We start from the raw sequence: 144,179 nt of genomic DNA, 5'->3' as shown, positions 1-144,179 counted from the left end.
GGAAGATTTCAGAGAACCGAAATAGAAGTGTTCTAAATGGTCTAGCAATTGATTATGCTAGTTACAACATTTTGTTTACATCCGATTAAAATTCCAAAATGAGAAAGAGTGGCATGTCACAATGATCACACGAACAGAGAAAAGAACGATGACTTAAATATTAAAACCTTAGAAAATATGAAGCCAACCTGAAACCTACCCATCAATCCTGAAACTTTTCAAAGGGTTATAACTTTGAAAATATTAACAACGTATTTAATTCTTTTGATATCTAATGAACAATTGTTTTATGATTTGTCCCAATTCTGAACCTTAGAGTAAGGGGAAACAATTTTCAAAATTCTTTCATCAAACATTTTCAAAAGTTATTCATTAATCTTTTTTAACTTTTGAAAATAAAAAAGGAGGAAGAAAAACATTTTCAAACATGACAATATCTTTATAGTAGATCTTGAAGATTAAAAAATGTCTCTCAGACATAGAGCTTAAAATCATAAATTGAGGCAAAGAAAAGTGAACCTTCTTGAGCATCCTTTTGTGGCCACTAATCAAGAAAACATGTATAAACACCATTGATATGCATTTTACATGAACATGCATCTGTGCATCATTCGTCATTTCATCAAAGCAAGAAAAAGATCTTTATTTCTCATCTTATGAGGATGTCTTTAAAATCTATCTTGATAAATTATTTTGTCTTTCTTAAGATTGTTTCCATAGAATCCTCAATATTGACCTTCTTAGGGCTTGTATCCCAGAAAATTGAATTTAATCTTCCTAAAGGTTGATCCATAAGGAATCTTAATTTTTATTTTTTTTAGGACATATCTCCTAGAAAACTAACTCTAGTCCTTTTTAGGATCGTTTATGTAGAAATTCGCTTTAGTATTTCTCAAGATCATTTCCCTAGAAACCTCAATTTTTTCTTTCTTAAGATTATTACCAAAAGAACCTCATTCTTGATTTTCTTAGGACGTGTCTCCTACAAAACTTAATATTATTTTGCTAAAGATTGTTTCCTTGGAAACCTGAACTTGACTGTCTCGTGCAGAGGAGTCAATCTTTCAATAATTTTATCCCCAATCCTGACTCTCCTAGGACTTGTATCCTAAAAAGTTTAACTTAGCCGGCATAAATATTGTTGCTCAAGGAACCTCATTTTTCTTAGGATGTGTCTCCTAGAAAATTTATTCTAATCCTTTTCAGGCTCATTTCTCTAGAAACCTCAATTTAATATTTCTTAAGGTCATTTCCTTATAAACCTCGCCCTTGTCTTTCATAAGATTGTTTCTCTAAAAACCAAATTTGTCTATATAGGGTCGTTTCTTTGAAAATCCTAATTTTATTTTCTTAAATACCTTTATCCTCTCACAAAGGTATTTCCAGAATTATTTTCATCTTCTTATGAGGACCTTCCCCTAAGGAATAAAGTTATTCATGAATCATATTATCATATTCATGAAACCATTATTTGCATATATAGACAATTACACTTTCAAAATAAATATTTTACAAGTTTTTCAATAAAACTAAATATTTATGACAAGAGGACCTTAGGAAGAGAAATCCAAATCTAAAGATGAAGGATATCAAGTTCAAAGTGTCAGAACCTCAAGAATTAAGGAGCCCAATAACAAAGAATCATTACTTTGAAATGAGGCATGTTGTCCTACATATGATGTTTTTATATGAAATTTTTTAAAAGTAAGAAAGCAATTTTCAAAGTTTCTTACCTAGTAGAATATTTACATTATGATTAAGTCCTTTGGGGCATCAATAAGTCTTCCGAGGATGATGATTAAATTCTCCGGGTCATCTGTGAGTCTTCCGAGCAAGATGATAAGTCCTCTAGGCCATTTATAAGACACCTGGGTATGATTTGTTGTATGATATTTATGAAAATGACGATTTTCAAAGTTTCTTATTTGATTCAAAGTTTCTTACTTGACTTTCCAAAAATTAAATATTTGAAAAGTAATAAAGTGGTTTTCAATGTTTCTTACGTAGTATAATATTTCCAAAATGAGTAAGTCCTCTGTGCCATCAGTATGTATTCTGAGCATGATGGTTAAATCCTCCAGGTCATCTATGAGTCTTCAGAGCATGATGATAAGTCCCCGAGGCCATCTATAAGGCCTTCGGGCATGGTGTTTTTGTATGATATTTGTGAAAATAAGAAAATGATTTTCAAAGTTTCTCATTTGATTCAAAGTTTCTCTTTTGATTCAAAGTTTCTTGCTTGATTTTCACAAAATGAAATTTTTGAAAAGTAAGAAAGTGATTTTCAAAGTTTCTTTCCTAGTAGAATATTTCCAAAATGAGTAAGTCCTTCAGGCCATCAGTAAGTCTTTCGAGAATGATGATTAAATCCTCCAGGTTATATGTTAGTATTCCGAGCAAGATGAAAAATCCTCTCGGCCATATATAAGATAGGCATAAATTGTTATAGAAATTGAAATAATAGTACTTTTGAGTATTATTAAAGTATAAATTTTATGGAATATACTAACATTTGGTATGGTATATGTCTTTAATGGATGCTTGTGTAGATAATAACCAAGCTCCTGAATCTAGCAAGAACAAGGCCAAAGATAAAGTTCCTCAGTATCTAGACATCATTACATTTTTATTAGCGAGGATTATCAGATGAGTATATTTATTGTATTTATTTGAGAGGAAGAAGTTTTGCAATGAGTTCAATTATAAGGTTTCAATTTAATGTATGTTTTATGGTATTTAATATATTTTTGATGCATATTAAAAGGCATGAAAGGATGCCATAAATGAAATGCATAACAGTGCATTAAAGGCATGAAAGGATGCCATAAATGAAATGCATAACGGTGCATGAAAGGCATGAAAGAATGTCATAAATGAAAATAATGAATAATTAATAAAGAATAATGGAAAAATGTACAGAAAGAAAGGTATGATGGACATACTAAGAATGTTTATGATGATAGTATGACTGAAATATGATTTATATAATAGGGACTTATCTAATCCTTATGGATGATACGAATTATTTCGAAACCAAATAATCATGATATACTTATGTATACATTAATGTTTCTTTACAATATTATATCTCACTAAGTAAATAATTAACGTGTGTTGATTTCATGTGTAGGTGAAGACAGATATTAGTAGAGTAAGGAGTGTAGCAGTAGAAGCATCTATCATGAATTAAGGTTGACTAGTCAATAACAATAGGACAATATGGTTTATTTTGAAAAACTTATTTGGCATGTAATTAAAGTATGAAAAATGGTCTAAATTGTATTTAAGTAGAACCTCGTAATAGATTCCAATTAATGTTTTGTTGTACATAAAACAAATGTCATGTCTTAAGAAATCTGAAAACAAAATTTTACGGGTTTTCAAATGAGGAAATATTTTAAAAATGATGTGACATCTGTATCTTGTGTACAGAAAGGTATACGGGAGATGGGTGTTACATTAAGATTGTCAATGTTACTGATATGGTGTCATTAGATTATGATTGATGACACTCCTTACTAATTTTAGTGTTATTATTATGTATGTCTTAATAGATGACATAATCTTCAAAATCGCGAAGAGCGGGGGAACAAGAGACGAGAGAAGAAACTGATAGCAAAAGTTACAAGGCTAATAATGAACAACTGATCCCATCTAAAAATGCTAGTGCACCTGCACATCATGGGATTTTGGTGCCTGAGTTTGGAACTTTTATGCAAGTTCTTGACGCCATACTGACTCGATTTCAACCTCGCCCTACTCCTCCAGCACCGAGGATGTTGATTCCAAAAGAGCTGAAGAGCCTAGGAGCTCCAGAGTTCCGGGGAGAAGAGGGTGAGGGTCCTATTGAGGCTGAATTATGGCTAAATGATGTTATAATAATGCTCAAAAGTCTTCAATGCTCAGATCCAAAAGAGTTGGGAGGAGTTGTACCTTTACTTAGAGGATCAACTCAAGTATGGTGGTCAAATACTACGATGTATACACCACCAGAGCAAGTGACCTGGCAATTCTTCCAGGAAGAATTCAAGAACAAGTATGTGGGCGAGCAGTTCAGACGAGAACTGTTGTTAAATTTCCTTAATTTGAAACAAGGTGATCGAGCCGTATATGAGTTCGAGGCTGAGTACAGTAAGTTGAGACATTTTTCTACTAAAGTGGTTCCAAATGATAAAGCACGACGTGATTGGTTTATAGAGCGTTTGAGGCCAAAGTTGAAAGAGATGATGTTGGCTTTGAACTTGCCAAGTTTGCAAGAAGTCATAAACTGATCCAAGACTATTGAAAGCACTCAAGAAGAGACCTTATCTGTGGAACAAAGTTTTCAGACGGGGAAAATAGTGAGAATGGCTTCAACTCCCCATCATGTTAAAGGAGGCAAGGGCTCGAGTTCCAGATATACTGATAGAGATAGTTCTGCGGCAGCTTCACAGAAAAATAAAAAATCTCAGTCTTTTGGTGTTAGCTCAGGTAGAGCATCACAGGAAAGGACTCCATGTGTGGTAAATTGCACTATGGAGTATGCAAACTTCTCAATAGAGCTTGTTTACAATGTGGCGAGACGGGTCACTTTGCCCTAAACTATCCTAAGAAATCTAGGAACAATTTGGCGTAATCTGAAAGATTGGTGGCATCCTCTAACAAAAGCATAGGAAAAGGTAGATCCAGAGGATAATCTGATTCAATGCAGAGATAAGAGACTTAGGGAGTCGCTAGAATTTAGAACATTAAGATCAATGAGGATCGGGATGACCCCAAAATTATAACAGGTACTTTCCATATTTTTTATGAGCCTGTATTTGTTTTGGTTGACCCTGGTTCTACACACTCATACATTAGTACAAAGTTGGTTAGAGCTAGAGGAATTCCTTTAGAACCAATTGTTAGTGAGATGATAGCGGTAAACCCTATAGGTCACAGTGCGAGAGTAACTCGGGTATGTAGAAAATGCCCTATAAAAATTCAAGGGATTGTGTTCCCACCAAACTTGATGGAGTTTCCCTTCGATGAATTTAAATTTATTTTGGGAATGGATTGGTTGTCTCCATATTATGGATGGGTCGATTTTTGCAAGAAGCAATTATTTCTAAAAGATGCTGAAGGCTCAGAAATCGTAGTGATTGGCAAAAAGCATAATCACCTTTAAATGATATCAGCCATGATTGCAAGGAAAATGATGTCAAAGGGATGTATAGCTTTTCTAGCCAATATAATAGACACTCGAATATCAAAAGTTAGAGTAAATGATAGGGAAGCGGTGGCAGATTGATGAACGTTGCTCTTGTTGAAGAATCAAACCTAGAAAGCTCTAGACTCGATGAAGAACAAAGGTGATGAATATGGGAAGGTGGCGACAGTCGCTAGAATTGTTTAGGGTTTCTTTTATGTGCTGGAATCAAGACAACACGATTAGAATAAAATAAACAAAAGATAAATAAATGAAAGATGAAATAAGATAATAAAGAAATCCAAAGATCTCCCTTATGAAGGTGAACGGTAAAGATGATTGATGGTGCAGATGGATTTGTGGAAAAATAGATGGATAAGTGTCCTATCGAGCCCTCCTAGTCGCAATGAAAAGGCAAACACGATAAATGGCTCTAACCAACCCTCCTAGTTGCGATGAAAAGGCAAATTGGAGTGTGAAGATTAATCTCCCTCTCAAGAACTTGAAAGAACTCCAGGAGAAGAAGCTTCGAAGGCACAAGGCAATCAGTACTTGCAAAAACGAACTCTCGTTGTATTATTAATCAAAGAAATCTGATTTACAAAGTAGAATGAAACCTCCTTATATAGGGGCTGAGTTCTAAAGGTCCTAAATAACTAATGAATAAAATAATAATAAACTAAACATGTCTTAACTCTAATTCCTAATAAAATAATAATAACTAAAGATAATATTTTAACCCAACCTTAATTCCTAATAAAATAATAAATCTAATCCTAAAAGATAATGCATCATCATATATTAAGTTATATTACAAATAATCAATAAAAATATTGAAAATTCGTAATATTTACAAAATCCCGTATTAATCCCGTATAGGATTTTCTGCATGCACCGTCTTCAGTAAAATAGTCATATCTTGAGTTCCCAATATCAGATTGATACGATTCAAGAACTGTTGGAAATATAAGAAACAAACGGTTGTATCTCCAGAAGATATGTTGACTAAATAAGATCAGGATCCCATTCAAAAAGTCGTCTCAAGTCTGCTACTGTTCTGATCTTCTTTTCCAAAGCTTGGACGAGTGGATCATTTGGAAGAGTTATTACTTCTTCATTTGATGTGAGCCTTGTGATGCATGTATCATCCTCCCTTTCTTCAAAAAGATTCGACCTCGAATCTGAAACATTAAAGGGAGCAAAATTAGAATAGTTTAATAATTCATTCACATTATGCTTATCGAATAGATATGCTTTAAATCTTCGAGACTTTGTTCTTCTAATAGGTTCGAGTAGAAACATTAGTCCAACGAAGCATGTATTATGGACTCTGGTGCATGTATCATTCCCCCATTCCTCAAAAGGATTCGTCCTCGAATCTGAAAATCCAAAAGAAAGAGATTTAGATGTGTTGAAAGAAAAACTTGTGAAACATTTACCAGGATCAATGTGATGTGTCTTTATGCGTTTTAGTCGAGGTTTATTCTTTGTAGGAACTGATTTCTTATAGTCTTGAAATCCTCTTTTCCATACAAGTCTTGCAATATGATGTTTTGGTTGAAATTCAACATGGCGCCGGCCACTGTTGGCTTTCTGTATGATTATTTTAGATAATTTATCCATGGTTTTATTCGTGTGTGGTGAGAATGAGTGTTTAAAAACCATGTCAACTGTTTGTTAAAGTAATCCCTTAAGTCTTCTAAGTGTGGTTCATGAATTAATGATTCCCAGGAGGATTTGTGGACTGTAGAACCTGTTTAGTTGGCAAGGAAACTCATATACAAGATAAAGCTCATTAAAAGCACTTTTAAAAGTATGGGTAGAAATATCAGAAATATCCGAGTTATCGTGATATACATCTTTTATATGTTCAATTCTCGGAATAGTAATATGAGTTTGATAGGTAAGAGTATACCTTCGTGGTAGTGTATCGTCTACTGTGTTTTGCTTACCTCGGTATGTTACACACTTAAAGGAGTTGTGTTTAGTATGGATGACAACTTCACGAGCCTTACCTTGTAAGAAGGAGAAAAAGTACGTTACAATGTCATTAAAATGAGTAATAAAATACTTACCTTTGGACTCTCGTAAATCGTGACTCTTCATTAATATGACATAGTGATTAGGGCTTTCAGTTGGTAACCCGTCAGGAGGGTCACCTAGCACTATTCGACAACTCTTGGCGATGGAAGATGGTGTGGGCCAGTCTCGTGTTGCTTTTACTTTCTCATCATTTACATGGATTCCCTGTGCACGAACTATAAAGCATGTGGAGTTGTTCAAGTCATGTTTCGTCATTAAGATGACGTTACGACTAAGGCTTTCATGGATGTATCCTTTTTGTAACAATCTAACTCTTTGGTTTCTTCGAGATTGTATGTTTGACGAGGTATGATGGAACCTTGAATTAGATTGGTTTGGTGTTGTTTTCCTTTTTCCAGTGGTAATCCGTCAGGTGGATCACCTAACACTTCTCGAAAATCCTGTAACAAAGATGAAAACACACTAGGCAAATCCTTGTTAATGTTAGAAATCGAAACAATTGATTCTCTAAAGCGAACAAGGATGAAAGGCTGTTTTTAAAGAAGGTTCTCTCTCAATTCTTTTGTGCTCACACGTAGATTTTGAGTCACTCTTTTCTTCTCACAATTAGGTTTACTCACCTCCCATGGGTCATTATGCTTTTGGCTTTTGTAACTAGTGGCCTCTTTTTCTTTTGCCTCTTTCTCAACTTTTTCTTTTTTTGATTTCCCTACCTCCTCACAAATTTGATCTTTAGGGGATGGAAGTGTGTCATTCTTTGCTGGTCGTTCTTTCTCATTGTCAGGTTTGTCATCTCTTGGCTTTTTCAGAGAAGATAGAGCAGAAGATGAGGAAGGATTTGAATGATTACCTTGGTAAGAGGATGAAGTACCTTGGTAATGTTCTCGAAATCTCCTCTGGATTTGTGCTTCGATTGTCATTGCTTTCTTTAGTGTATCTTCAAGGTTTTCGTACCCATGGAGGTCAAGAAGATCAGTGATTTTGATTCAAGCCGACGACGAATCTTGACACGGTGACCTCTTCTTTTTCGGTTATGTTAGCCCTATTGAGTAAGGATTGCATCTCCTTGTAGTAGTCTTCAACTGAACTTCTACCTTGTCGAAGTCGGTGTAGTCGTAGTTTAACTTCTCGTGTATAATGTGTCGGTAGAAATCGCTTCCTCATGGTTTGTTTGAGGTCGGTCCAAGAAGTTATTGTTGGAATTTGGAAGTTCTGGATCTTTTTCCTTGTTTGCATCCACCAAGTTCGAGCATATCCTTCGAATTGCATGGTGATGAGGGGAACTTGTTTAGCTTGGGGGTAGTCATGGTATGCGAAGATGAGATCAACTTTTTCTTCCCAATCGATGTACCTTTCTGGATCATTGTCTCCTTTAAAAGAAGGGATCATGAACTTTGGTTTTGCAAAGAGTTCGGGTGCTTGGAAACGTGGTTGTTCTCGCCTGGGTACCAAAAGTTCAATATTATTTGGTCTTGGATTCTGGTTTGGTAAAAGTTCAATATTGTTTGGTCTTGGATTCTGGTTTGGTAGATCCAGTTGTGGTTCTTGTCATTCTCTCACGGTATTGGTAAGTTCATCAAATCTTTCAACTTGAGTCGTGAGTCGTGCAAGTGCGGCTAAGATAGCCGTAAGTGTATTGTTGTTATTGTCGCCCATTCTGAAATCATAACACTCGGAAAAAAAATTTAAAAGTAAAATAAAAATAAAATAAAGAAAATTCAACAAAGCAAGAAACCTCACAAGTCACTCCAAGAAAGTAACACAACGAGAGGCAAGTAAGCCAATCTTGTACTCTTTAAAACTCACTTTACCAAGTAGTCTTTCACAGTTCGTATCGGAGTTTGATTACTAGCAAAGGCGATAAGAAAAACCTAAAAGCTCTAAGAGGCCAAACAAAGGTTAGACTCCAAGAGAACGAGAATGCAAAGAAGGAAGAAGTATGCAAACTCTTTAGTCCTACTAACACAAGGAAGATAATGTGTTAGATAATGCAAAAGAACAATAACAAGAGAAAACAAAAGAACCTAAAGCACTAAGAGTCAAAGAAAAAGGGACTAAACTAGAAAACCTAGAAAACGCTGGATCAACTTGAGCAACGTTTTTGAGGAGTTTACCGGTGTCCAAAAATTCTTGAAAAATTCTTGAATGACTTTCGATACGTCAAGAAACCACCTGTAAAATTTCAGAACCAAATACCTTCAGTAGTATCCAGTAGACTCTGTTGAACGGTGAGTCCTCAAACAATCTGTTTTTCTTGATCGCTTTTCTTGAAGTTTTTCTTGATCTCCAAAATTTCTGATTTTTTGTGTTCATGATCTCCAATATATGAAGTTTCAATCTGAAAATTTTCAGCACAAAATTCCTCCTGTATAATTTTCAAGAAATTCGACAATATTCTAGATTGAATCTGCCGATAAAACTTGAATGATGTATTTGAAGGCTCTAATGAACTCTTATTGAATTGAATTTTGTACTGGAGATTAAACTTAAGATGAGTATGATATCTGCAGAAAATAAGACCTAAATACTTTCTTTTGCAATTTTTTTGAAATTTTGGCTTTTTTGTTTTTTTTGGTTTTTTTGCCTCTTTTTTTTTTTGTTTTTTTGGTTTTTTTTTGAAAAAATAACAAACTAACAAGAAGGATTTGAATCTAAATTAAAATTAAATAGAAAAAACCTGAAACGATGAATCTTCTCTGAACTAGCTCTGTTGGGGTACCTTGACGGTTTTGTGTGCAAGAACAAGCAAGATTGCTTGCTTCTTTCCAGAAGTCGGCCCAAATCTGATACCAATTGATAGGGAAGCGGTGGCGGATTGATGAACGTTGCTCTTGTTGAAGAATCAAACCTAGAAAGCTCTAGACTCGATGAAGAACAAAGGTGATGAATATGGGAAGGTGGCGGCAGTTGCTAGAATTGTTTAGGGTTTCTTTTATGTGCTGGAATCAAGACAACATGATTAGAATAAAATAAACAAAAGATAAATAAATGAAAGATGAAATAAGATAATAAAGAAATCAAAAGCCCTCCTAGTCGCAATGAAAAGGCAAACACGATAAATGGCTCTAACCAACCCTCCTAGTCGCGATGAAAAGGCAAATTGGAGTGTGAAGATTAATCTCCCTCACAAGAACTTGAAAGAACTCCAGGAGAAGAAGCTTCGAAGGCACAAGGCAATCAGCACTTGCAAAAACGAACTCTCGTTGTATTATTAATCAAAGAAATCTGATTTACAAAGTAGAATGAAACCTCCTTTATATAGGGGCTGAGTTCTAAAGGTCCTAAATAACTAATGAATAAAATAATAATAAACTAAACATGTCTTAACTCTAATTCCTAATAAAATAATAATAACTAAAGATAATATTTTAACCCAACCTTAATTCCTAATAAAATAATAAATCTAATCCTAAAAGATAATGCATCATCATATATTAAGTTATATTACAAATAATCAATAAAAATATTGAAAATTCGTAATATTTACAAAATCCCGTATTAATCCCGTATAAGATTTTCTGCATGCACGGGTCTTCAGTAAAATAGTCATATCTTGAGTTCCCGATATCGGATTGATACGATTCAAGAACTGTTGGAAAATATAAGAGACAAACGGTTGTATCTCTAGAAGATATGTTGACCAAATAAGATCAGGATCCCATTCAAAAAGTCGTCTCAAGTCTGCTACTGTTCTGATCTTCTTTTCCAAAGCTTGGACGAGTGGATCATTTGGAAGAGTTATTACTTCTTCCTTTGATGTGAGCCTTGTGATGCATGTATCAGTAAATGATATCCCCACAGTTAGGGAATTTCCGGTTATTTTTCCTAATGAATTATCGGGACAACCTCCAGATCGTGAAGTAGAATTCAGGATTGAGGTTTACCCAGGCACCGAACCTATTTCTATGGCTCCATATCGGATGACTCTGACTGAATTGAACGAATTAAAAGCCCAACTACAAAAGTTACTCGATAAGGGATTTGTGAGACCTAGTGTTTCTCCTTGGGGGAGCACTTGTGCTGTTTGTGAAAAAGAATGATAGGTCTATACGATTAGGCATCGATTACTGCCAGTAAATAAAGTAACAATAAAGAACAAGTATACTCTTCCGAGGATTGATAATCTGTTCGATCAACTAAAAGTAGCTGTCGTAACCGGTTTTCGTCCGGGCACGAAATATTAAATTTTGGTGGGGAAATTGATGTGAATAAATAATTTTGAAAATAATTTGAGAGTCGCCATCGGCCTTTTGGGTCAGGTAGGTCGAATACCTAAAAATTATCTTTTATAAAAAAAGTTTTTAAGAAAACATTATTTAAAAGATCACTGATCTGCGTTTTATAACCAAAAATTCGTTCTTTTTAATAATAAAAAGGGATTCGTGGTCGGTTACGTTTAGGGAAGGATTAGCACCCCTACAACGCCCAAAATTGGTACTTTTTAATTATAAATTGTCTCTATTATTAAAATTTAAAAATTCAAAAATATATTTAATTTATAATCCTATTATTTCAAAATTATATAAAAAATATTTATTTATTTAAAAATATCCGAAAAGAACTTCTAGGTGCCTCAAGACAGCTCTTTTCTTTGACATTGATAAATATTGATTTAAATAATATTGTTTACTTTTTAATTATAAAATATCAGAATAGGACATCCAGTTGTATTAAGACTGTCCTTTTCTTCGATATTAAAAACAAATATTAAAAAAAATATTTATTATATGTATATTTATGAATATATATAAAAATATTTAACAGTATAATAAAATAAAAATATCACTAAAACAATATATTTTAAGCAATAAAATGAAAACATATAAAATAAATAACTAAATTATGAATAAAATAAAACTAAATCTAATTCCTAATTAATTGAAATTATAGGGATTAAATATTTTATTTTCTAATTTTAATAATTTAATGACCAAAATGAATTTATTTAAAATTTAAATTTTATAACAAAATTAATTAAAAATATGAACTAGGGATGAAAACTTTATTTATTAAAATTAAGGGATTAAATCTGTTATTTATCCTAAACATATTATTTTAATAAAAAGGACTAAAATGAATAAAATTAAAATTCAAAGACTGAATTAAAATTATTATAAATTCAGTTTAGTGACCAAAATGTAAAATTTACAAATACGAAGGACTGCGGACGGGGTTTAACTATTTCATAATTACACGCATAGTCCTTCCCGAAACGACGTCGTTCGGGAAGGACTATATATGTCCAAAAACCGGCTGGCCCGAAGGGCCAGCTTCATTTCATCATTTCTGTTCTCTCTCTAACTGAGAGAGAACAAATTTCTCTCTGCCCTCTCTCTAGCTTCCCTCATCGGAGGGAAGCCGGTCACCGGACGGCAACCGTCTGCCGCCGTGAATATCACCGCCGGCCACCGCATCCGGTGGCCGGAAAAAAATATTTTTATACGAATAGATAGATCGGACCGTCCTAAGGACGGTCCCGGTGTTTTCTTCCTTTAAAAGGCTCCTAATCGGAGCAAATCTTACAAAAATACCTTCGATGTTTCGAAGGTTCTGACGAGATCCGATGGTCGACGCTTCCTCGGTAAGTCTCTTCTTCCTTTTTCTCTCTTTTTTTCTTCTGGTTCTTTGCTGCTGAGATCGTTGGTATTAGTTTTTTTTTTTTCTTTTCTCTGTCTTTTTCTTCTCCGTTCTCTGTTTCTAGTTTCTGTCCTCCTCTTTTTTTTTCTTCGCAGGTGGGGTGGTGGCTTTTATAGCCACCACCGTTGTAGCCGTCGGACCGGTCCGAAGAAGGGCTCTCGGTGAGTCACCGGACTACCAGTGGTGACTCACCGAGTAGCCATGGCGTGGACGGCTGCCATTTTATCTTCTGGAGTCTTCGGTTGGGACGTGGCAGCGGCGTGGCGGCGAGAAGACTGTCGGCAGCCGCGTGGAAGCTGGGGCGGCGCCGCGTGGCCCTAGGGTATCAAACCCTAGGGTTCCTCTCTGGAGCCATCTGGACCGTTGGATCTTGCCAGATCCAACGGCTATGAGCTGAGGCGGCTGGTTAGATTAGGGTTAGGAAACCCTAACTGGAAACCCAAATATTTAGGGTTTCTGGTTGGATCTGGACCGGTTCTGGTTGGTTTGTAACTGGGCCGGTCCAAATGTAATGGGTCTGTAATTATTATTATGTATTTAATATATTTAATATAAATTAATAATAATAATAATAATAATAATAATAATAATGATAATAATAATATTAATAATAATAAGGATAATAATAATATTAATAATAATAATATGGATAAAAAAAATTTAGTATCTTCAGCTGCCCCTCTTTGCTCATTCTTGTGTTAACAAGAATAGGGCAAAGATGAAAAGATAATAAATTTTTTTATCCATTTGACTTTATTTTGATCATTATGGAGATATTGAATAAATTATTCTTTTTCTCCAAATAAGTTCTTCTTATTATGAACTTTCTGCTGGGGATGATGATGACCTCCTTTTTGTGATAGAGTCATTCAAAAGGTTGAATAAGCTCTTGATGAGTTCTTCTCATTATGAACTTTCTCTTCCTTCTTCAGATGAGTTCTTCTCATTATGAACTTTACCTGGCAATGTTGATCCATCAAATGATGAATTCAAGCAAAAGGTTGAACAAATTCTTCTCATTATGAACTTCTTCTTCCTTCTTCAGATGAGTTCTTCTCATTATGAACTTTCTCTGGAAAAGATGATTCACCAAATGATGGATTCAGGTAAAAGGTTGAACAAATTCTTCTCATTATGAATTTCTTCTTCCTTCTTCAGATGAGTTCTTCTCATTATGAACCTTCTCTGGCAATGTTGATCCATCAAATGATGAATTTAAACAAAAAGTTGAACAAGTTCTTCTCATTATGAACTTCTTCTTCCTTCTTCAGATGAGTTCTTCTCATTATGAACTTTCTCTGGAAAAGCTGATCCATCAAATGACGGATTCAAGTAAAAGGTTGAACAAATTCTTCTCATTATGAACTTCTTCTTCCTTCTTCAGATGAGTTCTTCTCATTATGAACTTTCTCTGGAAAAGATGATTCACCAAATGATGGATTCAGGTAAAAGGTTGAACAAATTCTTCTCATTATGAATTTCTTCTTCCTTCTTCAGATGAGTTCTTCTCATTATGAACTTATCTGGTAATGAATGATCCATCAAGTGGATTTGAAATCTTTGCTAAAATCTTTGAAATTCCTGTTAAAAATTCAACATAGATGAAAATGAATGAAAATGCATATATTTTTGCAAATGCCTAAATATGATGCATGAATGTTGAGTTATTTGATTTCAGACTGGTGAATTGAGTATTTCTTCAATTGTAAAAACCTAATATATCTGTCTTCTTCACATCAAAGAATCTATCATCTTTGACAAATGTAGATGTAGATATAATGTCACAAAACCTCTTGAGAATAAAACTCAATAGTATAAACTTTTGAAAAGCTTGCATTCAGGCAACATGTTGATTCTGATAACAACTCATCTGATTATGAAGTAACCTTTCAGGATGATTTCACAGATATCGATAGTTCTTCTAATACCGAGAAATCTTGAATTCTGATTCTGATGAGGAAAATAAACTGTTATACTTGACAAAAATGGGATTCTCAAAGGCTGAAGCTTCAATAGATCAAATAACTCAAAGAACACTTCCAGAAGATGCTATTGAGTATCCTTATTTTTACTATGAGCAAATTCATCTTCCAAATTCAATGATTGTTCTATCCAACCAGATCAGATAACTCAAAGAACACTTCCAGAAGATGCTATTGGCAAATTCATCTTCCAAATTCAATGCTTGGTTCTATATAATCAGATCAAATAACTCAAAGAACACTTCCAGAATATGCTATTGGCAAATTCATCTTCCAAATTCAATGCTTGGTTCTGCTAAACCAGGTCAGATAACTCAAAGAACACTTCCAGAAGATGCTATTGGCAAATTCATCTTCCAAATTCAATGAATGTTCTGCTAAACCAGGTCAGATAACTCAAAGAACACTTCCAGAAGATGCTATTGGTAAATTCATCTTCCATTTTCAATGATTGTTCTGCTAAACCAGGTCAGATAACTCAAAGAACACTTCCAGAAGATGCTATTGGTAAATTCATCTTCCAAATTCAATGAATGTTCTGCTAAACCAGGTCAGATAACTCAAAGAACACTTCCAGAAGATGCTATTGGTAAATTCATCTTCCATTTAATGTTTGGTCTGGGATATCACAGTACTTATTTGATATAAAGCCAGAATTTGTAGATTCGAAGCATTTCCATGCTGCTACACTAAAAAAGGCTATATTCATAATCTGCCAACAGAGTTTCTCTTATTCTGCTTCTTTCATGTGCTGATGCTTTTCCATTGACAAAGAAATGATGGCCTTCTTAGAATCCAAGAATAAAGTTAAACTGTTTATAAACATGTACAGGAAGTGCCAAATTGACAGAAATGATCTGTAAGGTTCTTGAAGCTTATGACAATGAGCCACCTTAGAGTGTCCAGAAGTATGTTCTTAATGAATGCTGAAAATGGAATCTAGTATGGGTTGGAAGGAATAAAGTTGCTCCACTTGAACCTGATGAGGTGGAAATGCTTCTAGCTTTCTTTAAAAACCATACACAAGGATCTATATAGAGACATATTTCCCAGTGATATCAATGTCTTGTTTCTTTTTGCTGGAATCAGTACTGCAAAGATCATCTTCTACTGTTTTAATATATCTTTGAAAACAGATGTGCAAGAACTGAATGGTGATCGGTTGGAGCAATTGATGAGTAGATTTGGCGGATTCGACCTTGTTGTCGGTAGCACCACTTGTAACAATCTTGATGTTTATGGCTTTAAGCTAGTGATGATTTGCCTACTTTGTATTCCATGTATTTAAAGTATTAACATAAAGTGATATTCAGAAATCTTTAAATTATTTCAAAATTATGTTAATTCAATGGAAAAGAATAAATTGAATTTCCAAAAATAAATTGAATCTCAAATAAATTGAACTTGAAATAGATATAATTGTATTCAAAGTTATGACAAGCATAAGAATAAAATTCAAATGTCTCAACAAATTATAAGCATAAGTATTTCTAAATTAATCAAGTTGACACAATTTAGAGATGATGTAAGCTTTTGTCTGGAAGATCTCAAACGTTGTTGAAATGCTTGTAGATGTGAAGTTTCTCCCAAACTGTCAAAATCTTAAGAGGGTTCAATTGCCAGATGCCTAATATCAACCTGCATTTGAGCCGCCTTTTCAGGTTTTCAACTCAAATCCTTCATTTGGTTACAAGATGCCCTTTGCGGGTTTTCACCTTGACCCCCTTTCTTTTCTTCTCTTTTTTCTATTTTCTATTTTTTTTTTCCTTTTCTTTTTTCTTTTCTTTCTTTTCTTTTTCTTTTCTTTTTTCTTCAAGCATAATATTTCTTGACAGAATCCGAGTTTATTGGATTTCTCAGAATTTTTCCATCCATTTCTGCCAAGATCAACGCTCCTCCGGAAAAGGCCTTTTTCACAACGTATGGTCCTTCCCAATTAGGCATCCATTTCCCACGGAAATCTTTATGTATAGGCAAGATCTTTTTTAATACTAGATCACCCTCTTGGAATTCTCTTGGATGTACTTTTTTGTCATGAGACTTCATCATCCGTTTCTGATACATCTGTCCATGGCAAATAGCTTTCAATCTTTTCTCCTCAATAAGGTTCAATTGATCAACTCTAGCTTGGATCCATTCAGATTCATCCAATTTTGTTTCTCTCAATATTCGGAGCGATGGAATCTCAACTTCAATTGGTAAGACTGCTTCCATCCCGTAGACTAAAGAAAAAGGCGTTGCCCCAGTAGATGTTCGAACAGTAGTTCGGTATGCATATAGAGCAAAAGGTAACTTCTCGTGCCAATCTTTGTAAGTTTCAGTAGTCTTTGTAATGATTCTCTTGATGTTCTTATTTGCTGCTTCAACTGCCCCATTCATCTTTGGACGATATGCCACTGAGTTTGCATGTTTGATCTTGAACTGTGCACAAAGTTCGGTCATCATTTTGTTGTTCAGGTTCAGAGCATTATCTGTAATGATCCTTTCTGGTAGGCCATATCGGCAAACTATCTCTTTCTTTATGAATTTGCAGACTGTGGACCTCTTAATATTGGTGTATGAAGCAGCTTCAACCCATTTGGTAAAATAATCAATTGCCACAAGGATGAAGCAATGTCCATTTGATGCTTTTGGTGTGATTGCCCCAATGACATCTATTCCCCACATAGAAAATGGCCAGGGTGCTGTCATTACATGTAAAGGAGATGGGGGTACATGAATCTTGTCTGCATATATCTGGCATTTATGACATTTCCTTGCGTAATCAATGCAATCTGTGTACATGGTAGCCCAATAATATCCATATCTCATTATTTTTCTGGCCATGGAAAGACCATTTGCATGTGTTCCACATATTCCACTGTGTACTTCTTCAATGACGTTTCGAGCTTTGCTGGTATTTAAGCATCTCAATAGCATTTGATCATTGCTTCTTCTATACATAATCTCTCCATCAAGAAAATATCCAGCAGCCATTCTTCTCAAGGTTCTTTTATCAATTTCCGATGCATTTGGTGGATAACTTTGATTTTTGATATATTGCAGGATATCATGATACCATGGTTTACCATCTACCTCTTCTTCCATACTATAACAATGTGCAGGAATTTCATATACTTGCATTTTGATTGGCATCATATCAACTTTCTTATTTGCCTGAAACATAGCAGCTAATGTAGCCAAAGCATCTGCCATTTGATTTTCTTCTCGAGGGAGATAATTGAAGGTAACTCTCTCAAATTCTTTCACTAATTCGAGTGTAAAATTTCGGTATTCCAATAATTTGGGATCTTTTGTTTCCCATTCTCCTCGCAATTGATACACCACTAACGATGAATCTCCATATATCTTGAGAAATTTGATTTTTCTTTCTATAGCTGCTTTTAACCCCATGACACAAGCTTCATATTACGCCATATTATTGGTACAAAAGAACTCCAGTCTGCTTGTAAAGGGATAATAAACATTTTCAGGAGAAATTAACACTGCTCCGATTCCTCGTCCCAAAGCATTAGATGCTCCGTCAAAGTAAAGCTTCCAAGTTGCAAATTCATCATTTGTTCTGACTTCTTCATTCATGGATATGTATAACAAATCTTCATCAGGAAAATTGAAGTTCAAAGGCTGATAATCATTTGATACACGACTGGCCAGAAAATCAGCTATTACACTTCCTTTTATTGCTTTTTGGTTGACATATAATATCAAACTCAGATAATAACATCTGCCATCTAGCCATTCTGCCTGTCAAGCTGGTGATTCCATTAAGAATTTCAAAGGATCAAGTTTTGATATCAACCAAGTAGTATGGTATAACATATATTGTCTGAGTCTTCGAGTAGTCCACACTAGAGCACAACATAATTTTTGTATTGGTGGATATCGAACTTCACAATCAGTAAATTTCTTGCTCAGATAATAAATAGCTTTTTCTTTCCTTCCTGATTCATCATGCTGTCCTAGTACACATCCCATTGAATTTTCGAAAACCGTCAAGTAGAGAATTAATGGTCTATCAGGCATTGGTGATACTAAAATTGGGGCATTGGATAAGTATTTCTTAATAATATCCAAAGTTTCTTGACATTCTTTATTCCAGACTTCAGGATTGTTCTTTCGAAGTAATTTGAACACTGGATCACATTTGTCAGTCAGTTGAGAAATGAACCGAGATATATAATTTAATCTCCCCAAAAAGCCTCGAACTTCTTTTTTTGTGTTGGGTGGTGGAAGATCTTGAATTGCTTTTACTTTATCTGGATCAATCTCAATTCCTTTTTTGCTGACTACAAATCCCAAAAGTTTCCCAGAAGTTACCCCAAAAGTGCATTTAGCAGGGTTAAGCTTTAATTGATACTTCCTCAATCTCTGGAAAAGCTTTCTCAGATTTTGAATATGTTCTTCTTCCGTTCTGGATTTGGCAATCATGTCATCTACATATACTTCAATCTCTTTGTGCATCATGTCATGAAACAAAGTTACCATGGCTCTTTGATATGTTGCCCCTGCATTTTTCAATCCAAATGGCATCACTTTATAACAGAATGTGCCCCACATAGTTATAAATGTCGTCTTTTCCATGTCTTCAGGATTCATTTTTATCTGATTATATCCTGAAAGCCATCCATAAATGAAAACCATGCGTGCCCTGCAGTATTGTCCACCAATGTGTCTATGTGGGGTAATGGAAAGCTATCTTTCGGACTAGCTTTGTTGAGATCTCTGTAATCCACACACATTCGAACTTTCCCATTCTTCTTTGGTACGGGAACAATGTTGGCTACCCATTCTGGGTATTTAGATGCCTGTAGGAAACCTGCATTGATTTGTTTCATCACTTCTTCTTTGATTTGCAACAACATTTCTGGCCTCATTCTTCTGAGCTTTTGTTGGACTGGTTTATATTCTGGATTGATTGGAAGCTTATGTATCACTATATCTGTGCTCAAACCAGGCATATCTTGATAGGACCAGGCAAATATATCTTTGAACTCTTGAAGGAGATTTATCAATTCTTGTTTTATCGGGATTGTCAGAGTAGTACCAATTTTCACCTCTTTTCTGTCTTCATTTGTTCCCAAATTCACAGTCTCAACCCTTTCCTTGTGGGGTAGAATTTGTTTGTCTTCTTTTTCTACCAATCTTAATAGTTCAGTAGGAATATCACATTCCAGTTCATCTTCACAACCATTGATTTCTTCCAGACATATAGGCTGCTCTAAATTTATCACTGGATTAAATTTAGGAATACACATGCTATTAACACGGTGACACCTGCAAATTTAAGTCGTACATATTTCCGAAAGAATATAGTAAATTTATGAAATGTAAAAATGTAATAAAATGTAAAGAATGATTGCCATCTGAAAATTTTAAAGAAAGTTCCTTATATTTAACATAATCTCTTTTACAAGATAACAAAAAGTTTTCATATTTTTGAGCTAAACATAAAGATTAGTTCTGAATATTACTCTGCATTAATATTAAAAACTATAGGAAGATCTTCAGTGGTCCAATTGGTGAGTGTTTCTCCAGGAAAACATGGGCGAATCCTATCCAAGTACTTGCCAGTCTTGTTGTCATTCGTGATCATGTTGACAAATAATCCATTCATAGCTTCTTCGACTATGTCTTGATCTTTCGTCAACTTTTCTTCTTTAAAGGCTTCAACAAGCTGTTGTTCCACATTAATTGTTCCCCCTGATCTGAATATGGTCTTCAACCGTGGGAAAGACATGTGTTTCCAAAGGATTTCTTCCCCTTTCAATTTTGCCTTTCTGTCTTCACATCTTCTTTTCAGCTCTTTGTTCTTTTGCTGAAGATTGGGCTTAAATCCCAGCCCAAAACGGTCTTTTTTCATCTTTATACTGATATGAACTGAAATTCCTTGAAGATTCTTTCCTAGACCTCTCCCAGCTTTAGCTCCGATGCCTAAAGTTTGTTGTACCGTTATCTTGGTGCAATCAGACAATTTGGGATATGGAATTTTGCTTCCTTCCGCAATAAAGGTTGCATTTACAAATTCAAGAGCTCGAAAAGAGCATTCAAGAGCCTCATCATTGGTGTCGATATATGGAACATCGCTTGTTACAGACGCAATGATTTCTTCTTCAGCACTGACGCATATTAGTTGTCCATCAACAACAAATTTCAATTTCTGATGTAATGAAGAAGGAACGGCTCCTGCTGAATGAATCCATGGCCTCCCTAATAGACAATTATATGTGGGGTGGATGTCCATAACCACAAAGTCAATATTGTACATGACTGGGCCAATTAACAATGGTATTTCCATTTTCCCAAGCACTTCTTTTTGAGTACCATCAAATGCTCGTACCACATTCTGATAACTCTTCATGTGTGATTGATCCAGAGGCATTCTTTGAAGTGTAACTAGGGGCATCAAGTTGAGAGCGGATCCATTGTCAATCAATACTCCTGGCAACACATGACCATGACAATGTGTCGTGATGTTCAAAGCTTTTACTGTCCCCATTCCGCCCTCTGGTATTTCATCATCTGTGAACGTTATGTAATTGTCAGCGGCTATATGTCCCACAATTCTGTCAAGTTTATTGAGGGATATATCTTCGGGGATAAATGTTTGATTGAGGATTTTTATCAAAGCATTCCTATGCGCTTCTGAATTTATCAAGAGATCAAGAATAGAAATTCTCGCTTGTTGTTTGTGTAGTTGTTCAACCACACTATACTCACTATGTTTCAAAAATTTCAAAAATTCTTGGGCTTGTTTTTCTGTCACAGGCTCATTAAATGCTGGAAGGGATTCATCCTCAAATACCTTATGAGGTATTGCCACAGCTTTTCCTTTTGCTTTCACTTGTTCTGAAGCATTGGATGTTTCGGGAGAGTAACATCTCCCACTTCTTGTAAAGAAACCGACCTCGCTCACTGCTTCAGACGTCGATGTTGTACTCAGGCTTTGTATTTTCTCTTCTGTTTTTCTAAAGAATAGGTCCTCCTACCATTGAAACATTGGTAGTATAATTCCAAGGTACCCTGCGGGTATCTTTGTATGGAAATGGTAGAGGAGTGGTGATAACTACTTTTGGCTTTATTTGTGCAGGAATCACCGTGGATGATTTCACATTAATGATCACAGGATCATTTATTCTTTGATTTGATTTAGAATCCTCTGATGAGCAAACATCATCTTCTTTTTTCCCGGGTTCTTCTTCAAAGAATTCTATTTCTCTGTTGTTCATCAATTTTTGCACCAAGTTTCTAAACTCAGGACATAGTTGAATTTTATGCCCTTTCTCCTGATGATATTCACAATAATTCTTGCCTTCCTTATGCTTTGGCCTGAATTGTTGTGGAATTATACCGGCTAAAGAAATCTGTTGGAATATCTAAACAAACGGAGATTTAATTTCAGAAATGTCAGTCTTTGCTTTCTTTCTGTTCTCTTCCTGAATTGCATTCACGTTTTTATCTCCATGATTTGGCAATGGATGACTTGATGCGGATGGTGTATTGAATTCCAACTTCCCAGTGTTGATTAAATTTTGAACCACCCTTTTGAATGCTAGACAGTTTTCAATAGAATGTCCTGTAATTCCTTCATGGTAAACACAGTGTGCCTTTGTATCATACCAAGGAGGGAATGGTGGTTGCATGGGAACCAAGGGATAAGGCCGTATAATATCTGCTTTTAACAGCGAATCATAGATCTCTGCATACGGTACTGGTAAAGGTGTAAAAGACAACCTTTCATTTTCTTTTCGAGATCCTCTAGACTCTGCTCGATTAGTGTTTGTTTCCTCTTTCTTAACCCTTGGCTGGGTTATTGTAACACTTTTCGATGAATCTTTGCTGTAAGAGTTGGCATTGTTGACCTCATTCTCCTTTTTTCGGTATGCAGGTCTTTTGGAACTAGACCCATCATTTGATTCAATCTTGCCACTTTTCAAGACATTTTCAATTAATTCTCCAGAAATGACCAAATCTGCAAAATTTCTGGTTGCATTCCCCATTAGATGGTTTAAATAAGGAGCCTTCAATGTATGGACAAACATCACTGTGGCCTCTTTTTCTGACAAAGGTGGTTGAACTTGGGCCGCAGTGTCACGCCATCTCTGGGCATACTGTCTGAATGTTTCATTATTCTTTTTCTCCAGGTTTTGGAGAGTCCATCTATCAGGGACCATGTCTGTCACATGGCGGTACTGCTCTAAAAATGCTTTAGCTAAATCTTTCCAGGATCTAATGTTGGCTTTGGTCAATTGAGTATACCATTTTAAAGCCGGTCCTGTCAAACTATCCTGGAAGCAGTGAATTAACAATTTTTCATCCTTCACATATCCTGCCATTCTTCGACAAAACATAGTAATGTGGGATGAAGGGCATGTAGTACCGTTATATTTATCAAATTCGGGAGCTTTGAACTTGATAGGGAGGATTAGGTCTGGAACCAAACTCAACTCACTAGCATCAAATCCATAGAATGATTCAGTTATTTCCACGGATTTCATTCGCTCTTCTAAGCTCTTGATCTGTCTGGTCAGTTCTTCATTTACTTTTTGTTTCTCATTCAGCTCATTTAAATCTGGGATCAAATGCTCAGTATTAAGATCCCCTACTTTCACATCTGATATAAGCGGATTTTTGTTTGAAGATGTGGGATCCACTTGTTGATCTTCATGTGGTTTAGCTTCTTGTAATGCAGATGTACGAGCATTGATTTGTATAGGGGTAGTACCAGAGTGATAAATTGGTTCTGGTGAAAAACCTAGAGGATATATGGGTTCTTGATCGAAAGATACAGGATTTTCATGCATTTTTCCACTGATAGCCTGCCTTTTAAACATGTCCTCTATCTTCTTCATCATACTGTCTTGTGAATTTGCAATACTGGCTTCAATTTTTTCCAACTTCATTCTCATTTCTTCTTGTTCTTTATGACGCTGTTCCTCAATACGCTGTATTTTATCCTCCATAATTCTCTTAGTAGCTTGTCTAGTACTGTAGTGATGTAGTATTTCTCTTTTGGCCAGAGTAACTGCGATTGAAAAATCTTTTAATATTATTTTTTCAAATTTTAATTGATGAATTTTAACTTAATAAAATAATTCATAGTGAAAATTATGAAATGAATGATGAATGTATGCAAAATGCATGTATGTAAAAACATTGATCCCAAAAGGTTAACTGTCATAGAACAACTTTCATCGGCATACAAAAGTTTCTTTATAATAGTTCATAACTACAGATAAGGCATAGCTTTCCTATTAAGCTCTATAATTTCTTTCATTAACCATGACACCTTCTTTCCATACTTAGAAACTGGATCAACTTGATGCTCAATATTTCGGCTTCAACAGCTAGTTCCCCAACATATCTGGCAACCTCACTCATTTGTACCATGGCCTCGAACACCATATTGCTTCTTTCTTCACTTCTTTCGACATAGAACTCAGTTGACTTTTGCCATCGTTCAGTTGTTCCTTCAAGAGTTTGCTCTAACTCAGTGACTCTGACTTGACAATTGTGCAGAAATTTTTCAAGATCTCTAATGCGTCTTCGCAGTGAAACATTTTCCTCATTACTTTCTTTGAGATCATTAGGTCCTAGACGAACCTTTTCTTGAAACAATGATTCTTCAAGTTGCAAAATGTAAGAATTAAACTCTGAGTTTTTGTTTCTAGACTGATCCAGATCCTCTTCAAGTTTTGTTCGTGCTTCTTGCGTTCTTTGATTAAACTTCTGGATTTGAACATCTTTGTTTCTGCATCTTTGCATCCAGTTGCTAGCCACTTCCTGCTCTACCTCAAGTCTGGTGTTGAAATTTTTTCTTTCTAGCTCCCATTTTTCTTTTTCAACATTGGATTCTTCCATCTTTTGGCCTCTGACTTCAAGCTCAGCAATCAACTGGTTCATTTCAGATTCAAATCCCTTGAACATGATACTTTTCTCGCTTTCAAATTTAACAAAGATGTCATTCTTCATCTCTTCTAAATCTTTGGCTCGATCTCTTTCTCTTTGCATTTCATTCATGATCTCACGGTGTTCAGCCTTGTGTTTTATAATTCGCTCTCTTCTGTCGACCTCGAAATATTCCATTTTTTGCTTTCCTTTTTCCAGGCTTTTGAGTAGACGATTATTCTTTCCTCTCAGATCTTCAACTCGTCTTTTCTCAATGTTCAATTCTCTGGTCATCTGTACCGTCGATTGGCTGGGTCCTGATGATTTTCGGGATTTATATAACTCCTGGTAATTTTTCTGTAAGGCTCTGTATTCATCCTCACCTTTTTCTTTATCTTTTCTCAACATTGCACATTGTGATGAATGAAAGTCAATGTCAACCCCCAACATAACTTTATCTTGTCTCATTTTCTCTAACTCTTTCGACCAGCCATCTCTTTCTGCTTTAAACTCAGCTCTCAAGATTTCAATCTCTGATGGGACCACCTTAATGCGATCTTCCATAGAAATATCCTCATTTTGATCTGGTAGAGGAATATTTTCGTTTTTTTCTGACAGATCTCCAATCTTCATATCAGGAGTTAGCATTTCTTTTGCTGCTTTAGCTCGAATACAAAAAGTTGTTTTCCAAGCTGTAACGGCTTCCATGATATTTCTTTTATAATTTTTGCTGTGGAATGCGAACTCAGATGACTGTAGTCCAGCAGTGACAGGTACAAATTGACGACCTTCATACTGTCTTATAACCAGAAGTGGTGCATATCCAATTCCTCCCCATAATCCGAGCAGCATTATCCAATTGTAATCACCACACCTGTAAAAAAATTCCCTTTGTATTTGCCACGGGGCTCGCCAAACAACGTCATTGCTTTGCAGATTTCGAAAGGCATTAATCCACATATCTTTCTTAATTTCTTTAGGCCATTCCTGCTCCAGAAATTCCTTTAATGGTGAATAATCCGTATTGAAGCGTCGGTATGAAACTTTTCCGTCCTCCAGAAATGACTACGGATCCAAACATATAACAACTGGGTACACCCTGAGAATCGTCCACCTCCTAATCTTCTGCAAGCATTTAACGATCTGAAGGTCTCTGCTAGGATTGCAGAAACGGGATTAATCTTCTTCGGTAGCTGTTCACAAGTCTACCACTGCAGCTTCAATATCCCAATACTCTTGGGAAAATGACCATACCATATATACCCAGAGCAATAGATCAAATCCTACTTTAGCGTCTGGATGACTCTGAATAAGCTCTCTGATGTTGGTCCAAGCAATGCCTTCACTTTCGCCTTTTTGTTTTGTACGGGCTGCTACCCATTCTTCTCGTACCCCGGCAATCTTTGCTAACTTAACTCGAAAAGGTTGAGTTTTAATTGACTTTGAATATATTCGATTCTCCAAAGCACCTTCAAGATGTAACAAGTTGTATATTCTTCAATAGTAGGGACCAAGTCCTCCTTATTGAAAGTGAAGCAATTGTACCCTGGATTCCAGAATTGAACTAGGGCTCTGAGTAATTCATCATCAACTTCAACATAGAGCAAATATGGGATGTCTCCGTAAGTCTGATAAAACTGCAATTTTTTGTTTGAATCCCAACTTTCCCAAATGCTTCGCAAATCTTGCATATCATTTCTTTTTAGTGAAACTGAAGCATAATTGGCCAAGTCAGATACATAATCATCCTGCAAACTGTCTCCTTCTTGTCTTTGTAAATCCTCAGCCCACTGTCTTACTTCTGAGTTTAGAATTACTTGACTTGAACACTTTTTATCCATAGATGAAGGCTTTCCAATGAGACAATTAACACAAGGATCAATGTCTTTTATCCTGTATGATGCAATGCAAACAGAAAAATAAATAACACACAAAAAGAAAATAAATTAGTTTACATAATAAAGAATTTAATAATAACATAATATTCTTTATTTAAACATGCTCTTCTGAATTTAAATAATTTAAATAAACATGTAATTTAAACAATAAATAAATTAACAGGAAAGACAGAATTCATTTCTCCTGTGTGTACACCTATTTTGGACAAAATTTCGGCATGACTTCTGATCAGAAGAGTTTCTAAGGTTTTTTATATGCAAGGTTTCAGATCTAGGAATAAAGGTACCCGAATTGTCCTTGTTAGTGCCCCCTTGGGCTGCTAACCCTCATCCTAGTTCATTACAGACTAAAGTGGATCGAGTTCAATTCGAGGGATACATTTCTCTATGCCTGACACGGAGAATAAATTCTCACGAAGACAGAGAGCATATGAACCCCGGAAGTTACTTGCTAGGTCTGACACGGAGAATAATTCTCACGAAGACGTCGCTTTCACTCCACTTAAAAGGGACACTCAATTATAGAGCTTTATGTTATGCAATGCAAGTGTTGTGTGTGAGGAGAAATGTTCATACCTCTGACAAAATAACTAATAAAATAAATACTTGCAAATAAAAATAAATATTATAAAAATAATAATAATAAAAATTTGAAAAGAAAGAATTAAAATTAAATATATGAATTTTTAATTTTTAGTTAATAGAGACAATTTATAATTAAATTTTAAAAGTTTGACCAGTCCCCAGCAGAGTCGCCAAGCTGTCGTAACCGGTTTTCGTCCGGGCACGAAATATTAAATTTTGGCGGGGAAATTGATGTGAATAAATAATTTTGAAAATAATTTGAGAGTCACCATCGGCCTTTGGGTCAGGTAGGTCGAATACCTAAAAATTATCTTTTAAAAAAAGTTTTTAAGAAAACATTATTTAAAAGATGCACTGATCTGCGTTTTATAACCAAAAATTCGTTCTTTTTAATAATAAAAAGGGATTCGTGGTCGGTTACGTTTAGGGAAGGATTAGCACCCCTACAACGCCCAAAATTGGTACTTTTTAATTATAATTGTCTCTATTATTAAAATTTAAAAATTCAAAATATATTTAATTATAATCCTATTATTTCAAAATTATATAAAAATTTTATTTATTTAAAAATATCCGAAAAGAACTTCTAGGTGCCTCAAGACAGCTCTTTTCTTTGACATTGATAAATATTGATTTAAATAATATGTTACTTTTTAATTATAAAATATCAGAATAGGACATCCAGTTGTATTAAGACTGTCCTTTTCTTCGATATTAAAAACAAATATTAAAAAAAATATTTATATATGTATATTTATGAATATATATAAAAATATTTAACAGTATAATAAAATAAAAATATCACTAAAACATATATTTTAAGCAATAAAATGAAACATATAAAATAAATAACTAAATTATGAATAAAATAAAACTAAATCTAATTCCTAATTAATTGAAATTATAGGGATTAAATATTTATTTTCTAATTTTAATAATTTAATGACCAAAAAATTATTAAAATTTAAATTTATAATTAATTAAAATATGAACTAGGGATGAAAACTTTATTTATTAAAATTAAGGGATTAAATCTGTTATTTATCCTAAACATATTATTTAATAAAAAGGACTAAAATGAATAAAATTAAAATTCAAAGACTGAATTAAAATTATTATAAATTCAGTTTAGTGACCAAATGTAAAATTTACAAATACGAAGGACTGCGGACGGGGTTTAACTATTTCATAATTACACGCATAGTCCTTCCCGAAACGACGTCGTTCGGGAAGGACTATCTATGTCCAAAAAGGCTGGCCCGAAGGGCCAGCTTCATTCATCATTTCTGTTCTCTCTCTAACTGAGAGAGAACAAATTTCTCTTGCCCTCTCTCTAGCTTCCCTCATCGAGGGAAGCCGGTCACCGGACGGCAACCGTCTGCCACCGTGAATATCACCGCCGCCACCGCATCCGGTGGCCGAAACAAAATATTTTATACGAATAGATAGATCGGACCGTCCTAAGGACGGTCCCGGTGTTTTCTTCCTTTAAAGGTCTAATCGGAGCAAATCTTACAAAATACCTTCGATGTTTCGAAGGTTCTGAGAGATCTGGTGGTCGACGCTTCCTCGGTAAGTCTTCTTCCTTTTTCTCTCTTTTTTTCTTCTGGTTCTTTGCTGCTGAGATCGTTGGTATTATTTGTTTTTTTTTCCTTTTCTGTCTTACCAGTGGTGACTCACCGAGTAGCCATGGTGGTGGACGGCTGCCATTTTATCTTCTGGAGTCTTCGGAAAGCCCAACGCAAGAGTTACTCGATAAGGGATTTGTAAGACCTAGTTTTCTCCTTGGGGAGCAGTTGTGTGTTGTGAAAAAGAATGACAGGTCTATGCGATTAGCATCGATTACTGCCAGTAATAAAGTAACAATAAAGAACAAGTATACTCTTTCGAGGATTGATAATCTGTTCGATCAACTGAAAGTAGCAGCGGTTTTTCTAAGATAGAGCTAAGGTTGGGGTACCATCAATTAAGATCAAAGAGAATGATATTTCAAAGACAACTTTTCGGAATCGGTATGGGCACTACGAATTTGTAGTGATTCCATTTGGATTGACTAATGCTCCTGCAACATTTATGGACTTAATGAACCGAGTATTCCAACCTTACTTGGATCAATTCTTGGTGGTATTTATAGACGATATTTTGATGTATTCCAAATCAAGAGAATATCATAATGCTCATATTCGAGGGTTCTTCAGACACTTTGTGAGAAGAAGTAGTATGCTAAATTGTCCAAGTGTGAATTTTGGTTGGCTGAGATTTCTTTCCTTATCATATAGTCTCCACAGAAGGCATAAGAGTAGATCCTAATAAGATCCACCCCAAAGAATGTTTCTGAGGTTCAGAGTTCTTGGGGCTTGCTGGTTATTATAGACGGTTCATGAAGAACTTTTCAATGTTAGCGTTGTTGCTAACTAAGTTGTTACTAAAGGATGTGCCTTTTGTTTGGATAGAGAAATGCCAAATTTTTTTGAAAGGATCAAGAGATAATAATAGAGACCCCTATGCTTATACAACCGGAGGCAGGTAAAGATTATGTAGTTTTCAGTGATGCATCCCATAATGGATTAGGGTGTGTGCTGATGCAAGATGGAAAAGTTATGGCTTATGCCTCAAGAAAGTTGAAGAATCACGATAAAAATTACCCGACACACGATTTGGAATTGGCAGCAATTGTGTTTGCCTTGAAAAATCTGGCGTCATTATCTGTATGGTGAGCGGTGCCATATTTATACGATCACAAGAGTCTAAAGTATATGTTGACTCAGAAGAACTTAACTTGAGGCAAAGAGATGGATTGATATTTAAAATATTATGATTTAATTATTGATTATCATCCCGGAAAGGCAAATGTGGTAGGATGCACTTAGCCGAAAGATTTTTTCCGCTCTACGAGATTTGGATGTGCATATGTCTTTAAAGGAAGACGGTGCCTTGTTTGCTAAACTTAAGTTAAAGCCGATGCTTTTGGATCGGGTAAAAGAGCTGCAAGGTCAAGATGAGAACTGCTTGCAGATAATGGCACAAATAGAAAAAAAAAGAAATGATATACTTTGAAATGAGGGCTGATAGATGTTTATATTATCGGGGACACTTTACATTCCCGATAATGAGGAATTGAAGAAAATATTCTTATCGAGGCACATTGTAGTCCTTTAACGATGCACCCAGGTGGGAATAAGATGTATTAGGATTTAAAAAGTTGTTATTGGTGGCCTGGTATGAAAAGAGTTGTATCGAAGTTTGTGGCAAATGTTTGACATATCAGCAAGTGAAAGCTGAACATAAAGTGCCATCTGGATTGTTATAACTGATATCCATTCCTTAATGGAAATGGAAACGAGTATAATGGATTTGTTTTGGGGATACCTTTGTCACCAGGTAAAAAGGACTTCATATGGGTAATTGTAGATCGATTGACCAAGACAGATCATTTTATTCCAGTTCGAGTAGATTATCGATGGATAAGTATGTATTTGTATATAAAAGAGATAGTCAGAATGCATGGAGTGCCTATATCAATAGTGTTTGATAGAGACCCAAGGTTTACTTCAAGATTTTGGAAGTCGTTACATGAGGCATTGGGTACTCGATTGAACTTCAGCACGATTTCATCCGCAGACAAATGGGCAGTCGGAACGAGCTATCTAGATACTAGAGGATATGCTAAGGGCATGTGTGATTGAGTTTAAAGGATAATAGGAAAAGTATTTGCCTTTACCGAATTTTGCGTATAACAACAGTTACCAATCGAGTATTAAGATGGCCCCGTGTAAAGCTTTGTATAGGAGAAAGTGATAAACACCATTAAATTGGTTTGAACTAAAAGACAGAGACCTAGTTGGCCCAGAGCTGCTTAAAGAAATGGAGGAGAAAATGAAAATTATCCAGGGCAATCTAAAGATAGCCTCCGACCACCATAAGTCTTATGCAGATTTAAAAAGAAAAGAAATTGAATTTCAAGTGGGAGACAAGGTATTTCTAAAATTGTCGCCTTGGAAATTGTTTTTGAGATTTGGGCACAAAGGAAAGCTGAGTCTAAGATTCATTGGACCTTATGAGATCTTAAAAAGGGTCAGACCAGTAGCATATAAATTAGCTTTTCCTTCGGAGATGGACAAGATCCACAATCTTTTTCATGTATCGATGCTTAGAAGATACCGATTAGATTCGTTCCACATTATCACACCAGAGGAAATAGAGATCCGATCAGATTTAACTAATGAAGAAGAACCATTATAGATCCTGGCTAGAGAATTCAAGGAATTACATAACAAGAAGATTTCTTTAGTTAAAGGCTCTGGAAGAATCAGGTTGAAGAAACTACTTGGGAAAGAGATGAGGATATGAGAATACAATTTCCATACCTCGTCGATTCAAGTATTTCTTTAAATTCGAGGATGAATTTTCTTAAGGGAGAATGTAATACCCCAAATATCATACCAGGGACTTTATTGAAAAGATTTAAAAATTTAGGATTTATTTTAATAAATGATAAAAGATGAGAAAATTATTAGAAATAAGTTTTAGACTAATTTGTAACAATAAATGAATTAAGAGGGCATTTGGTACTTTAAGAGAGAAATGAAATTAAAATGCATTTTCCTTATTAGGGATATTTAATGAAGGAAAAGATGAAAGTTAAGTTATCAAAGCCATCTCTTTTTCTTCTTCCCCGTGTAAAGGTTCTCCTCCATAGCCAAAGGTAAGGTCTCATTTGGATAGCTTTTCTTTTGCTTTGGTTGGTTTTTGAATCATTGAGTATTATAGAGGCTTAAGGAAGGGTTAAGTAAGATTAAAACTAAGAGATGGGTGAAATATTGAGATTTAAGAAATGGCTTTTAGTATGATATGTTAAGATATAAGTTTTATTGATGTTTACTAGTATTTTACTTGTCAAAGAACTGATTAAGAGATTAGAAGCATTAGATATGATTAAAAACATGTTAGAAAAAGTGGTATGATTCTTAGTTTGATATGTTCTTTGGAGATTTTAGATGTTACAAGAAGCTAAATGAAGGAAAGTTAGTTGAGATAAGTAAGGAAGAGATTAATAGAATTATTGGAGGTTAAAGTAAGGGAATTTGACCAAATTTGGGTAAAAATTGAGCTGAATTTGGAAAATATGGGTAAGGGTATCGATACAAATAGAACAATATGATACTATAGGTTTAAATAGGTAGAAATGCGATAAATAGTATCGGTACTGATACAAATATATCGACACTGATGGAGTATCGATACTAAAAGGAAAGTATTAATACCATGGATTCCAGAATGTCAAAATGGTATCGATACTGAAAGGGAGTATCGGTACCTTAGTATAACGGTATCGATATTGAGAGAAAGGTATCGATAACATGAATTAAATAATGTAGAAATAGTATTGATACTGAAATGGGTATCGGTACCATAATATAAAAGTATCGATACCATGGTAGGGGTACAGATACTATTGAATCTGGAATTATAAGATAGGTTGAAATTGTTATAGAAATTGAAATAATAGTACTTTTGAGTATTATTAAAGTATAAATGTTAGGGAATATACTAATATTTGGTATGGTATTTTTCTTTAATGGATGCTTGTGTAGATCATAACCAAGCTTCATTATACTTTTTTTAGCGAGGATTATCAGGTGAGTACATTATTGTATTTATTTGAGAAGAAGAAGTTTTGCAATGAGTTAAATTATAAGGTTTCAATTTAATGTATGTTTCATGGTATTTAATATATTTTCGATGCATATGAAAAGGCATGAAAGGATACCATAAATGAAATGCATAACAGTGCATTAAAGGCATTAAAGGATTCCATAAATGAAATGCATAACGGTGCATTAAAGGCATGATAGGATGCCATAAATGAAATTCATAATGGTGCATTAAAGGCATAAAAGGATACCATAAATGAAAATAATGAATAATTACTAAAGATAATGGAAAAATGTACAGAAAGAAAGGTATGCTGGACATACTAAGAATGTTTATGATGATAGTATAAAAGAAATATCGTTTAGATGATAGGGACTTATCTAATCCTTATAGATGATACGAATTATTTCAAAACCAAATAATCATGATATACTTATGTATACATTAATGTTTTTTTACAATTTTATGTTTCACTAAGTAAATAATTAACTTGTGTTGATTTCACGCGTAGTTAAGGTGTGCAGCAGTAGCAGTAACTACATCAATTAAGGTTGACTCGTAGTAACAATAGGACAATCAAGTTTATTTTGAAAATTATTTGGCATGTAATTAAAGTACAAAAAATGCTCTGAATTGTATTTAAGTAAAACCTCATAATAGATTCCAATTAATGTTTTGTTGTACATAAAACAAATCCCATGTCTTAAGAAATCTGAAAAAAAAATTTTACGGGTTTTCAAATGAGGAAATATTTTAAAAATGATATGACATCTATATCTCATGTACAGAAAGGTATACGGGAGATGAGTGTTACATTGTATGCTTTATGGAACTTGTTGATAATTGGTAACTGCATCAATGAAATGCTTTGTCCTTCGAGTAAAATTAATTATTTTTGGACTCGAACAAAATTTTAGTAAAAAGACAGTAAACTGTATAAGACTCGGATGGCTCGCATAAGAAACTGGAATATCGATCGAAATAATTATAAGTTCAGTGATTCATTAATAAATGAATTGACTTCAAAATCTGTAAATTTTGATTAATTTCTTTAAAGGTTAAATATCGGAAATATTTGGATAATAAATTACCAAAAATAACCCTATAGGTAAAATTACAAAAATACCATTGTATTGTAAAAGACCAAGACTTCCCTTGATGGTGAAAAATAACCTAGAAAGGATATACTTGACCAATTACCAAAAAACGTGCATATGTTTGGATTGAAAGGAATTACCGAAATGTCATCGAACTACGAAATAACTAAAATACCCTCCAATGATCAAATGAACAAAACACCCTAAACTTTAAAAGAACAAGAATACTTTGAAGCCTAATTTATCGGAAGTAATAATACTGTCAGAATTGATTGGAATGATGATAATATGCTTAAAATGTAAAAAGGACTATGGATGGCTATGATAATGGAAATGACCTGAGAACTCAAATTTTGATTCGCTTGAACCTTGGAATCACCGATTAAATTCTTGATCTATTTGAAAAACCACAAAAATAAACTTCTACATTTGAAAATACTTAATAGAAAATCCTTTGTTTTTGAATGATCATTTGAAGATTAGATTACTGGAAGTGGGACACGTCATTGAAGTATTGAAATGATGGATTATTATCAAGTTTTGAAATAATTAATGTGCATGGACCCCAAAATAACTAAAATAACCCCGAATATCGAGATGACCTAAATACCTTTATAACTTGGATCAATTGAATGTCTTTAGATAGACTATGGGATCACCGATGAAACTAATGATGTACTTCCTCTAAAGGTTATGGAGCACGACCCAAGTCGTCGGACATTTTGGGATACTATTGCAACGTGAAAATTAAATAAATACCAATGAAATGCCTATTTGTCTCCTCAAGAACTGATCAAGGATGATTTGATATTGATCAGATCAGCTGGAGTAGTTAGTAATAAGAAGTGAATCATAGTGAAGTATCACGGTCCGAATGATTGACAAGTATCGTACTGTTGGGATCGTTGGTTCAATTAGACTCGAAATCCTGATAATTCAAATATATTCTTAAATACCACAAATCATCACTCTACTCTTATTAGATTAAATTACTAAGAATTTACGAAGAATCAAATGTCTAAAATGCCCCTTATTTGCCTAAATAATGGGAACATTCATGTTATGTCAAATTCTTCAATAATTCTGATGTAAAAGATTCTGAATGCCTTCCTGATACTCAATTGCCTACAAAAAATATCAAAATAATGTATGATCTTGATTCTGAAATCCTATTAAATTACAAAAGTTTCAAGGTTCCCTGCCTGATAAATACCAAGTATCTCCGAATAATATCTAGATCCTCTAGTGTGTTCCTTATGTGACATGTAAATGTTTTATCTATTTTAAAATGTATTTTTTTAAATCACTGATTTCCTAATTTACTAGCTTATGAACTATGTTACCTTTACCTGTTTTCCTAATATCTAGATTCTCTGGTTACCTGTTTTCACTAGAAAATATAATAGTTCCTGATTTATGGATCATGGAATCTACTGGTTTATGAACTATGGTTACTGAAATGTGTTATCTGGCTTCCTGTTTTCACTTGAAAATATAATAGTTCCTGATTGATGGGTCATGGAATCTACTGGTTTATGAACTATGTTACCTGAAATGTGTTATCTGATTTCATGTTTTCACTGGAAAAATAGGATTATTCCTGATTTATGGATCATGGAATCTACTGGTTATTACTTGAACTGTTTTATTGGGACATTATCTGGTAGGATGGAGTATGGAGGTTCAGCTCGGATCAAGCTGGTAAATCCTTACAAACATAAGGTGACCTTTGGGTAGCCTCCGAGGCCCCGAGAAATTTTCTGGTAGGCTCTCAGGCCCAAAGGCACTCCTTGGGTTAATCATGGGACTACATACGGTGTACGGGTGAAGGGCAGTTATATGATTATTTCATTCTTACACTTACAAGATTTTACTATATCACGATCCTGATATTACAATTTACTGTTAAATCTGATTTATATTGGATACTGCATGGGTATGATTATGGAGTTGGAGGTTCAGCTCTGATCAAGCTGGTAAATCCTTATAGACCTAAGAAGACCCTTGGGTAGGCCCCTAGGTCCCAAGGTACTCCCTTAGGGTGGCTCTTCTACTGTGTACTTAAGGTAAGTCATTATGGATGCAATTATGGGGAATTGCATAAGTGTTCAGTTGGAGGGTATTACTATGGTTTTTAAAATATGTTTTAAATTGTTTCTGATTTTTTTTTAAAAAGAGATTTGTACCTTTACATGGTTTTGGTTAGAACACGCTAGACTTTATTTGATCTCCTAAAAACTTGGTACTCTGAATGTTTCCTATGAACTGAAATCTTCATGGCTTTTACTCGATGAAATATCAGTGGAACCTCAGCTCATTATCAAAACCTGTAGAAGGCTTTGCATGTTCTTTAGTATCACTTGGTAGTTCTGTATTAGTGAGCTTCCCAAAGCTCACTCTTTTACTCACCATTTCAGGTTAAAAGAATCGTACCAGTGCAGTTATCGACATCAGTAAAGGAGTTCCACCGACATTGCTTGCGAAGTACGGTGCATGTGATTAGGGGGCATGTAGGTTGTATTTTGTTTTTATATCGGAGTCTGAAATTTGTATGATTTTAATACTGTTATAATATATGAATGGTTTTTTGAATTTGTATTATTTATAAATTGTTTTATGATTTTTCGCATTTTAACAAAAAAATTTATATTTCCCCAGATTTTTATTGTAGGTCGCTCTGGTGGCCCTAATATGACATCCTAGATCGAATCGGGTCACCCTCATCTGTCTATGGGTGTTACAATTATAACAATATAAATTAAAACCAAGCAAATTTGTAGTTGTTTCATGCATGCATTTAAGTAGGGATCTCTCCTTTTGAATTTTTGATGTCCAAATACAGATAAATGTATTTGTCCGCCCCCATGCACACATTTTATATTTGATATACACAGTCATCTCTCCAAAAGTCAAACTAATTTAATCGATAATCTAATTTATATTAATTAATCATGTTCTCCCTCTAAGGCTCTGCTTATATATTAAGTAGAAAATTAAGAAGGAAAATAATGTCAACTTTGAGTATTTGACCCATTAATCCATTTTTTTAAATGAGCTTGCTAGGGTTCTTTAAAAGTAGACACGCATTTTGGTTGCACTAAGGCAAATGAACCCTAATAATGTATCTTTCCAAATTTGGCTTGACTTAAAATTAATCATTCTTTTTCGTAATTCATTTATAAGTAATTAATTACATATGTAATCATACAATTCAAAGATTAAAGTTAGACAATTGACAATCAATTTACAAATTAGAATAGATAAATATGTGATTTTCCCTGACCTCTTTTTGTTTTATGGTATAAAATAAAGTTGTACGGAGTATAAATATATGCTCCAATTTAACTATATGGACATGAAAGAATACGAACTTATATAATTCTAAGGAGATGCGTACTTATAAAAGTTTAGGGGAGAAAAATAAATTTTTAACAGAAAATACAAAATATCTAAAATATATAGAAATTTAAAAATTTTAGGGAGTGACCACCCCTAACCGCCCTTTTAGTCCATCACTGTATGTGGAGTGTATATTAAGTTCATATAAAATTAATTAGACCACCATCGGGGTTAGTTCAAGTGGTAAACAGTTTGATATTGCTCAAATAATGTCTCGAGTTTAAGTTCTTGTGTATGTAGAAAATTCCTACTAAGGGACTCACCTACCAAAGTTGGGTATGCGACATGGGTCGATCCAAATAATTAGTTAAGACGAAGTCTTGGAATGGGAAAAAAGTGATTAGACCATAAAAAAAATTCATCATTGCGCATGCATGTGAAAGTTGCAAACAACAATTCAAAAATTGAGGAATCTAATGCGCAACAAGTTTCTACCTCACAATGTGAAAATCCGAATCTAGCATCTCATGGATTAAATTAACAAGTGTTTCACGAAAATTTTCTTTACTAATATTATATTTCCTTGATGTACTATGTTTCTAATTGCCATATATGCTGCATAATTTTATGATAAAAGCACCACTACTGCATCTAAACATGGGAATGATTTTCTAGTATGAATGGGTTGATTAGGCTGAGATGTGGTAATATTTGGGCTTTAGGAGCAAAATGAATTGAATGGATCTTAGTTTGAGAAAAATCAAAAGAGTGGGTCATCAATGTATATTGGATGTTGGGTTTGAGCCCATAGCAAAATGACTAGTAAGAACTTCAATGCATGTGTTTCATCTAGTCAAACACCTGTTGACACCATTCATAAAGCCATAAATTCCTATCTTATTGATCATTTTATCTCCATTGCCACCGATCTTATTGCTTAATCTTTTAACCTTCCACTTATCGGTGATGACAATAAAATGTGACATATTCCATTTGAAATGTGCTTAACCAATAATTGAGCTACCTTTTTCTCCCTTCATGAATGCCTCCTCCATCTTATTATCACTCATGTCCTTCGAGCTCGCGACTTGAAGTACTTTACGGTTGAGAGAATGAATATTGATGGATACATTGTATTCAAGTAGGTCACCAATTATATCTTGACAATATGATCTTCGATGACATAGTGAGTGTCATCAAGTCTAAGCTCAATCGACTTTAGTATACGGTGTGTACCTTAGTCACATCTTCAAGCTCCTTGATATAGAGACTTCGTATGAGCCCGACCACTTTTAGAATTAATATTTTGATATAACAAATAATTGTAAAATTGATTTTAGACTTAATAGAATTTATCGAAAATTCTCTAAAATAATTCAAACTCTAAATTAATTTGAACAACATATTCTAAATGTTTTCTAACTTAACTGATCCTTTTCAAAAGTTTACCCGATTATTTTTCACTTTAAAGTCAAGTTTCCAAGATTTTTTTACTTAAAGGATCGATCCCCTCCAATAAGGATCAATCCTTTGGATTCCAAACCTACTAGAGCAAAAAAGGATAAATCCCTTTACCAAAATGATCGATCTCATTCCAATCGATCACTTTCTAGCAATAATCAATTTTTTTTGGAAAAGGATCAATCCATTTCTCCAAAGCATCTACCCCTTGTACATTAAATATGATTTTTGGTCGTAGATAACAGCTATAATGATATCCAACAGCTTCAAACGGGTAAAATTCATAAAGAATGTATAAAATTAAGATCAAAGTATATCAAGGAACGCAAGAATCATATTGAATCCATATATCAACGTGAAAGAGATTGAAATGTTCTTAATTCTTCATTCATTTCATTGTAACACATTTGTGAGCTACATTGTTTATTTTGCTCAAGAATGATTTGGGTGAGTGTTTAAATTGCGCAAACATATTTGTCTAGTGAGGCTTATCTTTTATTTGCTAAATTTATAATTACTCATTGAAAGGGTATGTATTCAAGGCTTTTCTTTTAGTTTGAAAAGAAAGGATTTATGCACTTCAAACCGTAAAAGAAATGATAATAAGATAAACCAAGCATCAATCAATAAATGAAATATATACATTTGGAATAATTAAATGAAACCAACGAGTAAAGGAAGGTAAGGTGGTGTGATAGAGTCATTGGTGACGTACGAGAGACCCGAAATTCATGGCCTAGGGAACATGACGTACCTGCTTTATTTTGTTTTTAAAAGATACGGAGCCTTGAAGGGCAATCAAATTCCATGTTAAAACCGACAAAATCATGTTATTGGGTTAACGCTGTAGACAAAAATGACCTTTTCAGTGACCTAAAGCCATCTTTTATTGCCTCAAATTTAACCTTTTTTATTCATTGGACTATGCCTGGTCTCAAGTACGGGCTCTTGGGCTTCCTGATTTGCGTACTAATTGGAACTAATCACTTTCATTTAAACATATAATATTAGTATGATATCTTTTTATCAAATATTATGATATCATTGATATATATATAGTATGTACATATGGTTGTTAGATTATGATATCTTTGATACTTTGGGATATGAGAATCTTAATAATAATGGAAACACAATATAATATGGTAATTACAAGCCATACATACACCATCAATATATTCTCTACACATTCTATTTGAGAAAATTTCTTGTTTACTTATTGACGCTGGTATTATAAATAGAAAAAAATATTATAGAGATTTGATCATTTATTTATTTATTTATAATCATTTTCAATAATTGACAATACATACATTTTTGCAGATGTAGTTATTCTGCTTCAAGATTTCTAGAAAAACAATGCTTTCTTTTATTATTAATGTTATTCGATGAGTTCGCTCTTATGTTTATATTTTTGCTCCATTTAAAAGCCGAATTGTGTAAATCATGGTATGCTAATAATGTATTATATGCTAACAGGTCTTTATATTGTTTTGTGTTTCTATTATTCATGTCATAGTTTAATGTTATCTAATGTTTATAAATTGCATTAAAAATTGAGTATTTAGTGCAAGGACTAGATTAAGACGTCCGTCATTCCATCAATTGGCGTCATCAAACTTGAACGATCACAATACATATAGAGAGAAGGGTGTTAATCGGTCGATTCAATTAACCGATCGAAACAAATTATTCGAAATTTATTAATTATATTTTTTTCTTTTAACAATTAATTGAATTGGAATCTTTCTTAAAATTTGTAACCGAACTGAATAATTAATTGATCGGTTTTGAATTAACCAAATTTATATATAATATATATTATAAATTAATTTGATCGGTTAATTTATATAATATATATATATATATTAAAATTTAATATTTCCGATTACTTCAGTTGGTTAGTTTGATTAAAACTAAAGTTTGAACACCCTTAAGGCTAAGTAGTATATAAATAATATATATAATATATTTGATATTTAATTTTTTAGTTAATTAGTTAATTCGATTAATTAACCGATTTGAAACAAAATTAACATATAACCGAAGTTTAAGAAAATCATTAATCGTTAATTGAATGAACCTAAAATTAACCGATTGATAAACCAAAAAGAGCTTTGATTCAATCGATTAATTCTATTAAAACCAAATAGAATAATTTAGGCCATGGAAATTTAGAAAATCAAATATTTTCATATCTTTCAATTTTTAAATATAATGAAAACCAACATATTTAAAATCCGAAATCAATTTTTCAGGTGTCCTTAACTGATTGTGTAACCCCTTAGACCCAATCTATGCATCACGACTAGGTTTAGCGAGTTATATTAAAATTTTCCAAAACAATTTTCAATACTTTAACATAATAGCATCTCTTAAAAAGATACTAATAATAAAACCCAAATTGAGTATATAAAACATGAAATATCGAAATTTAAACAAAATACTAGTAATCAATATCGAAATAATCCATACATCAGAGGTAATATAAAAATACTTCGTAAAGTAGTATCTCAAAATATAGGCACACATCACCAATCAGAAAGACATATCAGAAGATAGAAACATTACAACAAAATATATTGTACGAATGTGTCGATCCTTCAAGTGCTGGTCTAGGTGCCTATCCAAAAGTATCTAAAAGGGGAAAACATTTAGGGAAGTGAGTTAGAGGTCAGTGTGTTCCAACAAGTGCAAAAATAAAACATGCTGATACATCTCAAATTTGATTTAAAAAAATATAGAGTATAAACGATAGTATAGTTCTTGTTTAAAACACAGAGTTACCCTCCAACTACACCTTATGTAGTTCTCTAGTATTGCATCAATAAGGACTTACCCTAGGCCTATTAGACCAAGAGCTAACCTAAGGGGATGCCTTGGGGCCTTAGAGCCTACCCAAGAAATACCTTGGGGCTTTAGAGACTACCCAAGGAATACCTTGGGGTCTGAGAGCCTACCCAAGGGACACCTTAGGTCATGGAATTAACAACTTGATAAGAGCTGAACTACCATACTATAAACTCCTACCCAAATAGCGTCTGATAAAATAGTTCATACAATAACTAGTGATTCTATGATCCATCAAACAAGCATATTACATTTTCAAGTAAACCAGGTAACCAAATAGCATAGATCAAACAACCATAGTTTATAAACGATATCCAATAAATCAATATAACGACCAATAAAAAAATTCTTATATCAAATATATATCAAATTACATTTTTAGTACGAATAAAACATTCATATAGCATATAAGCAAAACACTTCACAAAACGAGCCAGTCCGGAAGATATACTAAGCACCGATCTCATTACGGTATACAACAATACACTATCTTAAATCAGATAGAATAGAGATACTTTCAAAGATATATACTAAACATTGCATTTAACAGACATACTGAGTCATATGAGTAATCACGACTCGCAGGGTCGGACGAAACGAAAGGAGCTAGGCCGGGCTAACGTGTAGTCGAGAGAGTCTAAAGTACATTCAATAATTAACAATTTAAATCAATCCTTGACTTTAAATTAAATGCACTTAAAAATAATTAAATACATATGCATGTTTAGGGTTTCATGCTTAATTTAAGGGCTTTTAAGGTTAGAATTTGGCCAAACAAACTGTAAATTTGGATTCAAGATGTCGAAAAACATAAAATATGATTTTTCAAAAAAAATAACTTTTTGATCAAAGTCAACCATGGTTAAAGTCAACGATCTGACTAGTTCAGGTTGACTCAGACCGATTTGAGTTGACTCAGTTCGGTCCAAGTTAAATCGATTTGGATCTGGAGTATTTGAACAGGGAGTGAGACCTACACACCACGATGGCATGTAGTGGCGTGTACGGCGGTCAAACCAAGTGGGGTAACTGATTGATTACTCCCGATGCCCCAACTCAACGATTCAATGAAATTTTAAACTAAAACACAACTTAAAAAGTTAAGTGTGAGCACCATTATTTTTATTTTTATTATTTTACAGCCAGACCCAGATACAACAAACCCGAAGCCCAACTACCCAAAACCTAACCCAAAACCTGACCTGGAAGCCCAAACCCGACCCAGATCTGAACAACCCTAGCAGTCGCCTGATTCCCCCAACCCGTGGCCACCATTTCCCTACCCAATACTAGCAAGTCGCCCCTACACCCCACTCAGCAGGTACCCTTGTTTCCCCCAATCGAAGAAGATCCATCCATGCACACAGCTCTAGCACACTTCTGCAGCAAATAACAAGAAGCAACAAAAAGAATGATTTTATTTTTCAGCTATAAAACGAGTATAAAACCCATGCAAATAATCTATAAAACTCTCTCTAAAATTAAAAAAAAAATTGGAACTTTGTAATCCATTTTCATAGCAATAACAACAGAGGCATTTCAAGGATTTTATTTTTTCAGTTCGATTACATTTTCTTTTTTATATATCCTTTAATTTTGAAAACAATAGAAAGAAAAGAGAACATTTACATTTGGTCAGAGCCTCATCGGCATTCGGATGGTCGTTTCGCATATACGAACGGTGAGGAGGGGAGTAAGATATCTTGATTTGGGTCGATCTAACTGCAGACAATGAAGATCTGGGCGGTGGAAGTCAAGAAGCTCTCGACTTGTTTTGCGGCGTTGGGGGCTATTTTTCACAAAATCAAGCCTGGATCCATGACCACCGTGTTGGGAGGAGCATGCTCATGAAATTTGGTGGCCAACGGCGACCGACGACAGCAGCTGCACGGTGGTCGGCCGACGACCAGAGGAGGAGCGGCCACCAGCGACGACCGAAATTCTAGAAAGAGGGGAGAGCTTCTCTCTAAGTTCTTTTAAATGAAAAAATGAAATTATAAAAAAATAAAGAAAAATGTTTGTATTTATAGAAAAACTTCGGGGAAATTGATGTCTAGTCCCCCAACTTTCACCGTGTTTTTGAAAAGTGGTCACTAGCAGGAATTGTTTTTATAATTTTCCTTTATTTGTTTGTGCTTTGTATTTTTTGGTTTAATTTATGTTTAGTCCTGATAACCGTCGTTTTGTTATCAAAATAATTTCAGCTTCTTAATTAAATAGAAAGGAAAATGTAGTATAGAGAAGTAGGGTCGATCCACAGGGACTATGATTTTTGTGATTTAGTAAAATTGTTTCTTGATTTTAAGAAAAGATAGAATTTCAGGTAAAGTTGAAAATGTACAAAAAATAAATAATTATAAATTAAAAAAGGAAAAATAATAAAATAATAAATAATGAATTAGAAATAGTAATAAAGATATAAGGGGGTTTTAAATTATTTAAAGAAGTATAATGAGATAAAAAATAAATAAACAAATAAAAAATAACTGAATTGGGATAAAGAAAACTTATTGTGAAAGCAGCCTCAGACTTCAGCTTCGCCTCAAATTCCTCCGATCATCGAAACAGATTTTTACTTCAAGATTCACGTCGGCTTACAAGGACAATTCTTCGCTGCCAACTCGGATTGTGTCATTTCAACAACAACTGATTCCGATCTTAGTTTCCTCTTAGCAAACAATTTTGCCAAGTGTGTTCTCGGGAAGTTGAATATGCTTCAATAAGCAAATCCTTCTTCAAACGTTAACCATAACAATATACAGACCAATGTCAAAATCCTTTTGATTTGAAAAGTAAGCTCAGAAAAATAGAGAGAGAAAATCCAAAGCGATTTAAGTACCTTACAATTCTCACGTTTGGAATTGATCCTCTGCTTTAGTCTTTGGCTTGAAAGAAAATTAGCTAAGCATGACCAGAGTTATGCTTAGCAATTATTGAAAACGAAATTACAAAAGAAAGTAAAGAAGTAGGCGCAAAATAGAGAGAAAGCTAGAGAGAAAAAAAGATTTAATTCTCAAAAGTGAGAGATATGTTTCTAGGCTTACCCTGAGAGGGTATTTATAGCCTTCAAATTCCTAAAAACAAGCTAAAACATCTTAAATCCTAATTAAAACACTTAAAACTATTTAAATTAAAAAACCTAAAAAAATAATAATATTTAAAATAATATTCTAAATCCTAATTAAAATACTAAAACCTATTTAAACTAAAATACCTAAAACAAAGATAAAATATAAAAAATAATATCCTAAAACTTACTTAAAATACTAAAACTTATTTAAAATAAAATAACTGAAACAAAGATAAAATATAATGTTTAAAATATTATCCTAAAACTTGAGTTTAATCTAAATCCAAATTCCAGAAACATGTGGCCAATCCATTTGTGCTTCTAGAAACGCTTACTGTATCTTCTAGAAGGTGCTGACGTCATCATCTCGTCGGATGTTTCATTTCAGAATTCATATCCACTAATCTAGTTTTGATTCTGAAAATAAAAAAACTACAGAATTCTGTCCTTTTTGTGCAATTTCCAGAATCTGACGTCCTGCACAGGAAATAAATCAAAACGAAAAATTAAGCCACAAAAACCAATGATTAAGGAGTAATTTAAAAGAAAATTATTAACTAAATTAAGCACTTATCAAATTCCCCCTTACTTATTCAATTCTTGTCCTCAAGCATTTATCAATTAACATATCGAAATCATAAGTTACCATCTCCAATTTCAATTTATTCCTCAGACTTCCAATCAAATTAAGTCCATGATATTTGTTGAATTCAAGTTACAATCAAGTAAAGATACAACCAAGAAAATTTAAAGTAAGCAAGATATCAAAAGTAATTGCCAACTTCAATGAAACATGACTCAATACCTCACAAAGAATCACACATATTCGCTCAAAGTGTTTGGGGTAAATGAAATCGCTCAAATCGAAACTAACCAAAATATTACCATAGGCTTGGAATCCAATCAAGTCTCCACTATGAAAAATGAACATAATACAATAATCAAGGGGTATTTAAACAAGGTGTAACGGGGCTTAGGTTAGGGTAGGGAAAAAGTCGAAAAGAAAGGTTTAAAATACCGAAACAAGAGATCAAAATAATTAAGAACAATCCACGAATAACATGAAGTGCAATGAAGATCAAAAGAAGGAAAAAAAAGAATAGATGAAAGACAATTGAAACAATCGATTTTTCCTTCTCCTTTTTATCCGAACAAGGGTCTATTTATTTTCTATTGCTCTAAACAGTAAACAACTTGCTGTTTTTTTTTTTTTTCGAAACAGTGAATTGTTTTCATTTTTTTCTTTATTCGTGGAACAAGAGTGATACAAGATCTCAAGTCTTGGTAAGGGAGTGAAAAGAGAGGAAAAATAAAAAGAAAGACTTCGGGTTTAATTATGAGGTGTAAAACAAAGAAAGGGAAATAGGCTCAAATTTGGTTCACTAGTGGATATATAAGCGGGTAGGCTTTTTGGAAAAGTGGGTTTATCCTAGGTGCCCTTATCACATTAAAACATTACGTTCAACATGCAAGCTCGATATGCATTTTGATTACAAGTTCTAGAATATCCTAATTAGTTCGGCACACAAGTCAAACAATGAGCAAGAAAGAAAATGTATGCTCGTTAAGCCCAAATCTAATGAGAAAAGTTTATGTGCATTGATTCAAGTTCATCTCTATCGACAAAAGCATGAAATATCAATACTCAACAAAAATTCACTAGCTATATCAATTACCAATCATGAAAATTAAATTCGATAAAAAAACATGGTCATAATCCAAAAGGAAGCAAGAGTATAAAGCAAAATTCAAGACTAGCAACCAATGATCCCAACATATCAACATCATAATAACTCAATTTCAAACAATTAAACAAATCAACGAAAAATAGGATGACATGTTTTTCCTTCCCCCTTACTTATTTCGTTTTGTCCTAAAACATATATCAAATTTAAAAACAAAGATAGGGAAAAAGAATATCCCCAATCTAGTAGCGACCGCCATCTGGTTGAGTTAGAACATCAGGCTTATTTCCCGGTTTAACAATTTTTTCAAGAGTTGTTTTAATTTCCCGATTTGATACTTCTGTCTGTCCATTTGTTTGTGGATGGTAAGCGGCAACAATTCTTTGAGTTACTCAAAATTTCTTCATCAATGATTCGATCACTCGGTTTATAAAATGTGTTCATCTATCGCTTAATATAGCCCTTCGCGTGCAAAACCTGGAAAAAATAATATTTTTCAAAAAATTAACTATAGTTTTAGCATCATTATTCTGAGTGGCCTTAGCTCCCACTAATTTAGAAACATAATCTACAACTAAAATAATATAAGTATTTCCAAATCACGAAGTAAAAGGACCCATATAATCGATTCCCCAAAAATAAAAATTTCACAAACTAGTATAGAATTAAGTGGTATTTCATTCCTATGGCTTAAATTACCTATACGTTGACATCTTTCACAAGTTTTACAAAACATATAAGAGTCTCGAAAGATGTTAGGCCAAACGAAACCACATTCAAGAATTTTATTGGCTGTATATTTTGGCCCAAATGACCACCGCAAGAGTAAGAATGACAACATTGTAAAATTGAATTTACCTCACTTTTGGTAATATATCGTCAAATTACCTGATCCGAGCAGTGCTTCCATAAATAATGATTGTCCCAAATATAGTATCGATATTCCCGCTTAATTCGATTGATTTCAGCTCTCGACAAATCTAATGGTAACTTACATGTGGCCAAATAATTAACCATGTCCGCAAACCATGGGGTTATGCTTTGCGCCATCATCAGTTTTTCTTCAGGAAATTCTTCTCTAAATGGTGGTTCAGATGTGGAAAGGGGAATTCGACTCAAGTGATCTGCTACCAGATTTTCACATCCCTTTTTGTCTTAATTTCAAGTTAAATTCCTGTAAAAGCATGATCCATTGGATAAGCCTAGGTTTTCCTTCCTTTTCGCTAATCAAATACCTTATAGATGAACGATCAGAAAAAAAACAATAATTTTAGTGCCAAGCAAATATGATATAAATTTGTATAAAGTAAAAATTATAGCAAAAAGTTCTTTTTCCGTAGTCGAATAATTTTTCTATGCCGAGTCCAAAGTTCGAGATGCATAGGCTATGATATGTGGCACTTTCCCTATTTTCTGGCCGAGAACGGCTCCAACGCTAGTATCCGATTTATCACACATAAGTTCAAAGGGGTAATTCCAATCTGGCGGCTGAACAATTGGAGCTGAAATAAGCTTTTCATTTAATGAATCGAAAGACTCCTTGCATTTTAAATTAAAGTCAAAGTCTTGATCCTTTTTAAGTAGATTACATAAAGGTTGTGCTATCTTGGAAAAGTCCTTATAAACCTACGGTAAAATCCTGCATAGCTAAGAAAAGAACGAATTTCCCTCACAGTTATGGGGTAAGGAAGTAAGTGTATGACATCTGCTTTAGCTTTATCAATCGTAATCCCTTTTGAGGAAACAATATAACCTAAAATTAACCCTTTATCAACCATAAAATGACATTTTTCATAGTTTAAAACAATGTTATATTCTAAGCATCTTTTAAGCACATTAGTTAAATTATCAAGACATTCATTAAAAGAATTACCAAAACCATGAAGTCATCCATAAAGACTTCGATGCCCTTCTCCACATAGTAGGAAAATATACTTAACATGTATCTTTGGAAGGTGGTCGGTGCGTTAAAAAGACCAAAGGAAATTTTTCTATATGTAAATGTACCGAAGGGACAAGTAAAAGTCATTTTTTCTTGATCTTCTCGCGCCACTGTGATTTAGAAAAAATCCTGAAAAACCATCAGGGATACAATAATGAGTTTTCCCAGCTAATCTTTCAATTATTTGATATATAAAAGGAAGAGGAAATGATCTTTTCGAGTAAGAGAGTTCAACTTCCTGTAATCAATACAAACTCGCCATCCATTTTGAACTCTTGTTGGCACTAACTCCCCTTCTTGATTTTCGAATACTGTGACTCCCGTTTTCTTGGGAATCCCATGAATCAGACTTACCCAATTACTATCCGATATCGGATAGATTACGTCAGCATCAAGGATTTTTTGAATTTTTTCTTTACAACTTCTATCATCGGTGGATTTAATTGATGTTGTCCTTCTCATGATGGCTTTGCTTCTTCTTTGACTTTGATCTTGTGGATGCAAGTCGAGGGACTTAATCCTTTAATGCTGGCAATGGTCCATCCTATGGCTTCTTTATGGAGCGCAACACTGCTTCCAAAGTTTCCTCTTCTTCTTCGGATAATTTACTTGAGATTATCACTGACAAAGTTTCATTTTCTCTAAAAAAGGCATATTTCAAATGCTCCAGTAATTGCTTCAATTCTACCTCAGGTTCCTGTAAAACAGAAGGTAAAATTTTAGTTTTAGAGGAAGATAAAGATAAATCAGAATTGATTGAATTAATATTTTCAAATTCCCTTTCTTCCTCTTCGTGGCAAAGTTCAGGATCCTTAAAAATATCATAAGAAAAATTAGATTCAATATATTCATCAATTAAAGGATCTATAATATCAACATAATTAATTCTTTCAACATGATCAAGTCATTTACATCATTCTTTGTATGTGCGGTGCTTAGGAAGGGTCGGCCTAAGTACCTCGAAATAAGCATGTCAATGACATAGAAATATGCAGGAAATAAATAATACATCGACCTTTACTAGGACATTTTCCATTACTCCCACTGGATAGATCACAGATCGATCAGCTAACTGTATGATTATTCCTGTTTCCTTCAAAGGCTCGTTAGTATTCATTTTATATATATAAAATGGCATAACATTAATTGAAGCTCCTAAGTCACACATTGCACGTTTAATTTGAAAATCACCTATTTTGCAAGGTATAGCGAATATACCTTGATCCTTCATTTTTGGTGGGAGCTTTTGTTGAAATATTGCAGAGACATGTTATCCCAAATTTACCTTTTGATGCCCTATTAATTTCCTCTTTGTAATGCAAATTTCTTTTAAAAATCGAGCATACCATGGTACTTGTCGAATTACTTCAAGAAGAGGTATGTTAACTTGAACTTTTTGGAACACCTCTAAGATATATTTTCTTCAGCTCTTTTATCACGCTTCATCAATCTTGATGGGAAGGGTGGTGGAGTGAGTTCATGAGAAGAAAGAGAATGATGGGTGTTAGACGTACCTTGTGTGTATCATTTTCTGTTGGAACTTCGGGTAAGATAACTTTTCCACTACGGAGTATGATGGCACTAACATTCTTTCTCGAATTTAACTCCGTTTGAGAAGATAGTGTTCCTTGTGATTCTAATTTTCCCATAGTTTGAGCTAGTCGGCTTAGTTTATTATCTAACTCTTGAAGATGTGTTTCGGTTAGACTTTAGAATTTTTCCTGGGATGCAATGAACTTTTCTTGTGTAATTGCTAACTTTCCTATGAGTTCCTCCAATGCTAGTTTCTACGTTTGCTATTGAGGAGGAGGTCTTGGTTGATAAGTTGGTCTTTGATTTGCCACATAGCTGAAGTTTGGGTGGTCTCGCCATCCTGGATTATAAATATTGATGCATGGGTTGTATTGTCTTTTTGGAGGACCTAGAAAGTTCTCTATGGCATTGATTTTGTATTGCCTCCTTCTTGTATCAGCTGGAAACAATCCGTCGGACGGTCTAGCTTTGTGCATTTTCCGCATGCTCTTGTTGCTACACGATTTCCTACAACAAGTGAATTAACTACTTCAGTTAATTTTTCTAACTTATTCTTAAGGGAAAAAGTACTTATCTCGTGAACCCGTCGGCTGGGTTCACTTGAAAACTGCTAAGAGTTGGCTGCCATGGTTGAAATCAATTCCCTTGTTGTTGTTGACTAATGCTCCTCCACTGGCGGCATCTACCATTTTCATCTCCATTAGTAAAAGGCCTTTATAAAAGTATTGAAGTAACGTTTGCTCATTTAATCCGTGTTGTGGACAACGCGCGCAAAGCATTTTAAATCTCTTCGAATAGTCATAAAGACTTTCTTCTCTCTTTTGTTGAATGGAAAGAATGCTCATTCGTAACTCGCTTGCTTTAGCCGCTGGAAATAACATGTTAAGAAAAATTCGATTCATGACAGCCCATGAATTAACTAAATTTGGAGGTAAATAAAATAACCAATCTTTACCAAGTCGGATAAAGAGAAAGGGAAAGCTCTCAATTTAATTTGATATTCGGTAACTCCTTGTGGTTTCATGCTAGTGCAAACCATGTGGAATTCCAGCAGTGTTTGTACGGATCTTCAGTAGGAAAGTCGTGGAAAGTGGGAAGAAGATGAATAAGTCCCATCTTTAATTGAAACACTGTCCCGCCACTAGTAAAATTGATGCATAATGGCGTCTGAATGACATGAGTTGTGGCAAGTTCTCGGATCATTTGTTCTTCTTCTGCCATCGGGATGTATGCGTCTGCTTCTGTCTCCGGATTTGATTCTCTTTGAACTCTTCTTTTGTTCTTCTTGTCTTTTTCTCTTTTCTTGAAGCGTTTGTGCGTGGATTCTTTGTTCTCGTGCTTCGATCTCCAGATTTAGATCTACTAATTCACCTGGGTTTCTTCTGGTCATAAATCAAAAACTAGAAAAATAAAGCAGTACTTGCCATTAGTCCCCGGCAACGGCGGCAATTTGATAACCGTCGTTTTGTTATCAAAAAAAATTTCGGCTTCTTAATTAAATAGAAAGGAAAAGGTAGTATAGAGAAGCAGGTTGATCCACAGGGACTATGGTTTTTGTGATTTAGTAAAACTGTTTCTTGGTTTTAGGAAAAGATAGAATTCCAGGTAAAGTTAAAAAGGTATAAAAATAAATAATTATAAAATAAAAAATAATAAATAAAAATAATAAATAATGAATTAAAAATAGTAATAAAGATAGAAAGGGGTTTTAAATTATTTAAAGAAGTGTAATGAGATAAAAATTAAATAAACAAATAAATAAAATAACTGAATTGAGATAAAGAAAACTTATTGTGAAAGCAGCTTCAGACTTTGGCTTCGCCTCAAATTCCTTAGATCATCGAAACATATTTTTACTTTAAGATTAACGTTGGCTTATAAGGACAATTCTTCGCTGCCAACTCAGATTGTGTCGTTTCAACAACAACTTATTCCGATCTCAGTTTCCTCTTAGCAAAAAATTTTGCCAAGTGTGTTCACGGGAAGTTAAATATGCTTCAATAAGCAAATCCTTCTTCAAACGTTAACCATAACAATATCCGGACCAATGTCGAAATCATTTTGATTTGAAAAGTAAGCTTAGAAAAACAGAGAGAGAAAATCCGAAGCGATTTAAGTACCTTACAATTCTCACGTTTGGAATTGAGAATTCGCTTTAGTCTTCGACTTGAAAGAAAATTACCTAAGCATGACCAGAGTCATACTTAGCAATTATTGAAAACGAAATTCCAAAAGAAATTAAAGAAGTAGGCGCAAAATAGAGAGAAAGCTAGAGAGAGAAAAAAGATTTAATTCTCAGAAGTGAGAGATATGTTTTTAGGCTTACCATGAGAGGGTATCTAGAGCCTTCAAATTCCTAAAAACAAGATAAAACATCTTAAATCCTAATTAAAACACTTAAAACTATTTAAACTAAAATACCTAAAAATAACATTATTTAAAATAATATTCTAAATACTAATTAAAATACTAAAACCTATTTAAACTAAAATACCTAAAACAAAGATAAAATATAATGTTTAAAATATTATCTTAAAACTTGAGTTTAATCCAAATCCGAATTCTAGAAATGGCGGCCAATCCATTCGTGCTTCTAGAAACGCTGACTGGATCTTCTAGAAGGTGCTGACATCATCGCCTCGTCGGATATTTCATGTCCAAATTCATGCCCACTAATCCAGCATTGATTCCGAAAATAAAAAAACTACAGAATTCTATCCTTTTTATGCAATTTCCAGAATCTGACGTCCGCATAGGAAATGAATCAAAACAAACAATTAAGCCACGAAAACCAATGATTAATGAGTAATTTAAGAAAAAATATTAACTAAATTAAGCACTTATCAAGTTCCCCTAGTTTAGCCGTGTTTTTGCATGTTAGTCAAATTTAGGGACTGTTTTTATGATTTACCCATTTTATGCATGATATTTATTTTTAGAGTTATTTTCTTTTAGTCCTTGTATGTTTAGTCACTAATTTGTTTATATTTATTTTGTTTCGATTTAGACTTCAAATTTTAATTTATTTTAATTTAGTCTCTTATTATATGTTTTATTTATTTGTTTTTGAGCTTGTAAATAGATATTCAAGCAATTAGGTCCTCATATTTATGTTTATTTAATTTATTTTATGTGTTTTTTACTGCTTTTTTTATTTTTTATTTTAATTTTTTAAAATTATATTGTTTAAATAATTCAATATTTCATATTTTAAACCCTTAGACTTAGTTCTTAGATTAGGTTAACATTCAAACCGGACTTAGAAATTACGACTATATTTTAGTTATTAAGTAGGGAGCAATCCGAGTTGAGTTTTTGCATAAAATGTCTAATTACTCAAATCGATTGTTCGACTCTTTTTAAAATTTATTAATTTTCAATATTAAAAACTTTAGGCTTAGTCCGTTTTTTAGATAGGTTAATTTAGATAATACTTAGAATTTTGGTTTATTAATTAGTCGTCAACTTTGGAAATTATCGATTTAGGCCCTTAAACTTTTAAGTATTTTAGAAATCGATATTTTTGGATCTTGACCTTTTTAGTCCACGAATTTCAATTAGAGCTTTAATATTAACATGATTAAATAGGTTAAATAGAGCCTCCACTTTTAGCTAGATTTCAGTATAGTCCCCTTAATTTAGGAATAATCCGAGTCAGCCCTCGCGTATATGCTCGAGGGAACATCTCGGTTATTCGATTCAATAACTGATTTAAAAATTAAATAGGGTTAATATTAAAACCTACACTTCTAGGTTTGTGCCTTTAGGTTCTTTAACTTCCATAATTCGACACTTTAGGACAGAGAGCCTTAAATTGCCCTTAGTTAATTAGGATGAATAAAAATTTGTTTGATCATATTTTATTTTCAAACCTAAGGCAATGTTCACTTATTAGGGAATTAATGGTACATCTCCCGCAAGTATGCTCAGGGGGTCATTACTGGTGATTCCTGAAATAGGTCGTCATCATTTTTAAAGACCTCATCATGATTTTTAAAATCGATGCAACATTCAGTTATCAAGCAAAATAGTTGATCTCTCGTATTTATGCTAAGGGCGACTGCTATTGGCATTAATAAACAAATACCCTTTTAAACTTTGCATCCGTAATGATTTTCAAATTAAATAAAGATCGAACTCAAAACTTCTGATTTTAAATATAGTGTAATCAACTAGGTACCAAATTTTGGGCACTTGTGGGGTCCTTCCCTATGGTTACCTGACTCTTGAACCTGATTTCTAGGTTTTCGTAGACCTTAAAACTCAGTATTTTGATAAAAATAAAATATTTTATTAAAATCACCCAGTTTTTATGGTGTCCCAATCGCACCTTAAATGATTGGTGGCGACTCCTCATATTTCGAAATTCTTTTCAAGAGAAAAACCTTCGAGTTGGTATTGGCCTTTTCCCCGACCGAGAAAAAAATGGTGTCGATAGCTTGTCGACTCCATTGGGGAAGTTTTGTTTTCTAAACAACTTGAGAGTCGAGCCATGATTTGGTTACCCTATTTTTAGGATTTTGAAAAATTATGAGTTCGATCTTATTTAATTTATTTAAGACTGTTGCATATCATAGCTCTAAACCCGAGCTCCAAACCGGTTTACCTAGGTAGGGAGAAACTTTATACCTCATGAGGAGCATTGGGCTTCCTTGTGTGGGTCTAAAAAATATTCTGGAAAATATCCTAAGTTGCCTATATGGATACTAGATTTGAGGCACCTTTTAGTGGTGTGATCCACTAAAGTGAATCGGATTTGCAAGTCTGTAATGGGCCAGAATCAATCATTTTATGTACACGCAGTATGAAGAAAGATAAACAAAAGAACAAAACAAACAAAACAGTTAGTCGAAATAAATGCGTAAAGTTAACAAAAGATACAAAAAGATAAAAAAAACTTGACCTACCCCCATGTTATCTACCCAAACAGGATTTATAAAAAAAGGGTCTTACCCAGACATGCTTTCTACCCTCATGTATTTATTCAACAATAAAAGTCTAACCGCATGCAATTTCTAGTTCACATCCTTTTATTCAAAAGAAGTAAATCTATTCTATAGATTCAAAAATAAATAAATAAATAAATAAAAAGTTTAGAGTAAGTGCCTCCTTCGTGTACACCTATTTTGGCACTTATTGACGAACATAGGTTCGACATGACTTTACCTAGGGTGACCGTTTTATGATTTACTACATGCATGGTCTTGGCTCTAATAGGGAAAAGGTACTCGAATTGTCCTTGCTATCGTTTCCCCCTTGGGCTGCGAAGCCCTTAATTCTAACCCATTATAGGCATAAACAAATCGAGTTCAATTCGAAGGGATATGCTTCTTTATACCCATACGAGGAATAAATCCATGCGAAGGTATAATATATGTGTACCCGAAGAATTTTTTGCTAAAACTCATACAAAAAATAAATTCTTACAATAGTAAAGCGTTCACCCCTACTTAATTGGGACGAGGCTTGGGTATAGAGCTCATGTCATGTAAATGCACGTGATGTGTGTGAGGAGAAACATACAAACCTTTGACCAAAAAACATAAAACTCTAGAAATAAACCTTGACAATGCTAAAAACACGAATAAAAATATTAGTACGATAGATTAAAAATAGAGAAATTATAATAAAAACTTCAATAAATGGATCTTAAGCTATATAGAAACTCGAACTCATAATTTTCACAACTATGACAATGTATAAGCGATTGACGGCTTGACTCTCTAAAAAAAGTCCCTAGTGGAATCGCTAAGCTATCATAATCATTTAAAACTTTCTTTTTAAAAAATCATGACTTTATGTTGGGAAATGTTTTGAATTAATTTGATTTGGAGTCACCATCGACCTTTGGATTAGGTAGGTTGAATATCTAAAAACGTCTTTAAAACAAAAAAAATCATTTAAAAGACAAAAAATGGTCTGTTTACCAAAAATTTACTTTTAAGGATTCGGGAGTCGATTACACGTGGGGAATAATAAGCTCCCCCACAAAGCCCAAAATTGGTACCTAATCGTTTATACATTGTCGTAAATGGTGGACATTATAAATTCGAATCAATATTTAAAGTGTGATCCTTTTATTGAACATTGAATCATTTGTTTCAAATTAATTATTAGAGAACATTCCTTAATTTGAGAAGAAATCATAGGATTTACACATCCTCCAATGGGAAGGCTATCCCATTTATTTCTCCTTTATACAAGAAGTGTCCCCCTCCCCAACGTTATCAAAAAGTACAAATAAAATATAAATTGAACATAGGTAATTCCATAAAATAAATTACTATTTAAAGAAATATGCATTGCATCACTTGAATTAAAATAAAAATGAATTAATTATCATTTTTATAAAAATAAGCTTGATTTATTTCAAGTTCACTTTTCATTTGAATGTCGTATCGAATCACACTACTTCGATCAAACGATACTTTTCACATCCATTATATGAATGAGTGTTCTTGAAAATATTCGACTAATTAATTAAAAAATATATATTAACAAAATAAAGGAGTATAAAATAATAATTTTTTAAATATATGTAGATATATAAAAGAACCAAAATATATCAGACAAACATATATAACACATACGTATAATAAAAATATATAAAGAATAAAATATATTTATAGTAGAAATGTAACTAATAGAATATATTTATTATATATATATATATACACATTCATATGAAACTATGAGTTATAATATGGGTTGTTAAGAAAACAAGGTTACAATTTGAACTAAAATGCATATATACAAACATGATGAGTTAAAATACAAGTAATAGAAACTAATCATGCTTAGAAAATAAAAATTAAATAATAAAAACAACAACTTTAGAGGTACAATTGTGAACACATCAAGAATCATAGCCAATATGCAAATGTTATGTAATAGGAGTACTGAAGTAGCAATAAATCCAAAACAACATGCAGGACTAAAATTAAAAAAATTAAAATAGCATGCCACAATCATAACTTAACCAAAAAACACAACAACAAGAAAAAAGGTGACTAAAATGAGTTAATAAAAAAACATATACTGCCTAAACATAAATGCACTAAAAAAATGGTCAAGTAATAAAAATACATAAGCATATTTACAAGGAAATATGGGTGAAGCTAAGATATAAAACAAATAAAGAGCTCAAACTAAAATAAAACAAAAGCTTCCTTAGTGACTGAAATGCAAGTGTTACAAAATGGGGACCCTCTTCACGCAAGTGGACCAAAAGGTAAACGCATGGCCCCTTCCCCTCAAAACGGCATCGTACCGAATGTCATACATAAGGCTAATAGCCAAAAATGGCCTCCAACTCTCATTTGTAAAATTTCCCCTCAAAAGCTCTTTACCCACCCTTTGCTCTCTCATTTCTTCTCGCCGAGGAAGATGAAACGCCCCTACAGGACATCGTAGATCAGTGGTGATGAGGAGGGGAACCAAACTTAAACCCTCTGCTTCTTTTTGTAACGCTAAAAACTCCCCAAAAATTGAACATTTAAACTTTTCCCCACACGAATCTAAACCTAGGTTTAAAAATTACCTTTGATGGCTCTAGTGAAGCAACAACAAGGTCTTGTAAGAAAAAGGTTGGTTTTTTCCTTTGTCCCTTTTTTTCTGTTAGAAAATTTTCTCTATTATTGGTTCAAAAAATAGGTTATTGATTTGTTTTTCAAAAATCCCTCCTCTTCAGTTGTTGCATGTCGATTTTATAATGATTTTTCTAAGCTATTATCCCAGATTTAATGGGATTTAAGTGATTTTTAATGGGTTTCAGATTTGGTTGATTATTTTACTGACTTGGTGTATTTGGTTCACTGTTTCGCCAGAGTTGTTGACATCGGTGACTTGGGAGTCATCGACGGTAACTCACGCGATGGGAAGGTCGAAGGGTTGGAGCGTGCATCACAAACACTAATCGGATGGTCCATATTTGCTGGCAACAATGACCATTAACATGTTTAGGGTTAAAAACCTAGTTTAAGTTACATCTAGATTGTTGACCTTCTTCTGATTTGACGGTGGAGATCGTGTAGTGCATTGAAGCTGATGAGGGTTTATAAAACCCTAAATAATCTTCTGATCAGACTATTGGATTGGCCCAAATCTTGTAGTCCCTGATGGTGCGACACTGGGCTTGAGATGGAACCTAGCTAATTGGGGTCCCTCGGGTGGGCTTCATTCTAAGGTCTGAACCAAACATGCCATTTTAGTGGTCCAATTTCCTTGTGGGCTGGCAGCTAGATGGACTATTATGTACCTTGGGTTGTTAAAATATAAAAATTGTAAATTAATATTTCTAAATATTTAATTTATAAATATTTAATAATTATGATAACAATCTTAATATTAATTGACAAAAATGGAATATAAGGTTATACGTATGATAAATGTGCAATTACTTCAAATGCGTTTATTTACCAACTAGAGACTAATCAGTTAAGGATAAATAAATAAAACAAAATATATCAAAATCAAAAGTAACGATGAAATTAATATGAAGACTTGGAAGAAATTTAGTGTTTATAATAGAATACTGTAAAGTACTAAAATATGCAAAAAATAGGGCTTTTTGGTCATAATTTGGCAAAACTAACTACGTAAATGGATTCAAAACGTAAAAAAAACATCAAGATAAAGGTCTTAAAAAATGTCAACAGTCGTCGAAAAAGTCAATGGTCAAAGTCAATATCAACGGTCAAAGTCAATAGGTTGGGTCAGTTAAAGTCAACGGCTCAAGTCGATCAAAGTTAATGGGTCAGGACTGGTTCATGGTCAACTAGTTAAATCAAACTGGAAGAACGAAGCCCGCTCACGCCTGGCAGCATGTGGGTCCGTGGGGCCTCCTCTAGTGGCCAAAAAATTCCAAAAATTATTTTAAGGCATAATAAGTCACTTACAAGCATCGGTTTCCTGAAACAATTGATGAAAATGGGGTTTTTACAAATCCTGACTATTCAAACCTTCACCTGTTACAAACAAAGTCAATGAATAGAAATCTAAGAACACCGGATGAACAGGGTCAACGAGACGAACACAATGTGATAGGAGGTGTTGTATAGCCATACACATTTAACGATGAATCGAAGAAAAACTAGAATGGGTAGAGAGAGTAATTTTTTTTGGTTTTCATGAATAGGGGGAAAAGTGTGGAGAAGAAAGGTGTTGGTTTTTAAACCAACTTAAACTTTTAGGTTATGCCCTAAGTCCCTAAACTTCTAAAAACTCACAAACTGACATTGTCTTTTACAATACTTCCAATTTAGTCCTAATTTGGGATGTGACAACTCTCTCCCCTTAAGAAAATTTTAACTAGAAATTTTACTTGACAGTAAAGATTAGGGAAAAATATCGTCACAGACACTGGAGTCGCTTAAATGACCTTTAGAAACTACGGTTACCCTACAACACTTTATCCACTGGTATTAATATGATTATCAGAACTTGACGTTATGAAATTACTCCTACTCATCACATAATCTATCAATGAGTAAACCTTAGTCAATGGTAAATGATCCTTTCAATCATCTCAAAACCCTATAATACAACATTTTAATTTACCTTTAAGAATCTGAATAGTTTGCCCTAATAGACCATCAGACTGTGGATAATAGGTTATACCAAAGTTTAAATCACGAACAAAGAGCCTCAAGAAAAGTATTTTAGAACAGTGACATAAATCTCAGATCTTGGTCAGAAATTATAGATAAGGAAAACTCTCAAAGACAAATAATCTTAAAAGTACACAATAAAGTTAGTAATCAGGAATAGGTTTAGTTCAAACCAAAATCAAATGAATTGAACTATCAAGATGATCAATAAAAAAAATACTGAATCTTTCTTGGAAAAAGTTAAAAACAATCCACTGAAACAGTCTACAATTACTCATTCACAAATCCATTTTGAAATCTGTATGGGTTGAAACAAGCTAGGCGAAAATAGAATTCCAATTTTCTTACTTTCAGAGTAATACAGATCTTATATTCCTTTGATTTTCAGAGTATATCAAATACACATAAAATTTGTATATACGATCCACATTCAGAATGCTTCAAAATGTATACTCACGTTTTAGCATAATGAACATCAAATACAGAATTAACAATTCCCGAAGAAGTATAATAGCGTTGAGACACCTTTCCCAAATTAGACTGAATTACAATGGTACAAATATTATATTTATTAATTCAATGAGGAAGTTAATAGTAAATATCAAAAGTAATTTACAAAAGATTTGAAGAAAATCAAAATAGTTCTGATCCAAAATAATATTTCATTTTAGAATGTAAAACTTTTCGTAAATATTTGGTGGCTCAAGGATTGCAGGTATAAATTAATCAAATAATTCTTTTTCGGTAAGAATCACAATGCGACTAAATGAGAATTCAAACAAAACTGTACATTGCATTATTATAGTACTGTCTTTATAAACTTATATTGTCGAACAGGACCAGAAATTCATTAAACTCACAATTACATACTAAATTGAAAGAAAACTCAATTAAATGGCATATATGACCTTTACGAGTTACTTCTCAGGAAAGATTTCATAGCAGACCTAGAGATTTCAATCAAAATTTTCCAGAAAAAATGAATATAATGTTGAAAATTAAACACTAACAAATTTTCGTTAAAAAGAAAATCAATAGTAAATTGAAATTTTCATATAAGGTTTGTTCGAGGATGACTAAAGAGTGTTAAAAAACAATCAGAAACACATCTTTCTCTAAAATGAGAACTAACATACTAAGTTGAATGTTTAACCTAATGCATTATCATATCAGATTATTAGGAACTGGATTAATTACTGTTTTATTACATCTAAATTAACTTTAGAAAAATTTTATAACATTGGGTGATGATCACTAAATAACTAACGTTTAGTCAATAAAATTCAGATTTCACAACCATATAATCAATTAAGGTGTCTAAATGACATCAGACATCCATACCAGGTTCACGATTATACATCAAATATTAAACTATATTTTAGAAAAGTAGTAACTTTTGAGAATGGCATCGGAGTCTCGACAATTTCATAAAACACTTGAAAATCTTGTGACATGGTTTTTCAAAAATTATTTTTCATGCTTTTAAAAAACCATTTTGAAAATTTGTTTTAAACAAAATTTTATAATTATAGCAAGCCCGCACAATTTGAGAACTTAAACCTAGGCTTTGATACCACTAAATGTAACCAACTAGACCCGACCTAATTATTCTCAAATAAGACTTCAAGTGATAAGAATAATATCACTATGATCAAGTAGGGTGACATAAACTAGCCTAGTTTGAACACTAGGGAAACAATCAGGATACCTATGTCACTTTAGTAAATGATATTAGTATCGATCAATAGAATCAGTCCAGATATCCTTATGTAGTACGCAAGGCACTTTAAACTAACTAAATAAGGCTGAGGCCCGACACTCGCGAGGGGTGGGTTAGTCAAGTGTGTTGTGTCCCTCAGTAGACTAGAAGGATGTGTGAGCACCGAGATACAGAACTCTCAGCCACACCATGATGCCGACCAAAGAGTAGAGAGTGCATTGTACAAATATACTCTCTACTTCCTTACACTTGTTAGCTTGAACTTTCAATGAACACTTTTAGTATGGTTTAGTTGTTAGTGTGGCACTGGGTAGTGAACTTAACGTTTGGAATTTGTTTCCTAACACAAGTTAGTAGGCGAAGTGCTCGAGAAGCCTTGTTGAGTAGTTGAGATCTAGACCAAGATTCAAAGCAGAGTACATATCAAGTTATTTTCTTTAGAGGGTATGTGTATTTGTAGACCCTTTTTTGTACTTTTCAAATTGTAACTTCATTTATAAATATTGGTCTATATTTTGATTTATTTATTTGGGAGCTCCTGATGTAAACTTATTTTATATATACGTCAATGATTTATTATATAATGAGTGTTTCAAGTGGTCATTTTAATTGAGAAATTAAAGAAAGTTTTTGGTTAGCCATTTTGGTGGTTTCGTGTAGCATTTTGATCGATCGACTATGTGACATACTAGTCTAGGGTTTTAAATATAAAGGTATCAAAAATCAGGTGTAGATGTTCCTAGGGCATGCTGGTCAGAGTCAGTATGAGTCTATGAGTAAACATGCCTCTAAGAAGTTAAGAGTATTTCTGCGTCTAAAATAGTGATAGTGACTCCTCATTATTATTTTAATTTCAGAGTTTTATCTATTGATGATAGCCCAGATGTAGCCACGACAATAGGAATGAGATTAGAGCTTCTCTTGCCAGTGATAATGGAGATGAGCTTACTCCAAATTCTGAGTATAGAGAGCCTAGGGTCATGGGGTCAGCGAGGCGACCTTCTTTAGAGATTTAACCACGACCTTAAGACTTATAGCTAGAGCCATTCCCTAGAAATATTCTACCCTATCTACCTAGATAGCTCTGCTAGCCCCTCCCATTGTAGTTTAGAAAGGCCCTTAGGACCCTTTGTCATCTACACCTCACTTCTGAGGGTATGCTTGAGTGTGTCACCTCCATGCTAAAGGGTGACATTGTTGACTGGTGGGAGACAATAGAAATTTTTTTCGACCCCGAGAGACACACTTGGGATCAATTATTAGAGAAGTTCCACCAAAAGTATATAGAAGAGGCTTATATGGATGAATTGAGGGATCAATTTGTGTGTCTGAACTAGTGAAACAGATTCGTGTTTTGAGTATAAGGTCAGGTTCCTCTAACTGAGTTGGTATGCACCAAAGCTAGTATCGTCTGAGTATCATTGCTATAGGAGGTTCAGGGAGGACATCCACCTAGATATTCTAACTATTTTATCACCGATCCTCCGAGGGTTTTTGCTAAGTTAGTTCGCAAGGTGAATGATGTATAGAGAGTTCTAAGGAGGAAAGTTGTAGAGTCAAGTGATACTTCTAGTCAGGGCAGAGGAGTGGATGTTACTTTTAGATAGCCCTTTTCATCCAAGATGGTGAGGGATTCTCAAGGGTCTTGGAGGGATTTGTCAAGTCATTCTAGTATGCCAGCTTAGAGTGTGAGAAGAAGAGGTAGATCTGACCATTACAGGAGGTCGTTGGCTACTTGGATACCATTTTAGTGGTAAGTGTTAGAGGTTCAATGAGAACACCTTTTTAACCCAGTTGTTCCACCTACAGTAGAAGGCATTTGGAAGTTTTCCAGAAATGGTCTAGGGATTGCTATCGATGTGGTTCTCTAGACCACTTTATCAGAAATTGACCTGAGGCATGAGATGTATCTCTAGCATCAATCCAAAGGTTCGTTCTATCAGTTCAGAGGGGTATTGGACCTTAGAGAGGAGGTAGTTCAACATCTGGTCAAGCTAGTAGGGATACAGCTCGATGTGGGGCCAGTGTTGAGCCTAGATTCATCTCTCATTAATATACAATCTGAGTTGAAAAGGATTGTGACACTACCGATGTGATCTCAGGTACTACTGCAATATTTTCTATTCTAGTTATCGCCTTGGTCGACCCAGGATCCACCCATTCTTATATATGTTATGACCTAGTGCAAGAGAGAAACATTCCAACTGATAATCTTGAGATAGGAGTTCGAGTGTCCAACCCTTTAGGATTAGATGTTCTAGTGGACAAAAGTCATCACCAATGTTTAGTTCAGATTCAAGGTGAGATATTCCTGGTAAATCTTATAGATTTTCCATTTAGAGAGTTTGATTTGATTTTGGGTATAGACTAGTTATCGAAGCACGATGTGAGCTTGAGGTGTAAGCTTCTATGTTTTAAACTCATGAATGAGTATGTGACTAAGATCATGATGTTTGATGAGAAACATAAAGGATCAAAGATAGTGTCGACCATTGAGGAACATAGGATGTTAGAGCAGGGTTATGGAGCTCTTTTGGCCCATGTAGTCAAAACTAGAGTTGTAGTTCTGATGTTAAAGGATATATGAATCGTCAAATACTTCCCAGATGTGTTTCAGGAGAAGTTACCAAAATTACTGGCAGACTGAGAGTTAGATTTTATTATAGAGGTTATTCTAGGGTCTGCTATGGTGTCCATTGCTCCCTACCGTATTGAACTGACAGAACTAAAAGAGTTAAAGGTTCAAATCCAAGAGTTGATGGAGAAAGGTTTCATCTAGCTAAGTATTTCTCCTTGGGAGAGTCTGTTTTCTTCGTTAAGAAGAATGACAAGTTGATAAGTTAGGCATCGATTATCATCAGTTGAACAAGTTGACTATCAAGAATTGTTGTTTGTTTTCTAGAATTGATGACCTCTTCGACCAACTTAAGGGAGTGTGTATTTTCTCCAAGATATTTGAGACCGTGTACAACCATATGAAGGTTAAGGAGGCCGATATAGAAAAGATGACATTTAGGAAAAGATATAGACACTATGAGTTCTTCGTAATACCTTTTGGGCTCACCAACTCCCCGACAACATTCATGGCCTTATGAATCGAGTTTTCCACTCGTACTTGGACCTGTTTGTGGTAGGTTTCATTGATGATATTTTGGTATACTCAAGATCATAGGAAGAGTACGATCGAAACCTCTGTATAGTTCTGTAGACCCTTCGAGATCGACAACTATTGTCCAAGTTTGGGAAGTGCGAGTTTTTATTATGTTAGGTTTCATTTTTGGGACATGTTGTAGCAACGAATGGTATTCGAGTTGATCCTCAGAAGATTCACGCGGTACTTGAGTGGGAATCACCAAAGAGTATAACCAAAGTGCGTAGGTTCTTAGGTCTTGTTGGCTATTATCATCGATCTGTAAAAGATTTTTCGATAATAGTAGCCCTAATGACTAAGTTTCTATAGAAAGGAGTGTCATTTGTATGGGTGAGAAACAACAGAGTATTTTTGAGTAGTTGAAAACTCTTTTAACCCACGCCCTAGTATTAACTCAGCCTGAGTCAGGAAATGATTTCACCGTGTTTAACAATGTTTCTCTAAATAGAATCGGATGCGTATTGATGTAAGAGGGAAATATGGTGGCTTACATATCTCATTAGCATGTTGACCCCATATTTAATATGTCCTTACGAGGTGCTTGAGAGTGTTGGACCAATGTCTTATCGTTTAGCTTTACCCCTAGAGTTGGAGTGCATTAATAATATGTTACATGTGTCTATGCTTAGAAGGTATAATCCTAATCCTTTACTTGTCATATCCTTAGAACAACTCAAGTTGAGCCCTAACATGACTTACAAAGAGGAATCGGTCAGTATTTTAGCCAATGAGGTGAAAGAGTTGATGAACAAGAAAATTATCTTATTATACATGATTTGGGGAATCATTGAGTCGAGGAAGCTACTTAGGAAACAGAGGAAGACATGCAACTCCAGTATCCGTGTCTCTTCTATCCAGGTAAATTTTGAGGACAAAATTTCTTTTTAGAAGGGGAAAGTTATAATGCCCCGAATCCCGGATTAATATTTTGGGTCAACCTGAGACCCATAATTGAGCCCAAAGGACCTATTAGAATAGTTTGTACTTAAATTGGGCCAAAAGTTAAAGAAGGGTGATAATTATTTTATAACATAAAAAGCAGATAAACTAAAAGTACATTTTACCCATCGTTCAAATTAGCTGAAACCCCTTATTTAGCATTATTTCCATGTACCCAGACCCTAAAAACCTCACCAAACACTCATCTCATCTCTTATTCCTTTCTCTCTTCTTTTTCCTCTCCAACAGTTACTCAAAGGATAAAGTTATAGATTTTCAAGCTTGGTTCAAGAATTAAAAGGTAATAAATGAAATCTTGGTTAATATAACTTTAAATTAAGTTCCATATCTCAAGTTTTATGGTTGGGTTTCCAAAAAATGGATTTTTGAAAGGTTTAAGAAACTCAATTGATCCTAGCTTGTTTTTAATGGATTCAAGTTATAGGGAGTGTTCATAACTTCTATCCAGCACATAGTTGAGTTAGTAATCCCTTTTTTACCTTTATTTAGTAAAGGGAATAGGAGAGAGATCAAAAACAAGAGGTAAAGAAAATGTGACCCTTGGTTGATTTGGGGAGAGATTCTAGCAGCCAAAGAGCCAAGGTAACATATTTACAACTCTTTCATACATTTGTGGGTCATTATAAATGCAATATAGCTTAAGAGTTAAGTTTGAAGCTTGTTAAGCATTACCATGGTAGATTTTATTGTTTAGATTTTTAAAAATGTTTAAAGCCTTATTTATGCCCTTTGTGTTTACATAAAACAATAATAATGATGGGAACCTCAAAATAACAATATGGGTTAGTGTGAGTGTTTAATTCATGCCCAAATAGGACATTTTTGAGTGGGAGTATCGGTACTAAAAGAATGATATCGATACTATTCTTATGAGAAGCCAAAAATCAAAGAATTTATGAGGCAGTAACGATACCGCTTGAAAGGGTATCAATACTGGGGTCTTGATTTCGAGACCAAGAAACTTATATCTAAACCATTTTTACATAATACAATTTCACTATTGGTACTCTATGGATTACCTATACCAAGGGCTGAGTCTCAATACCCCCATAGGTGTATTGATACTTCTCTTGGAACATCCTAAAATCGAGTCTAGTAGTTAGGATCGATTTCCAGATTTTCAGATTTTCGATAAAAAGGAAGAAATTTTCTAAAATTTATATTTTGGTTTTAAAAATATTTTAGAAAGGTTTTAAGTTATGTTAGATGATTAATTTTAAGTATGAAAGTTTAATAAAATGATTTGATGACCGAATTGAAGGAATTGGAAAACATAATTTCGATGATCATTTTATAAATTTTAAAATGTCCAAAGTCTATGAAGCAATTATAACTAGGCATATGTTTAGAGATTTCCCTCCTAAAATGAAATGTTTTAATTTTCCGTTTTCCATGTAAATTCATTTTAATCTAAATTATATTTCCTTATTTACTTGTTTTTATTCACATGCTTTTCATTTCTTTATTATTTTGCATTTTGGTAACTTCTTGTAACTTCCTCCATTTTCTCTCATTTTCCCCTAAACAAGCTGATCAATTCTTTCTCTTTTTCTTCTTGATTTCGAAATTCACTCATCTTAATCTTGATTTTAATTCTCAAGTTTCTATTCTATTCTCTTATTGCTTTTAAAGATTGATCATAATGGAGTTCCATTGATGATCTTAACTTTAATTTATTTTCCAGTAAGTGTTATGATTCTATTAAATTGTTGATTTAATTGAAAGCATTTCTAAGATTTTAATTGATTTTCGGAGCTAATTAATGTGATGATTTATTGAGTTGATTTTGAGGTTTTCTTAATGAAACCGAGTTGTTTTTGGAGTGATTATAATCATATTAAATCAGTTTTTCAATTGAAAATGATTTGAACATTGATTTCTTGAAAACAATGTCGATTTTCGGTATGTTTGGGATCCAGGAATTTAGGTTTATAGATGTTGTTTTGTGTGGTTCTAGCTGAGTTATATGCTGATTCTAGTTTTTTTATCATATGTTAGTGCGGAGAATCATTCGTTTTGGTTTGGAGATTCCAGAGTGACGTTTCGGTAAGGTTTATGGTGTTTTCGGTGTTTACGTTCTGTTTTGGAAACAGAGGATTCTAATTTGTTTTAGATTAGATTTTGATGTGTTAATTTTCTTTCAAAGGTTCTTATTGTGTTGCTGGTTGAGGAAACTTGGTGCTCTGGGTTTGTTGAACATTGGGTAGTGTTTGGAAGCATTTTCGATTTTCGAACAGTAAGGTGAGTGGCTCTCTTTCTTAGGAAATGAACATGGTTCAAGGTTGAGGTTGTATAGTTTTACATTTTAGTTCCAAATATATATATTGTGTTATTTGGATAATTATGATGATGGCATATGAATTATGTAGATTTACATATGATGCCACTTATGTTGGAAGTGAGAATGTGAATTGTGAATGTGACATGTTGCAAATGATGCATAGGATTTTGGAAACGATTTTGTGAATATATATATTATTAATGTTAATTGGATGACATAAACTTTTTCAGTGTCCAAACATGTTGATTGATCATGACAACCAAATACGTATGTGTTTCAAAGTGTGTTTTAATCGATATGTGAAAACTATGCATCATTAACAACCACTCTTGGTTAATTGGATTAATTGGATTAATTGACTATTATTCTTAATAGGACCTTTGGATATGAAAGGCATGCCTAGGAAAGAGTACTATATGTGTTTTGTATTATTGTGTTATTTAAAATTATACGGGGTTTGGATGGTACATTGAGCTTTGCTACGAGAATATACAGGGTAAGGTTGGGTGCTGAATTTACTCTGTAATTTGTGGGTTTGGATCTATGTGTGTCTGTAAGAAAAACGGGTGTTTTATGAAGTTTGTTTATCCAATGAGTGAGTTGTGTTTTAAACAAAAGTCGTTGATCTTAAAATGGAAAAAATGTATGTGATTGTGTGATTTGCCAAGGAAGGTAATTGTGCATGTGTGCTTGTGATTGGTTTTGAACTATATGGTGCTTTGATGTTTGTTTAATCTGGAAATCAAGTGATTCTAAAATTATTAGTTGATCATTTCAAGTATGAGATGTTGAATTATATGTGTAGGGTAAGGAACAAGTTATATATGAACATATAAGATTGATCTTTATATTGGTTATGTGCATTGCTTTGAATGTTAATCGTTCACTAGGCTTTAAAAGCTCACACTCGTTGTTAACAATTTTTAGAGGATTAGAGTCGAGTTTGAGGCGAGGATCTTGGCATCGATGTGATCAAGCAAGGCTAAGGCATAAAGTTTTATGTACGTGTTTTTTAAAAACTTTGTGTGGTAATTTAGGGATGTTTGGGACTTATACTTATTATTAACTTTGTTGGAATTATAATGTTGGATTTTGGTTTGTAATAAGTGGATGAATAGTGTTCAAGCATGTTCCTATTCCATGATTACTTTTAATTGGGGTGGTTAAATGACCAAATATGCATGTTCTTAGCAAATCTGCAGTTTTTCAGAAAAAGGATCTATCCCTTAGGGTAAAGGATCAATCCCCAACTTTCTGCCTTGTAAACAATCTCCCGTGAAAAAAGGATCGATCTCTTTCAAGAAAGGATCAATCCCTTCATTTTTTTTCTCGATGAAAAAAAGGTGAAATTGCATTCATTAATGGTCTGAAGTATTCTTAAATTTTAATTTGACCACTGAATGTTTATGTGAGTTCAAGTTAACCCATGAATTGATTTGTTTAATTACTTTAACTTTTGAATTGGAGTTTGATGAGATTTGAGTGATCACTTCTTTAAAACACTTAATTACATAATGGAACCCTCATTTTCATGTTACTATTTTGTACATAAGTTTTATATATTTATGTTTAGGTCCCTAATATTGTATGACCAATTGAGTGATTGTTTGATGTCTGATTGGTATGAAATTTTGCATACTGCTTCCTTATGACATTGTTTAACATTTAGTAACTTTAATTGGTCGATTTGACTTATTGATTTATTAAATGATGTGAAATGACCAAAATACCCCTAAATATTTAAATGTAATATTTGCATGTTTAATTGAGGTTCAATTGCATGTTAGTTACATTGAAAGTTGTATGTTTGGAATAATAAGAGATTTTAATTTGTTTCCTTTCATGAAATGTGAGTAATGTGGATCCTGATATGTCCAAAAAAATTAGAACCTAATGTACACTCAAGTATCCGGCTCGAACTCTTGGATCAGGTATTGTGCGTTACATCTCATTTCTTTTCAATAGAATTAATCAATAGGGTTTTGATACCTTGAGATGATTATTGATATTTAAGAGGTAGTATCGATACTGAGAGGCTAATATCATACTAAGACAATTTGTTGGGTTTTAATATCTAAGGAATCTTAAGAGAAATTGAGGTTTCCCAAAAGCTCTAATTACTCTCAAATAAGACTCCAAGTGATAACAATAATATCGCTTAAGTACATTAGAAATGAGATCAAGAAGGGTGACATAAAACTAGCCTTGTTTGGACACTCGAGAGACGATCAGGATGCCTGGGTCACTTTAGTAAATGATACTAGTGTCGAGCAATAGAATCAATCTGGATATCCTTATGTATTGCATGACACACTTTAAAATGACCAACTAGGGTTGAGACCCAACACTCGTGAGGGGTGGGTTAGTTTAGGGTGTTGTGTCCGATGTAGAGATTTCGGGCATCATCGTCTGTAGACTATAGGGGTGCGTGAGCTCTGAGATGCAGAATCCTCAGTCGCACAATGATGTCTACCATAGAGTAAAGAGTGCAATATAAGAGTATACTCACTATTGCCTTACACTTGTTTGCTTGAGCTTTCAATGAACACTTTTAGTATGGTTTAGTTGTTAGTGTGGCACTAGGTTAGTGAGCTTAGCGTTCAGAATTTGTTTTGTTATGCAGTTTAATAGGTGGAGAATTCGAGAAGCATTGTTGAGTAGCCGAGATCTAGACCAAGATTCAGAGTAGGGTACGTCTCGAGTTATTTCTTTAGAGTGCATGTATATTTGTTGACCCCCTTTTTGCACTTTTTGAGTCATAACTTCATTTATTAATGTTGTTTTGTATACTTTGATTTATTTATTTGGAAGATCCTGATGTAAACTTATTTTTTATATATGTGGTTGATTTATTCTATAATGAGTGTTTCAAGTAGTCACTTTAATTGAGAAATTAAATAAAGTTTTTAGTTAGCCACTCTAGTGGTTCCGTGTGATATTCTGATCGGTTGACTGTGTGTCGAGTGTCTAGGGTGTTACATGTCTTATTCTAAAAACACTTCATTCTTTTGATCAGCTATACTTTTTCAAGAATTTTTATACAAAAATACTGATATATTTTTTCCAAAATTAAACTTTATGTTTTTAATTTAATGGATGCTTATAGATGAGAGAATTCACAAAGAAAAATGAAACTTTGATTTATTTATAAGTGGAAAAGAACTTTTGGCAAATTCATTAAACATTAGAAAAAAGAAAATAAGTCCCTTCAAACTACCAAGTCTACAAAGAAATTAGATGCTAGAATCACATAATCAAATTTCTAACCTTCTAATTGTAATTTTTTTCGGTCCTGACAATCCTAAGTTAAATTTAATACCATCTCTCTATATTCAGCGCTTTCACCATGCATGAATCATGACTATGTAACTCAAGCTATCCTTTCAGGTTTTCAACATGAGACATTCTTTGGTTCTAAGATGACAGAGGACTCTTAATATCTTCTTTTAAATGAAGTCAAAATTATATTAGTAAAATTTGAAGTGTTACACGCTCCTTATCAATAATAGCAATAATAATAAAATAACATACGCGTAATTATATCAATTCTCACTCTTCAATAATCATTTAAAAAGAACTCTTCAATAAGAATTGTAGAGTAATTATAATAATTTATGAAGCATATTATATATATGCAATTACATTCGATCACACTTGAATTCATTTGTCGAGTAATTTTTCGAACACACTTTTAATGCTCATGACCTTAAAATCCACGCAAAGTCATATCACTGAACCGATAACATATTAGCATAAAATTCAAGGACAATACACATCCTTTGAGTTATATTAAAAATAAATTTAGTTCACCTATAAAAATAGACAAAAGAATAATGTTAATACATGAAAGAATTCTAAATAAATAACTTGTATTGCACGTGTAACTAAACCTCGATTGACGAACTGTTGAAAAATACATACATAGGGGTTATCTTATATGGGTATAGACGTGGCAGCCTTTAATCTTCTCATTTACTATTAATAAATGTATAATATTTGGTCGTAAGGTAAGCTTAGTGGTATTAGTTGAATGTCAAACCTTGTAACTCAAGAAAACCATATATAAATTTATCTTAATTTATGAATAAATGATACGTATATAATATAAAAATAATTAAAAATATGATACATTACGGCAAGTCAAAGAGCAAGGCTTCACTCTTTGCAATGTTAATTATTGTTTATTATGATTTAAAATTTGATGGTAGCCTTTAGACCACAAAAAAAATCCCGTTTGATCTTTTAAAAGAGCATTTGGTTTTAAAATTATTTATTGATAATAGAAGTAATGTAAAATAATTATTTATTATTATTAAAATGTGTTCAGAATTGAGTTTTTAATCCAACTGGAAAAACTGAATATTTTAACAATTGTAATGAGGAAGTTTTTTTAGAATAGAACGATAAATTTACCTTCAGACTTATTATTATAATATTAATTTCGTTTCGGTATGTGCTTGCCTTTTCATTCCTTTTTTGTTTTTGTTCTTTTTTTTTTCTGTTTATAGACAATTTTTTTTTATTTTTTTAATTATAATCTATTAATTTAAAATTATGCTAACATTACTGACTTTTATTTTAATATTTAGAAGTATTAGTGATTTTTAATATAACTTAAATTAATTTTTTTTGTTGCCCACAGTTTCAAGGCTTTGCCTTGACTAATCTGGACCGACCCGGGTCGCACACTTTTCTTTGGTTTATGTCTCCCAGCGAGGATTTTCTGCATACACAAGGACTCGAATTTGAGACTTTACTTAAGCGATATCAATATGCTTTTCGCTTGAACCAACTCCCGTTGGTTAGTTAAGTTAATTTATTTTTAATTTATAATATCACATCTGAGATGGATATTTTTAATTCTCAAAAGTACTTTTTAACATTAATACTTAACACTAAAATTTTAAACTCAACTTCTCAAAATAACTTTTAAAAAACTTTCTCCCAACACTTTTCTACAATAATTTTCAAAAGCAATGCTAAACTCGATATTAGAGTTATAACCAACAACTAGTTAGTCTAACATGATGAGGCACTAAATCCCTTAAACAAAGTCAGGATTCAAATTTTGACAATTACGAATGGAGCAAATTGTGTTGGGAGGATCGTTATTTTCTCGATACCTGATCGAGATTAATCGATCAATAGATCATATACATATGATTATAACAAAAACATTGGAGTTATAAAGTATAGATTGGTCATAAGAGAGACCATAACAGTTGCTTAAACAATGATTAATTAGATTTATTATCCCCAAAGTCCCGTTAAAAGGGAAGGGAAGGGAATCAATTTAATTATTACTTGTTAATTTTCCAGGGCCTTTTATAACGAATCCTATCCAGGACTCGTAAGGTAGGCTTTCTTTATAGATTTTGTTAGATTTGGAACCTTGGACAGTTAAAAAATAATTCAAATTCTCAATTATATATTAATTTTTTAAATTTAAATTTAATTTTGAATAAAATAAATTTTATTTATTTAGTAGTATTCAATTAGAAAGCTTGAAGGCTCATTCGATACGCCGATGTTATATATGTATCCAACTCAACTCATGCACATTTCTACTTCAAATTAATCAAAATTAGTTTTAATCTAAAATATATATCAAGTTCAACTCAAGTCAAGCTGACATATAGTTCAATCCTTGAACGATCATATATACTAATAACTGTTCAATAATGGAATACAAAATGACATTAGTTAACAATTTGATTATATATGTTACTCAATATAAGGGTTTTAATATATATAACGTTGCATCTTATTTAACTAATTTAAGGCTTAATTTTAAAATTAGTACTTAAAGCATACCATATTTTTTTATCTAGGTACTTACAGTGTCTTTTTTTTTTATTAAAATATATAGTATATTATTTTTCATCTGGATACCCAAAATATTTTTTTCTACCATTATAACATAAAGATCCTCAAGGACTACATTTCTTCTCAACTCCTCTTTCCTAAATGTTAAACCTTACTATATTGTTAGACAAAACATTAATCTGAAAAAAAGAGAGGAGAATAGTATTATTGAATCAAATATAATAAAATGGTAATAAAAATATTACAAAATTAGAATTAACAAACAAAATTGTTTTCTCGTATATAGACATGGAATCAAATGAGTAGAGTAAGATAAATAGAAGAAGAATTTTTGTTGAGTCATGTATGAACAGTTTCCTTAAGACATATTTGTCCAGTCATCGATGCTTTGAGTAACATTGGATGTCGGTCTCCTAGGATACAACAACAAACAAGAACAGTTGTTAGCACAACAATAGTGAATAACCAAACACAATATGAACTTTCTATATCACCAAAAAGAAATAATATAGAAGGATTTTTCCTAAGTTTTACTTTTCAAAGTTGTGTCTAAATTATGGTTCAACTAGCCTTTAGATAGTGTAGAGGAACTCAGTTAAAAGATTAAGACCATTTGATGAAGAAAATTGTTAAAAAGCTAATATATATATGATCAAAGAATGCAACTTTAAACCAAAAATTAATAAGTCTATTCATCAATTGCGTGATTTATTGTTAATAAGTCTATTCAGCAAGTGACATGATATAAGTCTACTCACCAAATGACATGAGTTATTATTAGCATCAATATCATTCAACTAATCCATTATTTTTTCAACATCTATTTCTATTGTAACTCCCTAAAATTTTCATGAAGGACAAGATTGAAAAATCTTATAAAATATTAGCACCAAGTATGAATACATTTAAGTTAGAACCTTGGCATAAACCTGTAACCTACGAATGGAAACATAATTTGAACGTTTAGTTCGCAAGCTTCATTACACACAATACCTCTACTAGTGCATTCATAACATAGGCATGCTAATGAGTATAGTTAGAGAAACAATATTATCTATGCAATAAATAATACCAAGCCATCTATCCCAAGTACATCGACAACCACAATGGTATGAGTCTCATGTTTCCTTTAGTCCGTACCTAAAGGTCTGGCCATGGACATAAATTAATACCATACAACTATGGATAATCATATGTAATAAAGATGATATCCCTGTCTCAATATAGCTATCGGGTATAGATCATGCATAACATAAACACATAAACACAAAATCATCAATAGGCATCATGGTGTAGTGTGGGGTCACACAACATTAGGATCTTCATCCAAAAAGGCCATCATTGTCAAGTACTTATGGTGAGTTCTAGGCCATACAAAATAAAAACATACGCCAACTAGTCTACTCCTCATGAGTATTCGAGATGCCTCCAGGTCACACAACATAATAGCAACGACCAAAAAGTAAACTATCAATGCCTCTGGATCACTCTTAGGATATCCAAATAACTCATCATACACATCCATCAAACACAATAGATGATCTTTATACACAAGTAACTCTGATGTCCTCGTCATTTCTTGAGGCCAAACAAATGAATAAGTCTTATGAAAAATTACCTCACAAGGTTCTTATGATTATCACACATATCACATTATCATCACAATATTATTATCGGTCCTCGTTATCTAGTTCTCGCTTCAGTACTCCACATCTTACCTCTCATCATTAACCATTGTGTTATTACTCATTTGTATTTTATTTGACTATCATTAATCTTCACATTATTAATCAATTACAATGTTTATAGACTATTCACTCGAATCTCATATCATTACTTAATCACTTTACAACTCAAACTTTTACAATCATAGATTATTTCATTCACTTAGGCCCATAAGAGCAATTAAGTAATTTTAGCACCCTATTAGTATTTCAGTAATTTCTCATACTCAAACTAAATGCTTGATCTCATTCTCTATTAAAATCGTTACTCTAGAGTTTATTCAACATCTCAAAGTCCATTAAATAATCATCAATGATGGTATTAGTACCTTTATATGGGTATCTGTCGACAGTCGTTTTCATCCGAGTCCCTATTCATTATAAATATAATAATAATAATAATAATAATATTATTATTATTATTATTATTATTATTATTATTATTATTAATTCTTACAATTTTACAGGTCCAAATACACATTAAACCCGAAGGCCCAATTACAACTAAGGCCTGATTACAACAAAACCCGAGTGCCCAATCCCAGCATATCAAGACCCGATTCAGGCCCAGACTTGACCCGAACAACCCAACAGGCCCAGAAGTAAACCCAAATGTTGCTAGGGTTTCATCTCATCTCCAGCGCCGCATGGATCTCAGTCGTTGGATCTGGAGAGATCCAACAGTCCCAAGTGCAATCAGCAGGAACCCTAGGGTTCTCATTACACCCTAGGGCTATTCCGGTCGCCGCCATAGTGGTATGATGTCTTTGCTGCCGAATGCTCCATCCAACAGTAGCCATGTAGCTGCCACATCCTCATCGGATTCGCAAGATCTGGGTGCATTTAATGCACCCAGACTCTCCATCGCACAACTCACCACCCCTAGGGTGAGTCACCACCGTAGCTCCGGTGACTCACCGGGGTACACTCCATTAATCGGTCTGAAAAGGGACTCGAAGAACCCTATAAATAGGGTGAACTTGCATACAACAACAAAAGGGAGAGCAAGAACGGAGCAAGCAAACCAAAAATAGCAAGCAAACCACAAAAAAATAGAAAATAGAGAGAGAGGAAAGGCTTACCGCTGTTGGAATCTTCAAGCATCGCTGGAAAAAGTTGAACTTCGAAGGTATAAATCTAGATCTACTTCGATTTAAGTCTTTTTAGGGTAAAGGGTCATCGGATTGGGATTTAGGAATAGAGGAGGATTAATTTGGTGTATTCGGGTAAATTCCGGCCACAGTGAGTGGTGGCCGGTGGTGGGTGTTGGTACCGACATACGGTGGTCGACGGTGGTCAAATTCCCTCCTGTGAGAGAATACTAGAGAGGGACGAGAACTTCTCTCTCCAAGAGAGAGAAGCATTTTGAGGAAATGAGGCTCAAAGCCTCTTAGATCAGTTTTAGGGTCCATATATACCTCTTCCCGAACGGTGTCATTTTGGGGAGAGAGTGTCAGTGAAATTTCTAGAAAGGGGAAATCCCATCCGAGGTCCTTGTAACTTTTGTAACTATTCAATTTAGTCACTAAAAGCATGTTTTCGTATATTTTAATTTAATCTTCAAGTTTTATTAATTCTTATTTTGATCATTGCCACGTATATATGTATATTTAGGTTAAATATCATTTTAGTCCCTTAAATATCAATAAACCCTATTTTAATCATGTATTAGTAATTTAGGTTAAATTATATAATTAATACATAATTATAGTAGTATTTCGAATTAGGATAATTACTTTTTAATATTTTATGCTTTAATTATTATTTGTTATTATATAATTAATTAATATTAGTATTTTAGGATTATTATCATACATAATTTAATTTAATATGGTTTTAACATTAAATATTATAATAGGACTAGTAATTTTTATTTATTATTTATATTAAATTATTTGTAAATTAATTTAAATATAAATTTATAATTTATTGCAAAGACACTAATTAATAAATACCAGTACCAATTTTGGGCGTTATGGGCGTGCTAATCCTTCCCCATACGTAACTGACTCCCGAACTCATTTTTCTAGTAAGAAGACCCGAGTTGTATTATTTTAATATTATTCTTAGGAATTTTATTTGAATAATATAACATTTTGCTGAGTAATCTCACCAAATCAAAAGATTGGTGGCGACTCTACAACTTGGTGTTTTATCTGATTCAAGGAGTATAAACACTCACTTTTTCGAATCTAGTTACACCTTTGGGGTATACTATTTGCAATCTCCATCATCGGGTAGAGAAACGTCTCGACAACTTGGTGACTCCTTAGGGGAATTTAAAAAAATAGAGTCCAGCCACCAATTTATTAATTATTTGTCTTTGCAATAAATTAATTTGTTTTAAATTTTGTTATGATTATCTTAATTATTTTACTAACTTTTTGTTTTTTTATGCGTGTACAGATTTAATTTTGGGTCTTTAGAATAGAATAATAGGGTGTACATTACTTTATTCCTTTTTATGCTTTCCTCACCTACTGTGCACTGCATTCATGACATGAGCTAAAACCCTGCTCTTATCCTATTTAGTTCGAATAAGAAACTACTCCCTCGTGTGGTTTTCATCTCTGTATGGGATAGGGGACCATTCTTTGAAATCACACTTTATGTTCCTCATGTGGTTTTCACCTCCGTATGGACATAATGAAGTGTGTTCCTTCTAATTGAACTTGATCCGAAAGTCTGTAATGGACCAGGATTGAGGGCTTAGCAGTCCAAGGGGACACCAACAAAGGACAATTCATTGACCCTTTTACCCTAGAGCCAAAACCCAATATATAGTAAACCTAGAACTCAAGTCTAAGCAGAACCTAACCCGAATAAGTGTTTTAAGATTAGCACACAAGAAAAAGCTTGTTGAGTCTTTTAATAAATACATACGAACTAGAAATCATGCGGTTAGGTTTGTTGTTTTGAATAAAGCATGGAATTAGATAGCATGAAATTACGATTTTTTTAACTAATTATTAATTTTATACTTCATTTTCATTATGCATTATGCATTTTCATATCATGGTGTTAATTCATGACTGATTTCATATAGAAAGCTGGAAATATTGAACAAAGAGTCCAACATGAAGTGGATGACAATGAAGTTGTTTTGAGATGGTTTATCAAGGGAAATAGCCTATCACCTCGATACATGTCAGACTTGGTCAAATAAACACATATCAATGTTCGCCAAAACAATTTGAGCGAGTTAAAGGAAATTTGGGAAAGGAAACAGCTGACAAACATCTATTTTATCAGTTGTATGGTGACATTGCTTATCTTTTGGACATTCCTATTGACTGACATCTGTTCAGAGCTCTATCACAATTTTGGAACCCTGCCTACAGTTGCTTCACCTTTGGTAAAATAGATTTAACACCCACTGTGGAGGAATATCGAGCTCTTATTCACTGTCTGAGATTCTACGAAGACATGGTATATATCAAGCCACTTAATACTATTCCTTTTAAGAAGAAAGTGCTTTTACTGACTGGAATGAGTGAAGATTGGGCCATAAGAAATATCAAAAGGAAGGGTGATAGTGAATGTATTACTTGGACTGCTTTAAGGAAAGTAATCTACCGCCATCCAGATAAAAGAAAAAAGATGGATATGTTGGCTTTAGGTATTTATGGAATGATCATTTTTATGAAGATTATGGGACATGTGGATATATCAACTGTAGACTTGTTTGAAAGATTAAACAAAAATGCAGATCCGGTTCCTGTTATATTAGCTGAAACATTTAATTCCTTAAATTCCTGTAGACGTGAAGGAGAGAGACGTTTTATAGGTTGTGCACCTTTGTTGCTAGTATGGATTCTGAATTATCTTAAGCATGAGGAAAGAGCTCCTGGACGAGTATTTCTGGAAGAGTTTTCACCTTTGCAAGATTTCCTTTCTCAGAAATGGCCTGGAGGTTATGATGAAGAAAAATGGATGAGTATCTTTCGAAATCTCGAAGACAATGACGTATTATGACGAGCCTCATGGAATACTTCTTCAAATATACTGTATAAGTGTGGAGAGTATGATTGGGTCCATTTTCATGGTATTTGGGTTTCCGTAGGATATGCACCTCCGATGGTTTCCATACAATATGGATCAAGACAGTTTATTCCTGCAACATCGGGTCTATCTGAATCAGAATTTTCATTTAGAAGTGATCAGTACAAGGATAAGATCAGAAAGGTTGCTGAGGCTTGGAAATGGATTCATCGAGTAAATTTATTCATTTTCAGTCAAAAGCTCTCACCCGAATACGAGCAATGGAGAATTAGCTGAGTCAATGACAACATTCCAGTGGTTAATTTCGAGAATGTTCAACCCATCAAAGAATATTTGAGAATTATTCCATCTCCATTAGAGCTGGCAAAGTAAGACTTTGAGATTGAAAGAAAGCAGTAGAGAAAAACTCTCCAAAAGCTGGAAGAAGAAGTATACTATAAATAAATTGTGATAGACATCTATAAAGGGAAAGCAGATCAAGTTAGCAAAGTTGAAAAACAGCTTAGGCTAGATTTCAATGATCTCCAATCATCCTACCAACAGATGGTAAAGACTCAAATTACAGAAGGTTCAAACAAACCAGCATTGATGGGTTTGAAAAGAAAAGTTGAAGAAAGCAAAGAGGAGCTCAAACAAAGTAAACACCATGCCAAGATACTTTCTAAAGAAAAAGAGGCATTAGAGCAACAGTTGTTGGAAAATCAAGCCCAAAACCAAGAACTAAAAAGTAAGATCGTAAGAATGGAAACTACATTGCAAAGTAACTCAGAAGTTAGAAGCTTGAGAAAACAAGTAAATGAACTGAAGACTAAGGTTCAGGATCTTCAGAGAAAGGCGAATCGACTCCCTATTGCTCCTTATGAAGGAATTTTGTAATGGCGCTATTGCTAAGAACGCGCTCAATGGAAAATCAAACAAAGAGACGACCTCATTGCAAAGTATTTGGAACAAACTCAGGGAGTGACACAATATTTGGTGGACCTGGCATATGAAGCTACCACTTTGAGTGAATAATTATAGCCAAGAACTGAAGAAGCTCATAAGGTTTTTGAGTTACTTGAGTATATACAATAGTTAGGAGAAGTTGCTCAAATGTATCTATGATATTTCATCTATACTATGTTTTAAAACTTTGTAATAAAACTTTGTTTTAGTATCAAAGTTGTTCTAAAGAAATAGTCTCGATATCAACACCTTGCATTTACATATTGTGCATAAACATTTTTGACATTATTTTATATACTTGTTAATAAACATCCATATTCATTAAAAATGGTTTTTTTCTTTTTCAAAGAATATTGGACACCCCTAAGCATCCATACAATACCAGAAAAAAGGCAATGGACAATAAGATAGCTCAAATTGAAAAGAATTAGCTTGAGATGCAAGAGAATTTTAAGAAAGCTCGGGAAGAAATGCATGAACAATTGATAAAATCCTAGAATGAGATAATGGAAAATTTTGCAAGTATGTTACAAAGGAGAAGTGTGGATCAAGTAAATACCCCAACTATTGGTACTTTTACTGAAGAGCCTTTGTATCCTTCAGGCTTTACACCAAGAACAAAACGTCTAAAAGCTAAAGTAATTGAGGAGCCTTTATACCCTCCAAATCATGCAACATCTCACGTTAAAGCCCATTCAGGAGCATTTACTCAGCCAGGAAAATTGAACATAAACTTACCTAGTGCTTCTATAAACCAACAACAAGTTGAGAATGTTCCAGATTTTGATCGAGAAGAAAAGAAAAAATCAAACAAAAAATTGGAGCAGTTAATGGAATAAGTTAGAGTCATGAAAGAAGGCTCTAGTGTATATGGAATTGAAGCTAAGGAGTTGAGTTTAGTACCTGATTTGGTATTACTACCTAAATTCAAAATCCTAGATTTTGAAAATTTTGATGGTATGAAATTTCCTTCTACCCATATCACGATGTTTTGCAAAAAAAATGACAGGTTATATAGGGAATGATCAATTACTGATCAATTGCTTTCAAGAAAGCTTAACAGGTTTAGCTATCCGATGGTACAACCAATTAACTAGAACCCATATTAAATCTTGGAAAGATTTGGCTAAATCTTTTTTGGAACAATATAAGCGTGTGAAGGAAATAAGGCCTAATCGAATAGTATTGTAGAACATGAAAAAAAAATTCAATAAAAGTTTCAGGTAATATGGCTAGAGATTGAGAGATATAGATGTACAGGTACATCCACCTATGGAAGAAGAGGAAACAAATGTTCTCTTTGTGAACACTTTGAAAGCTCCATTCTTTACTCACCTCATAGGGAATTCTTTTAAAAGCTTTTCTGACATAGTCACAGTAGGTGAGATGATCGAAATGGCAGTTAAGAGTGGGAAACTTGAAAGTGGTGAATCTAGCAAGAAGCCATTTACGAAAAAGAAAGAAAGTGAGGTAAATGATGCAAGAAAATACGAGTCCAATAATATTACGGTGTCTCGACCTCAGGATAATGGATCCTCTACACAAAACTTTACCAAACAATGGACAAATGAACCAAGGGTGGAAAGAAATAATCCTCTGTTTGACCCAGTTCCTATGGCATACAGAGAGTTATACCAGATATTATATGACAAGCAAGTAATATCACCCTATCATGTATCACCCATACAACCTTCATATCCTAAGTGGTACAATGATAACTTGCAATGTGAATATCATCCAGGAGCTCGTGGACATTCTATCGAAAACTGCATCGCATTCAAAAGAATTGTTTAAAGCCTGAGAACAAAGAATATCATAATTTTTGGTGATAAAGAGCAACCAAATGTGGCTCAAAACCCATTACCAAATCATGTAGGAGCAGGAATCAATGCAGTTATATAAGAAAAAAGAAAGCAGGTGATAAGGCAAAGCAGTTGATAAGGCAAGTCAGTGAAGTAAAATCACCTATGTTATGGGTATGGACTCAAATGATCAAAGTTGGTTTGCTAAAATTTGATTTATCAGCAGAACCATTAACCTGTGGAAATATATGTCATTATCATAGTTGTCCATGACATACTTTACAACAATGTCCAGATTTTTGGAATTTGGTACAGAAAATGATGGATGAAAAAGAGATGGAATTTTTCAAGGAAATATCAGAAGAAAAAATGGATATTTGCGCCTTTGAAGGTTCATCTAGAGAGGTTTACAACTCTAATCATCTTTTAGTTATCACACCAAGGACTCAGGTGCAAGATAAGAAAGCCCTAAAAGTGGTCATCACTTCACCGTCTGCGTTTTCTTATAAAAATGTCAAGCAAGTACCATGGAATTATGAATGCCAAATGAAGGAAATAATGGGAGCAAATGAAGAAGTAGACGAAGTTGGACATTTTACTAGAAGTGGAAGATGTTATTCTAAGGAACCTAAGAAGCAAGGTCCAGTTGATAAAGGAAAAAAGGTCGAGCTACAATTGAAAGAAAATGAAACTATCATCAATGAACCTATAACTGAAAATGAAGCTATAGAATTCTTGAAGTTTCTCAAGCATAGTGAATATAATATTGTTTAATAGTTGCACAAATTGCCAGCTTGTATATCAGTCTTAGCACTTTTATTAAGCTCTGAAGCACATCATAATGCTTTGTTAAAAGTGTTAAATCAAACTTTTTTACCAAAGGAATTACCTGTTAACAAATTGGATAGGCTGATTATAAACATGCAGGCTGACAATTTCCTCTCTTTTTCTGAAGATGAAATTCCTTCTGAGATGAGTGGTAGTCCTATAGCTCTGCACATCACGGTTAAGTGCAAACAAAATATTCTATATCGAGTGTTAATAGATTATGGCTCAGCTTTGAATATAATGCCATTAGTAACTTTGAAGAAATTACCAGTAGATGGTACACTTATGAGAAACAATCAGAGTATTGTTCGAGCTTTTGATGGAACCAAGAAAGAAGTATTGGGAAAAATTGACATTCCTTTAACTATTGAAGTGGAATTCCTTGTAATGGATTTTATTCCTACTTACAATTATTTGCTGGAAAGACCCTGGATTCATCAAACAGGGGAAGTTCTGTCCACGTTACATCAAAAAAGTAAAATTTGTGATAGATGGAAGACTAATATGTCTTAATGCTGAAGAAGACATCATTACTTCAGTGTCTTCCATTGCTCCATATATGGAGTTGGATGAAGAAGCTATTGAATGCTCTTTTACATCATTGGAATTTGTCAATGTAACGTTTATGGCTAAAGGCAAAAGGATGCCTAAACCGAAAATTTCTAATTGCACAAAAATGGGACTCAAATTGACCCTAGGAAAAAGGGGAAAAACTGGAAAATGATTAGAAAGCTATTTGCAAGGACCAGTTAATCCAGTTTTTCCTATCTCCAAGAAAGATCGATTTGGTTTGGGATATTAACCGACCATGAAAGAGAGACATAGGGGTATTAGAAAAAAAATCAAGAATTGAGAAAGGAAAAGTTAGATGGAGAAGATATCACATGGGAACCAATGACCTTTCCACCATTGAATAATACTTTTGTATTTGGAGGACATGTTTTTCAAGAAAATCAACAAAGCAAAGGGTTGATTATTGAAGATGATTTAAAAGAAATGAATATCAATGTCATATCAGATGATGGATTTATGGAAAAGAAAGCTAGTGGCGTGTACCCTCATCATAAAACTTTGAGTTAAATAATTGGACTACGAAAGAATTACCTGTAGTTTTCAAGTCTTTTTCAGAGAAATAAACCATAACTTTTACTGTTGCCTTTCCCCTGAGGCAACAGTTTGATTTTGTGTAAATGGTTAAACTATGTGTTTTTTATTTTTTTAATAAAAGATGCATTAGTTCTAAATGGAAATCATTTTAAGTGCATTTTCATGATTATATATATATACCCTTGTTTATTTTTCTTTCAGGAACTCAAATATCAATGACATAGATGCTGAAGATACTGACTCGGAAATTGATTTCAAGCAGCCTATGTGTCCTGAGGAAGTTGAGGGTTATGATAATGGTGAAGGATGTGATTTACCTTCCAAACTGTTAAAGATGGTAGAAAAAGTGAATAAGCAAATTCTACCACATAAGGAACTTATTGAGATCTTAAATTTAGGGTTTGATGTGGACAAGAAAGAGGTAAAAATTGGTACAAGAATTTGATTAAGGATGTATTTTCTTGGTCATACGAAGACATGCCAAGGTTGGATACAGAATTGATAGTACATAAGTTACCAATAAGATCATAATGTAAGCCAATACAACAAAAGCTGAGAAGAATGAACCCAAAATCTTACTCAATGTCAAAGAAGAAGTAAAAAAAAAATTTGATGCTGGATTTCTTAAAGTAGCCAAGTACTCTGAATGGGTAGCAAATATTGTCCATGTAACAAAGAAGGATGGTAAAGTTCGTATGTGTGCTGATTACAGAGATCTTAATAGAGCCAGCCCAAAAGATAATTTTCCTTTGCCACACATAGATACATTAGTGATCAATACTGCTAAGAATTCTCTATTCTCATTTATGGATGGTTTCTCTGGCTATAATCAAATCAGAATGTACCCTGATGATATAGATAAAACAACGTTTGTCACCTTATGGGGAACGTTTTGTTACAAAGTGATGCCATTTGGATTAAAGAATACAAAGGCAACGTATCAAAGGGATATGGTATTATTATTTCACGACATGATGCATAAAGAAATAGAAGTTTATGTTGATGATATGACTGTCAAAGCCAAATCAGAGAAGGAACATGTTGAGAATTTGGGAAAGCTTTTCCAAAAATTAAGAAAATGTCAGTTAAAGCTCAACCCAAATAAGTGTACATTTGGGGTAACATCTGGTAAACTCTTGGGATTTGTTGTGAGCCTAAAAGGAATTAAAATAGACCCAGATAAAGTTAAAGCTATTCAAGATTTTCCACCCCCATAAACACAAAAGGAGGTTTAGGGATTTTTGGGTAGACTTAATTATATAGCTCGATTTATTTCGCAACTAACTGAGAAATCTGATTCTATTTTTCGCCTCCTTAGAAAGAGTGATTCTGGGACATAGAATGAAGAATGTCAAGAAGCCTTTGAGACATTTAAGAAATATCTATAAAGTACCCCAATCTTGGTACCACCCATCCTAGGAAAACCCTTAATTCATTATTTATCGGTCTGGGAAAATTCAATGGGGTGCGTATTAGGACAACATGATCAAACTGAGAAGAAAGAAAGAGCTATTTATTATCTCAGTAAGAAGTTCACTGAATATGAAACTAGATATTCTTTAATTAAGAAATTGTGTTGTGCTCTAGTATGGACCACTCGAAGGCTAAGGCAATACATGTTATATCACACTACATGGCTTATATCCAGATTTAATCCTTTGAAGTATTTAATGGATGTACCTGAATTATATGGAAAATTAGCTTGTTGGCAAATTTTGTTGCCAGAATTTGACATCCAATATGTCAGTCAAAAAGCAGTAAAAGGAAGTGCAATAGCTGAATTTATTGCAAGTAGAACATCTCAAGAATATAAGCAAATAAATTTTGATTTTCCTGATGAGGATTTAATGACAATCTCAACAGAAGAATCAGTTACATCCACCAATGAATATTGGAATCTAACTTTTGATGGTGCTTCAAATGCATTGGTACATGGAATTGGGGAAATTTTAGTCTCACCATATTAAGAGCATTATCCGTTTACTAGCCGACTTAATTTTGACTGCATAAACAATATGTCTGAGTATGAGGCATGTATTTTGGGTCTTAGAGCTGCCATCGAACATAAAATAAAAATGTTCAAGGTTTATGGGGATTCGGCTCTAGTAATTTACCAAATTATAGGAGAATGGGATATAAAGGATTCCAAGCTTGTAAAATACCAGAAATTGGTTCTGGAACTCATCAAAGAATTTGAAGAAGTGACTTTCAATTATCTCCCCAGAGTAGAAATTCAAATGGCAGATGTCTTGGCAACTTTGGAAGCCGCATTTAAGGTCAATGAGCATTCAAGCATGATGCCTATTGAAATGCAAGCTTATGAGTATCCAGCTCATTTTTTTAACATTGAAGAAGAAGAATAAGAGAAACCTTTGTACTATAATGTCTTTTAATATATAAGATATCAAAGTTATCTTGGACAAGCAACTGAAAATGATAAGAGAACTCTCCGAAGAATGGTATCAAGATATATACTAGATGCTGAAATCTTGTATAAAATGAGCATGGATCAGGTCCTATTAAAATGTGTGGATACCAAAGAAGCTAAATCAAGAAGTACATGAAGGAGTATGTGGTACTCATGCTAATGGGCATATAATGGTAAGGTAAATTATGAGATTTGGATACTATTGGCCAACTATGGAAACTGATAGTATTATTTATGCCCGAAAGTGTCACAAGTGTCAAATCTACGAAGATATGAAGCATACCCCTTCTCATCTGTTGCATCTAATGACAGCTCCTTGGCCTCTCTATGTGGGGCATAGATGTTATTAGACAAATTTTCCAAAGGCCTCAAATGGCCATCGCTTCATTTTGGTAGGAATAGACTATTTTACCAAATGGGTAGAAGCAGCTTCTTATGCGAACATTACTCAATCCATAGTCTGTAAATTATTGAAAAAAGAAATCATTTGTCAATATGGTCTACTAGAGAGAATTATTACTGAAAATGCTTTGAATCTAAACAACAAGATGATGAAATCAGTCTGTGACCAGTTTCATATAAAGCATCATAAATCCACCACTTATCGCCCGAAGATGAATGGAGTGGTTGAGGCAGCTAATAAGAATATCAAGAGGCTTATATGAATGAAACTTATAAGGTTTGGCATAAAAAACTGCCATTTGCTCTGTTGGCTTATCAAACTTCAGTACGAGCATCGACTTGGGCACATCTGTTTTCATTAATCTATTGGAAGGAAGCAGTTTTACCTATTGAGGTAGAAATTCCTTCATTACAAGTTTTATCAGAAGTAAAGCTAGATAAGGTAGATTGGGTACAAACCAGATATGACTAGCTAAATTTGATTGAAGAAAAAAGAATGAAAGTTATTTGCCATAGTTAGATGTACCAAAAGAGGATGATACGAGCACATGATAAGAAAGTTTACCTCTAAGAATTTTACGAAGGGGATCTCATGCTCAGAAGGATTTTACCTTTCCAAAAGGACTTTTGAGGAAAGTGGATGCCAAATTAGGAAGGACCTTATGTTGTAAAAAAGGTTTTTCTAGAGGATCTTTAGTCCTTACTGAAATGGATGGACCTGAATTATCTTACCCAATAAATTCTGATGCAGTTAAAAGGTATTTTGCATGAAAAGAAAGAAGGATTTAAGATCTTATGATATTTGAAGGAATTCCACACCTTTATCATAATGTCAAGAACCTTTGGACAAAAGCTATGCTCAAATCACTTTGTGGTGTGCCAGTTCAAAAAGAATATATGCTATTAGTATTTGAGGACGCATACTTTGTCTTTTATAAATAAAAGTTTGCCATGTAAAATCTTTGCATGAATAAAAAGAGGCAAATTTCTTCTTTTTATAAGCATCTTGCTTCAAAAATTTAAAACATGTAGTTTAATTTGAAGTACATAAAATCATGGTGTATTATTATTCAAAAAGTTTTTGAAAAGTATAAATATTCTGAGGCTCACAATGATTTTAACATATGATGACATGATAGGAGGTCTCAGATACTTGATGATTTGAAATATTTGTATTGAATGGTTTGTCATTTTTACTGGTGGAAGTCAAGAAGAACAAAAAAGGGTTTAGGTTTGATAAAAAAGAATCAAGGTGTTCATTTGAGATAAAATGATTATGTTTGTTGCACCTATGAAGAAATTGGGCCAAGAATGGACAACAAAAAGGGGTCATTGTTCGAAGAAAAGAAAATACCCTGAAATTTTGTCATTACACATATTTTAGGCATAAATAGGATATGGCATTCATAAATGTATGATAGTAAACATCTGCAGGTTCTTCGAAAAGAAAGCTAAAAAGTTCAAATCCTTAGATTAGGAGTAATCAACTCAAAATCCCTAAGAAGAGGGATATTTAAAAATCGCATGAGTCTAGTATCCACAGAAGAGTAGTGGAACAATCCTTCCCAATGTTGCAGATTTGATCTCCACGGAAGAGTAGTGAAACATATTCTTTCCAAGTCAATCCAATCTCCATGGAAGAGTATTGAAACAGATTTTTCCAAGTCAATCCAATCTCCATGGAAGAGTATTGAAACATATTCTGTTTAAGTCATGCAAATCAAGCCTTCACAAAAGAGTAGTGAAGCAATGCAATCAAGCCTTCACAAAAGAGTAGTGAAGCAAGAATAGATCAAAAGTTCGATATCCACAAAAGAGTAGTGGAACAAATTTTTACCAAATAAAAGCCACTCGACGAAAACCTGTTGTCTTTTTATCTTTGCTTTATTCTTGTTAACATAAAAATAAGCAAAGAGGGGCAGCTGTCGACTTTCGTTTCGTCTGAGTCCCGATTCATTATAAATATTATAATAATATTATATTATTATTATTATTATAATTAATTCTTACAATTTTATAGGTCCAAATACACATTAAACACGAAGGCAAAATTACAACTAAGGCCTGATTACAACAAAACCCAAGTGCCTAATCCCAGTAGATCATGACCTAGTTCAGCCCAGACTTGACCCGAAAAGCCCAACAGGCCCAGAAGTAAACCCAAATGTTGCTAGGGTTTCATCTCATCTCCAGCGCCGTATGGATCTCAGCTGTTGGATCTGGAGAAATCCAATGGTCCCAAATGCAACCAGTAGGAACCCTAAGGTTCTCATTACACCCTAGGGCTATTCCGGCCGCCGCCATAGTATATCAAGGCTTTGGGAGAGAGTGAACTTGTGGATCGAGTGTATCGTAGGTGTCTTTTTGTCGTTCAAGGTCAGGTGTGTTCAGCGGATTTGGTGAAGTTAATTTTTGATGGTTTCAATGCCATTTTGGGTACGGATTGGCTTCATGAGCATCACGTGTATCTGGATTTCAAGTTGTCCCTGGTGATTCTGAAGACAGCAGATGGTTTTGAATTAATAGTCGTGGGGGAGAGGTTGGATTTCCTTTCCAATGTTGTGACAACGTTGGATGCAAGTAAGATGTTAGATAGTGGATGTAAGGCGTACTTGGCTTATGTTCTTAATCTGGGTGGTCGAGAGTTACGTGTGCAGGATATCTAAATGGTTCAGGACTTTTCTGGCGTGTTTCTGGAAGAGCTTTTGGGTTTACCACCGGGTTACATGGATTAGTTTCTTATAGAGACTTATATCGATTCATATCTCATGTCTAATGTGCCTTATCGCATGGCACCTAAGGAGTTAAAAATGTTGAAGGTGTAGTTGCAAGAATTATTGGATCATTATTTCATCCGTCTGAGTATTTCTCTGTGGGGTGCTCTAGTTTTGTTCGTAAAGAAGAAGGGTTGTATGATACATATGTGTATCGATTACCATCAGTTGAACAACTTAACGATCAAGAATCAGTATCCATTATCGATGATCAATGACTTGTTTGATCAATTCAAGGGTGTTAAGGTGTTTTCAAAGATTGATTTTTATTCGGCATATTATCAGTGTAAGGTTAGTGAGCCAGATGTGATAGAGATAACTTTTTAGACGCGATATGGTTATTACAAGTTTCTGGTGATTTCATTTGGGTTGATGAATATGCCTGCTGCTTTTATGGATATAATAAATCACGTATTCCATTTGTATCTCAATCTCTTTGTGGTGGTGTTCATCAATGATATTTTAGTGTATTCTGCTTCGGAGAAGGACCATGATTCACATCTAAGGACTATTTTGCAAGTGTTGAGGGAGAAGAAGTTACATACGAGGTTTTCTAGGTTTGAGTTTTGGTTGAGCAAGGTGGCATTCCTTGGTCATGTCATTTCTGCAAAGAGTATTTGGGTTGATCTGAACAAGATTAATGTGATATTTTAATGGAAACTACATAGAAGTGTTACCGAGGTTTGCAATTTTCTTGTATTGGCTAGTTGTTATCGACAGTTTACAGAGGGTTTCTCACATATAACTGCTCCTTTAACCAAGTTGTTGTAAAAGGATTTTAAGTTTGAGTGGATAAAGTATAGGTAGAGTAGCTTTGAGAAGTTGAAGTCAGCTTTGACTGAGGCTCCGATTTTGGTTCAACCGGTGTTGGGAAAAGATTTTATGGTGTATAGTGGTGTGTCTATTATCGGTCTTGGGTGTGTGTTGATGCAAGTGGTAGGGTGGTAGCTTATGCGTCTAGGCAATTGAAGTTGCATGAGCGTAACTATTCCACTCATGATTTGGAGTTAGCCGCAATGGTGTTTGTAATACCCAAAAATTTTGGTTAGAGACTAAAATGTAAATTTTAAAAGTTTAATAAAATTAAGAAAAGGTTAGGGACCTAAGTGGTAATTTTCCTAAAAATACTTTTTATTCCATAAATGGATAGTTTACTCTTGAGAGTGTTGTTTTATTGAAATCAGGTTCTTGATCCAGAATTGGTATTAAAAACTTGAAAGTGTTAAAGTCTGGTAAAAATTCGGTAAATTGGATCGAATATAAATTTTGAAGGATGATAAATTAAGCTTATAAATATTATTTCCACATTTTAAAATGATAGAAAAATAATATTTAGTACTGGATTTGAGAAATAATTTCCATGTTCAATTTGGACTATTGGATGAAAAATGGCAAGATGGAAATTTAGGAAAAGTTGTATGGGTAAAGTTGTAAAGAGAAAATCAATTTGTTTATATTTGACTTTATAAATATGATAATAGTTATGTGGCTTGGTATGAATGTAATTATCAAGTTTCATTAATGGTAAAATTGTCATTTGTCATTAAATTAATTTTATATTCATTTAAGCTTAAATACATGATAAATTAAAATGAAATTAACTAAAATTTCATGAAACTTTGTCATCTTTCTCCTCCATTTTGTGGCCTTCATACCCTAGGTAAGAGAATTTTTGTTTTTCATTTTAAGCCAATTTATTAGGTTTTTGGATTAAGACGTGAAATAAAAAATTGTTCCATTCGATGAGCTCTACCATTTGGTACCATTATTGCATGCTAATCTTGCTTGAGTTCAAATATCCCAAATTTGGATAAAAAGTGACTTGAATTGTCAACAATTATTTTGTGACATGGAATTAGTATCGAGTGAGCATCGAATGTATTTTTACGAAATTATTTTTTATTGTGTGCCTATGTTAGTAAGATTCTAACAAGTGGTTTGAATTTGTATATGTTTGTAATAATGCTCATTTAGATTGTGTGGTTGAAATCAAGATCAATCGATATTAAAGCTAAGGAAAATCTTAAGGATGAAATGTGAATTTCTAAGGAAGGTTTACAATCTAAGGACACCAGATAAGTGTATATTTAATTCATAATTATGTTATCGTACAAACATTGGCTTGCGATGAGCCAGTGACAGAGTTACGATGGTAAGAAGTGATTCCTAAACGTTATATGAATTTTGTCAAACATGTATGTTCATTTGATGATCTAATAGAATTAGTGAATAAGCTGAAAATGCAAGTTGGTGAAACCTGCCAAAAAATTTTGTGTCGAACAGTAAGTTTAGAAAATCACCATAAATTCTACAGAAATGATTAGAGGATGGTTATTATACCTTTTAATTTTTATACCAGTATAGTTTTTTAGAACAAAAAAATTGATTTCGAGGAGTATACAAAAAGATATGAATTTTTAATCGAAGATAGGTTAGAAAATAGGCAGCAGATTATGCTCAAAACAGTTTCTCTAAGTCAACTTTGAAAATTCACTATAAATTGTACAAATTGAACTAGAAGAATTTCCTTATATGGTTTTATTCGTATTCGAGTTTAGTTTCCATCAGTATAAATGAAATAATTTTTGAGTGATTAGATTAATAAAAAATAATATTTCTTTAAAAGTAGTGCAAACTACTATAATACAAAAATTGTGATGAATTTCTTAATAGAAGCAAATTTAAAGTAGAGGATCAAGCTTAAAGCGTAGTGAGACTTAAATTTTTACTTATATAAATAGTGTTAAAGTGAGTGTATTTACTATATTCTTATATGATATGAGGAAGACTTGCTATGAGTAAACGTCGAGTGTTTTTACTAAGCATGTTTTTAACACATTTATAATGTACTTGATATGTGTGCGATTAACCCTTTTGGCTAGAGTACAAGGGTTAATCGCATTTGTAGACAATAATTGTCTATTAAGGATTCAAAGTGTTGATTTATAATGTACTTGATAGAATTACCTTTCGAATGTAATTTTTGGAATGGATTGATTACCCCCTACCGTGTTTCAATGAATTACTACTTAGAACGATTGGATTTTAAATAATTCGGAAAGTTTTGAGATATTTGTGGTAAGGAAAAAGAGTAAATGCATTTTCTAATGTGATTTTAGCATCAACTAGTATGAAGTTATTGCTACTAGGTTTGTCAATCCTTCTTAATAAAGGAGGTGGATACTCAAGCTTTCAAGTTTAAGCTGGAAGATATCTCAACTATTTGATAGAATCCAATATGTTCTTTTAAAAGTTACCTGGACTATTTCTATATTGAGATGAAGAAATTAAAATTGAGATGTTACCAGGTATTGCGTTTATTTCTATAGCCGTATCGAATGGCTCCGACCAAGCTCAAAGAATTAAAGGCATAATTAGTAGAATTTTTAAGATCGAGGATTTACAAGACTAAGAGTGTCATTTGGGATGCACCGTGTTATTGTGAAAAGAAAGACAAGTCTACTCAATTATGCATGGTTATCATCCGTTAAATAAGGTAAAAAAGAAGAACAAGTATCCACTTCCGAGGAGTGATAATCTTTTGATCAGTTAAAAGGGTGCATTGGTGTCTCCCAAGTTGAATCTCCTATCTGGATATTATTAGTTAAAGATTAGGAAGAAGATCTTCCTATGACATTTTTCATAATTCGATATGAAAACTATGAGTTTGCGATAATGTCGTTTAGTTTAACGAATGTTCCTGTGACACTTATGGATTGGATAGATGGAGTATTTCAGGTATACTTGGATTAATTGGTGGTAGTGTTCATTGATGTTATTGTGATATGTTGTAAGACTAGGGAAGAACACGATGCATGTATTTGTATAGCTCTTCCAACTATTGGGAGAAAGATTGCATGCTAAATTTCAAAGTTTTTGGGCCTTGTTTGTTACTAACGAAGGTTTGTGAAGAACTTTGCAATGATAGTGTTCCCCATGATCAAACTACTGGAAAGACATGTTATTCACTTGGATTGATAAGTAACAAGAAAACTTCGAGATATTACAAGAAAACTGACATAAGCTCTAGTATCAGTGTAATCACATTCTGAAAAAGATTATGTGATTTATAGTAATGCATCTCATAATAGTATGGGATGTGTGCTTGTGCAAGAGGAAAAAGTTAAGGTTTATTCCTTAAAGCAACTAGAGAATCATGAAAGAAATTATATGACTTATGATTTTGAGTTGGTAATAGTTGTATAATGCCACTATCTACATGGTGAGTGACGTTATATCTATATGGATCTCAAAAGTAAAAAGTATATGCTAACTTGATGAAGTGAAAATAAAGGAAATTGAATTCCTTAAAGAATGATGATATGCTTATTGATTACAATCAAGAAAGGTTAATGTGATGGCCAATATGATTAAGTCGAAAGACATTTCTATTATGGGAACTTCGAATACGTGATTATCTTTAAGGAAAGATGGTACTTTGATTGTAGAATTAAAGTTAAAGCATATTTTGCTAGATCAAGTAAAGGATTTTTATAGAAAAGATGAAATTGTTGTATTTGTCAAAGATAGAACAAGTGGAAAAAAGGTGCAACCAAAAATTTAGAAGTTAAGTGTGATGGATACTTATATTATCAAGGACATAATCGATATTAGTAGCATATATGAAGAGAGTTATTACTAAGTTTGTGGTAACCGATTTCCATCCCTTAGTGGTAATAGGAACGAGTTACAATGGACTTTGTCATAGGTGAAGATTATTGAAAATAATCTCAAGATAGCGGCCGATCAACAAAAGTATTATTCAGATTTAAAAAGTGAAGAGATATTCTATTAAATTAAAGATAAGTATTTCTTAAAGTATCGATCAGATCCTTCTCATGCTATCACATCAGAGAATATTAAGATTTAGTCAGAAATTAACTTATGAATCGGTACACAATAAAGATCGAAAGAGAAATTAAAGGTTTAAAAAAGGTAATTGGAAAAGAAAATAAAGACTGAAAAAGAAGAATCCTTGTCTAATTACATTAGGTACAAATTGAAAATTTGAGGATGAATTTTCTTAAGGGGGAATAATTGTAATACCCCAAAAATTTGTTTAGTGACCAAAATGTAAATTTTGAAAGTTTAGTGGCCAAAGTATAAAATTAGGAATAGTTTAGAGAACTAAGTGGTAATTTTCTCCAAAAAGAATTTTTATTCCATAAATGGATAGTTTACTCTTGAGAGTGGGGTTTTATTGAAATCATAATTTTGACCCGGAATTGGTGTTAAAAACTAGAAAGTGTTAATGTTCAGGAAATATTCGATAAATCAGATCAAATAGAAATTTTGAGAAACTTTGAAGAATGATAAATTAAGCTTAGAAGTATTATTTCCATTTTAAAATGTTGGAAAATATATGGAGTGTTAGATTTGAGAAATAATTTCCATGTTCAATTTAGGCCATTAGATGAAAAATGGCAAGATTGAAATTTTGAAAAAGTTGCATGGGCAAAGTTGTAAAGGATAAATTAATTTGTTTATATTTTACTTTATAAAGATGATAATGGTTATGTGGCTTGGTATGGATGTAATTATCAAGTTTCATTAATGGTAAAATTGACATTTTTCTTTAAATGAATTTATATTCATTTAAGCTTAATACATGATAATTAACATGAATTAACTAAAATTTAAGAAAACTTGGTAGGTAAGATAATTTTTTTTCATTTTAAGCCAATTTATTAGGTTTTGGATTAAGGAGTGAAATAAAATTGTTCTATTCGATGAGCTCTATCATTTGTACCTTATTGCATGCTAATTTTGCTTGAGTTCAAAGATTCCAAATTCTAGGGTCTATGTTCATATTAGGGTTCATGGAATTAATGATAGATTTTGAGGTTTTTGAGGTCGTATAATCATTTTCAAGATTGTTTGATGATTAAATCATGATCAAACATCCTAGAAATGCATTTGGTAGTTTTGGACTAACCCTAAAAATTAGTCAAAGTTGCAATTTGATGAAATTTTATTAGGGCTTTGATTGTAGAGATTTTATAAGGTTGAATAGAGGTTGATTTCATACTCGAATAGAATCAAAGCAAATTAATCATGGAACCCTAGACTTGTACTAGTCGACCTTGGCTTTTGAGGATGAAAAAATTATGGAAAAATTATGTAGGGGCTGAAAATGATGTAGGCAGTATTCTACAATCCTTAGAAAATTTGGAAACCATTTTATAATTTTATGAAAGTTGGGGAACCTATTCGACAATTATGTAAAATTATGGGATCTATGTGTAATGGTTCAATAGTTGGTGTACTATGCTGGAAATTAATATTGGACTGTTGAAATTAATGTTAGAATGTGAAATTGGATTATTTTGGGAAATTGGTAAAAGTTGATGCTTAAATCACAAATATGGAAAAGTTGGGAACTTAAGTGAAAATGTTATGTGAAATTTGGATAAAAGGGGAATTGAATGGTCAATTTGAAGTGTTATGGCTAACAATTATGTTGTGACATGAAATTAGTATCAAACGAGCATTGAAAGAATTTTTAGGCAACTATTTTCTATTGTGTGCTTATGTTAGTAAGATTCTAACATGTGGCTTGAATTTCTATATGTTTGTAATGATGCTCATTTAGATTGTGTGCTAAAGTTTAAGGATGGAATGTGAATTTCTAAGGATGGTTTACAAGCTAAGGACACTAAGTGAGTGCATATTTAATTAGTATTTATGATATCGTACAAACATTGGATTGCAATGAGTTAGTGATGGATTTACAATGGTAAGAAGTGATTCCTAATTGTTATGTGATTTGTAGTTCAAGCATGCATGTTCATTTGGTGATCAAATAGAATTAGTGAATAAGCTGAAAATGCTAGTTGGTGAAACCTGCCTAGAAATTTTGTTCAAAACAGTAAATTTAGAAAATCACCATAAATTCTAAAGAAATTATTAGAGGATAAATCTTATACCTTTGGATTTGTATACCAGTATAGTTTTGTTTAGAACAAATGACAACTGATTTAGATTTGTATAATAAAATATATGAATTTTTTAATCGAGGATAGCTCATAAAACATGGTAGCAGATTATATGTTCGAAACAATTTTTGAAAGTCAAATTTGAAAACTCACTATAAATTGTAAAAATTGAACTAGAAGAAGTTTTTTATATGGTTTCATTCTTATTCGAGTCTAATTTAGGTTTTTATAAACGGAATAATTTTTGAGTCAGCATATTAATACAAAATAATATTTCTTTAAAGGTAGTGCAAACTCCCAAAATACAAAATTGTGATGAACTTCTTAATAAAAGTGAATTTAAAGAACAGGATCAAGCTTAAAATTTAGTGAGGCTTATATTTTTACATGTATAAATAGTATTAAAGTGAATTTACTTAATATGTACTTATATGGCATGAGGTCGACTTGCAATGAGTCAACCTCGTGTGATTTTACTAAGCATGTTCTTAACGCATTCTGAATTATTTTCATAAAGTTTATGAAAATGATTTTATTGAAGGATTTTAGGGTATGAACTGCCCTAAAAAAATTGGATGTATTTTACTCTATTTAACATCTATTGGTGTTTTAGAATAAATGTTTAATCTGCGTTTTGGGATATAACACCTATTGTATGTATATTGAGAGTCATAGATGCATTTCGACATACTTTGAGTATGATGGTTATCGATCGATTTTGTTTAATGCTATTGCATTTTTATACCAGTACCTTGTGTACTTGGTGTAGTACTTTGTGTACTATGGCACTATGTGTACAATGATGGTGTTCATAATGAGCACTTGTTGATACCTTGAATAAGGTGGTTATCGATCATTTTGTTTAATGGATTTGTTGCATTTTTGTATTAGTGTCTTTTCGTACTTTCGGCACTATGTGTTTATTGATGGTGTTCATAGTGAGTTTGTGAATTACCATTTTGATATATTAGTATAGTCTTGTTGTTATTACGGTACCTATTCTTTCGTTTAGAACTTATGTTTAATTTTTGTACCTTGCATTCTCATTTGTCATACATTGGGTTGTGAATGGATTTTTTGAATAGACCAATTGATAAGTATACTATGCATATGAAATAATGTTTCGCATGTAATGTGATGAAAATTTGGCTTCTCAATTCGTTTTATGCATATTATATATATATATATATATATATATTATACGATTTGATTTATATTTTGATATTTAATGGCTTACTTATGCTTAAATGTTTTACTTACTCTTTTATGTCTCACTAAGCGTATACTTAGAGTGTGATGATTTCACGCGTAGGTAAAAGAAGCGAGTGGAGTAAAAAGTTAAGCTTGGCATCAATCATCGAAGATTCTTACCGGTTTCAATAATGACATATTATTGTTGTTCTAAATTTATAGTTGGCATGTATCGTGTAAAAGAGTTCATATTGTTTTAATATGGGTTTTGACACGAGTTATATAAGTATATTTATTTATTAAACCATTTTATTTAAGAAACCAAATTTCACTAGTTTTCAAGTACATAAATGTTTTAAAACATGTGAAATTTACGACTTGTGTACAAGGGAAATGGGTGTTACAGTGTTTGTTTCGTAAGATTGGTGTCACTACTATTTAGTGAGAGGTGTATCATTTATACCAATCACAAGAGTCTCAAGTACCTCCTTACTCAGAAGGAGTTGAATTTGAGGCAGAGGCGGTGGGTTGAATTGTTGAAAGATTACGATTGTGTGATTGAGTATCATCGGGTAAGGCAAATGTGGTTGTTATGCTCTGAGTCATATTCGATTGGGGATGTTTCGAGATTGTTTATGTTTGAGTTTGGTGGGGATGGAGCGTCAATGGATGAGTTGCAAATCAAGTTTACGTGGTCCCAATGTGTTCGTGATTTGTAGACGAATGAAAAAGTTGGAGGCAAAGCTCTAGATGGTACGAAATGGTTCTGGTGGAGATTTCTCGTTGAATTCTGAGGGTGATTTGTGTTTGTGGTAGGTTTTGTGTGCCAAGGGATGAGAGTTGAAGCGTGACATTCTCTCAGAGGCATTTGTGGGTCGTTATGATGATTTTGAGTAGTACAAAGATGTACCGAGATTACAGAGTTGTATTGGTGGAATGGTCTGAAGCGTGCGTTGTTGAGTTTGTTAGCAATGTTTGGTTTGTAAGCATGTTAAGCCGAGCATCAGTGTCCTTTGGTTTTTGCTGCAGCATATTAGTATTCCGGAGTGAAAGTGGGAGAGTATGCAATTGATTTTGTGTCAAGTTTGTCGTTAACACCGTCAAAGAAGGATTGATTTGGTTGATTGTTGATGTTTCTCTAAGAGTGTGTATTTTCTACCAGTGCATACGACATTTTCATTGGAGAGGTTAGCAAAGTTGTATATAGTTGAGATATGTAAAAGTACTATGTTGCTTTGAAACGGCGAGAGATTGAGTATGTTGGGTGACTTGTGTTCTAAAGGTTTCATCTTGGAAGAAGATGTTGCGTTTTGGACGGGGTAAGCTTAGTCCAAGGTTTATAAAACCGTTTTAGGTGCTAGAGCATATTAGTCTAGTTGCGTATCGTCTTAATTTGCCACCTGAGCTCTAGCGTATTCACATGTGTTTATGTATCAATGTTGTGGAGATATGGTCGGACCTTTCTCATGTTTTTTGGTGGATGAGGTTGAGGTTTGAGAGATCTTTGTTATGAGGAAGTGTCGGTGAGATTTGGATAGTGATGAAGGTTCTTTGAAACAATTATTCCATTGGTGAAGGTGTTGTGGCGTAACCACAATACCTAAGAAGTGACTATGGAGATGAAAGAGTCGATGAAAGCTCAGTGTCCGCAGTTGTTTAGTTGAGGTAATTTTGAGAAAAAAATTCTTTTTAGGGGGATAGTTTTTAACGTCCCAAAGTTTGGGTTGGTAGTTTAGGTCAATTTTCAGGTTGGATTCAAGATTTTCGATTAATGAAATAATATTAAAAATATTGATTTTGATTTGAGAAATATTTTGAAGGATTTTAAAATATTTGGTTATTGAATTTTATTTGGAATTAATTATAGTTTCCATTTGTTAATTAAATTGAATTATTTGGAAATTACAATTTTTTGTGACTATTTTGCAAATTATCACAAATCCAAAGTATGTGAAGATTATTTTACCAAAGCATGTGTTTAGAGCTTTTTCCTCCTAAATTAACTTTATTTCAATCTTCCCTTTTTACTAAAATTTCATCTAGATTCATCTTTCAATTAAAACTCATTTTTACTATTGATTCTCATTTCACGTGGCTTTCATTTCTCCTCTTCAACCATTTTATAACTTTTCCTAAATTATGTCATTTTCTCTCTTATGTTTAGTGTTTTTTCTTCTATTTTCTTCTCATGGATTCCTAATTTTTTTTCTTTCAACTTGATTTAAATTCTCAATGGTTTCTCTTTTCTACTTATTACCGATTTATCTTGTCATGGTGGTGTCATTATTGATCTTTCTTCTGTTTTCAATCTTTAACAGCAAGGTAATGTTCTTTCCTTGATTTTCTTCATTCTTTCGAGGGCAAGTGATTTGTTGTTAATGATTTCTTTGATTTATCAATCTATTGAAAAGAAGTTTATAAGTTGAAATTGATTTTCAGAGTTAACTATTGATCTAATTTTCTTGAGGTGTTTATGAGGTTTTCTTAATGGAATTGAGATGTTTTGGGGATGATTATTACAACATTAAAACATTTTCTCATTTGCTTTTGATTTGGATATTGATTTATTGAAAATAAGCTTAATTTTGGCATTTCTCAGGAATCCGAGAATTAAGTGTTGTAGAGGTTCAATTGTACGGTTCTAGTTGGATTAGATTGATTCTAGTTTTTTTTATCATCTTTTGTTGAGGAGAAGTGATGCAATCATATCAGATTTCGGAGAGTTGTTTTCGTAAGGATTTCGATAATTTTGACTTTTCGCTATGTTTTAGAAATAGGAATCCTGCTTTATTTTAGCATTAGTTTGATATGTTTTTTTCTTCAAGGGTTTGACGTGTTAGATTTGATTTGGAGCTTCTTTATGTTTGGTGAGCGTTTGAGTAGCGTTTGGAATGTTTTCAGTTATCGAAAAACAAGGTGGGTGACTTTCATTCTTTGAGAATTGATGTGTTCAAGGTTAACGAAAGTGTAGGTTGGTTTGATACTTGATTTGAACTCTGATTTTGTTACTCAATTAATGATGCTATTGATAATGTGAATTGTTCTATATTGTAAGTGATGCAACATATGTCAAAGATGAAAATGTGAAATGTGAATGTGATGTGTTGCAAATGATGTAGAGGATTTTGAAAACATTTTCGAACATCTATATATAATATGAATGTGTGTTTGGACGAGTCGAACATTTTCATTGTCCATAATATGGGTTGATCATGACAACCAATTGTGATTGTGTCTCAAAATGAGTTTGAATCGATATATGTGAAAACTATGCATCATTGACAACCACTCTGATGAACTTGGATTAATTGACTATTTGTTCTAATGGTACTTTGGTTATGAAAGGTATTCCTAGGAAAGAGTACTATATATTTTTTTTATGTGTGTGTGATCAGGTTATATGGGATTTGGTTGGCGCATTAAACTATTCTTCGAGAAGTCATGCAGTAAGGTTGGGCGTAAAGCTTTGCTCCATAATTTTGTGGTTTTGGACATATGTGATTCCGTAAATAAAATGGGATTCGTATAGAGTTTGTTTATCCAATGAGTGAGTTGTGTTTTGAACAAAGGTCGTTGATCTTTTAACATAAAATGTGTGTGCATTGTGTGTGCCTAGCCGAAAAAATAATTGTGCATGAGTGTTTGTGGTTTTTGTTTAATTATGTGAACAAATGACACCTGAATAATCTAGAAATTGTGTGCATTTAGTGTACGATAAATAATTTTCCAAGCATGATACGACTTTACAATTGTTGAGGTAAAAATAAGTGAGGTGTGTGCATATAGGGATTTACTTCATCTTGGTTATGTGCATTGTCTTAGAATGATTGTTATTCTAGGTTTTTTAACTTATATTCGTTGTTTACCATTTTCAGAGGATTAGAATCGAGTTGGATGTGAGGGACTAGCATCAGAAGTGATTAAGCAAGGAAAAGGTTTAAGAGAAGTGTATGTGGTTTTCGAAAAATGAATGGTGGCAATGTGGGACGTTTCAAGACTTAGACATTTGTTGTTATGTTTTTGTAATAATTGCACTTGTGTGTGGGTGATTTTGTGTTTAGATATTTGCGATGATTTGATTCATTTTTAGGAGTTGATATGTATGATCTTGGTTAATTGATGCATGTGAATGCTCAAATGGTGACTTGAACCTTAAATAAGTGTTTGAAGTGCCTAGACAATTATAACTATGTAAGCTAAACTTGTTAGACTCTTAGGTAGCATGAAATGAACAAAATGCAGAATTTGAGTAGGTGACTTGTGCTAAAGATGATCATTTATGAAATATTTGACTTTTGATGCCAAATTCTTGTATGTTGTGTTGACTTATGTTTTTAGGCATGTTGCACATGTATTTTGGTATTTATGAAGTGGTTTAATAGTATTCGCTAGTAACTTTCATATGGATGTTTAGCAACTTGAAGATGCATGTTCTTGAGAATTATGCACTTTTCTAGCAAAAGGATTGATCCCTTAGGGGAAAGGATCGATCCCTAGGCTTGAAGGATCAATCCCAAAAATGTCTAGAAAAAGATAGATCCCCTATACAAAAGAATTGATCCCTCTCAAAAAAGTGATATCCATTTTCAAAAAGGATCGATCCCTTCACTATTGAGCCCGATAGAAAAAGGTAGAATTACATTCATTAAAGGTCTAAAGTGCTCTCTAGTGTCGAATATTCCCTAGATGTTTGTGTGATTCAAATTGATCCAAAAATTGAACTGCTAATTAACCATAGATGGTAATTTGAAATTTATTGGGACTTGTTTTATCTCTTAAAATATGTTTAATTTCATAACAAAAATATTAATTGCATGGTTGTTGTTCGTACATAAGATTTGATTAATTATGATTTAGTCCTCAGAATTGAATGTTTAATTAAGTACTCGTTTGGGTGACTAAAGAATTGAAAATTTGCGTACTATTATAGAGGATTAAAATTAAGGATTAGTAATTCAATTTGACAAATTGACCTTAAATTCCTCGCATGTTAAACTGATTTTTTACCCTGACTGTTTATTGTAATATTTAAGTTTTGTTTCTTTTGATGCATGATTTCATGTTATCTAATAAGTTTCATTACCATATGTCACATGATGATTTGATTTTAAATTGTAAGCTTCCACATATTTCGTATAGTTTAGAGTTCTGTTTTGTCTAATATGATTGGAACTGAATGTACGTTCAGGTGCCCGGCTCGAACTCCTAGACTGGGTATGGGGTGTTACAAACACAAATGATGTGCCCCTCATATGAAAGGCACACACCTATGCCTCAGGCCTTGCGCATAGGCTCCATTAACCTTTTGCACCTCGATGCATCTTGTGCCCTTAAAAGGCAAGATTGTGAGTCACATGTTTTGATATAGTCAAACGTGTGTTATAATTGGTTACACTATAATGACTGATGTTGGACATATCACGATGTATGTAGTGAGATGTGTGATCAATATAGGATTTGTCCCTTAAACATAATGGGAGTAATATCTTAGGTTACTTGATTAAGTGAGACTATAAAATGCTCAGTCATGCTCGAACTAACTGATGTAAGATATCATAGTTTTCGTTTAAATAGTCTACACAAGATGTCAAAATAGATGAACTATACAAGTGTGATTGATTCATGTCTTGTGTTCAATCTAGATATAAAGGAAAAAAAGGATTTGATACATAAAAATTAATCACAAAAAAATTGTGTCGAACTATGACTACTTATAAATCAGGTAGCAATGATGTATCGATATATGTTAATTATTATTTGTAATATTATAATCATTCTAGATTTTACTGCTAAATATACATGAATCTACAAGAGTCACACCCTATGGTTGGAATTGTGAATAATGCAAATTTGTTAAAGAATATATTTTTTTACTTTTTCAAATCTGATTTTTGTTGAAGAAACTTACATGAGGTTGGTGAGGATTTTGGGAGAAAATGTTGGGATTTTTATACTACTTTCTTTCTATTTTACCCCTATATGAAGGCTATATAAAGGGTGCTTAGCTTTCACTTTTACTATCTTATTCTTCAACACAAGCATTTTTCTATTAACTAATTTCCATTCTCTCAAGCTTTTAAGCTTTTCATTTATTTATTCTATTTTTAAGATTTTGTGAAAAAATCAAAATCGTTTATCTTCCGACATTTTCCCCTATTTTTCAACCTTCAAGAAAAGGGCGATCAACTGAGTTTCAACTTCCTTTTTTGGGTGTACAAAACATGGAGTTTTGTATTAACCTTAGGGACGATCATTCATTTTTGCAATTACACCAGTTGGGGCGAATTCGCTTCTAATGCAGTGGACTACCACGGAACAATAAAATTTTCATCTTGTTCGTTTCATTTTATTGTACTTGTCAGTGATAATTTATTTGTTTTCCAATACTTAGTTCTTATAGTTTAGAAGCGAATTCTTGTATCTGCTCAGCATGTCTTTCATTGTCAACAAGTACATTCCCAATATTTCCAAACTTGAGCCCCTAGAAGGAACCAATTACCATCTTTGGTCCCAGATAATGGTCATATTCTTTGAGCGACTAGAAGTTGACTATGTTCTATTCAACACACCTACCATTGTTGGAGCTACAATTCCTTCCCCCGATGTAGTTGATGATTCCAACATACCAGAAGAAGAGGTTGTTGCTCTAGCTAAATTTCAAAGAGAGAAAAAATTGGTTAAAGGCCTTATGCTCAATCACATGGCCAGTAATCTTTTTGATTTGTTCATCAAAGATAAATCTGTCAAATCAATCTAGGAGACATTGGAAAAGAAATAAAGTGTCGATGATGCAGGAATCAAGAAGTATGTCATTGGAGATTGGTTGAAATTTCAGATAACTGATGACAACCTAATCATGGAACAAGTTCATGATTATGAGAAGTTAGTATTATATATTCTTATTGAAGAAATGAAGATGTGTGACATCCTTCAAGCCAATGTACTGATAGAGAAGTAACCCAAATCTTGGTTCGATTATCGAAACCTCATAAAGCATAAGAAGAAAGATGTCCTTGGAGGAGAAACTTTGTCACATGAAGATAGAAGAGGTGAACCATCTTAAAGATAAGGATTCTATCTCTAAAAATGAATTTTCTTTTAAGGCTAATTTGGTCGAATCTTCTGGTCCAAGAAATAACTGGTTTAGGAACTTTGTCAATCCTAATAAGAATAATAATTCTAATCCTAAGAAGTTAACAAACATCAGGAAATCAGGAGTGAAGTAGAAACGCAACAAGTTGGTGAGTTGCTACGTATGTGGATAGCAAAGACATAAAGCCTATTAGTACTTTCGTTGCTCTGATCGCCACATGAACCAAAACCAAAATGAAAACAAACACAAGAAAATTTGTTGGAAGATCTAAATGAGGTCATTGCTGCTGTGATTTCAGAAGTTAACTTAGTGGAAAACCATTCATAGTGGATAGTGGACAATAGTGCTTTCAAACATTTTTGTGCCAATAGAGAAATGTTCACTTATTTCGAAGATGCAGTTGAAGGTGAACAAGTTTACATGGGAAATTCTACCACTTCAGAAGTACTCGGTAAAAGAAAGGTCTTACTCTAACTTACTGCTGGCAAAACTTTCGCTTTGCATAATGTTATGTATGTTCCCACTTTACATAGAAATCTTATTAGTGGTGGTCTCTTGAATAAGACAGGAATTAAACTTGTGTTTGAATCTGATAAGTTTGTACTTACTCATAATAGTAATTATGTGGGAAAAGGTTATCTTAGTGGGGGTTATTTGTTATTGAGACCATGAATAATGATAATAAAAAGGCTTCTACTTCTGCTTATATTGTTGAATCTGTTGATTTATGGCATGTTAGATTAGGACATGTGAATATGAATTCTCTTAAAATACTTAAGAAAATGATATTTTTGCCTACTCTATATATCAATAAAACTAGTAAATGAGAAATTTTCATAAAGGCTAAACATACTAGGCCAAATTGTAAACAAACCACTAAAAGGAAAACTGTACTCTTAGAGTTAATTCACACTGATCTAGCAGACTTAAAAAACACATAAAGTAAAGAGGAAAACTCTACTATATAACTTTTGTATATGATTACTCTAGGTATATAAAAGTTTGTTTTCTTAAGGTCTAAAGATGAAGCTGAGCAAACGTTCTTAACTTATAATACAGAAGTAGAAAATCAACTTGATAAAAACACAAAAAGAGTAAGATCCGATAGAGGTGGTGAATATGGTTCTAATTAAAGAAATATGTGAAAAACATGGAATTATTCATGAGTTCTCTACCCCCTGCTTCCCATAACAAAATGGTATAGATGAAAGGAAAAATAAAACACTAAAAGAAATGATGAACGCTCTTTTATTAAACTTGGGCTTGTCGAACAATATGTGGGGTGAGGCTTTTCTTAGTGTAAATCGTATTCTTAATAGAGTGCCTCATAAAAAACTATATTATACCCCGAAAAAACTACATAAAGGTTATACCCCTAATTTGAATTATTTGAAATGTGGGGGTGTTTAGCTAAAGTAGGTTTGCCTGCTTTCAAAAAAAGTTCTATTGGTTCTAAAACTTTTGATGTTGTTTTCACTAGCTATGCCTTGAATAGTGTCACTTATCAATTTATGTTTTTGCATGATTATTAAAAATATGTGAATCTAGAGATAGTAGAGATATTTTTCTTGTTAATGAACCTAGGATGAGTAAAAAATAGAAAACTGCAACTACTTTTGGTCCAAATTTCCTTACTTCATTTATTATTGAACTAGATGATTTAGACTCGATTAATTAATCTCTAGCTCAGATGTTTTTTAATAGATGATCCAAAAATGTATGATGAAGTTGTTACTTCTATTTATACTAGTTTTTTGGAGAAATGCAATTAATAATGAGCTTGAATCTATATTGTCTAATCACACTTGGGAACTAGTGGATTTGCCTAAGGTTATAAGCCCATAAGTAATAAATGGGTATTTAGAAAGAAACTAAGACCAATGGCTTAATATAAAAGGTATAGGCAAGTCTAGTTGTAAAGGGGTTCATTCAAAATTTTGGAGTTGAGTTTTTCGATACATATTCTCTCGTGACTAAAATTTCTACTATTTGTGTATCGTTTGCCTTAGTTTCTATTCATAATCTACTAGTTCATCAAATGGATGTTAAGACAACCTTTTTAAATGGTGATCTCGAAAGAGATCTATATGGAGCAACCTCAAGGATATATGGTTCTTGGAAAGGAGGATAAAATTTGTAACTCAAAAAATCCCTATATAGTGTTAAACAAGCTCTAAAACATTGGTACAAAAAGTTCCCTAAAAATGTTCTTGGTTATGGTTTTATAGTCAGTGGTGATAATGCATGTGTGTACACTAAAATGTTTGATTCAATCTATGTTATTCTAAGTCTATATGTTGATGACTTATTAATTTTTAGTACACACATCGAAGCCATTAAGAAAACAAAGAAGTTATTATCTACCAGGTTTGAAATTACCGATTTAGGAGAAGTGGATGTAATATTAGGGGTAAAAGTTAAACCTGATAGGAGTTTTCTTTAAATTAGTCTCATTATATAGAGAAAGTATTAAAGATACTTGATAACTTTGATGTAAACCCCATGAAAACCTCATATGATTCTAGCATGTTTTTAAAAAAGAACAAGGGATTTGTGTATATCAAACTGAATATGCCAAGATTATTGGAAGTTTTATGTTCTTAATAAACTATACTCGGCCAGATATTGCTTATGTTGTCGATATATTGATTAGATATACTCATAACCCAAGTAGCGAACGTTGGAATGCTTTTAAGCACTTATTGAAATATCTTAAAGGTACTATGACTTGGGGTCTGCATTTTGTTGGTTATCTGGTAGTCTTTGAAGGATATTGTGATACCAACTGGGTAATTGATAATGATGAGGTCAGTTCTACTAGTGGCTATGTCTTAATTTGGGAAGAGATCAATTTCGTGGAAGTATGCTAAACAGACATCTATTGCTCGCTCCACCATGGAATCAGAATTTATATCTCTTGATTTTGCGGACAATAAGTTGAGTGGCTTAGAATACTCGTAGAGATTTCCTTTCTATGTGACTCAAAAGTAGCAATATGTGTTGCTCAAAATCAAGCCTATAATGGTAAGAAAAGGCATATTCGGATAAGAAAAAGAATGTGTAAGTCTTTTAATAAAGAATGATATACACTCTATGGAGTATGTGAAATAGGAAAGAAACCTAGCTGATCCACTAACTAAAGGAAAATTGTTCTTGATACGTAGAGGGGAATGGGTCTTAAGACCATTGACTAGATATAGTACACTTCCTATCCCTGTGGTGTATTGTGTATAATTGAGGTTGAGCCTTCGAACTCTTAATAGATGAATCCACCAACGTGAAAGGAGGAGCTTATGCTCTTAATGAGTTTATAGCCCATGACTTGGGTGGTCCTTGTGAGGCGAACTTGGTGAATTCATTAAATATTAATTGTGAGGTTGAGTACTAAATACTCTTAATGATTTCATATCCCTAATTTGGGTGGCTATTGAGATAGACTTGATGAAATCACCTACATATGTGTGAAGGACTAGTCACCTTATATGAAAAATGTTAGGGTCATTTTTCTAGAGCACTTACCAGTATCCCAATGTATATTAGCTATATTGTTAATCTATCTTGGAACTCAGTTGACGAGTTTATTCTCATCTTACCAAGTTCTAGACTCGTTCACTTGTTAAATAGAAGAATTGCTCGTTTCAATATGCATTAGTTCAAGATACGTCCCCTAATACTTAAGCGGATAATTTCACATTTCACTTTTCTTACTTTCAAACAAATTATACTTATTTGCATTTGTGGGGGATTGTGAATAATGAAAATCTATTAAAGAATATATTTTTTACTTTTTCAAAGTTGATTGTTGTTGGAGAAACTAACGTGAGGTTGCTGAGGATTTTGGGAGAAAATGTTGGGATTTTTATCCCATTTTCTTCTTGTTTTACCCCTATATGAAAGTTATATAAAGGGGGCTTAGCTTTCACTTTTACTCACTCATTCTTCAACACAAGCATTATTTATTAACTACTTTCCATTCTCTCAAACTTTTAAGCTTTTAAGTTTTCATTTATTTATTTTTTAAACCTTTGTTGATCAAAATCGTTTATCTTCCAACCTTTTCCCGTATTTTTCAACCTTCAAGAAAAGAGTGATCAACCGAGTTTAAACTTTTTTTTTCGGGTGTATAAAATAGGGGGTATTGTGTTAACCATGGAGACCGTTTTTGCGATTACAATGGTCGAGGGGAATTTGCTTTTAAGGCAGTGGACTACCACGGCATAGTAACACTTTCATCTTGTTCATTTCATTTTATTGTACTTGTTAATGTTAATTTATTTGTTTTGCAGTACTTAATTCTTACAGAAATGAACAATTGTATATTGACTTACATGTGTACAAACTAGGTTCACACAAATGAGATATTTAGTTAAAAATAATATATGTGTTTTATGCATATAATATTTTAACAAAAAAAATTATTGTAATTATAAATAATATATATTTTTAGTTAAAATTAATATATGTATTTGATACATATAATATTTTAACTAAAATAAAATTATTGTAATTATTGTATTTATAAATAATTATATATACATTTAAAAGGAGATAATTATTGTCATTATCAAACTTTATTAAATATATATTTATAAAATAGAACTTAATCTCATTTGAAATGAGTTTATAGATTTTAAAAAGGAATCATTATTGTAATTATCAAACTCTATTAAATATATATTTATATAATAAAACCTTATCTAAGTGAAAATAGGTTTATATATTTCAAAGAGAGATAATTATTTTAAGTATCAAATTCTATTAAAATATACATATTTTTATGATAAAACATATTCTGAGTTGAAATATATATATATATATATATATATATAATTTTAATTATCAAACTCTATTAAATATATATATTTATTTGATAGATCCTAATATGAGTTGAGATAGTTTTTATATTTAAAAGAAACGTAATTATTGTAATTATCAATCTCTTTGAAAATATAATATTCAAATTAAGATAATATATCTAATTAAATCTATTTTGAGTTGAATTAGGTTTTTAAAGGCTATAAAAAGGCATAAGAAAAAGGTCTAGCAATTCAATTATGCCTTGTGGGTTAAAATTCTCTAGCAGTTAGAGAAATAAATTGTTCTTTCCAACTAGGTGTACAACATAGAGGTCGTGACGCTATCGTAACTACTTAGAATAAACATAGTCCAAAAGAAATAGGATTTTGGTAAATATTATAAATGGTATTATTTTGACTAAATTGAATGTTTTGGAAGTTTCAATTTTAGTGACTAATTTGTAAAGGATCAATTTATCAAAATCTATGAAGCTATTTTACCAAGATTGGACATCACTTTTTTTCATTCAATATAAATTGTAACATTTTCTCTTCTTTCTTTGACATCAACCCTAAACCATAACCTTATTACCTCTAAACCCTAAACATTTAGGGTTTATAATTTAAGTTTTAAGTTAGGGGAAGGTGTTAAACTAGCTTTTGATTTTGATATAACATAATTTTTTAAATGATTTAAGTTGTTAAAATTTGCATTTCTCAATTTTATAGATATTTTTTCATAAAAAATTTAAAGCATTTTTTAAGTGTGAAAAATAATCCCAAGTGTTTTTATGTTAATCAACCTTTTTATAAACATTGTTTTTAAAGATCAAACACTTAATTTTTGCCAAAACCACTTCCAGTCTCGAGACCATCTGTTCAGTCTCGATACAAAAATTCCAGAATGTATTTTGGTATCGATATCATGGTCTCAGTCATGAGACTAATGGGATGTATCGATACTGATTCAAACAGTATCAATACTGGAGGCTCAAAGACTAAATTTGACCGTTGGAAGGCTCGGTCTCGAAATCAACATGTTGGTAGCGATACCTAATGTGCAGGTGAGCATTAAATGCTCAAAATTAATGAATCGAACAACTCTATTCAATTCCCAACGGCTAGATTGATGTTAGAAGACATTAAAGGTGTAACACCCCCAACCTATATCTGACCCAGATACAAATCCGAGGTGTCACATTGACTTTTCAAAACTTTGACTCTTTGAAAACTTATTGAAAATTTAAACTTTTCTTTGTATTAAAGTGGTGAAGCCCTTACTTTAAAGTAATTATTGAAAATTCAATATTCAATAAAAATAAATACTTAATATTTGCATAAATACAATAAAGTATGTTTACTAAAACTTATCAGAGCATGTGCGATTTAAACATTTAATTACATGCCAACAAAATTTAGTGTAACAAAATAACATGTTACTTAAATTGTTTATGATATGATCTTCAGTAGAGATATGTTGTCTTGTCATGTCCTAGCTTTGTTCTCATAGTTTCTTTGAACCTACGTGTGAAACACTCACACGCTAAGTCTTCGACTTAGTGATGCATAATGTGCATAAACAAACTTTAAAAACAAATAATCTTATTCTTAGGCTTTTAAAAAACTCATATGATAAAGAAACCATAATACATTTCATAAAACAAAAACATATACTATCATGCACTGTTAATTTATGTCATTTCTTTTAATAGCCCATGGTATATCACAGAGAACTCAAGGTATGTGAGTACATTGGGGTTGTGCACTGGGTTGCAGTCAAAACTGTCACATAGAATTGCACTGAAGTGCCGTATAGAATATGCACCGAAGTGCCACATAGAAATGTCACGAAGGACCACATAAAATTATCCCGAAGGACCGCTTAAAACTCTCGATTCTTGGCATGCCAATTATACCTTTAGCTCTCATATAAATACTTTTGGGGTTTATCATTTATACATTTCTCATAGTTTACATCACATATTCATATAATCATATAGATCAATAACACATAGCATGAAATATAAACAATGCATGTACATATAGTAATGGAATCAAAACCATATTTATACTCATGTAAACATATATTTAAAACATTTAATAAACTTTCAAAATATTGTTTTAAATCAAAACATTGGAAATAGACTCATCGCGAGTCTTTTTTCCATATAACAATATATTATAGTAGTATACACTCACCTTTGCCTCATTGAGTCCTAGCAAAATCCTTATCAATGTTGATTGATATCTTATAACTTCGAATCATCTGGAAATAGTCTTCGTTCAATATCTACATGATAATACAATCAAGATGAATATCGAAGTTCGAATTACTATTAATCAATTATCAATAACTTAAGCTAAAAGAAACACCTAAATCATAATTTCAACCTGAATAGTATCGAAACTATGTACCCAGTACCGATACTTCCTCACTATGGTATCAAAACTACCCTTCAGTATCGATACCCGAACTACATTCTGGAATTCGTCTCTAAAAATGGTGTTGATACTTGTCCATTAGTATTGACCCTCACTATCAATGCTACTCCTTCAGTATTGATATTGTTTTACTAATTCATACAATTTCACCTTGTAGTATCATTATTGTTCTTCCAGTATCGATATTCAAACACATATATCTTCTATTTTTTACTTTGGAGTATCGGTATTGTTCATCCAGTACTGATACCCTTGCCTAGAAATTACCCATTTCATTTCAGAAATTGACTAAAACTCACCTAAATTCTCCTCTTTCAACTCCTTTCAACCCTTTAAACTCAACTACACTTTATTAAAACCAACTTATATCACTTTAACACTCCTAAACATCCAAAATCCCACTAAAACACTTGAAACTCAAAATCATACCAATTATTCAAACATGTTCTCAATCACTTCTAATACTTATAACTTCTTAATTAGACCCTTGAATATGTAAAATTTATCATCAGAAATCCAAATACTAAACCTTACAATCAAAACCCTTAGAAGCCTCTTTAACTAATTCATCAATTTCACCATCTCTTAGTTTTAATCAACCATAAGCTTTCCTTAAGCTTATGTATTACCCAAAGAGAAAAACCAACTTAAAAATTCAAGAAATAATCAATTTTTAAATCACTCACGTTGAAAATGGTGGTTCACGACACAAGAAAGAAGAATAAGAGAAATAAGCCAAACTTTTCCAGATACTTCTTCTTTTCCCATCTTCGTAGACTTAAATATTTTAAAATGAATTTTAAATTCATATCATGATAAAAGACCTCTTTTCCCTTCCATTCTTACATCTTTGCAATTAAGTCCCAAGCAAAATTTTCAAAATTAGTCCTTGATCTTTTTAACTTATTCAAAATAAATCAAAAAGTTCTAAAATCTTACACTTTAGTCACTAACCCGTTGATTGGGGTGTTACAAAAGGGACCAAAATTCAAATGGAGAACAATAACAAAGTCAATTACAAGATCAAACCAACATCAATAGTGTTTTAGATAAAAATTGTAAAATCTTTCGTAACACACTTGTGAGTTGCATTGTTAATTTTTCTCAAGTGTGATTTTTGGTGAGTGCTTAATTTGTGCAAACATATTTTCCTTTGTGAGTTTTTTCTTTTGTTTGCTAAATTTATAATTTCTATTTGGGAGAGTGTGTAGGCAATATTTTGGGGTATAAACCTTGTGTGTCTTTGTAAGATTACATATTGTCCTTAAAGGTTTGCAAATCTAGTGGATTTGTGAAATCCTTAGTGCGAATAGCTAAGGTAGTGGATGTAGACTTGGTTTAGAAGTTGAACCACTCTAAATTATTGTGCAAAGTTTTAAATTTTAATTACTTCCACCACAAATCATTAAAAGGCCAATTCACATCCCTCTTGGTATATTTCGGTTGTTTGTAAGAACTAAAAATTGGTATCAGAGAGGGTCTCTATCAATGGCTTAAAAACCTTAAAAAGGTCATAGGAGTGTTCTATCAACTGATAAAGATGGCTTCAATCTCTGACTCCTACTACATTGAAGATTTTCAACCGAAAAACAAGCCAACTTATTTTAATGGAGTAAATTATGGAGCAAATTATGCCTATTGGAAGAATATGATGATGCTCTTCATTCAAGAAAGTAATCTAGAGGTTTAGGACTCTAAAATGGTGGGGTCAACCTACTCCAACCAATAGATGGAAGATTATATTGAAGAATAGAAGAGGAAGTTCCAACAAAATGCCAAAGCTATGCACATTTTATTTTGTGCATTAGGCCCAGATGAATATAGAAGAGTCTCCTCTTGTTCAAATGCTAAAGAGATTTGGACAAGCTCTCAGTCACTCATGAAGGAACTAATGAAGTATGGGAAACAAAAATCGATCTTCTCAACAATAGCTATGAAAATTTCAAGGTGAAATCGGATGAAGATGTCAAAACTATGACGGATATATTTTTCATGATTGTAAATGGTCTCAAAGGATATAAAGAGATCATCCCTAATGAAAAACTTTGAGGAATATGATTTCTTCTCTTCCAAAATCTTGGCAATCAAAGAAATGGCTATTATAGAAATAAAGAACCTAAAGTCTCTCACTTATGAGCTTATTGGTCCTTACTCACTCATGAGTTGATAGTAAAAGAAGACAAGCATAAAAAAAAGAGAAGAAGATAAAGGATGTTGGCATCTCAAATCCACTAATGAAGATAAAGAAGATTCAAGTGAAGAGGTGGATAAATAAGATGAATAGATGGCGAAGCTCTTCAAAAGATTCACAAGGTTCATGTTTTCCAAAGGAAATAAAGTGAAGCATGAATCAAGCAAGAAAAAGGGTCCCATGTGTGCTATGAATGCCAAAGAATGGGACATGTCAAATATTAATGTCCTCTTCTAAAGAAGTAAGAATAAGGCTTTTGTGGTTACATGTAGTGATGAAGACGTCACCGATGTTGAAAATGAAGTAGTCAACCTTTGCCTCATGGACATCCAAAAAGATTCAAAGGTATCCTCTAACTCATATAATTCAAATTCATATGCATTTGATGAGTTACAAGATGCGTATGATGAATTAGTGTTAAAATGTGAAGCCATGATTTCAAAACACAAAAATTCATTAAAAATTGAAAATTAAAAATGACCCACTTTCTAAGACTATTAATGAACTTGAAAGAAAAGTCAAGGATTTGCAAGAGAAATTAAATAATTTTTAGAAAAAGAATTTATACTTGTAAAAATATTTCTAAATTTCATGAGGACCATCAAAAGAAAATTGATTATCTTGAGAAAGAAAAGGCTAATTTTGACAAAATCATTAAAAATAATTTTGAAAGAATAGATTACTCCAAATCAAATTTTTTTCAAAAATAGCTTTTACAATAGACATTCTTATTCCCCTAAATATTTTAAAGGAAAAATTATTAAAAGTATATGTGCCCCTAAAGGGCTCATTGCTACTAAAGATAAAAATATCCTATCTCTATGGATACCTAAGGGAACTAAATTGCTTGAAACTAACTTTAATGGACCCGAAAAGATTTGGGTACCAAAAGTTGTGTAATTGTCTATTGTAGGTGTTTTGGATCAATGGTGAGTAATGTCAAGGTATTTAGAGGCTCTAGACACACTAAGGAAGGACACTTGAAGAAAGGGAGATTTAACAAATCAATCTTAATTCAAGTGGTAAGATATTTTAATTTCATGCAATTTTTGTGCTTTTATGTGATTACATTTGTTTTTGTGCTTGATTGGGTGTCCCCAAGTAGTGCTTAATTGCAATTAGTGATGGGAGTTAATATTGCATGAATTGTATTTTTTTGGCCTTGTATGCTTAACTTAATATTCTTTAGCCTTAATTAATCCTTATGCTATGTTTTAGACCTTGTTTGTTCTAATTATAGAAAATTCTTTTAAAAGTCCATAATATACACTCTACTAAAGTACCTAAAAGAACTTTTTTGTATCAAATTACAACTTTTAGTGTTTAAATAATTTTCTAGTGCATTCTATAATCTTAAAATTATTATGTGCTTATTCTGGAAGCTTTTGATAGTTAAAAATATCAAATTTGACATTTCCAATCAATCGGTATCGAGACTAAAATTCCAGTAGCAAAATTAGTATCGATATCGCCTGTTTAGTATCGATAATGGGCATTGAGTATCAAGAACGCCAGTCTCAATATCAAGAATGGGGTTCTTTTACGTGTTAAAGGGTTGTTTTCCTAAAAACATCTCTTGTTTATCAAATACTAAAACCCTAAACCTCTCTAAAGTCTATCATTTTCTCTCAAAATTTCTTCAAATTCGTGCCAAATCTTCACTCCATCATCATATAGAGTGGATTAGCATAATCATCATCATAAATTTTCTTCAAAAAATCGGGTAATCTTTTTAAAACCCATTTTTTTATTTTTCAAAATTTATGTTTAAAATTGATTTTAATTCATGTTGTTAATTCTTTTTGGCTCTAAAATGGTTTATATGTTATTTGAACAAATATCCTTTTCTTTAACAACATGTTTCACTTAATATTTTTCAAAAATTTCTCTATATACGAGTTTCCAAAAAAAATTAATGTGCAAAAATTGTCTTATTTGGTTGTAATTGGGTTGCTTATTAGACATGTATATGCATGTTTTTCTTGAAGGAGATCAACCCATTCTTCAATTTTAGCCTAGAACCCTTGTTTTAAGATTGTCCACCAAGTGTTCGATAGAATTCCTAAAAAGACTTTTCTCTTATCTTTAGCCTATATTTTTTTCATCAAAATTACCTCCTAGAAATTCACACAAGCGTCCTAGGTCTAATAGGACTATCCTCGAAGGTCAATCCTCTAATACTGCAAGCTTTGAAAATTCTTGCTTTAGGAACCCACTATGCACTCAGTTTTTTCAATTATTTTTACAAAACAAAACCTATCCATTCCGAAAGTACCATAGACCCTGATTTTTTTATGTCATGGGAATATCAATTTCCTATCTTTAAAACCTTCGTCTTATGGGGATGGTTAGACTTGTTTAGCATTCCTCCCAAGGTTTATTTGAACCTTGTTTGTGCTTTCTTTTCTAATGTTATTCTTGTCCAAGCCCAATGTAATAAGGATATAATCGTTGGGATTGAGTCTTTTCTCATGGGCCACACTTTTACTCTTAGTCCATCCTCATCGCTTCTTTCTCAAATATCATTGATCATGATGACTCATTCAAAGAAAATTAAATTATTCACTTGGAAAGATTCTCAAATGACAACCCTATTCATCTTGAGTTTCCCGACCATTTGTTATTGCTTCTCATTACTTGGTTCTTTCATCCTTCCAGTGGTAAGGCTACCTATATGCGCACTTGCGACTATTGGTTGTTTTATCATATTAAGAACAACATTCACCCAAACTTTGCAAGATTATATTCTTAGAACTAGTTGTTGTTGTCCATAAAAGGATCAATTACACCAAGACACTTCCCTATGCTTGTATTCTTATCTATATTTTTAGGGATAAGCTTAGAGTGTCTACAGTCCTTGACCCTCTAATTTCCCTCATTAGTGTCATCGGTATTAAATTGGCCCACATAGCCAATTGGGATTTTGATGACATTTCCGGTGAGTGGCAACCTTTTAGAAAACAAAACTTAGACTAAATGAAGGAGGAAGAGGATGAAATAGAATAGCAATTGGTGCCACCACCTTAAGAGGAGATCTCGATAAAGATCGTGTATGATTACATTGTTCAAAACTTTGGGAACATAAATGCTCATATGTCTACCATTGATCATCTCTTGGACTTCTTTGAGTCTACCATGGATCGTAGGTTGGATGTGCTTGAGAATGATGTTCTCTTGATACGTCATCACTTGATGCCTCCCTCTCTTTCGCTACCGCCTCCGGAAGAATATACATTTTTATGATATTTTTAGGACTTTTGCATTTTCATTTGGACTTATGCTTTTTATGACTTATTTTGAAACTTTATGTCATTTATGTTTGATACTTTGTTACTTTTGTACTTTATGGATCTATGTTTGAACTATTGATGTTAATCTTATGTTTATGAACATTTTTATTTTATGTTAACCATAATTTGAATTTTGAATATTTTAGTTCCCAATTACACAAACATATTTTCTCTTTTGAAGCTTAAATTGATTTTGCTATAACAAAATGGGGGAGAAATATAAGTGTAAGACTTGCAAATTTTGCAAAATTTCTAGCCAAAATCAATTTAGCCAAAAATTGTTTTTCTAAGGGGGATACTTTATTTTTCACAAAACATACAAATCATTTTAAAGCAAATTTTCACAAAGTTTTTGTAATCACCATTTTTAGCTGTAGCAGCCCCTCCACGTTGCAAATTCCAGTAGCTGCCAGCAGCCCCTCCACGTCCCTGTTTCGATAGTTTCCAGCAGACTCCAAAAGCCAGTTTCCCCTCCACGTTGAAGCACTAAGGTGAATCACCACTATAGTTTGGTGACTCACTGAACTCTACCCTTATTTCCCAGTCCATGGAGAGTGTCGTGGTGGCCTATAAAGCCATCCACCAAACCTGCAAGGAGGGAGATACGAAAGCAACCAACAACACCAACAACAAAAAGAAATCAGAAAGCAAAGAAGAGAGATTTACCCAACCGTCGGAGCTTCCATGCGCTTTCGGAGAGTCGAATCGTCGAAGGTATAAATTTAGATCTACGAAGTTTTTGGGCTTTTTAGGAGAAAAGGGAGTTAGATTCGGGTTTAGGAGGTCACGACCTTCGATTTGGGTGATTTTGTAAAATTCCGGACGGCGAAAGACAGCAGCGGTGGCCGGCTGATCGTCGGCATCCTTCCGGTGAGGGAGGTCTAGAGAGAAGCTAGAGCTTCTCTCTCTAAGAGAAAGAATCAAATTGAGAGATAATAATTTTGGCCTATTTATACCCTCTCCAAAACTCTGTCGTTTTGGGGAGGGACTTCTGAGTAATTTAGAAAAGGGAAAACCCCTTTGTGTTCTCTGCAAGTTTGTAATATTTACATCATAATCACTAAATTAGGTTTCTAATCATTTTAAATTAGTCTTCATATTTAATTTATTATTTTTAGTCCCTGTCATGCTTATATATTTTAGGGTAAATATTATGATTAGTCCTTTTAATTTTATTAGTTTATATTTTAACCCGAATAATTAATTATGGCTAAATTACACTGTTAATGTGTAGAGTTCATAATACTTCGAATAAGAGCTATAAAGTTTAATATTTTACATTTTATTCTTATTGTTTTAATTTTTTTTTTTAGTCACTGTTTAGTTACACTTTAATTTAATTTTATTATTATCTTTTTAATTCAATATATTTAAATTATTACTTTAATTATTATTTTATTATTTTCATTTTAGTCATATATATATATAATATTTGATTAAATAATAATATTTATTTATTTTAAAATATTAAGAATGGTGTCTTAAATTAACTAGAGGTCCTATTAAGATATTTTTAAATAAATAAATATCATGATTATAAAAAAAATAATATATATATATATATACTTTAGTTTTATTTACATTATTTTTGAATATTTATTTATTTTTTAATATTAAAGAAATGAGTTGTCTTAAAGCAACTAGATGTCATTTTCTGGTATTTTTAAATAAACAAATACCTTATATATATTTTATAAAAATTATTTTAATATATTTTTCCTTAGAACTATTCGATTGAATCTGAAATAACATAATCATAAATTAAATTTATATTTTAATTCTTAAAATTTCATTATTAGAGATAATTTATAATCAACAGGTACCAATTTTAGGCATTGTGGGGGTGTTAATCCTTCCCCAAACGTAACCGACCATAAATCCCTTTTTATTACTAAAAATAATGAATTTTTGGTTACACGGAGACCAGTTTTTCTTTTAAATAGTTTTTTAACTCTTTTAAAAGATATTTTTAGGTATTCGACCTACCTAACCCAAAAAGGTCGATGGTGACTCCCAAAACATTTCAATAAAAACCATTTATTTATTCACAATACTTTCCCGCAAGGAAAAATTCGACCCAGGCGAAAACCGGTTACGACAGCTTAGACTCCGCTAGGGACTGGTCAAACCTATATCGATTATATATTGTCTCTATAATTATAAATTGAGAATCCAATTTTATTTAATTTATGATTCTTTTGATTTATTTCAATTTATTTTTTCTTTGTATATTAATGTTTGTATTTAATTGCTTTTTAGATTTTAATTTTTGTATAAAAATTTCTCCTCACACACAACACTTGCATTGTATAACATAAGCTCTATACCTAAGCTCTTTTCCCTTTTAAGTGAGAGTGAAAGCGACGTCTTCGTGAGAATTTATTCTCTGTGTCAGACCTAGCAAGTAACTTTTGGGGTTCATATGCTCTATATCTTTGTGAGAATTTATTCTTCGTGTCAGGCATAGGGAAATGTATCCCCTCGAATTGAAATCAATCCGCTTTAGTCTGTAATGGACTAGGATTGAGGGTTTGGCAGCCCAAGGGGCACCAACAAGGACAATTTGAGTACCTTTACTCCTAGAACCAAAACCTTGCATATAATGAACCCTAAAAATTCACCTGATCTAAGACAATGTTGAAACTCTGTCTATAGATGTACACAAAGGAGAAATAAATTGTAGCTTTTAATTTATTTGATTTTTTCTCTCTGAATAAATGCATGTGAACTAGTAATCATGCGGTTAGGTTAATTTTTCCAAACAAAGTATGGAACTAAAAAGCATGAGGTTAGGATTTATATACCATGATAAATAAGAATATTTTCTTTCTATTAATTGGTACTAACCATTTTATATTTTCTTATTTTTATCTATTTTGTAGATACATTTTATTTTGCTTTAACTTGTTTATATTGATTTTTTTTCTTGCATTTCATGATCATGGCATAACCAGAAGGTGTTGATTCAAGAGAGTGTTCAACAAATTGAAAAGTTTTCATAAATGGACAAAAAGTTTTATGATCAAGCAAACTATGACGCAGTCAAGGAATGACCTACTGAGGGAACTCCATGGATAGAGGAGAGCTATGTACACAAAGATCATGTTAGATTGATACAAAAAGTATTCCACAAAGATCCTGTTAGATTGATACCAAAAGTATTCAACGGTAAGAGTATCAATAGCGGCATTCACAATAAAGGAGGTTTTTATGAAGATCAAGCATGCTATTTGAAATATGAAAACAATAAATTAAGTAAAAAGATGAAAACCATGTGTGAGGATTTCCAAAAGATCAGTCAAGCCTTTCAAAATGCTGGCATAGGAAACACCCCAGAAGAGTGGATAACAGGGGTCACCAAACTGAAAATGAACTGCAATATATATGAAGATCTTGTCCAAGAACTCCGTAACCATAAAGAATCCCTCATAAGAGAGAATGAACAACATTTTTTAAAACTCCGAGAATTGACACAAAAGATAAAGGAAAAAGATAATATCATGAAGGAAGTTGATGCTCAAGCAAACAATGTGGCTCATAAGCTGATAGACTTAGCTGACTTTACAAGGAATTGAAGCAGATTGAGAACTACACTTTTGAGCATGAAGGGAAACTAACTTGGCTTTAGAGAAGTTAGGAGTAAAAGTTATCCCCTATATTAAAGTTTTGTTGAAGTTAGGAATGAAAGTTATCCCTATATGTAAAGTTTTATTTGATGTACCGAAACTTTGTGTTCAATGAAGGTTGTTTTAAGATGATCACTCTTGAGTAACACTTTTCATGCATGCATTTTCATTTTGCATCTTTGCATTTTCATTTTGCATTTGTACTTTTATGCTTGCTTTTGCATTGCATAATTTGCATTCGTATCTTTGCATTTTTACGTTTGTATTTACATTTTCATTTTTTGTATTTGCATCTTTGATAATTACATTTTGTTTCAAACTATATCTCATGCATTTAATCATGAAAATATAGGAATAATTCTGAAGAATTTCATGACAGAATTTCTGAAATCAAATTGAAGCTAACTTGGTCTTCCTAGAGAAATATAAGAACCATGAATGAGATTTTAGCAAGGGTTGGTATAATCAAAAAACTCCAAGAACAGCTCATAAAGACTTAACAAGAGATGATTGATCAAGTAAAAAAGTTCTAGGGTGATTCAAATGAACAAATGGAGCAACTGAAAAATTTTCAAGATGATTCAAAAGAGCAAATGACAAAATTAATAGATATGGTGAATATTGTGATTCATGGAGAGAAACCCTTAGAAGATCCTGTTGTAACAGATTTAGATGGGATGATAAATATTAGTGGTGTAGCTGATGAGATGAAAACAAATGACCATAAACTTATCAGGGAATGTGGAAATCCAATAAGGCTCCAAAAATTAGGCATGATCCCAGAAAAGGTGACAGAGATCTAGTTGAACCAAAGCATAGAAGAGGTTCAAAAGCCATTGAATAAAGCTAGGAAAAGCAAAAAGAAAGTGATACTTCTCATTCCAATTTCAATCTCATATTCAGACTTGTTACCTTTTCTCTTAGAAAGTGGTCTTGTAATACCCATTCATCCTAGAGCTTATTATTGGCATCCAGATTGGCAAGATGTCAAAGATTTATGCAATTATCATTCTGGAGATGTCAGTCACTCTACAAAAAATTGTATAATTCTGAAATTAAAGGTCCAAGATCTTATAACAGAAGGGTTGCTATGTTTTGAAAATGGGAAACCTAAGCTCCTCATAAAATCAGAATTGGCCGAGAAAGAGAAATTTTCAAATTACTGACTGTCTCATGATGTTGGTCAAGAATCAAACATTCAAAGAAAACATTTTGGTCATCAGTCACCAGGTCTTCAAGAAAGCAAAGTAAACAATTGTAAGGAGACAGTGATGTCAAGGAAAATTCTACCCAAGTTTCCTTTAATTTAGTGCAGTAAGTTATATCCTGAGTTACTCAAAGCCCAACTTATTGCCCCATGTCAGGCTAAGCCTTTATTGCCTCCTTACCCGAGATGGTATAATGATAAAGTCTTTTGTGAATATCATGTTGGAATCCGAGGACACTCTATCAGAATTATGGTAACTTCAAACGACGGGTTAAGACCTTTTGGTTCATGGAATCATAGAAGTAGATGTTAATAATCAATCCATTTTGATCAGACAATTGGGATTTAACCCCCGAAATGGAATATAATAGGGTCAAGGAAAATGAATATCATATAGTAAAAGATATTGAAAAGAAAAAAGGTAAAACTAAGGAAGATAAAGTATGTATGGCAGATTTAACTCTCGATACTTCTCTGGTGCTAAATAATGAGAAATAAATGAGAAATGAAAGGAAAGGTAATTCGAGATTGGCCCATAGGTCTAAGAAAGAATGGAGAAAATGTAATCCAGAAGACACCTCAGACACCTATATCAGATTTTCTGAAAATAAAGGAGGCATGGACAATTTAATTAGTCTGGCGAATACTACACCAATCATTGCTGCAATGAGTATTCAGAAACACGAAAAAACTGTCATCACAAGGGAAAGTTGTTTTGGATCCAAAATTGAGCCCAATTTCCAGTTGGTGAAGAAAAAGATGATGATGGAGACTGCTTAGGAGGAAGGAGAGATTTGTGCATCTGAAAGTTTATCCAAAGAAGTTGACACAAAAGATGATCAAGAAATGGGGAGCAAATGAGGACAAAAACTCTGGTCCAATTATACACCCAACATTATAAAAGTAATGAGGCATAATAGATAAACAAGTGGAAGTTGTTATCTGCCACTGTAGTATTTTCTATTTTCAACATCTTGTTGAACATGTTTTTCTTGTTCCTTTCCATGCCTTTTTTGCAATAAATAAATTTGTGTTGCTTTTATAGTTATGAGCAAGGAATCAAATTTTAATCTTGAAATTTTTTAGTATCAAGTAGATTAAATATTCTTTCTCAATAATCTTAGATCTTTGGAAAGTGGTAAAATTATATCTTTCATACCCCGTACAATGCCAGAAATACAATTCCATGATCTATTTTTTACCCTTACCAAAACCAAATCCCGACCCCACAAATATCTGAGACTCTGAAGTAATGTCTATACCTGTTTTTGAGACACCAAATCCATTTGTTTACCTTCTTGGGTAGAGTTGATTAGTTTATAATATTCCACCATATACACGACTTCAAAAGTCATACATTTTTCCTTCCAGATACAAAACCATCATACTGGTAAAACCAAAAGACCTCAAAAGAACCAAACTTTCAATTATCCGTGAATCTTCCTACAAGAAGAGACGAGATGAGGCATCATGGATCAACATGTCGAAGAGAATTTTGATCTAAATAATTAAATCATGCATTAATTACATTATTTTCATGTAAATAAAGTTAATCTTGAATATTCATCCCCCTGGGGATACCACTTTTTACAAAGACTTATGTGTATGAAATGATTTTTTCTGATTCAACTCTATCCAAGGATCACCCTCCACAGTGGGGGCAAAGATGAAGGACATCTGCTCGCATGAGTGAAGATCATCAATCCAGATTTTGCTACAGAAGTAAGTCATGGTGAAATAAAGTGAGAAATATCAAGATACCACAAGGTAGATCAAATACAAAGTGCTTGAAGATCAATCTATTCAAGAATAAGGAAAGAATTTCTGAAATGCAAGAAAAAAAGGAGGTGCTCAAAGCAATTGAAGTCCTATACTCATTCATCAGAAAAGGAAAAAAAAAAAAAGAAAAAAAAAAAGAAAAAAAAAGAAAAAAGAAAAAAGAAAAAATGAAAAAATGAAAAAAGAGAAAATGAAAGAACAAAAAAGAAATTGAATCAAGATGGGTGACTCATTGAACCTCAAGTTACAAGGTTGATCAAGTGAAATTACTTCAAAGATACATATTCAACAAGAAGCGTAAGAAATGCTAGAGATATAAGAAAATGGAAATGAACCAAAAATTGGCAATATAGAGGGATCCATAAAAAGAAATGATGAAAGACGAGTAGCAAAGCAGATCCAAGTTAAGCAAGGCAAGATTGAAGGTATCAGAATGAATTGATCCTTAGACCCTGTCCTACGTTACATACCTGAAAGTCCATTCTAATCATACATGGATTTCTAATTAAAAGAGATTATCTTCATATTTCATTCCACCTCTCAGGATTGATTTTTTATTTGCAAAAATTGGTTTTTTAAATATTTAATGCATGATATGAAAAATGATAAAAAGGGGTTCAAGATGTAAATTTTAAATAATATCTTGAAACCAAAGGAGGATTCGAGTTGAAAACCTAAAAGGCGGCTCAAATTGAATGGTGCAACAACAAAGATACGATCTTAAGCTCTTGATAAACACCACACATCCCAAAGATGTTCCTGAGAGTGAAACCAAGAAGTATCTCTATGAATAGCATAACAACTATCTCTTCAAGATTAGTGAATGTCCAAAGGGACATATATACTGGACCAACCTGAGAGACCTTACTTTACCAGAATCTACCTACACTTTAAATCAGTCAATAATTTTGACACTTGCCATAAGACTATAATTTTTTGATTTAAAAATGTAGTTGATTTATTAGATATTCATTAAACTCATGTTTTATGGTTGATTCTATTGTGAGCCTAAATTAAGGGGAAATACTTTACAAAATTCTTTCATTCTTTGGAAAAAAAAAGGAGGAAAAACATTTTCAAACAGGACTGTCTCAAATGAGAAAGTCTTTGAAGTAAGTTGATGTTTATTCTACTTCTATTAAAGAAAAAAATGAATGAGAGAGGCCATAATGATGAAGCATTTCACATTTTTAAAAGCAATGGTCCAAGAAGCCAGAAAGTCTGGAGAATTGAACTTGTAACGCTCTCTTGTGACATTATCAGCAACTCATCAAGAATGATTCCTTGTTCTAAAGGGGCATTCTAAAGCCATTTCAACTAGAAATGATATGTGAGGTGTTTTGAAAGATCACATTAGTATGAAAGTTTGGGGCATTTTGAACGCCTATTTCAACAGAAATGATTCATGTGGGGCATTTTGAAAGCTCACATCAGTATGAAAAATTGGGCATTTTGAAAGCTCACATGAACAAGAAGAAAATGTTGGGGCATGCTGAAACCCTTTCAATCAGCATTAGGAATGTTGACGCATTTTAAAGTTGTATCAGTAAATACTGGGGCATGCTAAAGGCCCACCTCATCTTGTGAAAAGATCATTAATTTGAGCAAATATTTCCAATGAGATAGAAAGTATGAAGAATGAAAATGGTGAAACAATGACTTTGGAGAAGACTATACATAATTGCTTTGTTCATCATACAATTGCATTATTTTGGTGATTCGATGCTGGTAAGCCAAAGCGTCCCACTTATATTCCCACTGAGATTTGTTCTTAAATGTCCTTGTGGTGTCCTAAAAAGCTCTGAACATTATGCAAAGAGTTCAATTATTGAGAACATCTGTCAGAAACCACAGGAAGTGATGAATGTGTTGTCAAATGTTTTATGAACATCTGTGCAAAACCACAAGAAATGATGATTGTGTTATCAATTGTTTTACAACCAGTTATTATGGTTCTAACTAATGTTGCAATCATATGGTATTTCTATTTGTTGATCTGAGATGAAGTTTGACTTCTTCAACCCCAAGGTTAGAAGTGAAATATGATTTCTTTCCATAGAAAGGAAGTTGAAATTTTAACAACAATAAACTAGTGGAGCCAACTAAGAATGTTGTTAAGCATCTCGACATGATATAGTCTGAATGGCTTTGTTCGAGATCCAGTTAGATGTGGAGACATGAAAGGAATTGGGATAAATCTCCTTATGATGTGTTTCAAGAGTCAAATCAGAATAGACTCTACTCTCCTAATTAATCTCTGTTGATTGTGGCATATCTACATCTACGTTCTTCAAAGATGATAGATTCTCTTTTCAAAGATGAAAGCTTTATTGGATTTCTACGCAAGTTCAGATGAAGAAAATCGGTTTTATCAAAGACCAAATGGGGCATCAAGGTCATAATTCTGATTACGGCAAGAGTTCCATAAATGAAACATTTTCTTTTGAGACTGAAACGCAAATGAAGCAAAGAAAACATAAACATTGCTCTTCCAAAAAAGAGAATTCCAACTTGAAATGACATTTTGACTAAGTGAAGGAAGACCGAGCTTGCCAATTTGAAGACAAATGAAGGATTCCACATTCATGGATTCATAAGAACATCATTTGCATAATATAAAATGCATTATATTGATACATTTGATTGCATTCAAACATGAAGTTTTACAGGTTTTCATATGAAAAAAGAAGATTCATGATGGAAAATACTTTACAAGTGTAAGGTAGAATTTAAGCCTCAGGTACAGGAATCATGCAAACATCTGAAAAATAGATGGATGTAATCTACAAATAAGCATTATTTTGAAGTTGGGGTATGTTACCCAACTAAAAAGTTATTTCAAAAAATGAGAAAACAATTTCCAAAGTTTCTCATTTAATCTGTTCTGAAAATGAAATTGTTGAATAGTAAGAAAACGATTTTCAAATTTTCTTACTTACTAAACTATTTCCCAAATTTGTAAGTCCTACGGGCCATCCATAAGACCTTTAGTGCAAGATGTTTTCAAATAGCAATTTATATCACTTGAGATTGTTTTTCTTAAAACACTTGCTAGAGAAAGTTTCACTCGAAATAGCAATTTATCTCACTTGAGATTGTTTTTCTTAAAACAAATTGTTTCTCGCTAGAGAAAGTTCCACTCGAAATAGTAATTTATCTCACTTGAGATTGTTTTTGTTTCTCGCTAGAGAATGTTTCACTTGAAATAGCAATTTATCTCACTTGAGATTGTTTTTCTTAAAACAAATTGTTTCTCGCTAAAGAAAGTTTCACTTAAAATAGTAATTTATCTCACTTGAGATTGTTTTTCTTAAAAAAAATTGTTTCTCGCTAGAGAAAGTTTCACTTGAAATAATAATTTATCTCACTTGAGATTGTTTTTCTTAAAACAAATTGTTTCTCGCTGGATAAAGTTTCACTCGAAATAACAATTTATCTCACTTGAGATTGTTTTTCTTAAAACATCTCTAGATAGAGTTCATAATATCTCATATTAAGAGGAAGAAGGAGTTCATAATCTTAAGAACTCATCTGAAGAGGAAGAAGGAGTTCATAGTCTGAAGAACTCGTCTGAAAAGGAAGAAGAAGTTCATAGTCTGAAGAACTATGAAGAGGAAGAAGGTTCATAATCTAAGAACTCATCTAAAGAGAGAAGAAGTTCATAATCTGAAGAACTATTCAACCTTTTGCTCGACTCTATAGCAGAAGGAGATAAAGCAGCATCAATATTTCCAGATGGAGTTCGTAATAAAAAGAACTCATCTGAAAAAGAAGAAGAAGTTCATAATCTAAAGAACTTATTCAACCTTTTGCTCGACTCTATCGCGGAAGAAGATAAAGCAGCATCAATATTTCCAGAAGGAGTTCGTAATAAGAAGAACTCATCTGAAAAGGAAGAAGAAGTTCATAATCTAAAGAACTTATTCAATCTTTTTCTCGACTTATCACAGAGGAAATAGATCAACTTCAACATTGTTCAACCATTTGTCAAATCCATCACAGAATGAGGTGATCATCATTCCCATAAGAAGAGTTCATAATGAGAAGAACTCGTCCGAATTTAGCGAAAAATTCATAATGAGAAGAACTTATAGCTCAGAAGTTTGAACAATTCTAGCTAAAAATGGTGCTTTATATCTTTGCTCCATTCTTTGTTTCACAATAACAAGCAAAGAGGGGCAGCTGTAATCACCATTTTTAGCTGCAGCAGCCCCTCTAGGTTGCAAATTCCAGTGTCTTCCAGCTGCCAGTTACCCTTCTACGTCCCTGTTTCAGCAGTTTACATTGAAGCCCTAAGGTGAGTCACCACTATAGTTTGGTGACTCACTGAACTCTACCCTTATTACCCGGTCCATAAAGAGTGTCGTGGTGGCCTATAAAGCCATCCACCGAACTTGCAAGGAGGGAGATACGAAAAGCAACCAACAACACCAACAATAACAAAAAGAGAAAACATAGAACAAAGAACGAGAGATTTAGCCAACCGCCGGAGCTTCCATGCGCTTTCGGAGAGTCGAATCGTCGAAGGTATAAATTTAGACCTACGAATTTTTTGGGCTTTTTAGGAGAAAACGGGGTCGGATTCGGGTTTAGGAGGTCTCGACCTTCGATTTCGGTGATTTTGTAAAATTCTGGCCACCGGACGGCGAAATACGACGGCGGTGGTGGCCGACCGGTCGCCGGCATCCTTCCGGTGAGGGAGCTCTAGAAAGAAGCTAGAGCTTCTCTCTCGAAGCAAATTGAGAGAAATAATAATTTTGGCATATTTATACCCCTCCAAAACTACGTCGTTTTAAGGATGGACTTCTGAGTAATTTAGAAAAGGGAAAACACCATCTGTGTTCCCTACAAGTTTGTAATATTTACATTATAATCACTGAAATTAGGTTTCTAATCATTTTAAATTAGTCTTAGAATTTTAATTTATTATATTTTAGTCCCTACCATGCTTATATATATTTTAGGGTAAATATTTTAGTCCTTTTAATTTTATTAGTTTATATTTTAACCCCGAATAATTAATTATGGCTAAATTACATTGTTAATGCCTAGAGTTCATAATACTTCAAATAAGAGCTGTAAATTTTAATATTTTACATTTTATTCTTGTTGTTTTAATTTTATTTGTTTTAGTCACTATTTAGTTACACTTTAATTTAATTTTTATTATTATCTTTTTAATTTCAATATATTTAAATTATTACTTTAATTATTATTTTATTATTTTCATTTTAGTCATATATATAATATATATTTAATTAAATAATAATATTTATGTATTTTTAAATATTAAGAAATGACTGTCTTAAATTAACTAGAGGTCATATTCTAATATTTTTAAATAAATAAATATCATGCTTATAAAAATATATATATATATATATATATATACTTTAGTTTTATTTACATTATTTTTTAATATTTATTTTTTTATTAATATTAAAGAAAAGGGTTGTCTTAAAGCAACTAGATGTCATTTTCTGATATTTTTAAATAAATAAATACTTATATATATTTTATAAAAATTATTTTAATATATTTTTCCTTAGAATTATTCGATTGAATCTGAAATAACAAAATCATAAATTAAATTTATATTTGAATTCTTAAAATTTCATTATTAGAGATAATTTATAATCAACAGGTACCAATTTTGGGCTTGTGGGGTGTTAATCCTTTTCCCCAAATATAACCGACCATGAATCCTATTTATTAATAAAAGATGAATTTTTGGTTACACGCAGACCAGTTTTTCTTTTAAATAGTTTTTTAAAACTCTTTTAAAAGATGATTTTTAGGTATTCGACCTACCTAACCCAAAAAGGTCGATGGCGACTCCCAAAACATTTCAATAAAACCATTTATTTATTCACAGTACTTTCCCGCCAAGGAAAATTCATACCCGGGCGAAAATCGGTTACGACAGTTTTGTTATATCAAAAGGGAAAGATTGTTGAACTAACTTTTGATTTTGATTAATTTTTTTAATGATTTAAGTTGTTAAATTTTATAGTTCTCAATTTTATAAATAATTTGTCATAAACAATTTTAAAGCATTTTTAATTGTGAAAAATAATCCCAAGTGTTTATGAGTTAATCCACAATTTATAAACATTTTTTTAAAGCTCAAAACACTTAATTTTTGCCAAAACCACTACCAGACTCGAGACCATCTGTTCAATCTCAATACCAAAATTCCAGGATGTATTTTGGTATCGATGCCATGGTCTTAGTCTCAAGATCGGTGGGATGGTATCGATATTGATTCAAACAATATCGATGTTGGAGGTTCAACGACTAAAAAATTGATCGGTTGGAAGGCTCGGTCTCAAGACCAACATGTTGGTATCGATACCAAATGTGCATATGAGAATTAAATGCTCAAAATTAATGAATCCAATAGCTCTATTCAATCCTCAACATCTCCAAATGGCTAGATTCATGTTAGAAGACACAAAAGGGACTAAGATTCAAATGGAGAACAATAAGAAAGTCAATTGTAATGTCAAACCAACATCAATAGGTATTTAGAGCAAAATTTGTGAAATCTTTCGCAAAACACTTGTGAGCTACATTGTTAATTTTGCTCAAGTGTGATTTTTGGTGAGTGTTTAATTTGTGCAAACATATTTTCCTTTTTTAGGTTTTTCTTTTGTTTGCTAAATTTGTAATTTCTCTTTGGGAGAGTGTGTAAGCAAGGTTTTGGGTATAAACCTTGTGTGTCTCTGTAAGGTTACACTTGTCCTTAAAGGTTTACAAATCTAGTGGATTTGAGAAATCCTTAGTGTGGATAGCTAAGGTAGTGTATGTAGACTTGGTTTAGAAGTCGAACCACTCTAAATTGTAATACAAAGTTTTTAATTTTAATTGTTTCCACCACAAATCATTCAAATGCCAACTCACCCCCCTCTTGGCATATTTTGGTTGTTTGTAAGAGCTTATAGATGGGTATAAAATTATCAGTTGCATCTAAATCAATTGCTAAATCATGAAGTTTTTGAACCATTAATCCTAACACCTAGAGGTGTAATGCAAGTGGGTTATAAATGAGTAGTTGTAAGATATTTAATATGATTTGAAGTAAAAATAAATTTAAATTACTTCTTGGTGGATGCAATTACCTTATTACTTTATAATGTGTCTAATGATTTTGTGGATCTCTATATAATAAAATTTATCCATAAATGATCTAAAATGGTAGAATCATTTAGAAATTTATTGAAATTTTCTATCAATATGCATGCTTAAATATTAAGATAGGATTAATCAATTTGAGCGTATGTGACATACTTGACTCAGTAAATATTTTTGAAAGTTACAAAGATGATCTAAGTTGCTAATGTGTCTTTCTATATATATCAATATCAAAATATGTTATAAGTATTTTTTATAATGATACTTTGAATATTATTAGAACTCCTAAAGAGTTTTAAATTGTAACTCTTGGAGAGCTTCAAAAGCATATTAATTGTTTAAAGAGAGTATTTAAGATTTATAATATTAAAACTAAGTTTTGTCTAAAACTGTAGATAGAATACTTAAATATGAATTTTTCTATAAATGGAAACATACTGAAAGGATCTTAAACAGATTCAATATGGATAAAATATATCTATTAAGTACCTCAATGATTGTAAGATTTTCAAAATGTGAATAAAGATATTTTTCCTTCAAAGTAGAGAAAAGAAATCTTTGGTCTAGAAATACCAAATTTTAGTTGTTTTATAAAATTTTATCTTATCTAATTGAGAAGCATCACATCTTAGTTCGTTAAAATAACAATTTAAATATTGTAAGATCATTATCTTTAAATCTTCAAACATTATTTGATGCATATACAAATTATGCAGGAATAATTGATATGCACCAGACAAAGGGCTAAGACTATTGACCCAACACATTCAGAAGATATGTGATTCGCTTCCACATGATACAATGTCAATTATCTTGTACGAAGATAATGCAAAGTGTATTGCTCAATTGAAAAAAACAAACATGAAGAGGAACATATTTCTCTAAAGTTTCTTCCATCGCAATCTTCAAAAGAATCGTAATATAAATATTTGATGAATCCGTTCAACTGATAATTTGGAAGAAGATTTATTCAACAATACATCATCTATTTCAAAATTTGAATATTTTATTCAAGATTAAATTGTAAAGACTCAAGGATCTTATGTGATATTATCACGGGGAGTAAATAAGCGTTATATTATTTTTCCCTTAACTGAGATTTCATGTCACTGGATTTTTCTTAAAAGGTTTTAATGAGGAAACATGCTATATGTATTAAAGATTTGTACTCTATTTCTTTCATTAAGGTTTTTTCATAGGATCTTTATATTAGTAAGGCTTTAAGGAGGTTTAGACATCCAAGAGAAGAATTATAAATATTTTTTTATGAATGACTATTATGATTAGAATAATATATATGAAATAAGACTTTGATGTAATTTATTATTATAAATTTAATAACAATTAGGATTAAAGTTATATATGATATCTATTCCTTATATCTATAAATATTTGAGTTTAGAAAAAAATTATACACAATTCAAATTGAGATTATATATAGATTTATTTCTTTATTCTCATATTTCTTCTTGTTATTTTTTCGGTCGCTCCTTTTATTTCATAACAATATATAAACTAAAATCATATATAATTTTAAAATAATATATATTTTTAGAATATTGAAATTAAAATTTAAATATATAAAAATTTATAAAAAAATAAAAAAAAATTGAGGGAAAACTACACATTTAGTACCTACACTTTCAATTCTTTCAAAACTATACATAATATTTTGTTTTTGTTTCATTTTAGCACACCACTTTTAAAACTTTAACGTGTTTTGTACCGAAACTATCAATTTTGATTCGTTTTAGTACCTAAAGTTTCATTTTTTTTTCAAAACTTAATGTTAGATTTTGAACATGGTACTAAAATGAAACAAAAATTAAACTTTAGGTATGGTTTTGAAAAATTAAAAGTTTAGGTAATAAAATGGACCAAAACTGATAGTTTTAATACTAAGCATGTAATCTACCCTAAATTTTATTTATCAAAGTTAAAACCACTCAATTTCAGTTAACATGTTAGTCAATGGTGGTCAATCTAATCAACAATGATAAACATGGATCAAAAATAAATTTGGATATTGTATTTTTATATAATATCTTGAATTTTAAATATTTTATAATTATATTTTAAACATATATTTAAAAATTACTTGATTGAAGGTTTCAAAATATATTTTTCATATTTTTATCGATAATATATTTTAAAGAATAATGGGTTAAAACTAAAAAATAAAAAAAGGTCAATAAATGAAAGATTTAATGAAACAAAGAAAATATTAAATTTAGAGGGGAAATTAGATACTAAATTGAGGATAGTGCCGAGACAAGAACCATGTAGATAATTAAGTCAGTTTTTTAACGTATTTATTAAATATTAAAATATTATCCTTTAATTAATGGGTGTGCTCCCTATCCTAAACCAATGTTATTTGAAATTTAGTAACTTATAATTTTGGAGAGATTGAAGTGGACAACTTGAGACATTGATTTTGTTTTATAATCAAACATACATTGAATCATAAAAGTCAGAATACGAACGAGAGTTAGCTTTCCTTCCATGCATTTATTTATTATTTGGGTTTCCTTTTTCCAACACCTTTCACTGTTTCTACGATTTAAAAGTTTGCCTAATTAATTTCTTTTTTAAGAATAACATATTTGCATGAGGATTTGAGTCTCCAACAGCGACGGTGCGAGGAGTACGACTCATCATCCGCTACCTACCACCTATCGTTTAGCATCACGGAGGAAGACTTGTGGTCAAACTTTTAACTCACCAATAAACAATTTTTAAGGACCCCCGAATAATAAAAAAAACCATCCTTCAATCAATTTATTCACTATCCACGCCTAACCAACTAATATAAATTAGGGAAAAGTACACAAACGGTCTCTAGATTATCTGATATTGCTTTATTGAAATCTCCGACTATTAAAAGATATAAAATGATCCTATGATTATATGGTGTTTTTTGAGTCTCTTGGCTATTAAAAGATACAAAATGGTCACTTGACTATTCATATGTTCTATAATCGTCATTTCCTGTTAAAAATTTGATCACCGTCTGAGTTGGACGTTAACTTGTTGACTGAGATATAATAAAATTAAATTTTTTTATAATGTCTACTGGCACCATCGTTGCTTTTAAGCACTGGCTCAATGGCATAATGTTTGAAGCGTTGGCTCAACAAAATAATATAAATAGAGAATCGATCCATAAAATACAACTCAAACGATTATAGGTTAAGATTTTATCATATCTCAGCAGGTTAACACCCAACTGATATGACAGCCAATTTTTAACGAAAAGTGATGAGTTTAGAACATATGAATAATCAAATGACTATTTTGTAACTGTTAATAGTTTGGGGACTCAACAAAGCAATGTCCTATACTTGAGGGATTATTTGTAACTTTTAATAGATGGGGGACTCAACAAAGCAACCCCTACAGTCAACGGATCATTTCTGTATTTTACCCTTATAATTTATACTTGCACAACTAAGTGAACTCGGTGATTAAGGGATTTGTTGTTATCTCATGAGGTCTTAGGTTTAAGCATCGTTTATACAAGGATATGAGTGTTCATTATCAAATAATTGAGAGTTTTCAAACATATACTACTTTGTATTCACCTTAAATTTATATACATAAAAAACTAATATAAACATACTTAACCAAGTGTTGTTATTCTGATATCTAAAAGGTTAAATTTATATTTTTATTTAAAGATTTAGAGGGATTTAAATAATTTATAGGTATTGTCTAAAAAAATTTAATCTGTCAAACCAAAAATTTAAAGTATCTCTCTTTTTTTAATGTTAAGAAATGTCATCTAATTAAATTTTTCAATTCATATTTGAATTTTAAATTTTGATTTATTCCGTTAAAATTAAAATTTAAATTTAATTAAACGTAATTTGATTACAAGAATTTAACCACATAAATTAATCGATTCGAACTGAATTAAATACAACTCAACATTAATCCAAACTTAAAATTATTTGAATTTTTTACTCTTTGAATTATAAAAAGGCTTTCGTTACATTCTTTAGAGATAGCTATAATGATGTGAGAACTCTCCCGGTGAAGAGGTTTCATGTTCAATTTAAAAGAAGTTCTGCAACCACTAGAAGATTTATCGAAGGTTCTTTCACGGAAAAAGAGGTTTGGCTCACTATTAAAGCGTATGATAGATCTAGAGCTCCAGGCCGGATGGCTTTAATCTGGATTTTTTCAAGAAATTATGGATATCCATAAAAGTAGATGTTATGAATTTTATGGATGAGTTTTATCGGGGGAACGTTGAAGACTTCTCATTCAACAAGTCGTTTATTACTCTCATCCCAAAGAAATCCGAGGCTGTTGCTCCAGATAATTTCAGGCCTATTTCGTTGGTAGGCAGTTTATATAAGATCATGGCTCATGTTTTGGCGAGAATAATGGCTAGTTGTATGGGAGATGGGGAGAACCAGTTTGCTTTTATGGTTGGGAAACAGATTACGGATTGTGCCCTGATTGCAAATGAAGTTAATGATGAGATGAGGAAAAGCAAGAAAGAGGTTGTTTTGTTTACGGCAGGTTTTAGCAAAGCTTATGATACGGTCGACTGGATGTTTTTTAATCTAGTATTAAAAAAATGGGTTTTGGAAAAAGATGGAGGAGATGGATCAATCTTTGTATTTCAACACCCTCGATTGTTGTCCTAGTAAATGGATGCCCTTCTAAAAGTTTCTCAATTAAGAGGGGTCTCAGGCAAGGGTGTCCGTTGTCGCCGTTTCTGTTTAATGTAGTTAGTGAGGCTCTTAGTGGGCTGTTAAAGAAATCGGTGATATATGGTTTGTGTGGAGGGGTTTCTATTGGTTCTAGAGTAGGAGTGTCTCACATTTAATTTGTCGATGATCTCATTTTCTTTTCGGAAGTGAATGCTGAAAAATTTTAAAACATGTTGCGTGTGCTCAAAATTTTTGAGATTGCGACTGGTCTGAAGATAAATATGAAGAAGACAAAGTTGTATGGGATTAACGTGGAAGAGAGTAAGGTTAGTGGATGGGCTGAATCGATCTCTTGTGGTTGGGCAAGTCTGCCTACCACGTATTTGGGTCACCACTGGGATACAAAAAGAACTCCAAATTGATGTGGCAACCTATCGCTGATAAAGTTAGAAATCGACTTCAAAGTTGGAAAGGTAAAATGCTTTTTTTTGGGGTAGTCTAACATTGATTAAAGTTGTTTTGGTTAACTTGACGGTATATTTCATGTCCATATTTTCTATTCTAAAACGCATAGTTGAGTTGATTAATTCACTTATAGCGAGATTTATGTGGAATATTAAGTCTGATAGAGGGATTCATTGGATAAAGTGGACTAATGTTTGTGGTCCGAAATCTCATGGGGGCTTGGGTATTTTCGATGTAAATAGAGCGTTACTGAACAAATGGATTTGGCATTTTTCTGAGGACACTGATTGTTTGTGGAAAAAGATTATAGTTCCGAGGAATAACTATGTTCCGGAATTGATTTTGCCTAGAGCTGTCAACAATCGTAAATCTTCTTGGTTGTGGTGTGACATTGTTAACCCAGCAGTTTTGTATGAGGATGGGTTCTTATCTGAGGTAAGATGCGTTATGGGCAATGGGTCCAGAATTGATTTCTGGTCAGATTTTTGGACTGAAGTTCATTCTTTAAAAGAATCATTTCTAGAATTTATGGGGCTGCTGTTAAAAAATCTGGTAATATTTCTGAGTTTGGGCATTGGGTTCGTGGTGTCCAGGAGTGGAAGATTCAGCTGAGAAGAGTATTATTTGTTTGGGAATTAGCTGTTTGGAGTGAGTTCAATTTAGTTCTGGAAAGAGCTCTTTGTTCTGGTCTTGGATCGGATAGATTAAAGTGGATATACTCCTCTGATGGTAAATATAATACGAAGGATTATTGCTCTAAATTGGATTCAGTTGGTAAAGTGATAGATGTAAGTTGGAATATGGTCTGGTTTAAGTATGTACCGCTTAAAATTTCTACTTTCATATGTAAAGCTTTGCATCAAAGATTGTCAGTGGTTACTGAATTGGCTAAGCGTCGTATTATTTGCAACGCTAATCATCTTTTCATATTCTGTAATTTCTTTACAGAAGGTCAAAACCATTTGTTGCTTCACTATGATGTTTCTTGGCAAGTATGACAACACTGGTGTAAGGTGTGGGAAGTCAATATTATTTTTTCTAGAAACGGGAATGAGCTAATTCAAATATGGTTTTCATAGAAAATTAGAAGAAAAGTTCGGGTTTTATGGCAAATTGGTTTTTTCGGGTTGATTTGGAATATATGGCTGAGTAGAAACAAATCAAGGTTCGAGAGTAAATTATTCACAGTAGAACAGATCTTTAATATCATTTTGTTGCAGATAGGAGCTTGGATAAACTTTTTATGGCCAGCGAAGTTTCCATGTGTGGATTTTGCTCGAAGTTCGGGGTCTTTTCTATCTGTCTGCAGCCTTTGTTGAGTTCTGCCTTCGAGTTAGTTTTCAAGCTTATATGTGGCACGCTGATTTACTATTTTTTCCATCTTTGTTCTGTGATGCAGGTTTATTGCTTCATTGTAATCTTCTGTTAGTCAGTGTAGCTACCAATGTTAGGGGGTATGTAAATCAAGTCCATTCTATTTTGCTTGCCCATCATTAATTTAGATGGTCGGATTGGGGTGCTTTGTCGATTGTTGTAATTGTAGGTTCTGGTTCTGTAATTTTGACGCCGGACAGGATTGCGATTATCCTACAGGTTAATTTCAACAGGTGATTCACAGGAGAAAATTCTCCCAAAACTAGAGAAAAAAAGTCTATAGGGTTTAACAAAATATTATAAAATCAAAACCATCCAAAAATCAGTCCACAAGTCGAACTGTTATAGTCAAAAATCGTATTTATCCGAATTTTACCAAAAATAGCAAAATCCCGAAAATCACTCTAAATTGAAATTCGAAATAAAATAACCAATCTGCAAAATATCCGGCCCAAATCGGATTTAAATTGACTTCCTAACTGACAAGCGAAATATTACCATAAATAGTAAAAATTAAATAAAACCAATGATTCGGAAGGGAAAACGGTAGAATTTGAGGTCGAAAAAAAGGCCACATAGAGTCATGCTCGATGTAAACAGCGTGCGTGTCGAAAGGGGCTTTCCGAATTGGGATCTTATGCGCGATTCCGACACCCGTAGCCAAAGTTATGACCAAAAGACTGAAACACACTCAAAACGACCCCAATGAGGAACATATTACAATCAACTCTTGCCTATGCGTTGATCTGCCAGCTCATGGTATCTCAGCGCCATCAAGATACAATCTGACAGCTTAGCATCATCTGTCTCGGATCCCCTGCATCAAATTTACTACCTCAATGCACACTCTTTTCTCTCCAAATAGGTTTAGAAAAGTTATTTAATTAGGTCTTTGGGATGATGTACTTTGTACTTATTTATACAAAGTACCTCTCTTCAAAAAAAAAAAATATGAAAACTTATAATCGGAATTAAGAGTCCAGTCTTTCTCCATATTTGAAACAAAGGGGTTTTCTCAATATTTGAATATAGAATAATAATAAGACAACAGCAGTTGATGTTCCTTCGATACCTGTTCTAGCATTTCCATGCGTGCAAAGGCTCAGACTCGAACAATTACTCTCTCCCCAATTTTCTTGTCCTTGGATTACTCAAACCCTTGTTTTCAATTAATTATAGGTATTTAATCCATTGATTGATTAATTTATATTAAGATTTTACAAAGGTTTATTATAAGGGTTACTAACCTAACCTAATTTATTTCATTCGTAACTTACACACTTATAATTTTTTGTACGGGTGAACACATATAAAATTTTAAGATAAATATCATCAATAAAATGAACAATTAACATAAAAAAATTAGATTTTAGGACGAATACATACTCATCCTAGACAACACTTACATCCACGATTGATTTTTGATATTTTTTTTATTTGAATCTAAATTTATTATAAAGAAGTACTTCATCCTTCAAAATTATATTCTCAAAACTAGTTTTATTTTCTCTAATTCTGTATTAATCTGATAGAAGAATAATGTAGTAAATGAAAAAGAGTGACCAGCTGTACTTAGAGGCATCACCGTCCTTAGACACTGTGGAAAGGAACACGATTGACAACCACTTAATCAAAGATATAGCGTGTGAAGTCATGTTGATCAACAATCCAAGCCGTCTAATTATAAGACCCGAGATTATAAAATAAATTAAAGGAGAAGCAAAGATAGGGTCATTTTAATGATATCTGATGTAATTTCAAAATAAACCCTACAAGATCCTGATTTTTATTTTAACGGATAAGCAAAGATTGTGTCACTTAACTTTTCTGCATTAATATTTGGATATAATTCACGAGTATTTTTTATTAAATTAAGGTGATTACAAAGTAATATATGTTCTAAATACTCTAAATTATTTGACAATTAACGCTTAATCATCCTTCTGCAGTCGCTAGTACTCGAACTCGTGACCTATACGAATAACAACTTCTTTTAACTATTGAGGTTAGTTGGTTCGTGCAATTCATGTGTATATGTGTGTAAATATAATATTTATTTTATAATAAAACATATTATCTCTAGTTATTCTTAACTAAAAAACTTTTAAAAATAAATATATATTATAAAAATAATTTTAAAAAATACTTAAAATAAAAAAACTATATACAATTGAATTGATGTCAATGAGTTAAGTATATCAAAATAAATCAAACACTTACAAATATTAAAATATTTATTTTGTAATTAGATATATTATTTATAAAAAAAATTATCATTTTTAAAAATATAATGTAAATATATATATTGTTCTTTTATACTTCAATTTTGGTCACCGACTTAAGTAACACAAAATTAAATCATATATTTAAAAAATATATATTTAAATAAAAAATAATGTAAAGAAGATATATTCGAAGTAATTAAATTAATGTATGTAAACTATACAAATGGTCTTTTGACTATATGACAATGTTTAGTTGAATCTTTCGACTATTAAAAGTTACAAAATGATCACCTCACTATAAGATGTTGATTTGTTGAGTCCCCCGAATATTAAAAGCTACAAAATATTTACTCAACTATTCATATGTTTCAAACTCATCATTTTTCGTTAAAATTTGACATTTGTTTGAGTTGGACGTTAACTTGTTGACTACGATAAGATAACATTTATTCTCAGAATCTCAAATGATTATATAATTCAAACGATTCTAGGATCATATTTTATCATATCTCAGTCAAAAGATTAAGATCCAACTCAAATGTCCTTCAGTTAATGGAAAGGGATGAATTTTGAATATATGAATAGTCGAGTGACCATTTTGTAACTTTTAATACTCATGACTCAACAAATCAACATCCTATAGTTAAGATACTATTTTATAAATTTTTATAGTTAAGAGACTCAACAAAATACTGTCATATAATTAGAATATCATTTAAGTACTTTACCAAAATAATTATTGGTGGAGTGATAAAAGTTATATATGTAAAAACTCTTATTTATGTGCTCGAATTTTAAGTAATGACGTTTTATTCATTTATAAAGGTATGTAAAGATTATATATATATATATATATATATATATATATATATATATTTATAATTTTCACTTGAATTGGTATCCAAGTTGACTTATAACACTAAACTCAATTCGAATTTTAATAAAGAATAAAGATAAAGTATTAAATGGTGACAGCATTAATATCTTATAACATATGCCGATTTCCACTATCCATACTGCAAAAATTGCATAATGTTGGAGTAAGTATATTTTAGTTCATTAGTGAAGTTGTTCATATTTATTCTATTATATTTCTTAATATTATAGGTTCTGAACTTATCAAAAGCATCTTCTTTCTTTCTCTATAGTCCCTTTTCTCCTCCCCTTTAGATAGGATTAGCAATATAATTAGAATTTGTCAAGAAAAAAATCACATAGTGCTGAACTAAATTAGTGGCTTCAATGGTTAAAGATAGTATTATTTTTTCTTGAGGTCATAGATTTGAGAAACTATAGACAAAAGTGTATATGTATTGTCGATAGATAAAAAAAATTATGATCATATACTAACTTATAATCATCTCAGACTATTAAAAAATGTGTTATCCCCACACAATTTGTCAAAAAAGACGATCTCTTAATGAAAGTAATCTAATATGATCATAATAGAGGAGTTGAGTTGAGTCACATCAAGCAAAACACTATTTTTTGTAGTTTAATTCATTAGTTACTCTAGTTCTTTTGTCGTCTTTATGTTGATCAAGAAATAAAATTTAGTTAGAGTAGAATTTTACCGTAAGTTTTCTTTGTTCTCTATCATTATAAATAGAAATTAGGGTTTAGTTTTTTATGTGAAGCAACCGTTGTAACAAATATTGTACTTTTTTAACATTGTAGGAGTTTATTCTCCTCTATATGTGATTTTTTCTTTTTTTATATTTTTCATATAAATCGTGGTGTTCTTTATTTTTTTTTCAATTGTATTAGTTTATCATTAATCCTTCCTATAACCATAACATGAGGCAATGTTTGGATAAAGTATTGGTGCTTGAGGTTGAATATTATTATAATTGGAAAAAAAAATGAAAGGTGAGAGCTGTCAGTTTATGCACCTCCACGGCCTTTTCTTTGTCAGAGTAGTAGAGACCCCTTTCCAAGCTCATTCTCAGCAGTTACGCAATCTTTGTCATCCTCATTCATCAATCTTTGAACTTTTCTGCGTCCAAAAATAATAATCACCGGTAACAAAGCTTTAGAGGTGTCCATAGTTTTATATAAAATTTTCCGTTTTAGTCAAATAAAATCTAAATCATTTAACGACTTTAATAGTAAAAGATAGTATTATTCTTTTTAGAGATCTCGGGTTTGACATCCAAGAATGCAAAGTGTATGTACGTGCATTTTCAATTGATTAATAAAAAATCTAAACATATATATTACCTTATAATTAACTCGAACTATCAAAACAAAAGTCATTTGATTTGTTTCTAAATATTTGTTTTCAAGTGAAAATTTGATTTATATTAAGGGTTTAATTAGATATAAATTAAACGTTAAATATTAATTTAGATATAAATTAAAAGATCGAATGTTAAATGTTTACTTACAAATTCAATAAATTATATAAATTCAAGAATTTATTAATAATATATAAATTTATTCATGACCAATTAATATTTTTATAATATAAATTACAATATTTAAATTATTTATAATTTATAGTTGTAAAATAATAATAATAACTATAATAATAATAATAATAATAATAATAATTGGGTTAATATTTAATCCCCATCGTCCGTTGCCGCTCATCAACATTGGTTGCCATCTCTGGTCACAACTGACTATTGTTGTCAATAATCGTTAAACTTCAAAATATCTAGTCCACTTCTTTTACCTTCATAAAGTAAATTTGATGTTCATTTCATCAGATAATGTCTCGTACTTTATAAACCTAGTCCATAAACCTTTAAATTTCTTCAACATAAATCATAATAAGAAATTTATCATTATACTCATTTAAAAACAAGGACCATAAAAAATCAAAAATCTATACTATAATCTAAATCTATATCATATTATTTATATTATAGTGATAATAATTTAATTTATATAAATTCTGATAAATTGTATGTATTAACTTTTATATTTTAATTTATATAAATTTTTATATTTTAGTTTTTATATTTTAATATTTATACAATTATAATATACAATTTATTAAAATCTACTATTAGAATTGATATGATTACATATTTTTCAGTTTTCTTCAAATGGGCTCTTGATTTTCTTTTGAAAAAATAAAATAGAAAAGAACTTTATTTTTTTACTTGCTCGATATAGGTGAAATGGACGATTTGTAGGGCGTTGGTGTTGATTTTTTTTATTAGTGAATATGGAAGCATATGTAACATCAGTATATGATATTAAAAGTTTGTTTTTACTTCATTCATTGCAGGTACATTTGGTAATGTTTTCTAAAAGCATTTATAGTTAAAAAAATGAAGAAGCTATTTTTTAACCCCTTAGACCCAACCTGGACGTTATGCACAAATCTAGGCGGCTACATATCGTATTCAGAATTTCTTTGCATATTTAAAATAATGTTTAAATCCATATACAGTATAATATAAAATTAGTTATAAGAAAGGTTAATACGATAAACATCTATATATCAATATGTACATGTATCAGAAAAATCGTATAAAACATATACATAGCAAAATATCGGTAATAAAAATATATCGAGACGAAAGCAAAAACAAGTGTCACCAAAGAATACCAAAAAGGTATATAGAGATATACAGTGGTATAAAAATAGGAGTAGTCGGTCCTCCTGATGCCAAGTTTGTTAGCCTACGATCTGCTACTATCTGAAAATATTAAAATTTACAGAATGAGCTAAAAAGCCCAGTGTGCTCCTTACAATGTATAAAAACATATAGATAAAATACTTTACTAAAATCATTTTATCAAACATGTTTTAAAAATATGAACACTACCCCAATCCGATCACCAGAATATGTAGGTGCCCCAGAACCATACACCCACATGTACACCCAGTAAAAGCCTTATACACACAACATAAGGACCTGCGGTAAGGACTTACTTTGTGCACAAAGCAGAGGAGCATGCGATAAGGATTTACCTTGAGCACAAAGCTGATGAGCCTACGGTAAGGACTTACCCTGAGCACAAAGATGAGGAGCCTGCGGTAAGGACTTACCCTGAGCAAAAAGTCGAGGAGCCTGCGGTAAGGACTTACCCTGAGCAAAAATACAAGGAGCCTGCAATAAGGACTTATATGTCATAGACTAGGCCTGAGATACTTCCTCCAATAATACCCCCAATGAAAGTAATAAACAAGTATGTATTCAAGTGAAACCAATAGTTTAATTTAGTAAAACATGAAAATATTCCAGACTCATAAATCAGATAAAAAAAATACATAAATCAGAGATCATACCCGAAATGTACAGTAAATCAGATATCAAATAAACAATATTCAGAAAATCAGGTATCGTATTGTAAAAATATTCATTATTATCAAAAATCTAAAATAGTTCAGATGATTAGTTTAAAACAATAATGTAACACCAT

The sequence above is a fragment of the Hibiscus syriacus genome, unplaced genomic scaffold (genome assembly GCF_006381635.1).
Source record: "Hibiscus syriacus cultivar Baekdansim isolate YM2019G1 unplaced genomic scaffold, ASM638163v2 tig00111463_pilon, whole genome shotgun sequence".
Lineage (NCBI taxonomy): Eukaryota > Viridiplantae > Streptophyta > Magnoliopsida > Malvales > Malvaceae > Hibiscus > Hibiscus syriacus.
This window is presented reverse-complemented; position numbering follows the sequence as displayed.